The 143,782-nt window shown below is 40.6% G+C and overlaps 1 protein-coding gene and 1 long non-coding RNA gene across 4 annotated transcripts; both read left to right on the plus strand.

The window, feature by feature from the left end:
- The first annotated feature begins 7,029 nt into the window (after positions 1-7,029).
- LOC148041850 (putative pentatricopeptide repeat-containing protein At3g01580) lies at positions 7,030-85,502 on the plus strand. Of its 3 annotated transcripts, none has more exons than XM_087683257.1 (3): positions 7,030-7,316; positions 7,423-7,604; positions 82,465-85,502. In XM_087683257.1, the coding sequence occupies exons 2-3, from the start codon at positions 7,498-7,500 to the stop codon at positions 85,100-85,102; spliced, it is 2,745 nt and encodes a 914-aa protein (XP_087539383.1). In that variant the 5' UTR covers positions 7,030-7,316; positions 7,423-7,497; the 3' UTR covers positions 85,103-85,502. The 3 variants fall into 3 exon arrangements, with proteins under 3 accessions (XP_087539383.1, XP_087539374.1, XP_087539392.1); XM_087683248.1 differs by having other exon boundaries at positions 7,031-7,341; positions 82,465-85,500; XM_087683266.1 differs by lacking the exon at positions 7,030-7,316 and having other exon boundaries at positions 7,472-7,604; positions 82,400-85,502.
- LOC148041851 (uncharacterized) lies at positions 12,224-14,751 on the plus strand. The gene is made up of 3 exons (XR_015692493.1): positions 12,224-13,907; positions 14,003-14,099; positions 14,497-14,751. It is a non-coding gene; the product is annotated as an uncharacterized LOC148041851 (long non-coding RNA).
- Positions 85,503-143,782: the final 58,280 nt, after the last annotated feature.

A 143,782-nucleotide genomic window follows, 5' to 3' on the forward strand; every position in this document is an offset into this window, starting at 1 on the left:
TGCAAACTCGAGCAACCTTATACTTTTATATTAGCTTGCATGGGGTCCACAATCTTGGGATGGCCAAAGACCTAGTCCTTTGGAAGCATAAATAGGCCAACCACTCCTAACCAAATGGCCGATAGTAGAGCAAACCTTCCTCGTGGCCGTGCAAGTAAGGAACTAATGGCAGGAGGTTTCAACCAATGTTTGATTAAAAAAAGTAGTAACCATTGGAAATCTTTCGCTTGAAGAGTGTCAAGGCAAGGGGAAGCACACCAATCAACATTTGCCAAATGAAAAGCTTGGAGCAATAAGGTGTTTTGTTAGGCTAGCCTATCATCACCATAGGTTTCCACCACACTTGGCCTCTTTAGAAACCCATGTGGTATTGCCTTTCAAGACAAGATGGTCCTTATCACAAATAAGAAAATGATATATTTGATTTGCAGAAGCATGACCCAAAAGAAGTCTACCATTAATCAACCAATTTCGCAGGGGCCTCCTTCTCTAAAGAGGGGAAAGGCTACAAAGGTGGCGATGGCATTCCATAAATTGTGGTAGCGTCGGCTGATATGGACATAATAGCCCCACTAATAGGTAGAAGATCATCAACACCAATAACAAGTCCTAGTGTGCACTATCCTATTCAACACTGACCTTTGTTCCTCTTAGCCTTGCTCTTAGCCTTCCAATCATTCGAGGGTGGTTGCCAAGAAGATTTAGTAAGGGCTAATATCTAGTAACAACATAGAAGACTTCAGATGGATAGAACCACATATTCAGCAATTTTCGTAAAGTTTGGAAATTCCTAATGTGATTAATATTTGGACACATGGTCAAATCTTATCCCCTTACTTGGAGGTGAAATTTTCCCTAAATACTATATAAGCAATCCCCCCAAGTCCCACTCTCAAATATGGGGTTAAGATTTAGCCACTTGGTCAAATATTTACAAGATAGTGGAACTCGGGAGATTCCCAAATTCTCTAATATGGTACTATAGGCAGTTTAGCATTAACCACATGCCACCATGAGGCAAAAATAATCATGTTCACATGCTTGGCACCATGAGTCTCAAGAAAAAATTTGGCAATGAAGAACCAAGGTTGCCTACCCTCACACAAGGTCTAGAACAATGACCAACAAAAAGCAATCATATATGTCTCCAAATCCAAAACAGCCCCACCATCAATTCTTTTTGGGAGTGCAAATATGGTGCCAAGAGATCCAAGAGATACCCATCCAAGTAGAATCTTTTTTCCAAATCAAAAACCAGATGGGTTGAGTGATTTGCTATAAATGAGACATCGACCAAGGGAGAAAGGGAAGGTAATTTAAAATCATTGGTATCATGATTGTATGTGCTCTCTCTCTCTCTCTCTCTCTCTCTCTCTCTCTCTCTCTCTCTCTCTCTCTCTCTCTCTCTCTCTCTCTCTCTCTCTCATGCCTTTGAGTATAGTCAATCGAAGCTTGATTATTATACTAGTGTTTCTTGAATTGGACACATCTCTTTACTTGTTGTTCTAGCTCTTCTATCTTGAACATGTTTTGTTCATCGAGCACTTCATGAAATATGGAAGTTAAACTGTGTTCTATGGTTTCTTTATCTGAGATGTGCCACATGAGGTAATTTAGAAGCTCTCCATAGTGTTTGCCAAGATGTTCTTTCTCTTCCCACATCAGCAACCATGCTAGGTATTCATCATATCCTTTTGGCAATATGCCCATATCAGCATGGATATAGAGACATGTGAATAGTTTTAGCCTCGCTTTCAATTCTACATGCCGCTATATGACATTCCTATTCTCATTGTGAGTTTGCTAATTCTTCCAAACTTTAGTTGTTGATTTGGGCTTTAGTTTGGTTGGGGTTTAGACCAAGATGAACCTGATTATTTGGGTGTAGGGGTGCTTATACATTCAAGGTTCTCACATTTATCTTGATGCTCGATAACTACGAAAACTTGTTTTTTGTCAAATGTGATAGGTTTAGTCACAATTTGTGGTTGCAAATGCTTTGTGTCCACTCTTGATTGGGAATTAGGAGCTTCACTATCAATGGATCTAGTTTTGTCCACAACTGTTGAAGGTAACTCTTGTTTAGAATCCTTGGAAGTATCCTTAAGTTTATTGTTCTTGGCAAAAGCAGGTGTGGAGGTGTTCATGGTTTGGTTTTGTGATAAGTTTATTGTCTTCTCGCTTTTATCTATGGGCTCGGTCTTAGTGGCTCCTATAGCAATAATAGCCACTTAACCCCATTGATGTCGCTTCCTCTTTTTTCTTCTGAACAATGAAGTCTATGACTTTGATTGGAGCATTCAACTAGTCTAACAGTTGCATCATTCAAGTGCTCATCATTAGTCATCTCTTTTTATTTTGTTTTTGTGTAGGACTATGCTAGATCATATTGAGCAATATTGTTAGGTTGCAATGATTCATGTATATCTTAATTTGAAGGGTCGTAGCTTTTCATATATTTCTCTTTTGTCAGATACTTCATCCATTGGTATTGATAGTTGCTATTACTTAGTTGCCAACTTTAGGGCTTTCTCCTAGTTGGGTGAGGTTTGCTCATCCTGTAGTGTTTTCATCAATGATGCCATCCTCATCAATTCATGTTTTGGTTTAGTTTTTAATTTAAGTTTGGATCTTCTTCATGGAGGGGGCATTTGGGTTTTTGTATAACATGATGAAGGTGGTCTCGTAAGTGGTTTTGGTAACCATAACCAATTCATACGTAATATCCTCAAGCATGCAAGGGGGGTTTTGGAACCCATTGTCGTATTATGCTAGCTCTCCATTAACATCCTTCTCTATAAGATTTGGATATTTTTCTTCATTTTTTATGAGTTTGTTTTTGCTTAGTGGTAGTGGTTTTGGAGGTCAAGCATGCATCCTTGGCATCATCCACTAGATTTTTCACTTGGGGAGTGGTTGTGCTAATTTGTTTTGTCTCTTCATTGTGTGCTCAAAGCAACTCCTTAGGTTCTAAGTCATTTCATTATCAATACTCATCCGTGTAGACCCAAAGTTTTTGACGATCAGATTTTGATGTACAAAATGGTTAGCACTCTATTGAAACTTAGAAATAGATTGAAAAACAATTTAGATAAAAAATCTTTTAACATATATGTATTACCTTTCCTTGAGGTAAAAAGTGAAAATGGTTCTTCTTTTTGCAATATCAAAGATTTTTTGCTTCCCAATTGTCTTAAGAATTTCCTTGCTTTCCTCACAAGCTATCTCCTTCAAGTAAGGTTTTATTCCTTGCCATTTCCTTGAGGACCAACGAGGTTACCCTTATATAGAATGTTATGATTATTCTCACATATGGAAGCATCAAATGTATCCTTTTTATTATGTAGTCAACCTTGCATTTCATTATCCATTGGAAAGCTCTACTAAGAAGGATATCCTTTCCCATGTCTTCATGATTCGAAAACACATGGTATTAGATGATTAAGCATTCATTTTCTATGTTAGTGAGGATCATACATTTGCCTAAGAGAGAACATGGCCTTCCTTTGTTAGAATTTAGAGTTGCATTCATTGACATGTGCTCTAGTTGATCAATCTTCATCCAAGCTTTGTAGGTTAATATATTGAAGTCCGCTCCTTCATTGGTCAAGGCATCAACAATATGCCATCTCTTCATCGTAAGTTTGATCCTAAGATAAACAAGTGGTATGAGTTCTTCATCTTTTAGACCTAAGTCTTCAAATCCATCCAGTGAAATGTGAACTTGTGAATCCCTAGTACCACTACTGGATGTGGTATGTGCATCAAAATCATGGCTCATTTGTGCAATGTTGCTTGAAGAGTCTTCAAGGTTAGGGTTCTTACTTGTTATCTTTGTGTGTTTTTCTTTTGAGAGTATTTGTTCAAACTAAATGTGATCCAAAAAAGGTGTATAAGTACTACTACCTGGCCTAATTGCCTTTGATGGCTAGTGAGGCTCTTTAAAGCTCCAATGTCTCAGTTTTCCTATATTTGGGTGTGGAATTTCATTGTTCTCAAATGTTCTTGGTCTATGTTTCTGTTTTCCTAGCTTGAATTTTTTCTAAGTCTTGCTTAAGCTATGAGGCTCAATTCTCGATCCTAGTCAACTCTTTAGGGATCTCTATCATGTTGGCTTGCCTTTCCCTCGCTTGTTTTTGGTGATGGCTTAGACATTCTTTTGGCTACGTATGTTCTAGTGTGGTTTTGTTGTTTTCTTACTAGTGATTCAATTTGGTCCTTGTTTCTCTTGTTTGTTTTGATAATACAACCAAAGATTGTTTCTCCTTTCATGTTTATTTTCAACCTCTTTGTTATATACATTCTTTTGCAAGATTGGTTGTGTGAGCACTTCTCTTCCCAAAAGTTTTCAATAAGTAAGTGTGCATACAAATAGGCTTTTCCTTTACTCAACCAATGCATCCAATCACAATTAAGTGCCCTAAGTGCAACGGTTTTTGCTTCAATAATGTGGCATACACAAACAACTTTTTAGCACAATGCATTGTTCCTCTTTTTTCGATTCTAGGCACAACGTTCCCTCAATTCAAAATCATCTCCTTGGTTCCTTTAGTCCTAGTTGGGTGGGTCCTAAATTCAATGCAAGTTCCCTAGGGTATAGTGCAATAGTTGAGGTGATGGGGCATGATTAAGTGTCCAATGTCAAGGATGTGAAGTTAGTCGCTTGCTAGGAGGCAAGATCATTAGGTTCATTTCTTGTTTTTTGCCCTAACACTTTGAATGTGGCTTGTGCAAAGCTCAAAGGTAGCATGTGAAAAAAAATGAAAATTTCCCACCTTGAGCTATCAAATGAAACACTTTTGAATCTTTGAAGGATCTTTCGAATGTAAGCCTCCGTACTACTTGTGGCTCTAGCTAGTTAAATAGCTTTAGGTTGGTGCGAGCAAATTCAAACTTTCACGATTTTAGATATGAATTTAGGATTCGATGGTTGTCTTTGAGTAATCACATTTGGGCTTCTTTCCATAATATTGGAGAGTAGTGATAAACTCTGCTCATGGGGTGCTCAAGACAATTATTTGGGAGTTTTTTAAATCATTGATCGAAGAAGGTTGAGTCTAAGGGCTGAGTTGGAGATGGGCTGATTGAGAGTTGAGGGTTGATGGCCTAGTTGGAGATGGGCCAACCAAGGGCCGAGGGTTGACGGTCTAGTTGGAGGTGGGCCAAGGGGCCCCCCATGGACGAGAGGCTAAGGGCCTAGTTGGAGATGGGCCAATTGAGGGGGGCTGAGGGTTGACAGCCTAGTTGGAGGTGGACCCAATTGAGGGCCGAGGGTTAACGGTAGTTGGATGTGGGCCAAGGGCTTAGTTGAAGAAATATCAAGGCTAAGTTGGAGCTAGCCAAGTCCAAGTTGGAAATGGTCGAGGATGAGTGGAGGTGGCCAAGTCCAAGTGGGAGGTGACTAAGTCTGAGTGGAATGGTGGTCGAGTTTGAGTGAGAAGAGTCTGAGTGGAGGTGGTAGAGGCCAAGTGGGAGGTGGTAGTGTGGAGGTATCCAAGTTTGGGTTGAATTTGAGTGGATGAGATTGAGGTGGTCATGGCGGCCAAGTGGGAGGTGGTTGTGTGGAGGCAGCCAAGTTTGAGTAGAAGATGGTCAAGCTTGAGTGGATGAGACCGAGTGGAGGAGGTGGCCGAGATTGAGGGGAGGTGATCAAGTCCAAGTGGAAGGTGGCCAAGTATAAGTGGAGGTGGTCAAGGCCAAGTGCATGGAAATCTTTAAATGATCATTCTTAATCATGATCGACTTTGTTTAATAAAACAAAGAGCAACATCTCATCTCCTCTCATACCTTCTATTGGTGGGTAGCAACCCAATCTCTCCCTTCTCTTTCTCTTCTTTCTTCTCTTCACATTAATAATGGTGGTGCTAACTAGCTTCACTTCTTCCTCTCTTCTTCTAGAGCTTCATGCTTTCGTGGAGCTCTCTTCACCCTTTTCTTTCAAAATGAACAAAACAAGTATGCATTATAGTCACCACTACATAATGAAATGGGTTGAAGCACAAGCCACAAAAGAAGAATGATGCAAGAACAAAAATAAAATTCTTGTGGAAACAAGTAATATCCAAATTTGGATGCAAATATAGAAATTGTAAGTGATCAAGGAACTCATTTAATAAACGAAGTAGTGGAACATCTACTCTCTACATTCCTCATTAGTCATAAAAAGTCAGCACCCTTTTATCTACAAGCAGATGGCCAAGTCAAATCAACAAACAAAACCTTAATCAACATATAGACCAAAACAGTATCAAGATCATGGTCAGAGTGGGATAACAAACTTATGGCAACATTATGGGTATACAATATCACCTATAAGACAACCATGGGACAAACGCCTTTCAATATAACCCATGGCATTGATGCCATCATGTCGATTGAGTTTTTGATTCCCAAATTGCGCATTATAGTGTAAGAACACTAGAAAGGTAACAAATCTTGGAGCGAGTGCCTCACAGAATTAGAACGGTTGACTAAAACACGTTTCTTAGCTACGCATGCACTCATTGTAAAAAAAAGCTCGTTGCCTATAGGGAGACTTGGTTTGACAAGCACATGCAACAAAGGTCATTCGAGAGACAATTTTCCTACACTCACTAAAGGAACACAAACATAAATTGACATCTATTACACATTCTCTCCTTCACGTGCCAATAACAAAGTCCTAGTGTTACGCTGCACAGGCTCAAAACTCATCATGCAAGCATTCAATTGGTTAAAATGGCCATCCAGGTTGACCTAGTAGGTTTGATTAGAAGCTCTTTGCACACAAAGACAAAGAGTGCCCCTTTCGTGAATAAAGGGCCCTGACTCTTGCAACGAGGCCGCACCTTCGAAAAGGAGTTGGTGTTGTTGGCACTTGCTTTTTATATGTTACAAACCACCCTCCTTCAAGTCACATGTCCTCAACTGCCGTGGTCTTCTTTTCTCCCATCTTTCGAGGTGGTCTAAATAGTTCCAGGGGAATGCAAACTGCGCCTAAAATGGGTCCAGTAACCAGTTTATAAACCATGCAATGCTTTCTAAATTCGCTCTTAACGGAGCCAAGTGTACGAAGGACGCTACGTGGCTCAGTTATAACTACAAACTACACCTCTTGCGAAAAACCTTTTACTAGTTTCCCAAACTCCTAGTACATGTTGCATTATACTTGTCAGTGTATTCTGAAGAAGAAATTTCATGGTCTTGGGGACCTTCTTGCTCTGATGTGCCGGAGGCTATGGCGGCTGGAGCAGACATAATGGCGGCAAACCTTAACAACGGAGCTTGGTAGGCATGGGGACAGGCCCCGCAGACGCTTTAAGCTACGTAGAGAAAAGGTCCACCATGCTTGATGCAATCCAGGTTGCTTCTCGCTTTGTGTGTCTGTGTGTTTTTATGTACGATCCCTATAGACACACTTTCATGGTCGTGTCTCTGCCACAGATTGGCTATCGCCATTTCCATACAGCAAGCGAATACAACAGCGAGGGCTTCCTTGGAGAGCCCCTGGCGTAAGCCATGGCCTCCGGCATCCTCAAGAGAGAGGATCTCTTCATCACCTCAAAGCTCCAATTCTTCGATTCGTACCCTGAGGTCGTGATGCCTGCCATCGAGAAAAGCCTCAAGTGCGTTGCTTCTCGCTCTTAGTGCCTCTTGTCATCATCCACAAGAAGTTTTAGATAAAATTTCCCTATAAATGTCACATTGTGAATTATGTCAACATCATGAGATTCTGCGAGGGAGGCATCACATATCTGGCTAGGTGCGGTTGGGGGCAGCAGCTCATTGATGTTGAACACTATAAGGGGAAACAAGATAGAAGAGCCCATTTTCCCACATGAGAAAATGCCTAAAACTTATTGTGATCCTTTTGTTATAGCAAGCAAGATGCATGATGTTGGCCTGCGATATGTTTTGCCAGAGAATTGAAGCTGGATCATCTGGACCTTTACCTTATCCACTGGCCTGCCAGAATGAAGGAATGGTTCGGCCGGCTGGCGACCATGCCAAGCCTGGCAACGTCCTACCCCTTGATGTCCAAGGTGTATGGCAAGCTATGGAAACAGCTCTGCAACAGGGTCTCGAAAATGCCATTGGTGTCAGCAAATTCTCTTCCAAGAAGATTTATGACCTGCTCCAGTTTGCAGATATCCCTCCTGCAGTCAACCAGGCATGCATTCCTGATTGCTGGCCAGCATGGTCTTCATGCTTAACGTTTCTCTGCTTAGAGGTGATCATTTATGAACCTTTTTGTTAGTTGATGAAGTCTTCGTAGGCACCACAATTTTTAGACAATTTCCCACCACAATTCTTATATTGTGAAATACAGCAACATTATGAACTTCTGTGAGGAAGGGACTGTGCACGGCCCAGCAGTCCCCTTTTCCCACCTGCACCTAGCTAGGTATATGGTGCCTCCCGAGTGGACACTCATGATGTTGAACACTGTAAGATAAACAAGCGACAGAGCCCCTTTTTCTCACATGGGAAAATGTCAAAAACTTACTGCCAGGGTTGAGGATTAGTGGACATTCGTGGACTTGCATGCTCTATAAGGGTGAGAATCAATGATTCATATTGTGCATCTAAGGTCTGAAGACTCTTTGATGTTCAAGCACCTGCTCCCACTTGGTTAGGTGTGCATTTACTCGTGTGTGGATGGTGGTGCTCATCACTGCAAAAATTAGGGCCATATTTTAGCCCCATGGCTGTTTTTTGGAGTCTTTGTGGCAGAAGGGCTAGAATTTTAAGCTTGAAAATTAAAAAATTAGTCCATACATAAGAGAATTAGAGATTTATGCAAAAAATTTGTCATAAAATACTCAAAATCAATACCAATTCTCAATCATGGTGTCCCCTGTTATTTTTACCTTGGTGCTGTATGCATGTAATCAGCCTTATTCCATAGTCGACTGAGTTCTCTGTTCAGGTAGAAATGCACCCTAAAGGGCAGCAACATGCACACAGGGCTGCTTGTAGCAAGTTCAATATTCAAGTCAGTGCCTATTCACCAGTCTCCTCTCACATCATGGGGCTCCCCAGCCATTCTTACTGATGCTGTAATCAAGGATATTGCTCTCAAGCATGGAAAGTCTCCAGCACATGTAAGTGCTTATTGTAAAAAGTGTGGTATCTTTATGCAAGTGAGCTTCAAGCACCAGATTTTTCAAATAAAAGTTGCCAATTGCAGTGACAGATCATTGCTCATTGCTGTCCAACTGTTGTGTTTGGCTAAGTTTGTCCCTCCAGTTGTGTGCGTGATTTTGTAGGTAGTACTGAGGTGGGGACTGGACAAGGGGTGAGTGTTCTCCCCAAAAGCTTTGACAAAAAACGAATGACCGAGGACATTCAAGCTTTTGGGTGACAGCTCACTCAAGAAGATCACCAGAGGATTGGGAAAATCGAGCAGAAAAAGAATAGTGAAGGGCATTTTCTGTGCAGTTGTAAACGCCCCGCATAACGTAATATGCTTAACAATTATGATATTCGCTTGTTTTCGAGATTTAATATAAAAGAGAATGAACACTTAAAGCTGAAAATGAAGATTATTTACAAAATTACAGCCATAAAAATGTAAAAGTAATGGAGACAAGATTGAGGGTTGAAGATGGGCAAAACCCCTTCTCCCCCCCCCCGAAGGAATGTATTTCTGCTCAACCCAAGTCCCTTAGGGAAGAGCTCAGTTACAATCAACCTAAGAGTGAGGAGAAGTAATTCTCACTCTCACAAGATCATGCAAAGATGTACAAACACACATGCATTATCTATTATGCAATGATAAGAACTGATTTCTTTACAGTATGAAAGAAGAAAGAGGGAAAATCAGCCTTTCTCCATCGTTGATCAGCAGTACATGGATAGGGCTTGCTTGTTGTTGCTTAAATGGAAGAAAGAGCTCGAGAAGGAGGTGCTGTAATAAATTTACAGGCTTGCTGTCCTGTAAAACAGCAGTGATAGAAGAGGGAATATGGAGGAATTTGATAATGGAGAAGTGGGGGATGATGATGGGGATGGATGGGGCCAGTTTCTGGCTATCTGTGGGTGTTGTACATGAGTTTACAGCAAAGAAAAATGATGCTGAATGAAGAAAAACGAGCTCTTATTTATAGGAGAGGGAAGAGCTAGTACAAAAAGGGAAAGTGGAGTAGCATAAGACAAGTATCCAGCCACATGTCATGAGATGCGACAAGTGGTGGGACACTTGGAAACTTGTGTGACAAGTAACACTTGTCTCTTCTCTATGGCCTTCCTTTTTGGGCTGAATACTGTCAAGAATAGAAACAACCAAATTTAGTAAGCACAGTCAGAGTACAGAATTTACTATTTTTAGAATGACATTTCTATTTTTTTAGGACTAGCATTTTTAGGCTAATTCGAGGCTCTTAAAATTTAGGGACCCCCCAATATGGGTGTCATATGAAAGCTTTTTCCGTGTACATCGCAAAAACGGTATCAAAATCTTCATGTGACTTTCATATGCAAAGAAATGTGCATTTCAAGCTTTCAGCCCACACATGCACATTGTACAAGCATTTCATGATCATGCCATCTTGTTGATTGTAACTGTCTGTTCTGGCGGATCTAGCCCACACTTCAAGGCATCAATCCTTTCTGTGTGCGAGTCTAACCCTGATATGCGTGAGTTTTGGTCACAGGTGCCCAATCGGGCCATATAGGTGGAAGTGTGAACTATCTTTTCTCTAACCGACCGCGTGGGTCCACCATAACCTGTGACCACTCATCAGTGGCCAGCTCCAATGCACTTTTCTTTATATCTAATTAGTGCAAAGGAAACAAATTTAATAAATCATTATATAGACAAATTAATGAAAAAGGATACAAATTCTGTTTCTATAGAGTTGTGACAGCAGTGATAGTGGTCCATTCAAAAATGTGCAATAACTTTGGGATGGGGAAATTTGATGACCTATATGTGAAAAGAATTTGTGAAACGCCAGGGGCAGTGATAACTGCTTGCATTAACATAAGATTTCCTAAAGGCAAGTTTTATATTCACGTTAAAACATAAATTCTTTAAAATTGGACTTGGCACTTGGGTAGGTTTCCTGCCCTTGGGCAAGTTTTATATTCATGTTAAAACATAAATTCTTTAAAATTGGACTTGGCACTTGGGCAGGCTTCCTGCCCTTGACTATAACTTCATCACGGAACCATTGTGAAGTGTAATGGGCACCTGTCGAACTTCTCTCTCAACATGGTCTCCACGAGTACACAGAAACGTGTGTGAATAAGGCGAACTAATTTTGCTTGAACAAGATATACAAAATGCTTTTACATTTGGAGGTATATAGGCGCAATGTGTGTTTGGTCTTATGGTCAATGGTGGATACAATTCATACTGACCTCAAGCATAAGGTACGCACATGATTCTCATGTTTCTTCTCCAATTTTTTGTAAGGGCTACTTGGCTTGTTAGATTGTTGCAAACATGTTGCATTTCTTCAACCAATCTATCTGGTTTTCGCAAAATGACACTAGCTCAGTTTATAGTTTTCAACAAAATACATGTCTACTTGAACTCCCAAGCTTGGCATTTGGTGGCATTATAATGGTTACTGTGCCATGTTGGGTTGGCAACCCCTTCTTGACAAAAAATCAAACTGCATTTCCAAGAATAGCCGGCATGGGAAGCAAAAGAGAGAGAGTGACAAAGTGTGGGTTTTTTAAAACCCAAGAAGGGGCTGCCGACGACCCCTTCTTGATGGAAAAAAAACCCACATATCTAGGAATTCATGGGGGGAAGAGAGAGTAACATAGTGATAGGAGAGGGGACAAGAGAAAGAAAGAGAGAGCACATGCAATATATAGTATTTTTTCTCGTCGAGAAGGCAGCGCTAGCTATCCCTTTGTGGATTAAAAAATATTGCATGCTCTCCCTCTCTCATCCCTTTGTTACTCTCTCTTTCCCTCATGCTCTCTATTCTCAGACCTGTGGACTCTTTTTTTTCGACGAGAAGGGATCGTCGACAACCCCTCTTTGGGCAAAAAAGTACACTCTATTGCTCTCTCTTCTCCCCATATTGTCTATCTCGGAACTGTGGTTTGTTTTTTCGCTGAGAAGGGGTCATCGGCAACCCCTTTTTGGGTGAAAAAAACCCACAAATTCAGTTGGGTGAAAATTTTCTCTCGCAAGAAATGGGTCATCGAGAAAAATTTTCGTCCAATAAGGGGCTGTCGGCGACCCCTTTCTGGTGAGAAAAAATTACACATATCGCATGTTCTCTCTCTTCCCCCTCTCTCTCATCACTCTTTCTCTCTCCCCCCATTTTCTCTCTCCCTCACCTATAAAAGGACCCATTCCTCCCCTTTTCACATTGCCAATTGTTCCCACGACTCTCGATATGTGACTCTCTCTCTCTCTCTCTCTATCCCTCCCTCCCTCGCTCTCTCTCCTTTGTCTTTAAAAGGACCCCTCTCCCCTTGCAATTCAAGTTTGTGTTTTTTGTCCCCTACCCTCGGCACGGTTCTCTCTCTCTCTCTCTCACAGTCACATATCCTATCTCACCTTTCTATACTAGGCTCTTCCCCTCTCTCTCTCTCCACCTCTCACTCTCCCTCCCTCCCTCCCTCCCTCCCTCTCTCTCTCTCTCAAATGGTATTTGATAGCAAGGAATCGAGGAAGCAATATATCTGCAACAAGAAATAACCCTAAGCCCCTCTATCATGGCTAGATCAGATTTCAAAAGACAAGATCATATCACCCTTTTTGAGGGCTATGAAAGGATTGCTGAAGGTTTAATCCGACAAACGTTCCCCTCGTCGAGCTTGCTCCTTGGACGAATGGGAGTTCTTGACACCACCGTGCATCGAAGAGGTGTGAAGGCCCATGGCAAAGGCAATACTGAGATTGACGTTGAGGAAAATGCAATTGTGCAATTGCCAATAGAATAGACGGTAAGCAACCCCTCTCTTGATTTTTGTTACGGCCGCTCTATCTCCCCCTCTTACCCTATTTTGAATCGTTGTTTCTAGGAAAGAGAGCGACGATCGTATGAGTCTCCTGATGATTTTAACTTGCCTCCATGACCTAGAGCAGAATAGGCTATTATCACTAGTAACATGCAATCATAAGGGGCGAGCCGACCTCCAAGAACAAGGGGGAGAGCAATACAAATGCAATCATGGACTTTCACCGAGCTACAAGCAACCGTTGCAATTACATGTGGGGAAGGAGTGACATTAAGAGAAGGTGGGCATGCTTTAATGACGCAGATGAGGAATGGCAAGAGAAAGCTCATAGTATCAGAGAGTGATATTAACAAGGAAAGCAACAACCATCAAAGCATCGAGTTCTTTAGTGCACAACAAGGGTGTGGTCATACACAAAGCAAGAAGAAGCGAACGCAAAAATTTGAAAAGGAACGCATGATAGAGGTAGGTGAAATGATTGGCGAGACTACTATCACAGTCACTTACGATAAATGTATTATGCAAGCATGCATAGAAGACCAGTTGGAAGCGTTGACGGTGAGTGCTTGTAAGAGATTGTAGCATGATTTAGATTATGGTTTTTATTTCTTTACGTTGATGTGGACATTAATTACTTTATCGTCTCATTCAGATGCATACATCCACCCCTTTGCCACCCATCCCATTATGTCATTTGGTTTCCATTCATACAATTAGACAAGTCACATCGAGGTACAAGCAACTCTCAGAGACATTTTTCAGCAATGGATACGTTAGAGGGATGGGTATATTCATAGTATCATTAGAGACTCCAAGGCATTAGCACAAGGAGGTTGATGATATGATTAGAAATGAGTGGGATTCCCATTGGCGAAGGAAGCATGAGGACTTCGAGGCAAAAATCAATGGCACAGATTGGGTCTTTTTGTCAAATGACATGTTTTATGTTTGGAATAGTAATCATCGGCTTGCAGCATGGATAAATGACATATGCACATGTGAGTGGCCCTAAATTGTAAGACCTTAACATTTTACAATGTATGTTGCTTACATCATCGTTAACATAATTGATTGTTTGCAACAACCTTTCCAGATAATGCGAGGCAACATGTGCGCATTGATTATCGCCTTGTATAAGTGACAAGTATAGCAGAGGGGAAAATTTTGTCAACTATTTCTCATACAAATAGGTATGAAATGGACCATATTCTCATATGCTTGGATTACTTTGTGTGCTAAAGGTCACATGGATGATGAAATATGCACGAGACCTTAATATACAATGTATGTACACATGTTGACACAAAAAGGAAATGTCCACACCTCACATCTAGACCTTGTTTGCGAAGCAAGGATGCTAGGGCAAGCTAACCATGCCACTATTTTTGACAAGTTTACTAATGAGGCAAAGGCATGGGTGCAAGCGCATAGAAAGCCAGCACCCATTCCTGCATGGTACAAGGTACCATTGATTGCACTTGCCCATGTTATGTGGAAGGTAAGTAGTTCTTCAAGCTAACTTAACAATGTTTTTCCTAATGCATTTTTTCTTAATGCAATGACATTGTCCTTAATTACCAAGTGCAGGACGAGTATGATATGGCAATGCGACCAATCGAACAAAAACGGACACAACTCTCCAACACTCTGAGTTTAGAGTCAAATGGAGTGAGGCGTACTATAGTGTCAATGAAAAGCTCATCAAGAAAACTCGATGTTTGCTAAGAGTTGTAGACCCCAGTCTTGGAGAGAAGTGGTATCAGTAAGTTGCTACCTCTTTATACTTGCCATTTATATGTACTCAAACTACATTGGTTGAGAGTAAGAATGTTTTTGTCAATGTAGAACTGTCTCATGCTTGGAGTGGGGCTCCAAGACGGGAGGGGTGGTGTTTGAATGAGGAGAGAGCATACACATTGGCATCCTCAAGCTAAACTAGGCAGATCGCATAGGGATATTGAAGGCCATGGAGAGTTCTGATAGGAAAATTCAAACATTGATGGGCATGTCTAAACATAGATTATTCTTGTTCGTCTAAATTATGTGCATCATAAATCTAAGAAATTGGTATTAAATGATACAACTTTGATTCGAGCTGATGGAAATGCACCGTTTCAAAGTTGGGTAGTAAGACGAGAACTTTTGGGCCATGTTGCAAGATGGCAGAAAGAGATTGCTTTTGAGTTGGGAGGACTACTATAACATTCAAGTGGAACACAATTTGTTCTTCCAATACACCCTGGAGGTAAAGAGAAAACATAGAGAGTAAATATTTTGCACTGTCTTCCATGATTTCAAGCCAAATGAATATATAGAGTCATAGAAGTCAACGAAGCTGGCAGCATGGAGGCTTCTATCTAGGTAGTTTACAATTTCCTTCTTTAGTAGCATGTCTGCAGTGCTATCTTTCTAATCCATTCTAGAAATGTAATGGTGACTTTGCAAGTCAAGTTTATATACATATAGATGGAGAGGGGGACTATACAAACTCTGCTAGGAGAATGTGAGGACTAGGCAAACCTACATGAGGATCAGTGCATGTATGAGGATTACCAAATAGAGCAAGAGTGGGATGAGGAGGTATATCAAAGATACTCTATTTTTCTTGACTGTCCAGAAGGTGAATACCCCTCCAATGAGAAGGGTTTGTACCAAAAATACTCGAGAAAAAAACAAGCACAAGAGACACAAGGATCCAGAGACATAGTAAGTAAAATGAGTTGCATTTTTAGGAGTATATTGTACTTTGTTGTCTTCTAATAAAGAGACTATGATGGGTTCACATGGAGCTGATACTGGTAGTGTGGTTATTGATAAAAGAAAACAAAAGAGCAAGTGCACATCTAATATCATTGAAGAGAGGTCAAGCAAAGATCGGCCCTCATCACCAATTAATTTGGTTTCTCCACACCCAAAAGATTTGATGTTTTGAAGTACTATAGCCAAGACATCTCTTGTATCCCTGTAGTAAAAATATTTCTTTGAATATGGATCGTAACCACCAAACCATGTAGGCCCCTTGATTGATACCATTGAAGAGCAGATTGCAATGGAACACACCACCGAGGAGGTACATGTCATTGGCATGGATAGAAGGATACATCAAGTTCTTCCAAATCTTACGGTGGAGAGTATTACCTTACACACCACTACAGAGAGACGTACGACAACAACAAGAAGCAGTGGGGCATCACATCAAATTGACACACGTATTATAGAGCACCAAGATGGTAAGCTTACTTTTGCACAAAACTCATGATGTGAAGGCACGTGCATAGAGAGGTAAAGAAACAATGCTCGTGAATTCCATACATGTCGTGATTGGATGATGTCAGCGCATTAAAACATCTATCATTATACGATATTAATAGTGATGTGTGTCCCTGTGTAGGAAAGGAAAGAATGCAAGAACACGAACTAGCAATGCTAGGGGATGTGGCAGATACCAGTAAACGAGTGTGACTCGTGGTTTTTTTTCCCACAATACAATGTCCATAAGAATGTTCTATATTTTTGTAAAGGGGGATACAATTTTTGATTATCAATCTATAATGCTGGAGGATGTGCCAACCACAGACACTGGTGAATTAATGTGCCTAAAAAATACCATCTACAATAACATTTTGAAGGAAGAATATGTTGCTAATTGTGAATTCATTGTGCAATAGAGAGGCATACTAAAAATCATGTGGAAGTCCCCTTACAAGACATTGTCTACCACGAAGCTATAATGGTACAAGATGCGCCAACCACACACACATGTAAACAAACGTGTATTAAGAATATTAACTATTGTAACATTCAGTGAGAAGAATATATTACTAATCGAGGAGTCAATGTGTAGAGATCCACAGTAAAAGCCCCATGGAAGACCCCTTGCAAGCTACTATCTCCCATGCCGCTATGATGGCGAAGGTGGAGTGGCATATTGTTCTGTGTGACCCATTCGAGACAAGAAATGCATTGCGAAATGATTAGCCAAGTGAGGCATTCTCTTGATTGGTAGAGTCATAGGAGGAGGTCAATCAACACAAGATGTCGAGGTTGACAAAGAAACCACAAATACAACATGCGATATCATGGTGGTTCATCTCCTTGAAGATAGTGTTGTACATGGATTGGGGGATGAAATTTTGTCATGGAACTCCCATACTGACAATCGATGCCATGTATCTGGTTGATTGTGTTCTCAAGGACATAAGGATATTACTTTTCCTTGCCACAACATACTCCATGGTAGAGCTTATGGAGCAAGTTGTGAAGGATAGACATCGACAGATGGATTCAGGGCACAAATGTTGGGCCTTATGCATGGCACAAGTTGTTCATTGCAAGAAGTCTGTCTGTGTTATTGGAGGTAGAGAGGTAATAGTTTTAAAGTCATGATATGGTTATGCTGGATATTGTTTATGTATCGCACTTATTGGCTCCGTTTAGTGAGTGCAATTACTAAAATTAGTATTTCAAGCTTTAAATGTAGGTACATGTGATATATATTCTAGCGTACATGCATTCAGATATCGTTTACAATGGAATCATCTCTTCGGAGTTCACAAAAGACGACATTTCTACGAATGAGTGGGTACGGATACATCAAGATCTCCATTGACAGGTCAATATGAGATCCAATGTTGTTAAACTATTGCAGAGATGTTTTGTAGACACTTAGTAGATTTCCAATTTATTATATGAATACCACATACTGTAGGTGGCATGTAATATGGTAGGGTTTTTTGGGGCTCGTTCTTGCAAACGTACACAAAAGAAGGGGACACCATTTTAGATTGCAATGCAGGATGTGGTGACTTTGCATCAATAGCGCTTAATTCCAATAGACAAATTGCATGTTTGTATGGATTTGTTGAAGGTGAAAGATATCTAAGAGCAAAGGTAACATATTTACATAAACTTGCATAATATTTGACTGTAATGTAGTGTTCTTTTTTGTCATACCAATACATGGGTGCTCACCCTTCCACGTGCACATGTACAGTTACCTCCCACAACCCGAAAATTAATTGTGTTTGATATGAATGGGGTGCTTCTACATAGGTGGCCAAAGCAGAAGAGATTGTTATCGGTGAAGCCCCTAGAAGTGAACAGGTATTGGGTGATTTTGTGGCCAGGGCTTGCAAGGTTTTTGAAGGAAATATCTACATTGTTTGACATTGCCATCTGGAGCTCCATGAAGGAAGACAACTTAAGTAAGCTACTCCAATTGGTTAGAAGTGAATGTGTGAAGTCATTAAAGCAAGCATTTACCTTTGTATTTCAATATGGACAAGGCAAGTGTAGAGCAACTCCCACAACAACTTCACCCGGAAGGAATTACACAAAGCCCATTTTGATGAAATGTTTTGATGACATTGATTGGCCACACTTTAGCCCAACAACGACACTATTTGTGGATGATAGCATGGAGAAGATGCATATAAACCCACCCAACACTTTATATGCCCACTCCCATTTGAGGGAAACCCCATGGACATTGTTATTTTGGAGCACATGCTTCCCTACTTGACTGAGCTAGCATGCTTCCATGGTTTAGTCCTAGAATTTGTTAAAGATCACCAATTTCACCCCCCAGTAATGGAAATCAATTGATATTTGATGTGCATGATGAATATGTACTTTTAGAATTATTAGATTGTGTTTTACAAACAAGTGCCATGAAATGAGGATGAGAGAGAAGAGGAGAAAGAGAGAGGAATGTGGAAGTGAAGGAGATTGTGTATATGCATTCTTTCAATTGCAATACTACAAGATGTGTAAATAAAGCATGTGCAAAAATATATAGGAAAGGGTGGAGTGTGGAAACATGCATGCATGTGAATGTATATGTGCATAGTGGATCGAGTAACAATGAGATAATATTGTTATCTTGATATTAACTATTCGAACAAAGTGAAAAACAATAGATATTGCATGTTATTGCAATGAGTGTAACAAACTATTTGATACCCTATCCTCTTGTAGTAAATCTACACAATAATGCTCAATTAAAAGTAGTGCTTATGCACCCTCACAATGTAGCTCCTGAAGAGCATCAGGATGATGTCTAGCATGCTCCCTCCCAATGTATTAAATATTTTTTCAAAAAAAAAAGCAAGCAAAAAGGAGAAGAGAAAAAGAGAGAAAGAAGGCAAATAAATGACAAACAGCAAAGCATAAGAAAAGGAAGAACTGGAATTCTCATATACTATCAAAGTGCGACCGACATTACACTTAGGACAATTATATCCCTAGCCCCTTTTTCCATTTCACACTTAGGGCACGTCAAGGAGAGGACACACCTAGGGAGTTTACAGTCGATTAAACCTATCTCCCTGAATCACACCCACACTACCTCCCCTTGTACACGAACTGGGTCCTCTAGTGTGGGACAACACCATGACCGAACTTCCCTTGGCACAAACACCATGCACTGCACAATGAGATAGACTCATCCCCAGGAAGTACACTCTCTTTTCCTTTTTAGGTATATTTGCCAAACCGTGATTGTTGATATTCAAGCTCATTAGTCTTCTGTCAATTGTTTACCTTAGTGAATAAGGTTAAGTCACACTGACTTAACCATGGTTAGTAGAGGGTTACTTCTTGTTGTGTATGTGTGAGGTACACAGTGGACTTGATAGAGTCTGTGTGTTCAGGAGAATGGAATGAACACAAGGGAGCATGACTGCTACCCTTTGAGCCTGAGCCTGTGTCTTGGTCCACCTCTCTCTCTCAGTATGTTAATATGGTATCAGAGCCGACAAAAAGAAATCAAAAACTGCACTCATGAGGATGACTCAGTTTTTTTTCACTATCAAAACAGGGCTATGGCTGCGGATTTGTTGCTCGAGATAGGATTTGGATGTGGCGATGCTGCAGCTGCAGATTCTCTTTGGGGGTCGGTGTCATTAATTGATGCCTTATACATGGTAATGGGCGGACTTGGGGTCCCATTGTGCTATGGCAAATCTAAACCTCAGATTGTTGGCAGGAAGATGACCCTCCTGGTTAGTGGTTGTTAGATGGACGGACTTGGGGTCCCATTGTGCTGTGACAGTTTGGAAGGAAGTGGAAGAGGAGGACTATAGGCCACTTGATGCCTGTACGTGTGGGAAAGTAAGAAGATCCTAATCTGTGTTTCAATATGGTTTAGAATCTGTTATTGCAAGAGTACGGGGAAATCAGGTTTTTTAGTGTACAAATGCAAAAGGTTATTATGAAACAGGTCCCTCCCAGAGCACTTTTTTTGCATCGAAAGCTTACAGCATGAACGAGTGACAACACCTTGGGCAACACAAAAGGTATGGAACAGTAGTATGCTGTTTAAAATTCACTATACTGCCTCTGTGATCTCTAATGCACAATTGTGCAAGTGTTGGAGGTGCTAAAGCACTTGTATATAAGTTCTCCCATTAAGGAGATAAACATGAACTCAGCATGGCAACTTGTATACAAGTTCCGCCAGTAAGGAGATAAACATGAACTGGTCTAACAGAAGGTAAGGCTAGCCTGACAGATGGTCAGAAGGTGTTTCTTGGTCCGTTGTCCAAGGTGTCTTTGTCTTCAGTTGTAATTGGACATCGTCAGAACCAGTTTTACCAAGCTTTAAGAGTTGGGATGCATGAATGCTCGAGAGTGGATTTTGTGCATCTCTGTATTGCCATTCAGAATGCTTTCTGAAGATTAGATCTCCATTTCAGCAGTCTCTGTGATAGCAGAAGCAGCACACTGTTGCTAACAAACAGATGTCCCAAGCTTGTCAGTGGAGATGGTTCAAATTTTCCATAGTAGATAATACCTACAGGTGCATTGGCTACATACCCATTGTTGATGCATGTAAAAGCTTTGTTGGAGACAATTTCTGTAGCAGCAGTGAATGCATGAAGTGAAACTTGAAGAATTGTACTTGATGCTCTCTTATGCTTTGGCAGTGACTAATGGCAGCCCATTGCTGATGAATGGCATATCTGTGGAGAGTATGATGACTGAGTAAAGCTCTCATGGATAATTCAGAAATGCTATGACAAATATGAATATATCTGAGCAGTCAGTTGAAGGAATACTGAGTATTTATTTCCTGCATATGTTGGATCTTATGCAGTCATCATATCAGATTGGAGTGCAAAGTTGTTGATGCAGTGTAACTGCAGTTAAATGGAAATAAAAGACATGTATTTTCTAAAAATGCAATAGTGGTTATTGCTGCAGTTTTATAGTAAAAACTGGTTGCACTACAGATCGCTGAAGTGTACTGCCTGCTGGCATTTTGAGAAATTGTTGGTTTTGCAAATCTTAAGACTTTGAAATGGCAAACACAGGAGAGAAGGATACTATCACTCAGATAGTTGGTGAGAAGCTAGATTACAACAATTTCGTTCTATGGAAATTCAGGATGTCTAATTTTTTAATTGAAAGAGGCTATTGGGACCTAGTTACAGGTCTTGAAGATGAGCCCAAACTACTGGAGGATAGACCTCCAACACAGGATCAGTTAAAGGCACACATGACTTGGTTGGAAAAGGCCAGCAAGTTCTTGCATTGGCTGTCATTATGTGTGCCCGACACAAAGGCTATGCAAATTGCAAACTGTACTTCTCCAAAAGTTGCTTGGGACTTATTGATGAAGAATTATGGGCATGTTACTCATGCGAGGAAGACAGAACTGAAGCAAAAATTCACCTACATATCCAGGAATGGAAGGTCTACGGAAGACTATGTTAGTGAGATCAGATCCATTGCAAAACAATTAGGCTCAATTGGAGCTGAAGTTGACGATGATGATTTGGTGGCTACTACCCTCCATGGACTTGGACAGGAATTTAAGCAGTTTGATACTTCCATTTCAGTGCGTCAGGAGCAGCCTGATTTGATGAACTTGTGGCACTTCTATTGCACGAAGAAGTGAAACTTGGACTTAATACAAGTTCCAGTGGGTCTAAAAGCAACAGGGACAGTGTCTTCTACTCCAATCAAAGGGGTAGAGGTGGAAGAGGAAGATTAAATTTTAGAGGAAGAGGTGCTGGAAATGCATATGCAACCCGTGGATAGCAAGCTATTGGATGGAAAAATAGGCAGCCTCAAGCAACTAGAGGTGCCTTAAATGCTCGTGGAAGAGGAAGTTATTTACCTAGAGGAAGAGGCACTTGGCAACAGCCTCAAATGACTCATGGACAGCTATCAAATGCAAATAAGGATTGCCATTATTGTGGCAAATACGAGCATGTAGCTAAGGATTGCTACAAGAAGCAGAATTATCAGAAAGCAAGAGGGAAGCAACATGGTAATTATGCTTCTTCTAGTGGTATGCAGGAGGATGACAGGTTGTTTGCTATGCAACATGTGACGAAAGGGTTGCCTACACAAGGTAAAGCAGATGATGTATGGTATATAGACTCAGGGGCATCTAACCACATGACTCCTCATGGAGAGTGGTTTGACACATTGGTACAAGGTACTCATGGATATGTTTGCACAGGGGATGAACGCAGCATGACATTATGCATACATGTATTGTTCCCTTGATAATGCATGGTGACAGGAAAAAGAGTCTCTATGATGTGTTACATGTACCCTCCATAACCAAAAACTTGCTTTCTGTGGGATAAATGGCTGAACAGAATCTACAAGTTAGATTCAATAGAGATGGATGCTACATTGAAGAGTATGGTCAAGGATGCAAACTCATTGTTAAAGGCAAAAGAAATGACAAGTTGTTTACATTGGATACGAAAATTCCAGCATTGAATGCTGCTATGTACTCACATGACAATGCTGCAACAAGGGACATTGAGATATGGCATAAAAGGATCGGTCATGTAAATGTTCAAAAGTTGAAGAATATGCAGCATAAGCAAGTTGTACTTGGACTTCCTAAGTCCAAGCATGCAAAATTGGGACATGTATGTCAGTCTTGTCAATTTGGGAAGCAATCAAGGCTTCCATTTATGTGGCATGTAAGCACTACTACTCGGCCATTACAGCTTGTACATTCTGATGTATGGGAACCCTTATAGAATGCGTCTCTTGGGGGATCACGTTACTATGTGTCATTCATAGATGACTATAGTAGGTACACATGGTTGTATGTGCTGGAGCACAAGAGTGATGTCATGGATGCTTTTCAGGATTTTAAGAGACATGTGGAGAAAGAATTGGCTTGCTACATCTCATGCTTGAGATCTGATAGTAGAGGAGAATATGTTTCTAAAGACTTCGATCACTTCTTGGCAGCTCATGGGATTAAAAGGCAATTGACATGCAGGTACGCACCACAACAAAATGGTGTGGCAGAAAGGAAAAACAGGGTGATCATGGAATCAGCAAGAGCCATGTTGAATGAGAAGAGCCTACCAAATGCATATTGGGCAGAGGCTGTAATGACTAAGTAATGACTGCAGTGTATGTCATGAATCGTACACCAACCGCAGGTATACATGAAGTGACTCCTCATGAGAGGCTTTATAGGATAAAGCCGGACATTAGCCATCTTAAGGTCTTTGGATGCTTGGTATATGTACATGTTTCAAATGAAAAGAGGAAAAAGCTTGATCCAAAGGCAGAAAAGGCCATCTTTATTGGATATGCACAAGATAGAAAAGCGTACAAATGCTACAATCCTTCTACTCATGAGACATTAATCTCAAGAGATGTGGTATTTGATGAGCTGAAATCATGGCATGAGAAGAAGGTCACCTTGATCAATGATGATGATGTTTGTCAGGAGACTTATGTACATGCAGGTACAAATGAAAGTGCAGAAATTTCTAGGCCTTCTAAAGATGCTACTTCATTAGTTAGTCCTTCGACAGGTAGATTGAGGACTACAGCATCTTTGTCCACTGACACGGGTATGTCAGTGAAGGGGAGAAATGTGGATAAAGGCAAAGGCAAACTTGATGATGTTACAGGGCCTCTCACTTGTGGTTATGATTCACTTGGCACTGACAGCTTGGATAGTGAGTTTGGTATTCCATCAGTTGTGACTCCTGGTGTGAGACATAGATATGTACCACCTCATGAGAGAGCAGAGTCTCATACTGCACCTCAATTGAGGAGATTAGAAAGAGTTAGGAAGCCTGTGGATAGGCTTACATACAGTGGTTATACAGTGAGGCACTATGCATATATGGCAAAAGTCACTAGCTTCAAGGAACCCACAAAGTTTTATGAAGCTATCTTGGATGATCATTGGTGCAAGGCAATGGATGAGGAATATTCAACATTGGTTGAAAATGACACTTAGGATTTGGTTGATTTGCGTGAAGGAAAAATGGCTATTGGTTGCAAATGGGTATACAAAGTGAAATGCAAATCAGATGGCACATTGGAAAGGTACAAGGCAAGACTTGTGGCAAAAGGATATGCACAACAATATGGTCTTGATTATGAGGAAACATTCAGTCGCCCTGTTGCTAAAATGGCAACCGTGAGGACAGTGATTGCTTTGGCAGCATCTAAAGGATGGAGTATGTATCAGATGGATGTGAAGAATGCTTTTCTCAATGGTGATTTGGTTGAGGAAGTATACATGGATCAGCCCAAGGGCTATAAACATCCAGATTTTCTTACATGTGTGTGTAGATTAAAGAAAGCATTATATGGGCTGAAGCAAGCACCTAGAGCTTGGAATACTAAGATAAGAGCATGCTTACAGAAACTTGGTTTTACTATGGGAAAGGCTGATCATAGCCTATTCACAAAGAAGACAAGGGCTGGTTATGTGATATTAGTCATCTATGTGGATGACTTGATCATTATAGGTGATGATGTAACAGGAATTGGAGAGATCAAGGAAATATTACATGCTGAATTTCAGGTCAAAGATTTGGGAAAATTGAAGTATTTCCTTGGGATTGAGATTGTCTCTACACCTCATGGTACTTGGTTGTTGCAGAAACAATATGCACAGGACATGTTAACCAAGTATGGTATGTTGGATTGCAAGGCTTTGAGCACTCCATTGTAGAAAAATATTAAGCTACTTGCAGATGTTGGACATGAGATTGAAAATGTCACTATGCATAGACAAATGGTGGGTAGCCTGATTTACCTTACTATTACTAGACTAAATCTTTGCTATTCAGTTGGACTGATTAGCCAGTTCATGCAGAAGCCTATGAAGCCGCACTTGGATGCAGTGAGGAGGATCTTGAGGTATGTGAAGGCTACATCAGATTATGGTCTATTCTATGAGCATGGTAAGTCTTTGGAGCTTACAAGATATACAGATGCTGACGGGGCAGGACGTACTTATGACAGGAGATCTACTAATGGGTATGCATTTTCCCTTGGTAGTAGTATGGTCAACTGGAGCAATCAGAAGCAACCTACAGTTGCACTCTCTAGGATTGAGGTAGAGTATAGAGGTGCTGCATTAGCTGCATGTGAGGCAGCATGGCTCATGAAGCTTCTTGATAATTTGGGCATGCAGGAAGTCAGGCCTGTCACACTTTATTGTGACAACATGAGTAGTGTGCTCCTAGCCAGTAATCCTGTCTATCATTCTAGGACTAAGCACATTGAAGTACACTATCACTTTATCAGAGAAAAAGTGATTGCAGGTGACATTGATTTGGTCCATGTGAGGACAGAAGACCAAGTTGCAGATATCTTTACCAAGTCATTGGGTAAATACATTTCAGAGAACTACTTGGAGTGAAGTACCCCACTTAAGCTTGAGGGGGAGTGTTGAGATTCAATCTCATTAGTCTTTTGTCAGTTGTTTACCTTAGTGAGTAAGGTTAAGTCACACTAACTTAACCATGGTTAGTAGAGGGTTGCTTGTTGTTGTGTATGTGTGAGGTACATAGTTGACTTGATAAAGTCTGTGTGTTCAGGGGAATGGAATGAACACAAGGGAGCATGAATGCTACCCTTTGAGCTTGAGCTTGAGCTTGTGTCTTGGTCCACCTCTCTCTCTCTCTCATTATGTTAATAGCGATCAACCCCACCAACCTCGGAGGCCCCCATCACCCACTCCACCTATCCTTAGCCTCCACAACCTCTCATCCATTTTGTTGTGCTTCTTCTCTATGACCAATCTTCCCCGATCCCTATCATCGACCCACATGGCAATCCTTCAACCACCGGAGCCCTCACCAACAAATGCCATGGGACTAGCACTGAGCCAAGAGAGGAGTAATCTTAACCCCAATGCAAAGAAAGTGAAAAGAAAGTAAAAGAAAATAAAAAAGACGCAGGCAAAGCGAAAAAAAGTGGTCCAATTAAAAAATAGGAGAAAAAGGACCAAAAGCGCAAGAAGCAAGCATAAAAGTTCAAAGCACGTGTAAAAGGGGAGATGCACATTTTAAATATAAAAGCACACCCTAAATCCTTGTAAAAGAGTGCGAGACTCCCTCCAATGCAATTTGTGAATGTAGATGGGCATAGGTGAAGGAACAATGTAAATAGAAAGGGAATAGGGAAAGAGGACCTAGGCTAAAATGACCGATTGTGTAAAAAAGGGATGGGCGTCCAAGGGGAATAGTGCATGTATAAAAAGCAAAAAGTAAATGAAGAAGCTCTTTCTTGTGTGTGGCAAAAACTAACTCTCCTCTTTCTCTTCTTCTTGTTCTTGCTTGTGCTTGTGCTTGAGAGAGGGAGTGAGTGCATGAGGGTGAGAGAGGTTGGAGTTTGAGAATTGAGGTTGCGTGAGCTTTCACCTTGGATCATGAAGCTACCGGAGAGCTCATGGGAGGAGGCAACTCGACTAGGCATGAAGGCAAGCTCACTACACTCGTAGGTGTGAGAGTGTGCACAACTATTTGACAGATGGCCATTGCGCTTGGCTTGAAATGCTTGAAACAATAAGCGGTCTATGGGTCTTGGTGTTTAAGTAAGAGCATCCACAATAGTAGTTACATTCAGCTTCCTATAGTCCACATAAACTTGAATCCTCCCATTCTTCTTTTGGACAACCACAACAATGGATAATAACCGTGTAACTTCATTAATAGACTTAATGAATCCAATGCTAAGAAGCTTATTAATCTATTCTTTTACTTACTTTACAAAATTGGGATTCTTTTGCATTATTGGTCTAGCATCATTTTCCATATTATTTTAGTCTTGGTATTCTGTAGGCTCGAAGCCTTTCATATTAGTGTACTCCCATGTGTGAATATATCTTAGAACTCTTAACAAAGCTATACCAACTACTGTGTATAATCTTTATCCACATAAATACCCATCTTAATTGATTTTGAACCAGTCATAGGGTGTAAAGCCACCTCTTGTACATCATCCTCAAGAACTCTAGCTAATTCATTCATTGTGTGTTCAATTTACAACTTTGCTTCAATGATGGCTTGTTGGATGGTTTTTATCCAAAGCCTCTTTAGTCTCCATTTGTTGGTTATCCTACAATTTCTGCAATGCCTCAATGGTCTTTTGACCTACTTGCATAGAACTGTTGATTACTTACTTAGAACTTCTACTTTTTGATGCTACATAAATTGTTTGAGCCACCAAAGGTCTAAACTTAGGTTTCAAAATCACTTAATTGGCTATAGAAAGCTTTAGCTCTTTAGTACCATGAGGGATGATTATTGTATGTGTTTCCCAATCCTACTTAAGCTTGGAAAACCTAAACCATGGTCTACCCAACAACATAAGATAAGAGTCACCTAATCCCTCCATAAGAAGTACAATCTAAATTTCAAACCTACAACTATGATCAACTGATTCTTCAAGGTCCCTAAAGGTTGACATCTCCTCTGGTTAGCCATCTTAACTTGAAATGGTGTAGGCAATAAGCCTTGCAAGTTATGAGCAAGGTAAAGTTCTTTAGGGATAAAATTTATTACATGATCCTCCATCTAGTAGAACATCATCAAAATTTCTTCCCAAATACTCCACTTGGATGGTGGGTACCTTATAAGCCACTATCCCCATTATGGGTAGGAGTCACTACCTAGTATTCTAATGTGCCATTTGCACCTTTAGCATACTGTAGCCATACTTGCCCTTGGGCAAATCATTATTCTTGATAGCAAGTTTTCTTAAAAACTTGGAATAAAATGTAAAGTTTTTTCTAGGGATAATTGTAAAAAGACTTAGCCAATACTCTAAACAACTCATGGGAGTCCTCTTACTGCTCATGAGGACTTATATCTTCATCATTATCATCCTTTTGTAGCAAAATCTCTTGCGGACATTGTTATTCTCGGCCAAAACTCCTATATTTTCTACATTTATTGCAGCAAATCTATGGGGCTAAACTAATTTACCCCTCTTTTTCTTTCTAGTCTTTGCACCTCTTTTGACGCTACTTCTCTGGATTTCTCATGCACATCCCAATCTATCTTTTCTTTACTTTAGCCCTAGTAATAGCCAAGTCTTCAGTGTCCTCTAGACAATCTTCCATTATAATGCGATTTGAGCAATCACATCCTATACGATGTTCCAACACTTGCTAACATGTAGACTTCTCCTCTTTGCATGACACCTTTGTTGCCTCAACTTTCTTTATTTTCTACTCCAACTAGCCTATGCACTCCCTCTGTTTGATCTCTTTTCATGACACCTTTGTTGCCTTGACTTTCTTAGTTTACTACTTCAGCTATGTTGGTAGTCCTCATGAAGTGGCTATTGTGTATGGATGGGTGATTATGGAAGAGCAGGGGAGAGTAGTGGGCAAATCAACTTCTAGCCATGTCCTCCGATAGCTCTAACAAATATGCTAGTAAAATGTTCCATGGAGAATAAGACTAGCTATGGAACCTGAGTCAACACTAACATTTACTTAAAAAAACTATGGTGGTAGCTTATCCTTGTACGCAATTGGCTTTTATCAAAGTAAAGTACGAGGATGTAGAGAAAGTTGCAAGTAACTTGGAAAGCTAGATTTAGGCAATTTGTGAGAGTCTTGATGAAGGCAAAAAATGGTGTCACCTCTTAGCCCATTGGCCATGTTTGCCACCAGTGCCTGCCATGCTATTGAGAGAGAGAGAGAGAGAGAGAGAGAGAGAGAGAGAGAGAAGGGAGGCACTCGCCTACCCACCAAGCTATCAACTAAATGTGCTCCGACCTTAGTCCACTACCCACCTCCGTTGTTTGGCTCCTTGTTGCATCTACTTGCTTCCACTATCTCCACCATTTGGCTCCCTATTGCATCTACTTACCTATTGTTCCTCCACTTCCCATGTGAGATAGGAACAAAAAAGTAAGAGAGAGCATTGCATGTGTGAGGGGGACAAACAAAAGAGGGAGAGAGACCTATCAATTGTCTATTGCCCAAAATTGTTCTTGCCCTCCACCATTGAGTGGAAGCTACATTGATCCTCATATGTAAGAGAGAGAGAGAGAGAGAGAGAGAGAGAGAGAGAGAGAGAGAGCATTCTCGCATGTAGAAAGTAACCCCACACACACACACACACACATGCACACACACACACACACACAGAGCGTGCTATGAGAAAAACTCAAAACTTGTAGGGAGAGAAAGCTACCATGTCTGCTTCTAGCCAGGCTCTATGGCCCCAAGGCTCGCCTTGTTGTGCAAGGGTTTCGACAAAAACAAGGCATTGATTATGAAGAGATCTTTGATCCTATTGTGCGGCTGACATTATTCCGTTTATTGGTTGTGCTGCCCGCTCACCACGGTTGAAAGATCTATCAAATGGATACCACTATTTCTTATCACCCGAATCTATATGTCCATATCACTTCACAAGAGGTTAGCTATATCTTGTTGTATATAGACAACTTACTTATCACTAGCTCACATTTTTCTGTCATAACAAAAATTAAGGCCAAGCTCTCTACTACATTGTAGATGATAGATCTCAATTTGTTATTTTACTTTTTAGGAATGGAGACAGTTCGATCTCGGGGATATATTTTTGTGCCATAGCAAATGTACGCTCCTCAGTTAATGGTTCAAAAACGGCCTGTGGCCATACCTCTCAATCCCCTAGGTTAGCCCTTTGAGGAGCACACCTATAGATCTGTAGTAGGGAATCTCCTTGGGTTAATTCATACTAGGTCAAATTTTGCATACTCAATTAGTTTGCTCAGTCAGTATTTCAATACACCTAAGATGTCACACTGGACTGCATGTCTTTGTGTTTTGAGTTTATGTTTGTGAGGATACTTTGATTCTAATTAGGCAAAAGATCTAGACACTTGATGTTCCCATGGCAGCTACATCTTTACCTTGTGCATGGCTCCCATTTCTTGGGCTATAGGCACAAGACTGTGGTAGCTTCCACAACTGAGACTAAGTATCAGGCTCTCTTTGATGGTACCACCTAGATCATCTACATAATGAGCTTATTGACAGCACGTCTATTCCCATGTGCTACACCAACTGTCCTCTACTACGACAAGTAGAGTGTGATTGCACTAGCTAGTAACCCGATCATTACACTTCAAACGCGGCATGTTGAAGTACATTTTTATTTTACCAAAGTGCGGGTTGAGCTAGGTACCATTCGCATACAGTTTATGCCTTCAGCACACAATTTAGCAAACATATTGACCAAGGTGGTCAATTGATCGATGCTTCAGAATTTACTATCTAAGATCAGCTTAGATACACCCTCCTCTACTTTTTCAATTTGATGAGGGAGAGGGTACTTCCCTCCAACATTCTCTTCCAATTTTAGAGGTAACTGTTTTTTTCTCTTAATGGTGATAGGGTATTGCTTACATTTTTTTAAATTCAGTCATTATGTCTATTGTATTTTGTATCTTTATCTGTATCATGGGAATTACCTTAATTGTTAAAGGGAGCTTGAATAAGTGAATAATTCCCCTACGAGAGCATTGTCCAAGTAGCACCATCGTATAGCATTTTACATGAGCATGATCACACTTTGCATTGCCTCTTGCATAACTCCATCACATTGGCTTTCTATTGTTGTAAATATACAACTGTATGTATTTATTCATTTTTCAATCTTTGGAGTGGTCGACTCTAGATCCACCATATTCATGGCATTACACATGGTAGTCTCCGAGGTAGCCTCCCTTATTTGTTTAGATTCAAGGGGTAGGTTTGTTTAGTAAAGGTCTTGTCAGCAGACTACACATTGAGCTGAGGATCCTCTTAGATTGATTCACGTTGATCTTTGAGGGCCGACATCCGCTGCTGCTTTGAAAGGCGTGCTGCACTTCTTTTTGATAGTGGATGATCATTCTCGGTACATATGGGTGTACTTCCTCAAGCATAAGTCAGATGCTTTCACATATTTTTCTACTTGGGTGTTGTTGGTTCATAACCAGACCGGTCATCGTGTTGGGTGCATGAGGAGTGATAGCGGTGGTGAGTTTATCTCCCATGAGTTTTCCGAGTTTCTACAGAAGCATCGCATTTCTCACCAGCTCACCTCTACCAACTCCCCCTCTCAAATTGGAGTCGTAGAGCGTAGGAACTGCACAATCATGGAAATGGCACGCTCTATGCCGTTCGCAGCAGAGCTTCCTGAGCGCCTTTGGGTCGAGGTTGTTAACACTTCGGTGTACATCCTCAACCGGTGCCCGACTGCGGCTCTTCCTCCGAAGACCTTGTATGAGGCATTTTTTGGCTCTCGGCCTGTTATTTCCCATTTCAGAGTCTTCGGGTGTCGTGCGTACACACACACGGCTGATGACAAGATAGGTAAGTGTACTCCTCGAGCTGATCTCCTTATTTTTGTGGGATATTCCCCTGAAGCGAAAGCCTATCGTTTGTTCGATCCTCAGACAAACAAGGTGATCGTTAGACAGGATGTTGTTTTTGACAAGGGATACCCTAGGACAACCCTTCGATGCACACACCTATCGTTCTATTGTAGGAAAACTTATTTGGTTAATTCACACTAGGCCAGATTTAGCTTACTCGGTTAGCATACTCAGTCAGTATTTCACAGCACCTAGGATGTCACATTGGATTGCATGTCTTCGTGTATTGCATTATTTGCGGTGTACTTTTTCTTATGGCTTAACATATGGTTCTAGTTTATGTTTGCAGGGGTACACTGATTCTGATAGGGCGGGAGATCCTGACTCCCGGCATTCCCATGGCGGCTACCTCTTTACCTTGGGCATGGCTCCCATTTCTTGGTTCAGTCGTAAGCAAGAGACGGTGGCGGCTTCCACGGCCGAGGCTAAGTACCGGGCTCTCTTCGATGGCACCACCGAGGCCATCTATCTGAGGAGTTTATTGGCGGCGCTTCATTTTCCATGTGACTCTCCCACAGTTTTCTATTGCGACAACCAAAGTGTCATTGCTCTTGCGGGCAATCCCATCATCACACCACGGACACGGCATGTGGGAATCCACTTCCACTTTTCTAGAGAGCCGGTTGAGCTAGGCACTATTCGCCCAGAGTTTGTGCCTTCATCAGATAATTTTGCAAATATCTTGACCAAAGCAGTCAACCGGCGAGTTCTTCAATACCTGCTACCCAGGATCGGCTTGGGTACACCCTCCCCTACTTCTTCAGCTTGACGGGGAGAGGATACTTCCCTCTTGCTTTCCCTTCTAGTTTGAGAGGGGACGGCTCCTACTCCTGATCATGACAGTGATGATACTTACAATTTTTTAGACATTACATTCACTTATTCTTTTGTATTGTATTATGGGCATTTGTAACTTCATCCGCACTATCAGGATGAACTGATTGTAAAAGGGCACTTGGATAAGTGAACACTTCCCCTACGAATGCACTGTCCTAGTGGCACTGTTGCATAGCATATTGCATGAGCATGATATCTTGCATCTCCCTTTGTATTACCCTATGCATTTGCATTCTGTTCATGTCAACATGTATCTATGCGCATTTATCCCTTTTGGGTCTTTTGGAGTGGTCGACTCTAGGATCCACCTGTTAACGATCAGAGCCAGGCAGTCCAATCGTACTGTAGCCAAGCTGTGCAGCCGGACTGTACAGTCGGACTGCCACGTGGCAGTCTGACTTGGAACAGTACAGTCGGCTGCATTTAATGCAACCGACAGGCAGTTATTTGGCGCCCAGATTGTGGCTATTTATAGCCGTGATTTCCAGCAGTCTCCTACATTCTTCTGCTCGTAGATTACAGGCTGGAGGCTCGCACAGATTCCGTCTCTGTTCGCAGATTTCAGACAGGAGATCGTGCAGACTGCAGCGGACTTCGAGGTGAACAGCAGGTTGCATCGTTGAGGTGGAGACACGATGTCCAGCGCACTGCGCCCGTGTATATATCTGCATATCTTTGTATACAGCACACTTTATACAGCAGATCTTCATCTTCCACTCTCTTTCTCTCTCTTCTCTTTGCGTTCTCTCTCTCTCAGTTCTACGCTTCCGCACCGCTGCACTCTGACATGGTATCAGAGCAGTGTAGAAGGGCTGATTGAGTGCAGAACGAACGTGAAGAAGAGTTTCCATCGCGACACAAGGTTGTGTTTTCAGCGTTTGAGGGCAGGCAGGAGGGCTGCGCCTCGGAACAAGGCTAAAGCAAGCGTGGGTGCGCGGGAAAGGAGTACAGGTGGTGGATTTGCTGCTGTTTTCTGCTGTTTGACGAGGAGGAAGTTTGAGTTTTCAGCTTTCAAGTGCAGGTTTTGCTTTTTCATAGCCTCCGGCAGGTGAAGTAGTTTCGGGACACGGAAGAGCCCTAGCAGGCTGCGTTTTCACAGTCAGAGGGGGCTGCTTTTGCGTTTGTAAAGGCATTACAGGTGAAGATGTCTTCAGAGATTGACTTGGAGTTCTAGACGATCATGGACCGGAAGGTGCCTGTCTTACCGGCTCTTCCCGCAGATCAGAAGCTCGATGGCGACAATTACCGCATTTGGCGCGTGATGATGTTGGCCATCCTTGAGTCCTACGATTTGGCGGAGCTTGTACAGGAGGAGATCGACCGGCCCTCGGTGAGAGATGAGTCCAAACTCTCTTCCGATGCTCGTGCGGAGTTGGCCAAGGCACAGTCTCACTGGGACAAACTGAATGCCAGGATTCGTTCCTTTCTTTTTCAGTCTTGTACTACAGCCGTGATCGCTCACATCGAGCACTTGATGGTGGCTCGGGAGATATGGCTGGAGCTTGATCAGATGTATAACCGAATGACCCTTATGAAGCGAGCCTCTTTGGAGGTGCAGATGCGGACTTTGTCGGTGAACAAGTCTTCTTCGTTGCGGGAGCACATCAACAAGCTTAGACAGCTTCAAATGCAGGTTCAGAATGCGGGGAAGCCGATTTCCTCCGAAGACATGGCGATCACACTCTTGTCCCAGTTGCCGCCACGATTCGGTGCTTTCTACTCCGCCCTTATTGCTTCGGGGCGGGAGTCCACTCTTCGATGGGAAGAGTTGGTTCCTATGGTCTTGGACCAAGAGGAACAACTAAAGGGACAGAATGCTTCCAAGTCGGAGACACTGACAGGTCAAGCCTCTCAGAAGAAGGGGAAGAACCAAAAGAAGAAGAAGCGGGATAACAAGTCAAAGAAGGACAAGGACAAGGACAAAGAATCCACATGCCATATTTGTGAAAAGACTGGCCATTGGAAGACGGATTGCCCTAACAAAGACAAGAAGGACACGAAGGATTCTCGAGCGGTGGCTGCACCCTCATGAGCTGCGTTTCTTCATCTAGCTGTCATTGAGGACTCTACACCGAATGCTTCTGATGCTGCGATGACAGCTCCCCAGGCTCGAGAGTGGATCGTTGACAGTGGTGCCTCCCAGCACATGACTCCTTCATCAGATGGTGTTGCCCAGTTGCGACCTTCACGTGGGCAAATTCTCATTGGAGATAGCTCTTCGGTGTCTATTGCAGGACGGGGTGAGATATAGCTTATTCCAGATGGACGTGGTGGTACCCATACCTCAGAGGTCTTGCATGTACCAGGTTTAGGGTATCATCTACTGTCAGTTCATAAGATTTGTTCCCTTGGCCTTATGGTGGAGTTTGACAGTGATTCGGTGCAAGTCCTTGATCGTGGGTCAAGGAAGGTTCTCTCATCAGGATATGAGGAGAACGGTATCTACAAATTGAAGTCTTCTACCACCCTCTCTACTCTTCTTCTTACCTCTCAGACACAATCAGAGCAATGGCATGCTCGGTTTGGTCACCTCAACTATGATTATCTTCGGAGGGCGTCACGTGGACAGCTTGTTCGAGGGTTGTCGGACATAGTGGTAAGCCAGCAGCCATGCGTCTCCTGCATTCATGGAAAACAGCATAGGGATGCGATTCCCAACAAAGCTTCGCGGCGGTCTACTTCACCGATGGAGCTTGTATATATGGATCTTTCTGGCCCTATGAGGAACGAGTCCTTGAGAGGGAGCTCGTACTTCATGTTGATCGCAAATGACTACAGCAGGATGACATGGGTCTATTTCCTTGCATTGAAGTCAGAAGCTTTCTCCCACTTCAAGGATTGGCTTCTCTTTGAGGAGACCCGATCAGGCCGGAGATTGAAGACCTTGCGATCCGACAAGGGTGGTGAATTTGTTTCTAATGAGTTTGCTCGTTTTTGTGCAGATAAAGGTATTCACCAGGAGTTTGCTAACACCAACACTCCTCAAGAAAATGGCATTCTTGAACGGAAGAACCGAAGTATGATCGAGATGGCGCGCACCATGTTAGAGCACCGACAGACACCTCAGTTTTTGTGGGCCGAGGCTGTGGCTACTGCAGTCCATATCCTTAACCGATCCCCCACTTCGGCCGTTGATGGGATGACACGTTTTGAGGCTTACTTTGGGACTAAGCCCGATGTTTTTTATTTTAGGGTTTTTGGGTGTGATGCCTATGTTCACATTCCCAAGGCTCATCGTGATAAATTTGAAGCAGCTTCCCGAAGACAGGTTTTTGTTGGCTACAACTCCCAGTCCTAAGGCTATCGTTTGTATGATCTTGTCAAGCGGGATGTGTACACCAGTCGAGATATGCGGTTTGTGGAGGTTCCGGCCATAGCAGCGGGTGAGGAGCATCCCGTTCTTGGAGATCCAGGGGAGAGTTGGACTTCCGCGACAGTTCCTTTGGAGCTCGCGCCTTTTGATTTTGATTCTGTTTGTGTTTCTGACACAGAGTCTATTGTTCCACCGGTCACCCCCGAGGAGTTACCACCGGTGGATATCCCAGAGTCTTCAGCTGATGGAGAGAGACGAGGAGAGGTCCGGCCTCCTCCTCGTTGGGCTCGTGACACACTCCGTGATTCAGGGATCGAGGGGGTCCCTGAGGAGTGGGGACCGTAGGATGGTCCGCGGCAGTCACGGAGGCACCAGGCACATTCTACGAAGCTTGTTTGCTCTAACTATTGTTCGATGACCCGTGTTATGCAGGATGGAGAGCCCACCTCCGTGAAGGAGGCTTTACAGTCCGCACCATGGAAGAAAGCTATGGAAGCCGAGTTGGAGGCTATTGAGAGGAATGGCACTTGGTCACTCGTGCCACGCCCGCCGAATAAGAAGGTGATTGGCGTCAAATGGGGCTTCAAGACCAAGTACCTTAGTGATGGTTCTTTGGACAAGCACAAGGCTCGCCTTGTTGCTTAAGGTTTTGCACAGCGCCCAGGGATTGCTTGTCATGACACTTTTGCCCCCACTGCATAGCATAACACATGGCAGTTCTCCTAAAGGCAATTTCCCTACCCTTGCTTGCTTGCTTGCTTTGCTTGTCTTGCTAAGCCGACTGTTTTTTTTTTTTTTTTGTTTTTTGCCTCTCACATATTCAACACATGTTTGGCACATACACTCACTTTTATCATCCTTAGACACTTATCCTCATCAGTGCAAGGGATTGGCTTGCTAGTTTTGTGAAAAACTTGGGTTTAAAACTCTCTTTATCTTTTCCAATCTGTCACTTAATCGGCCGCTGCCCCTGTATTACTTATGTATTTTCAAAACACTTTTCAAAAAAAAAAAAAGAAAACAAACAAGTCCATTGTTGATTCCATCCGCCTTTGTAGGCCTTGGTAGGCCCTTGGGCAGCCGACGAGCACCCTTGGTCCGATGCCCTGACCTCTCTGGGGTGATCACTTGGGCTCCCTTGGTAAGATATCCATCGCCTCTATAGTCTTGGTAGGCCCCTGGGTAGTCGACGTGCACCTTTTGTCCAATGCCCTAGCTGTTTTAGGATGGGACGCCTTGGCGTAAATCAAAAATTTAGGCTAGTCTACTTTTCTCGCCCTATTTTGGGCCTAAGAGGAGGTGTTGTGCTAAGAAATGCACTTAGCCACTTAAACAGCCCCAAAACATGCTTATTTTAGGCTTATTTTAGCCAAAACCCTAAGCCGGGAAGCAGATCGAGAAAGTTAAGTAGGAGAGGATCTAGAACCCTAATTTTCTATAAATTAGCAGCCAACCCTCCACTCTTTTACAATCTCGTTTTTGCAAGTTTCAAGTGTTACCAGCTTGCTACCCACACCCCGGTCACGGAGGACATCTCAGCCCTTGCTGTCCATCATTGTTCCCTACAGTCTAGCGCATGTTTCCAGCCCTCCACACACTGATTGCTGCTGTTTCTGCCTCACGACTGACTGCTGTTCATCTGCACTGCTGTCGTATAGCCTGCCACGCCAGCAAACTGCTGCGTTTGTAGGCTCCAGCAGCCGCCTTAACAGTATTCTCTCTCCTATCTGCAGTCGTTGCAGTCTTTCTCTCTCCTGCAAGCTGTCCTGCCTACGTTTTCAGTCTTTCTCTCTCCTGCAGGCTGTCTTGCCTGCGTTTTTAGTCTTTCTCTCTCCTACAGGCTCCGTTTTTTGTCTTTCTCTCTCTTGCAGGCTGTCCTGCCTGCGTTTTTAGTCTTTCTCTCTCCTACAAGCTCCGTTTTTAGTCTTTCTTTCTCCTCATTGCTGTCTGCATTAGATCTAGCTTCTCACTGCTGCGTTTGCTAGTGTTCGACATCCGGAGGCTACCTTGTTGCGATTCGGGATCCGTTCGGAGTACAACACACTCTCCAGCTCATTACCCTTGCCCTGATCCTAGAGATACAGGAGTTCGAGGTTCAGTATTCATTCACTGCATAGTGTGTGTTTGCTGCATGAGCATCGTATTATTAGTAGTCATATCATTTCATTTATTCACTGTGTTCATTGTCTCTAAGTTACTCTAACCCTAACCCTAACTGTGTTCTTTTTATCAGTCTGTGCTTTGTCGTATGGTTTCTGTTTATGTTTCTGTGTAAGGGTATTTTTCTTTACATTATCTAGTTTATAAAGTCATGACATACTCTTTGATACTTAACTTACTCAATATCATGCTTACTCTTGCACGTTCTTCGTCTACCGATTAAGGCTTTTGTGATTTGTCTTGCGGTTACGAAATCAATATGATCTTTGACGCATTAAATGGAATTGGGAATACTAAAGCAAATATAATGCGAAAAAAATTATGATCAAGCCGTCGTAATATTATTTACAAAACGTATTTGCTTTTTGTTTGGCTGGGAACATTGAGGCATCTTCTCATATCGGATTGCGGAATTGATTTAATACAGAACTTGAAGAAAATTACATGCGGTCACTTATGTGGTAACTCGACGAGTAATTTTTTTAAAGCGCCTTACACCCGATTTCATTTCTTGATATGTAGCGTTGTGGGGGGAATATTGCACCAACAATAAAGATTACCAGCTCAACTTCAAGAGTTCCAACTCCCCTTGCACTCAATGCCGCTGTCATTCATAGTGTCTCGGCCTTCACCACCAATAGCATGAGCATTCCTAGCTCAAAAAGTAATAACTATTTGGTCACCGGCAACCAAGTTAGTGGATACCTCTCCACCCTCTGCACTCTAGCGTCACTATAGCCCCTACTATCCTTCCCCCAAAACAAGCTAGCAACTCCAAGGCATCACTGTCAAGAACCTCTTTCCTCCGATTTCTCTCCTAAGTACTCATCACTTAAAGTAATTTCCACGTTGCTAATAGCCGAACACATCATTTTCTACATTACCTCTTTGCCTCCAGCTACAACAATAATAGTAACATCGACCAACAACAATACAATTGCATCATCCAGTGTCAACTTTATCATCGGTACCGACAACACCTTCATATTTTGCTCCTGATTACCAATAGCTACACCAACTTCAACAATAAAAGTAGTCACAAGATTCACTATTAGCCTCTGTGGACCTATCATTGATTCATTCGAGTATTCTCTCCGCTTCTTTAGCCTTATCCACTTATATTCAACTATTATCCACCACATATATGTCCTTTGTTCTATATCATTAGCTTCCTAGCTATTTCTCTTCACAAACTCAATCTCTCTTCTCCCTATCATAAAACCCCTTATCTTCTTCTCTGTGATAATATCCACCAATCATTCCACTATCTCAATCTCCACCAATCATATTGTTGTTTCTCATCTCATAGCTCTCATTGCCACATGTTTACTCACTCCTCTTTTGTTAAACTTTGAATGTTCTCCCTTATGTAAAGTCTTTCTCTTATTTCATACTTACACATCATCATAAACAATTTCTATCACATCATATAACACATATGTTCCATCCTTGTCTCCTCATTAAGTCCACTATTCACTCTCTCAAGTCAACTCATGGACTACATAGAAAATACTTTAATGGACAACCCCAATCCTCTACCAAATGAAGGCCCCTCATATCCACCTCTTTCTCATGACTCTTCCATTTTATGCTCTCATACTCTCAACTCATCCATCCAAGCATGTTCTTGCTCTCTCAATCGTTTTCAATACTATTATGTTTGTCACCTCTCAATCTCTCCTCTTGAATCCTAAAATAAAAGACTACCATAATCTCAATTGAAACAATAATTAAAAAAGGAGACACCCTTCATATCCAATAGCTCAAGGCCCAAGAAGGTATTGTCTATGGCCTCTCTATTAGTATGTGGTCTTGAAGACATTTTGATAGTACTTTAGTGATAAAAAGATAGCAAAACCTCATCACTCTCTCAATTGACAACATGAATACTCCTACCATTCCTCGTCAACTCCTATTGGATATTTCTACCAACCTTCAAGGTCACTCCCTCATCAAGTAAATAGCTTTCACTTTCCTTACATCTCTAAGTACTATCTTATTTTCTTACATTTATCACTTCACATCTACTCACTATCTAAGCTTCACTTCAATCTGAAGATCATCTCTCAATCCTTATATTGCACTTTCTATATACTCAATATCCTCATCTTCTTATGGTCACATACACACACACACCCCACTTCAATTGTGTACCACAATCTCTTGACCAAATGCAATTGCACACACTCTTGGCTTTCTCCTACACATTCAAGATTCTCACAATGTTTCTAAGTTCACATCAAGACCCTATCTTCTTGAGTTCCTCATTATCACATCAACACTTCTCAATGTGCAATTCTAAATCCCTACACATGGCCTTGTACTACCATCACATTCTATCCACATTATGTTTATTTATCTCCCATCAACCTAAATCTCAATCATCATTCTAACTTACATCGCAGCCCTCTCACCAATTGAAATGGTCTATCACTTCTCTTACCCAAATCATCAACTATAAATTATACATTTCTCAAATTGACCAACTGTCTTAGCATTCTAAAGGGAAGAAAATGAATGGATAAAGTACAAAGAAGCACCTCAACACATTGGCACAAATTACTTTGTATGGATAAAAGATCACACTAACACTAAGTATACTATTACTAAAGATGTTATGTCGAACTTTTGGAGTCCTCTAAAAAATAACATGTTTAAAATTTCTTATCAATCACTTACTATTTTGCACTTCCGTATTCATCAACCACCTTCCGAAAGATTAAGTCACAAGCACATTATAAATCTCTGTCTTTACTATAATATCTAGTGGCATTGGGATTATCTCTTCATTAACAAACATACTATCTAATTCTTTTTCCTCATCGCCATTTTTTTACTCCACCACTATCAAGTTCCAATTGCAATGCATCATCTATCTACACGATGAGCCCTCCTATTATCAAGTTCATCATTAAGCAAACTATAGCAATCAACTCTTCATCAAGATATCCATTAACCAAAGCCCAAAGATCTTCATTATCAACTTCTATTACTTAAATCATTGTAAGTAAAAATTGATATGTATATTTTGCAACAACAAAAACAAGGTCTCATGCTATACTCATCATTGTAATCTTTCTCTTGTAGCCAAGATAATTGACAAAAAGTTATTGTACTGCAAAAGAAAATATTATTTTTTTTAAAAATTAAAAAATGTTAAAAGATATTATTATTCTTTTCAAAAGAAAATGAAAATTAGAATGTGCTTATATAAACATATACTTTAAATATCTAAAAAGACAATATCTAGATATTTAGTAGAATTAGATAAGATAGATCTACAATATGTAAAGGATACTTTAATAAGAGAATCTACCATATCCACAACTTTCCTATATATATACGTGTGCTTCTAGCTATTACAGTACAATTATGTGATCTATTTTTCATCTCAATGTTTCATTTTCTCCCTCTTTTACTCACCATCACTTTCACATCTTAAAGATCTAACTTATTGTTTATTGACTCAACACTTATCTTATATATGAACGTTCTTACTTCACTTCATGTAATTGTGCTCCTGCTCTTGCTTTTCACTCATAATTGCAAAGGGTTTTTGAATGGGAGGTATAAATGAGTTTCAAACAAGTTTCATAAAATGTTAGAAATGGGGTTTAATCCAAGATTAAAAAACTATGGAACTTTGTATACACATAAAGTATGACTCATGCAATGCAACAAATATAGATTGACCATGATTCTGAAACACTGCAAATGAACATTCAACATAGTAGATGCAAATGACAGTTCAATATTGTACAAATATTCATGCATCGTGATCTCTTATCCATGACCATCATTTGCTTTATCTATAGAGGGAGCCATCAATATATACATGCATCATGGACAACAACTCAAAATAAAATTCTTGTCATCAATCCAACTCATAATAAAATTATTGTCATCAATGCAAATATCCATTGCATTGTCAAATGAGTCCATAGGGTGGGGCTTTTGAGAGTGTAAAATATGTAGGTGTTTCGTACCTTTATGAAAGAACCAAGTATGAAACGATTTCTTCTGGCAATCTCCTTTGGCTTGTGGTGGTTTCTTCCCAAGTCTCTCTACTGACATACCCTAGGAGAAGTAGGAGAAGAAGGAGACGAATAGGACAGGTGCTGGGAAGAAGAAACAGCCAGCGAATCAGTCCGATCGTCACATCGTCGTTAGTCAAAGATTAGTGCGGCGGTAGCACACAGCAAGCGTGACGACGGCAACAAACTGTGTTTTCTGTCCCGGCTACTTGACGCGTTCTCTCTTCTCTCACGGCAACGTCTTCGCCTGTCGAATTTTGACAACCTGCTTTAGTCGTACTAGCGCTCCGCGCAGGTCTGGAGCTTCAAACCTCGCAAGCAACATGGGAGGCCAAGCTGTTATCCAAGAGCAGATCATATAGATATATACAGGTATAAATATCTATATCGATACATTCATATATATATATATATATATCTATATATATTTCACAAGCCTACCACCAAACCTATGTGGCACACATACATTACTTCTAAACTAAGGGTTTTTAACTTTTTTTAAAATTTTGTATTTTTCACACTAAAGTTGTATATTTCTATTTCGAGAAGTGTTTCTCCGTATCTCTCTCCTCAACGGCATATGTAAGTAATTAATCTCTCTCTCTCACCTTTTGTCTCATGTGCACCACTCGAAGCTCACTAGCTATGGCATGTACCTGTTGCAGCATTTAACGTTCAGCACTTTGCTTTACGAGGCTAGCCTCACGCATCACCAGCCACCCACGCTATCCCCAAGCATGGGCGTAGGCAACTCTGCTACCACCACCTACACCTCGGATGCGCACAAGCATAAGGACTCGAAGGGCAAGCCTAGGAGTGTGATGCCCATCCCCTCTCTCACGGCTTTGCACCACCTCCACTATGTGTCTCCTGCCATTCTATTGTAGGACGAGCTGCCCAAAAGCGTCCTATTGTAGCATCTACCCTCTTGAACGCATACCTCATATTTCTCTCCTGGAGGTGAGAAATGTTTCTTTTGTTCATTTGTTATCTCTTATGTCTCTATTGCCACTAGTTTTTAATGCATCGCCTCCTTCCCTCTTCCCCCCCAATAGTAGTAGAAAAAGGAGCTTGACTTCAATTGTGCCTGCGATAATAGGTGCAAACATTGTCTTCTTTAAATGAATCAGAAGATCAGAAAATCTAGTAGGACAATATGCCTATCTTATCCAAAGCTCCCATGTGCCCTCAAGTTTCTCCTCTTCACTTCGCAGCTTTTATCTCAAGGATGATCAATGGATTGGGGCAAGCCCGAGTCTATTTTCTTGATACACCTCTCTCTATCTCTCTCGTCATCAAAACTTGGCAGTGAATCATTGAATGCATCTCTCCTTTCCCCTTTGGAATCTAGTCCTAGCTCGAATCATGGTTGGGATATGAAAAAAACCATATGTTTTTAATAGATCTCAATTCAATCCTTACTATCCATCCTTACTGCTATTGATTGTGATGGAGTTGAGGAGCTTATGCTTTAGGAAGACCTTGAGGAGCGCATTGTAGAGCTTGACAACAACGTTGGGCATTGCTAGGCAGCTATCTCTAGTAAGGTTGGAGCATATGAATAGGCTCCCTCCCTCGCTCCCTCTCTCTCCATATCATCAGGGTACTCAACTCAACGTTTCTATTCGTAGGTCCAAAGGCGAGGGGAATTTCGGTAGGTTAGGGTCTATAACACAAATGGCATGTCATGTTGCAACTCTCATGGTAGAGGAAACATTTGGCACTAGAGTCCATGATAATCTAGTCACGTGTCCACCTACTTGGCAAAGTACCTAGGCTTGTGCATGCTTTCACAATGCTTGCAAGTCAAAATCTATTCATGACATACCATGTGGAATTGACACTCCAGAGATTATCCACCTAGAAAGAGAAAGAGAGAGAGAGAGAGAGAGAGAGTGTGTGTGTGCACGCGCGTGCACACACACACACTCTCTCTCTCTCTCTCATGCGTGTGCATGTGAGCTTATGTATGGGTATGTGGTGTGAACCATTTATGGCTCACTTGAGACCATCACTTGAGAGACGTCACCAACTCCATTAAGAGAATTAAAAAGTGGATATTTTGCACTTGGGATTTTAGTGTTATATTCTTTTCTAGGAATTGTAAGGCTTTGGGTTGGGAGCAACATGCGTGTGCCATGTAGGATTGGTATTAAATTCAAGAGGTCCCTCAATTATAGGATAGTATAGATATATTTATATTTATTATATATTATTTTGTTTATGGCTTTGGTTATCCGTAAACTCCAGGAAGATTCACAAACGTTACATGGTTCCCAAACTAAAATTGCACTAGTGCTTTGCACTACGACCTCCACAAGTGCATGTCATTAGGGCACCTTTAATGCAATGGTGTTTAACCCCCCCTCTTCCCTTTCTATCCTCTCACTCTACAAATGTACATGTGGGTGTGTGTGGGGACACATGGCTAATACAAATTCGATCAACAACCTAAGGGGATGGTTTTTGCCACAAGATTCTCTCTCTCTCTCTCTCTCTCTCTCTCTCCCCCCCAATTGCTTGCCTATCGACTATTGGAAACACCTTGAGAGTCAGCAACTCCTACAAGCTCAAGGTTGAGCATGGTATCCAATTATGTTTAAGGATAATGATTGACAAATTTTTGGGCTTGTGCCACATTCATCAAGTGGTCACCTCATCAAAAAAATGGTGAAAATTGGTAGAAATATTGGAACCATGTGCTTGTGAAGGTGGTAGATTTATAGTCGTTAGAAGCCTTACCTATCAATAGACCTATCGACCTCGTGCATGCTCTCTCTCTCTCTCTGTCTCTCTCTCTCTCTCTTTGTGATGGGGGTGAGAATCTATAGCATAATTCTAGCATCTCCTCCCATTCTAAGAACATAGAAAGCATCCCCTATTACATAGAACAAAAGTTATGCATCAATGAAATCAAAAACCTAACAAAAATTTTGGCAAAGCCACCCTTTGCACCTTTGAGGTTATGAAGGGATTGATTCATCTATTTTTTGCAAAAAAATGTTATCATTTATGTCAGTCAACACATTGGATGATGTACAATTCCATCAAGCTCCTCCTCCTTGTTGTCTAATACTTCCTCTTATTAACATCTTGATCATTCTGTGTCTGGAACTAAAGCCATACCAAATGAAGACACTACAAATGGTTCTTGAGGCTTTGAGGAAAAACCAAATGGAGAGTAAGGGTTGCTATTATTTCTATTTGTCCCATCCCTAGTTGTTAACATTAAGAAGGTAGGGACTTGAGAAGGGAGGATAGCATTAAGACACTTGTCAAGGGGGGGGGAGAGCGAGAGAGAGAGAGAGAGAGAGAGAGAGAGAGAGAGAGAGAGAGAGAGAGAGAGAAGCTTGGAAGGAGAAGAAAGCAAGCATTGAATAGGTAGAACATGCATTTCTACTTAGGTTTGGTTGCTCCCATGAAAATGATATGAGGGGCCTTCATTTGGTAGAGGATTGGGGTTGTCCATTAAAGTATTTTCTATGTAGTCCATGAATTGACTTGAGAGAGTGAATAGTGGACTTAATGAGGAGACAAGGATGGAACATATGTGTTATATGATGTGATAGAAATTGTTTATGATGATGTGTAAGTATGAAATAAGAGAAAGACTTTACATAAGGGAGAACATTCAAAGTTTAACAAAAGAGGAGTGAGTAAACATGTGACAATGAGAGCTATGAGATGAGAAACAACAATATGATTGGTGGAGATTGAGATAGTGGAATGATTGGTGGATATTATCACAGAGAAGAAGATAAGGGGTTTTATGATAGGGAGAAGAGAGATTGAGTTTGTGAAGAGAAATAGCTAGGAAGCTAATGATATAGAACAAAGGACATATATGTGGTGGATAATAGTTGAATATAAGTGGATAAGGCTAAAGAAGCGGAGAGAATACTCGAATGAATCAATGATAGGTCCACAGAGGCTAATAGTGAATCTTGTGACTACTTTTATTGTTGAAGTTGGTGTAGCTCTTGGTAATCAGGAGCAAAATATGAAGGTGTTGTCGGTACCGATGATAAAGTTGACACTGGATGATGCAATTGTATTGTTGTTGGTCGATGTTACTATTGTTGTTGTAGCTGGAGGCAAAGAGGTAATGTAGAAAATGATGTGTTCGGCTATTAGCAACGTGGAAATTACTTTAAGTGATGAGTACTTAGGAGAGAAATCGGAGGAAAGAGGTTCTTGACAGTGATGCCTTGGAGTTGCTAGTTTGTTTTGGGGGAAGGATAGTAGGGGCTATAGTGACGCTAGAGTGCAGAGGGTGGAGAGGTATCCACTAACTTGGTTGCCGGTGACCAAATAGTTATTACTTTTTGAGCTAGGAATGCTCATGCTATTGGTGGTGAAGGCCGAGACACTATGAATGACAGCGGCATTGAGTGCAAGGGGAGTTGGAACTCTTGAAGTTGAGCTGGTAATCTTTATTGTTGGTGCAATATTCCCCCCACAACGCTACATATCAAGAAATGAAATCGGGTGTAAGGCGCTTTAAAAAAATTACTCGTCGAGTTACCACATAAGTGACCGCATGTAATTTTCTTCAAGTTCTGTATTAAATCAATTCCGCAATCCGATATGAGAAGATGCCTCAATGTTCCCAGCCAAACAAAAAGCAAATACGTTTTGTAAATAATATTACGACGGCTTGATCATAATTTTTTTCGCATTATATTTGCTTTAGTATTCCCAATTCCATTTAATGCGTCAAAGATCATATTGATTTCGTAACCGCAAGACAAATCACAAAAGCCTTAATCGGTAGACGAAGAACGTGCAAGAGTAAGCATGATATTGAGTAAGTTAAGTATCAAAGAGTATGTCATGACTTTATAAACTAGATAATGTAAAGAAAAATACCCTTACACAGAAACATAAACAGAAACCGTACGACAAAGCACAGACTGATAAAAAGAACACAGTTAGGGTTAGGGTTAGAGTAACTTAGAGACAATGAACACAGTGAATAAATGAAATGATATGACTACTAATAATACGATGCTCATGCAGCAAACACACACTATGCAGTGAATGAATACTGAACCTCGAACTCCTGTATCTCTAGGATCAGGGCAGGGGTAATGAGCTGGAGAGTGTGTTGTACTCCGAACGGATCCCGAATCGCAACAAGGTAGCCTCCGGATGTCGAACACTAGCAAACGTAGCAGTGAGAAGCTAGATCTAATGCAGACAGCAATGAGGAGAAAGAAAGACTAAAAACGGAGCTTGTAGGAGAGAGAAAGACTAAAAACGCAGGCAGGACAGCCTGCAAGAGAGAGAAAGACAAAAAACGGAGCCTGTAGGAGAGAGAAAGACTAAAAACGCAGGCAAGACAGCCTGCAGGAGAGAGAAAGACTGAAAACGTAGGCAGGACAGCCTGCAGGAGAGAGAAAGACTGCAACGACTGCAGATAGGAGAGAGAATACTGTTAAGGCGGCTGTTGGAGCCTACAAACGCAGCAGTTTGCTGGCGTGGGAGGCTATACGACAGCAGTGCAGATGAACAGCAGTCAGTCGTGAGGCAGAAACAGCAGCAATCAGTGTGTGGAGGGCTGGAAACATGCGCTAGACTGTAGGGAACAATGATGGACAGCAAGGGCTGAGATGTCCTCCGTGACCGGGGTGTGGGTAGCAAGCTGGTAACACTTGAAACTTGCAAAAACGAGATTGTAAAAGAGTGGAGGGTTGGCTGCTAATTTATAGAAAATTAGGGTTCTAGATCCTCTCCTACTTAACTTTCTCGATCTGCTTCCCGGCTTAGGGTTTTGGCTAAAATAAGCCTAAAATAAGCATGTTTTGGGGCTGTTTAAGTGGCTAAGTGCATTTCTTAGCACAACACCTCCTCTTAGGCCTAAAATAGGGCGAGAAAAGTAGACTAGCCTAAATTTTTGATTTACGCCAAGGCGTCCCATCCTAAAACAGCTAGGGCATTGGACAAAAGGTGCACGTCGACTACCCAGGGGCCTACCAAGACTATAGAGGCGATGGATATCTTACCAAGGGAGCCCAAGTGATCACCCCAGAGAGGTCAGGGCATCGGACCAAGGGTGCTCGTCGGCTGCCCAAGGGCCTACCAAGGCCTACAAAGGCGGATGGAATCAACAATGGACTTGTTTGTTTGTTTTTTTTTTTTTTTTGAAAAGTGTTTTGAAAATACATAAGTAATACAGGGGCAGTGGCCGATTAAGTGACAGATTGGAAAAGATAAAGAGAGTTTTAAACCCAAGTTTTTCACAAAACTAGCAAGCCAATCCCTTGCACTGATGAGGATAATTGTCTAAGGATGATAAAAGTGAGTGTATGTGCCAATCATGTGTTGAATATGTGAGAGGCAGAAAAAAAAAAAAAAACGGTCGGCTTAGCAAGACAAGCAAAGCAAGCAAGCAAGCAAGGGTAGGGAAATTGCCTTTAGGAGAATTGCCATGTGTTATGCTATGCAGTGGGGGCAAAAGTGTCATGACAAGCAATCCCTGGGCGTTGTGCAAAACCTTAAGCAACAAGGCGAGTCTTGTGCTTGTCCAAAGAACCATCACTAAGGTACTTGGTCTTGAAGCCCCATTTGACGCCAATCACCTTCTTATTCGGCGGGCGTGGCACGAGTGACCAAGTGCCATTCCTCTCAATAGCCTCCAACTCGGCTTCCATAGCTTTCTTCCATGGTGCGGACTGTAAAGCCTCCTTCACGGAGGTGGGCTCTCCATCCTACATAACACGGGTCATCGAACAATAGTTAGAGCAAACAAGCTTCGTAGAATGTGTCTGGTGCCTCCGTGACTGCCGCGGACCATCCTACGGTCCCCACTCCTCAGGGACCCCCTCGATCCCTGAATCACGGAGTGTGTCACGGGCCCAACGAGGAGGAGGCCGGACCTCTCCTCGTCTCTCTCCATCAGCTGAAGACTCTGGGATATCCACCGGTGGTAACTCCTCGGGGGTGACCGGTGGAACAATAGACTGTGTGTCAGAAACAGAAACAGAATCAAAATCAAAAGGCGCGAGCTCCAAAGGAACTGTCGCGGAAGTCCAACTCTCCCCTGGATCTCCAAGAACGGGATGCTCCTCACCCGCTGCTATGGCCGGAACCTCCACAAACCGCACATCTCGACTGGTGTACACATCCCGCTTGACAAGATCATACAAACGATAGCCTTGGGACTGGGAGTTGTAGCCAACAAACACCTGTCTTCGGGAAGCTGCTTCAAATTTATCACGATGAGCCTTGGGAATGTGAACATAGGCATCACACCCAAAAACCCTAAAATAAGAAACGTCGGGCTTAGTCCCAAAGTAAGCCTCAAAAGGTGTCATCCCATCAACGGCCGAAGTGGGGGATCAGTTAAGGATATGGACTGCAGTAGCCACAGCCTCGGCCCACAGAAACTGAGGTGTCTGTCGGTGCTCTATCATGGTGCGCGCCATCTCGATCACACTTCGGTTCTTCCGTTCAAGAATGCCATTTTCTTGAGGAGTGTTGGTGTTAGCAAACTCCTGGTGAATACCTTTATCTGCACAAAAACGAGCAAACTCATTAGAACTAAATTCACCACCCTTGTCGGATCGCAAGGTCTTCAATCTCCGGCCTGATCGGGTATCCTCAAAGAGAAGCCAATCCTTGAAGTGGGAGAAAGCTTTTGACTTCAATGCCAAGAAATAGGCCCATGTCATCCTGTTGTAGTCATTTGCGATCAACATGAAGTACGAGCTCCCTCTCAAGGACTCGTTCCTCATAGGGCCAGAAAGATCCGTATATACAAGCTCCATCGGTGAAGTAGACCGCCGCGAAGCTGTTTTCCATGAATGCAGGAGACGCATGGCTGCTGGCTTACCACTATGTCCGGCAACCCTCGAACAAGCTGTCCACGTGACGCCCTCCAAAGATAATCATAGTTGAGGTGACCAAACCGAGCATGCCATTGCTCTGACTGTGTCTGAGAGGTAAGAAGAAGAGTAGAGAGGGTGGTAGAAGACTTCAATTTGTAGATGCCGTTCTCCTCATATCCTGATGAGAGAACCTTCCTTGACCCACGATCAAGGACTTGCACCGAATCACTGTCAAACTCCACCATAAGGCCAAGGGAACAAATCTTATGAACTGACAGTAGATGATACCCTAAACCTGGTACATGCAAGACCTCTGAGGTATGGGTACCACCACGTCCATCTGGAATAAGCTATATCTCACCCCATCCTGCAATAGACACCGAAGAGCTATCTCCAATGAGAATTTGCCCACGTGAAGGTCGCAACTGGGCAACACCATCTGATGAAGGAGTCATGTGCTGGGAGGCACCACTGTCAACGATCCACTCTCGAGCCTGGGGAGCTGTCATCGCAGCATCAGAAGCATTCGGTGTAGAGTCCTCAATGACAGCTAGATGAAGAAACGCAGCTCATGAGGGTGCAGCCACCGCTCGAGAATCCTTCGTGTCCTTCTTGTCTTTGTTAGGGCAATCCATCTTCCAATGGCCAGTCTTTTCACAAATATGGCATGTGGATTCTTTGTCCTTGTCCTTGTCCTTCTTTGACTTGTTATCCCGCTTCTTCTTCTTTTGGTTCTTCCCCTTCTTCTGAGAGGCTTGACCTGTCAGTGTCTCCGACTTGGAAGCATTCTGTCCCTTTAGTTGTTCCTCTTGGTCCAAGACCATAGGAACCAACTCTTCCCATCGAAGAGTGGACTCCCGCCCCGAAGCAATAAGGGCGGAGTAGAAAGCACCGAATCGTGGCGGCAACTGGGACAAGAGTGTGATCGCCATGTCTTCGGAGGAAATCGGCTTCCCCGCATTCTGAACTTGCATTTGAAGCTGTCTAAGCTTGTTGATGTGCTCCCGCAACGAAGAAGACTTGTTCACCGACAAAGTCCGCATCTGCACCTCCAAAGAGGCTCGCTTCATAAGGGTCATTCGGTTATACATTTGATTAAGCTCCAGCCATATCTCCCGAGCCACCGTCAAGTGCTCGATGTGAGCGATCACGGCTGTAGTACAAGACTGAAAAAGAAAGGAACGAATCCTGGCATTCAGTTTGTCCCAGTGAGACTGTGCCTTGGCCAACTCCGCACGAGCATCGGAAGAGAGTTTGGACTCATCTCTCACCGAGGGCCGGTCGATCTCCTCCTGTACAAGCTCCGCCAAATCGTAGGACTCAAGGATGGCCAACATCATCACGCGCCAAATGTGGTAATTGTCGCCATCGAGCTTCTGATCTACGGGAAGAGCCAGTAAGACAGGCACCTTCCGGTCCATGATCGTCTAGAACTCCAAGTCAATCTCTGAAGACATCTTCACCTGTAATGCCTTTACAAACGCAAAAGCAGCCTCCTCTGACTGTAAAAACGTAGCTTGCTAGGGCTCTTCCGTGTCCCGAAACTACTTCACCTGCCGGAGGCGATGAAAAAGCAAAACCTGCACTTGAAAGCTGAAAACTCAAACTTCCTCCTCGTCAAACAGCAGAAAACAGCAGCAAATCCACCACCTGTATTCCTTTCCCGCGCGCCCACGCTCGCTTTAGCCTTGTTCCGAGGCGCAGCCCTCCTGCCTGCCCTCAAACGCTGAAAACACAGCCTTGTGTCGTGATGGAAACTCTTCTTCACGTTAGTTCTGCACTCAATCAGCCCTTCTACACTGCTCTGATACCATGTCAGAGTGCAGCGGTGCGGAAGTGTAGGACTGAGAGAGAGAGAACGCAAAGAGAAGAGAGAGAAAGAGAGTGGAAGATGAAGATCTGCTGTATAAAGTGTGCTGTATACAAAGATATGCAGATATATACACGGGCGCAGTGCGCTGGACTGCGTGTCTCCACCTCGACGATGCAACCTGCTGTTCACCTCGAAGTCCGCTGCAGTCTGCACGATCTCGTGTCTGAAATCTGCGAACAGAGACGGAATCTGTGCGAGCCTCCAGCCTGTAATCTACGAGCAGAAGAATGTAGGAGACTGCTGGAAATCACGGCTATAAATAGCCAGAATCTGGGCGCCAAATAACTGCCTGTCGGTTGCATTAAATGCAGCCGACTGTACTGTTGCAGGTCAGACTGCCACGTGGCAGTCTGACTGTACAGTCCGACTGCACAGCCTGGCTACAGTACGATTGGACTGCCTGGCTCTGATCGTTAACAGGTGGATCCTAGAGTCGACCACTCCAAAAGACCTAAAAGGGATAAATGCGCATAGATAGATGTTGACATGAACAGAATGCAAATGCATAGGGTAATACAAAGGGAGATGCAAGATATCATGCTCATGCAATATGCTATGCAACGGTGCCACTAGGACAGTGCATTCGTAGGGGAAGTGTTCACTTGTCCAAGTGCCCTTTTACAATCAGTTTATCCTGATAGTGCGGATGAAGTTACAAATGCCCATAATACATTACAAAAGAATAAGTGAATGTAATGTCTAAAAAATTGTAAGTATCATCACTGTCATGATCAGGAGTAGGAGCCGTCCCCTCTCAAACTAGAAGGGAAAGCAAGAGGGAAGTATCCTCTCCCCGTCAAGCTGAAGAAGTAGGGGAGGGTGTACCCAAGCCGATCCTGGGTAGCAGGTATTGAAGAACTGGCCGGTTGACTGCTTTGGTCAAGATATTTGCAAAATTATCTGATGAAGGCACAAACTCTGGGCGAATAGTGCCTAGCTCAACCGGCTCTCTGGAAAAGTGGAAGTGGATTCCCACATGCCGTGTCCGTGGTGTGATTATGGGATTGCCCGCAAGAGCAATGACACTTTGGTTGTCACAATAGAAAACTGTGGGAGAGTCACATGGAAAATGAAGCGCCGCCAGTAAACTCCTCAGATAGATGGCCTCGGTGGTGCCATCGAAGAGAGCCCGGTACTTAGCCTCGGCCGTGGAAGCCGCCACCGTCTCTTGCTTACGACTGAACCAAGAAATGGGAGCCATGCCCAAGGTAAAGAGGTAGCCGCCATGGGAATGCCGGGTGTGAGGATCTCCTGCCCTATCAGAATCAGTGTACCCCTGCAAACATAAACTAGAACCATATGTTAAGCCATAAGAGAAAGTACACCGCAAATAATGCAATACACGAAGACATGCAATCCAATGTGACATCCTAGGTGCTGTGAAATACTGACTGAGTATGCTAACCGAGTAAGCTAAATCTGGCCTAGTGTGAATTAACCAAATAAGTTTTCCTACAATAGAACGATAGGTGTGTGCATCGAAGGGCTGTCCTAGGGTATCCCTTGTCAAAAACAACATCCTGTCTAACGATCACCTTCTTTGTCTGAGGATAGTACAAACGATAGGCTTTCGCTTCAGGGGAATATCCCACAAAAATAAGGAGATCAGCTCGGGGAGTACGCTTACCTATCTTGTCATCAGGCGTGTGTGTGTACGCACGACACCCGAAGACTCTGAAATGGGAAATAACAGGCCGAGAGCCAAAAAATGCCTCATACAAGGTCTTCGGAGGAAGAGCCGCAGTCGGGCACCGGTTGAGGATGTACACCGAAGTGTTAACAGCCTCGACCCAAAGGCGCTCAGGAAGCTCTGCTGCAAACGGCATAGAGCGTGCCATTTCCATGATTGTGCGGTTCCTACGCTCTACGACTCCAATTTGAGAGGGGGAGTTGGTAGAGGTGAGCTGGTGAGAAATGCGATGCTTCTGTAGAAACTCGGAAAACTCGTGGGAGATAAACTCACCACCGCTATGACTCCTCATGCACCCAACACGATGACCGGTCTGGTTATGAACCAACAATACCCAAGTAGAAAAATATGTGAAAGCATCTGACTTATGCTTGAGGAAGTACACCCATATGTATCGAGAATGATCATCCACTATCAAAAAGAAGTACAGCGCGCCTTTCAAAGCAGCAGCGGATGTCGGCCCTCAAAGATCAACGTGAATCAGTCTAAGAGGATCCTCAGCTCAATGTGTAGTCTGCTGACAAGACCTTTACTAAACAAACCTACCCCTTGAATCTAAACAAATAAGGGAGGCTACCTCGGAGACTACCATGTGTAATGCCATGAATATGGTGGATCTAGAGTCGACCACTCCAAAGATTGAAAAATGAATAAATACATACAGTTGTATATTTACAACAATAGAAAGCCAATGTGATGGAGTTATGCAAGAGGCAATGCAAAGTGTGATCATGCTCATGTAAAATGCTATACGATGGTGCTACTTGGACAATGCTCTCGTAGGGGAATTATTCACTTATTCAAGCTCCCTTTAACAATTAAGGTAATTCCCATGATACAGATAAAGATACAAAATACAATAGACATAATGACTGAATTTAAAAAAATGTAAGCAATACCCTATCACCATTAAGAGAAAAAAACAGTCACCTCTAAAATTGGAAGAGAAAGTTGGAGGGAAGTACCCTCTCCCTCGTCAAATTGAAAAAGTAGAGGAGGGTGTATCTAAGCTGATCTTAGATAGTAAATTCTGAAGCATCGATCAATTGACCACCTTGGTCAATATGTTTGCTAAATTGTGTGCTGAAGGCATAAACTGTATGCGAATGGTTCCTAGCTCAACCCGCACTTTGGTAAAATAAAAATGTACTTCAACATGCCGCGTTTGAAGTGTAATGATCGGGTTACTAGCTAGTGCAATCACACTCTACTTGTCGTAGTAGAGGACAGTTGGTGTAGCACATGGGAATAGACGTGCTGTCAATAAGCTCATTATGTAGATGATCTAGGTGGTACCATCAAAGAGAGCCTGATACTTAGTCTCAGTTGTGGAAGCTACCACAGTCTTGTGCCTATAGCCCAAGAAATGGGAGCCATGCACAAGGTAAAGATGTAGCTGCCATGGGAACATCAAGTGTCTAGATCTTTTGCCTAATTAGAATCAAAGTATCCTCACAAACATAAACTCAAAACACAAAGACATGCAGTCCAGTGTGACATCTTAGATGTATTGAAATACTGACTGAGCAAACTAATTGAGTATGCAAAATTTGACCTAGTATGAATTAACCCAAGGAGATTCCCTACTACAGATCTATAGGTGTGCTCCTCAAAGGGCTAACCTAGGGGATTGAGAGGTATGGCCACAGGCCGTTTTTGAACCATTAACTGAGGAGCGTACATTTGCTATGGCACAAAAATATATCCTCGAGATTGAACTGTCTCCATTCCTAAAAAGTAAAATAACAAATTGAGATCTATCATCTACAATGTAGTAGAGAGCTTGGCCTTAATTTTTGTTATGACAGAAAAATGTGAGCTAGTGATAAGTAAGTTGTCTATATACAACAAGATATAGCTAACCTCTTGTGAAGTGATATGGACATATAGATTCGGGTGATAAGAAATAGTGGTATCCATTTGATAGATCTTTCAACCGTGGTGAGCGGCCAGCACAACCAATAAATGGAATAATGTCAGCCGCACAATAGGATCAAAGGTCTCTTCATAATCAATGCCTTGTTTTTGTCGAAACCCTTGCACAACAAGGCGAGCCTTGTACTTGTCTAAAGTCTCACCAGCTTTTAGCTTGGTTCTAAAGATTCACTTTGTCCTGATGACTTTCTTGTGACGCAGAGGATGAACCGAAGTCTAAGTCTCATTTTGATTAATACTCTCAAGCTTCTTCTCCATGGCCTCTTGCCCTTGGGGGTACTGAAGAGCCTCTTGCAATGCGCTATGTAATGAGGTGTAAATAACGACACAAATGATACCCAAGGTGCAAGCTGAGCAGATCTTCTAGGATCCTGTGGAGTGGAATTTGGTGGAAAAATCCATGAATCCTGCATGGGCTGTTGATACCAATGAGGTAATGGGTCTCATAGAGGGGGTCTGGAAGCTGAAGCAACTGCAGGAGGATTAGAAGCAAGCAATAGACGCAGTTCAGAAGGCAATATCTCTGATGGAATATGAAGAGGAATTGGCTTAGAGTCTGGTGCAGAAGATTGTATAATATCCTTCTCACAAGAAACTACATCTTTTCTAAGGATCACCTTGTTTGTTCAAGGATTGAATAAACGATAGGCCTTCACTTCAGAGGAGTAATCTACAAAAATCAGGAGATTAGCTCGGGGAGTGAGCTTTTCTATTTTATATTTATGGGTGTGTGTGTACGTACGACACCCAAAGACTCTAAAGTAGTAAACTATAGGTTGAGAGCCAAGTAATGCCTCGTATGGAGTCCTCTCAGGGATAGGTGCAGTCGGCGGGCATTGGTTGAAGATGTACATCGAAGTGTTAACAGCCTCGACCCAAAGGTGCTCAAGGAGCTCTGTTGCAAATAACATAGAGCGTGCCATGTTCATGATGGTCCGGTTCCTACGCTCTATAACTCCATTTTGAGAAGAGGGGTTGGTAGAGGTAAGTTGGTGAGAGATATCATGCTCTTATAGAAACTCGAAAAACTTGTGGGAGATAAACTTGCCACCACTATTACTCCTCATCCATCTTACACAATGTCCAGTTTGGTTATGAATCAGCAACACCCAAGCATAGAAATATGTAACTGTGAAAGTACATCCACATGTATCTAGAATGATCATCCACTATAAAAAAGAAGTACAATGCGTTGTTGAAGGTGATAGTGGATATCGGCCCACAAAGATCAACATGAATAAGTTGAAGAGGCACCTTAGCTTTATGTGTAGACTATTGAGGGAATGGGGTATGGTGCTGTCTTTGGATTTGACAAGCTTTACGGATATCTTGAGATAGTTTCAAGCGTGAAAGGCCCTCAACCATCTAACGATGCAACAACTCATAAAGAGAGTCATACCGGAGATGTACTAAGCAAAAATGCTAGAGACACTCAGTGCTTGTAGACTCGTATGTAGTGGCTAAAGCTTGGAAGTAGTGGAACTTAGATCACTCGGTTGTTGGTTGGGAAAGAAACTGGGTCATGTGGTGCAAGCCACTAAGCTATCTCTCATTGCGAGTTCTCACTAAACTTGTCTGAGATTCAAGGATCTTAACTGTGGTCATTGTAAAGAAAACTAATCATCCTAACTAGCAAAGCTCCTGAACGGATAATAAGTTTAGAAGCTAGGGGACATAATATACATCATCCAGTGTAGGAGATCCAGGCTGCCTTAGTCAGTGGCAAAACTGATGCAAGCGTGAGCTTGTATCTTGACTGAGGAGTTGTTCCCAATGTGGACTATCCTAGCTGCAGGGGCTCGGGAGATGAAAATGTTTGAGATGGGGGTCATATGATGAGTAGCCCCACTGACCACATTCCAAGGAGTAGTTAAAGTATGTTGGGTATGGAGCTCACATGTATGACCAGTAGGCTATGGTAGATGGAACTTCATAGAGGTGAGAGAGAGAGAGAGAGAGAGAGAGAGAGAGAGAGAGAGAGAGAGAGAGAGAGAGAAGTCATGCAACTACAGAAAATTGAAGGACAAATTAATAATAATAAGTGAGATATAAGAGATGATAGTATAAGTGATAGGACCTGAATATATAGATGAAGGTATCTACCTACACCTTTAACCCTTATTTAATGCTAAGTAGTGTAAAAGGTATTCATATCTAAATACATACTTTTCCACATAATAATGTGTGTTCACACACGCGATAAATAAATCTAATAAAACACCTTGTGGGCCATGGGTGACTAAACCCGTGAAACGAAACATATGGAAAATAGGGAACAAAAGGGAAGTCTTACCTTGAAAAGGCAATGTTTAATCCCGTACAATGGTTCTAGGAAATGAGATACATAAGTAAGAGAGATACAACCCAAGGTAGATCATGACACGGTCTGCTAACAAGCTTGGGGACCCGATGTAAGACATGGCTTAGAGGTGCGTGTGCATGGCTTAGAGGCATTGGGCACATGACTAGAGGCCAAATATATGGGTATAGCTTTTGAGATTAAGTCAAAGGTCATACGCAAAGTGGTTAAAATCCCTTGTGAAACACAACTTCTTTGTGTTTAGAAAGAAATACAACTTGTTTTCGATTAAAATCAGGGTAGAGAACCCCACACAATTATTTTATAGGTGATGGAAAGGTCTTATTGTATGTGTGAGTATGGCAAGTGTCTAATTCCAAGAGTTTTAAATTTTAGTTTTTAAAATTTTAAAATTTTTATTGAGATAAAAAATCCTCCCTCGATGTTAATATTAAAGACAACGCAATCAGTATTGATTGCTTGCAATGATGTCGCTAAACATTGGATGCTTGGTGGGTCATTTTTTACCTGATGTTGAAGGGGCGAATACTCAAGTGGTCTTTAATATATTGTCGAAGGCCCAAATTTGATGTAGATAGGTACCAATGTGAAAAGCCCCAAATTTCAGAGAAGAAATTTTGAGAGTTTAGGCTCAAATTAAAAAAGCCTTAAATTTTGTTCATGAAATTTGAAGAATGTAAGCACAGATTTAAAGAGCCCGAACTTTTATTGGGTAAATGACAAGAAATTTTGATAAAAATAAAAAAATCACCAATTTTGTGTAAATTGTCTCTTAAGAATTTTAAAACTTTAATTAATTTAAGGTGAAAAACCTTATCTTTGGTTGATGGGACTGATGATGTGCCAAGAGTCAACGCGCAGATAGGCTCGTTGCTCCTTACGTGAGGTTGGGAGCCACTGATTGATGGGCATGTGTTAGGAGAGATAGACTTGATAGATTGTATGGATGTGATGCTTGCTAGTTGACGATCAAGGACAAGTAGTGACTTGAGTGTCAAGAGGTAGGACATGAATGCACATGAGATGGGCTGCAAGTCGGACCCTTCCAGGGTGGTGCTCAACAGGTTAGATAGGCCGTAGGTCAGTTGTGGAGGATAGGCTGCAAGCATGTACGTAGCTAGGCTGCGCTTAGCAGTATCTTTGCTACTTGTTTCTTCTTCTCCTTCATTTTCTTTTTATTGTAGTATAAGTGCACAGGGACAAGTAGCACGTATTGCAGACGGATGCACATACAAGTTAGGTAGTAGTGACGATGTAGGTCTGGTGGTGACACAACTTGGTAGGAAGAGCAATGACAAGGTACATGCCTTCTTCTTCAAGCCATACTTTGCAACAACAGTATGCTTCTTGGATTCTCCCACTGTGAATACTACTATTGGATATGGAGCTCGCATGCGTGACTAGTAGGCTGTGGCGGATGGAACTCCTTGGAGAGAGAGAGAGAGAGAGAACTCTTGGAACTATACAAGCTGAAAGATAGATTAATAATAATAAGTGAGATATAAAATATGATAGTACAAGTGATAGGACTTGAATATATAGACTAAGGTATGTGCCTACACCTTTGACCCTTATTTAATGCTAAGTGGTGTAAATGGTGTTCACACCTAAACACATACTTCTACACAATAATGTGTGTTTACACGGGCATAAATAAATCTAACAAAGTACTCGATTGTGACGAGTGGGTCTCTGCAATTATTTGTTAGGAGGCAAATCGCAGATGTGGACAAGACTTACATTCTCAAACGTCTCTAAGGAGATGATATGCTTCTCTGTAGACTAGTTAGACATGCCCTTTGGCTTTGAGAATGATGTAGATTGTGATAGTTGACCAATGGTAGTGTGGGTTTGGCCTTGCCACTATCCTTGTTGAGGGTTGCCACCACCTTGCCTCCCCTGTTGGGGGTTGCTTTTCGGGGGGACGGGGGTTTGAGTCTTGGATTTTGGTGCTGTGCCTTTGATCTTTGATGAGGATTTAGAAGCCCCCGTGGTAGAGAACTCGGTGATAAGTTACCGATACTCAGCCAACTTGACTTTAAGGTCATCCTGGTCAATGATTTTAAAGTTTTGGGGTTCATGGTTAAGATTTATGCGAAGGGTCCTATCTTAAGTTAAGTGTGCCCAACGCTTTGATGCTAAATCAAAATGATGAAGCTAAGAATGAAACTCATGCAGTAAGTCTTTTATCAACTTAACTATTGTGGAAGCATTCCTAGCCTTCCATGAGCAGATGATCTTGTATGGAACCAAGTGCAGGATGAGGTTGGAGTTTAACACCTTGCACAATATCCCATAGGTTCTAGGAGTTAAGATGTCTCATCAAATTGGACCAAGTAGTGTAGTTAGGCCCGTTAAAATGAGTCTTGTTAGTAAAGGCATGTTTGATTGATGAAAAAGAAAAATCATGAGGTGTCTGATAGTTGGGAAAAGGTTGAATAAGGTGGATAAGGAGGAGGTGGTGGAGGGGGATAAGTAGAAGAGGAGGTGGGTAAGCAAAAATAGGTTGGAAGTGTCCAGTGGGTACCGATTGATGCAGAGGCCCTTGGACATGAATGTTTCCATAGGGTACTCGTGGAGATGGAGGCATCGGGACACGTGAGCCTGTCTAAATGTCTGCTGGGTAGAATAAAATGGCTAGAAGACCCACTTGGTAATGGCATGGTGGCAAACTGTAGAACCAACTGATCCACACTTGGTAATGGTTGGGTGGCATTGCGAAGCCATGATGATCCCGAAGTATAAGAATGGGAAGATGAGCCTTCATCATGGGTACACCACTTGGTTGAGGAAAAGATGAGGTCCTAAAGGCTGTGCCTACGGGTCAAGGACCCCCTAGTGTGGTATGTGATGATATGTGACATGCACTTAATGGATATGAAAAGAAGGTGCAATGGAAGTAGAGGAAGGGATGGGTGGAAAATTGAATAGATTGGTAGATGTAGTTGTTTTGTCTATTAAATGCATTGAATTGAAATTATAAAAGAGGATTCACCTACTTCAAAATGACCTTGAGATGTAAAAATTGAAGGAAAAGAAGAACTTATAGGTAGTTACAATTAATATTTTGTACTCATCATCTTTCGTTAAGTTCATAAACAAAGTGTTGTGATAAAGGTCTGTTTTCACCTCCGTGTATAGTACACACACACAATTTAGTTGTACATGTGAATGTACCCTTGTATGCCCTAAGTATAAATACATTTTATTCTTTGTGTACCAACACATTGTTGGTACACTAAAATCTAATCATACTTTCACTCTCTCTCTCCCTCACCGTCACACTCGCTCCACAAACTGTTACTCACCCCCTTCCAGCCGAGCTTCAACAACTGTTGATACTCATTACAAAAGTCAAGTTTAGAGCCTTTTTTATCAACCCTCTTCAGAGAGGTAAGGACATCAAGTCCTTTCTGGCTCATATGGCCTAATCTCTTATGCCATAACTCCAAGTGACATGCAATTTCAGCAATTGTAAGAAACTTGCCATTCAAAGCATTATAGTGTAATCAATACAAAGTGCCCTGCAATCAGCATGGAACCCTTTTTCACTTTCCACAAACCACCACCAAATTGTGTAATGTAACTATGCAAATCAAGCTGACCAAGAGATAGTAAATTCTTTTTAATGCTAGGCACATATCTAACATCTTTCAACACAAGCTCTTGCCATTGACTACACTGGAGGCCACATTGGCCTTTCCTTGCCTTAGATGCATCTCTCTTATCCTCATTCTTTTTGTCTCATGCTGTATTGGACTTAGAGCTGTACCAAATGGATGTAAAAACAGCTTTCTTGCATGGTGACATTGACGAGGAAATCTACATGAAGCAGCTCGAGGGCTTTGTAGTTCTTGAAAAAGAGCAAATGGTATGTAAACTAAAACACAGCCTATATGGGCTGAAGCAAGCACCACGACAGTGGTACAAAAAGTTTGACACTTTTATGCTATCTTATGGGTTTACACACAGGCATGCAGATCATTGTTTGTACATGAAAAAGGATATGGATGGCAGCCCCATATACTTGTTTTGTATGTGGATGATATGTTGCTAGCTAGGAAAAGAAAGACTAGCTTGGATGCTCTCAAAAATCAGCTGAAATCTGCCTTCTCCATGAAAGATTTGGGGAATGTAGAGCATATTTTGGGCATGAGGATTCACAGAGATAGAATGCAGATATTGTTGTTTTTATCTCAAGAAAAGTACATTGAAACTGGACAGATTTAATATGGTTGAAGCTAAGCCTTTTGGGGTACCCTTACCTCCTTATCTTAAGCTTAGTAAAGCCAATAGCCCAAAAGATGACGTGGAAGCTAATGCTATGAAGGGAGTCCCTTATGCATCAGCTTGTGGCTCTCTTATGTATGCTATGGTTGCTACTCGTCCAAACATTGCCCATGCAGTGGGAGTTGTTAGCAGGTTTATGTCAAATCCTGGCAAAACACATTGGGAGGCTATCAAGTGTATTCTTCGATACCTAAAGGGTACACAAAGAAAGTGTATTTACTATGGGTAGGGTGCACTTACTTTGCAAGATTATTGTGATGCAGACATGGTAGGTGACTTGGACACTCGCAGGTCCACCAGCGGGTATGTCTTTGCAGTTGCTGGTGGGGGCGTTTCTTGGTGCTCTAGGTTGCAAAACATCATTGCACTGAGTACTACGAAAGCTGAATACATATCAACAACTGAAGCTTCTAAGGAAGCTATATGGTTGAGTAGACTTGCAAAGGATCTCAGCATGTCTATGGGTACTGCAGCATTGGGTTGTGATAGCCAGAGTGCTGCGTATGTGGCTAAGAATACCATGTCTCATTCACGTGCAAAGCATATAGATGTGCAATATTACTTTATCAGACAGATTCTGGAAGATGGTCTAATCACATTGACCAAGATCAAAACACAAGACAACCCTGTAGATGTTCTCACTAAAAGTCTAAGCAAAGCTCAGCATGAGCATTGCATACAACTAGTGGGAGTTGGTTAGAGGTTCACTTCGGACATCTAAGTGGGAGGTTGTTGGGATAAATGCCGGTTTTCACCTCCGTGTATAGTACGCACACACACTATTCAATTGTACATGTGAATGCACCCTTATATGCCCTAAGTATAAATACATTTATTCTTTGTGTACCAACACATTGTCGGTACACTAAAATCTGATAGTACTTTTACACTCTCTCCCTCATCGTCACTCTCACTCCACGAACTGTTGCTCACCCCCTTCTAGTTGAGCTCCAACACAAAGTCTATCTTCTTCAGGACTTACGAGCCAATATTGTGATTGCATAGTTCCTTCTTCATGAGAATCACCTAAATCTTGTTGAAAAGAGGAAGTACATTCAAAAGATTGGGAAGTGTAAAATTGTGTACTTGGCATAGGAGTGAATAGTGTGGATGTGAATGGCATAGATGAAAGGGGTAGTGAAGTGAATGATATAGCTAGAGATGAGAGAGGTAAAGCGATGAAAGGTTTGCACTCCATGCCTTTCCGCAACAAGATAGCCAATCCCTTGTGGAGCTTTCATTCTTGCAAAATCATTAGACTGATGCACCAAATCTAAAGCGGAAAACTTAGATGCACCTTCAAGTTGTTGTTAAGCTTGATACATGAGGATGAGGTTGTCCTTGGTTCTAGAAATTGTAGGGTCTATGGACTCCACGGTCCTCCGTCATCTCCGGCTGTGCCAGAAGTTGGTGGAGTAAGCTGTTGAACCACTTTGGCTCGATTCTTGATGGATTTGGCTCAGGGGAATACAATGGTGATATTGTGTTCGAAGTTTTCTTGCCCTTCTGTTCTTGCCTCTTGCAAAGGGCTTTCAGATCAAAGGTCTATGTTTCTTCAGAAAGATCCTAGCTTTGATACCATGTGAAGAAATGCCCTAAATGCACAAACACAAAATACAATCGTACACCAAAGCATAGATTGGTAACATAACACAATTACGGTTAGGGTAACTCGGAGACAATGAATGCAGTGAATAATCTGGATTGAATGAATTTAAATAATACAATGCTAATGCAGCAAATACCTTGTGTAGTGAATGAATATTGTTCCTCGAGGATCGAGGCAGAGGTAATGAGTGGGAGAGTGTGTCGTACTCTGATGGATCCAAAAATGCAACAAGGCAGCCTTTGAAGATGTTTGGCAGCAGCAAATGCAGCAATGGATGCTGGATCAGTGATAGACAGAGTAGTTAGGAGAGAGAAAACTGCAAATGCAGCAGCTGGTGATGATGTGCTAGGCTGTATGCCAGCCAGCAGACCAAAAGACAGTACTTGCTGCAGTTGTAGTGGGCAGGGCGGCAGCCAGCAAGTCCAAACGCAGTAGATGCTGCCACATGGCAGCTGGCGACTGCAAGGAGAGTGTGACAATAGCAGTCGTCAAGGCTGGACGGCAGCAGTCAATGGTTGAAACAGTCCAAATCTGTGTGGACAGGCTGAGAAACAAGCACCAGTGGATGATTGACAGGTGGGGGCAGCTTTGGTTGAGATGTCCTTTGAAAACGGGGTATGGGCAGCAAACCTTTGGTACCTGCAAATTGCAGAAACGAGATTGAGAAGAGTGGGAGGGTAGGCTGTCTATTTATAGGAAGTTTGGGGCCTCCCAAATTAGGGTTTACATGTTGGACATTGAAACTCTCTTGAACTGCTCCCGGTTTAAATGAATGGTTAAAATGCATTAATGAGCTTGAGTTTTGGGGCTGCTTATTGAAAGGTAATGATATTTTAGCTCAATAGGGGGTCCCCCTTAGGAACCACGAAATCCTCATTGTAGCCTTTCAATGAACCAGCTTGGGTTCACACATGAACCCTACAAGCAAGCCTACAACAAAACACAAATCAATCCAAGTATTTAGAATCCATATCAATGACCCATTCAACTACCTATATCGGGTCACATTTGCCACCCATGAATTTGTATGGACCGTAGCCTTCCAGTTTGGGTTCATAAGATAAGAATAGAAATGGCCTTACACCCCTCCATCTCAAAAGTAGTCAAAAGCTCTTGCACATATTGCTATTGGGAGATCCCCCTCAAAGTTTGCCAAATCTCATGATTAGAAAAGAAGTGGAGAAGGCCCATTTGTCATCTTGAACGTCTCGTGTAGTGCATCCTTTGTCTGCTTGGCGTTTTGAGCATGGTTACTTGTCAAAATGAGATCATCCATATAAAGCATGAATAGTGTGTGCCCTTTGGTTGAGGTGTGGACATACAATTGGGGATCAATAGAGGTATGGTGATATTTTAACTTCCCTCGGAAGAACGAGTCTATCTTCTTTTGTTCCAAGCATGCAAAGCCCATGTGAGGTAGTAAAGAGCCTTTTTCTAATTGTAAATTTTGTCATTTGATGAGAAAAAGCAAGAAGGCTACTTAACATAGATCTCCTTCTTCAAATCTCCATTAAGGAGTGTCTACTTTACATCATGCTGATAAATTGGCCATCTCCTTGTGAGAGTGTGCAATGGAAGGAGGACCATAAACACAATGAGAAGGGAAGAGAGAGACTACAGGAAGAAGAAGAAAGAAATCTACACTGACTAAAAATGAGTGTTGGATACAAAAGGAGTATTGATCAGTCCTTGCATGTAGCCCACAACATTAGTAAGGGCACCAAATCAAGTTGATGAAGATGGCAACTCCAAAGATGGAGAGTGTTGGAGTAGAGAGTTCACAACCTGCAACAGAATGTGTATGTTGCCTCGGCCAAAGTCTGCTATAAATAGTAGAAAATCTATTGAATTGGTCAAATTGTCCACACGGCCAAAAACTCTAGTTGACTAATTGCAGTTAATGCAGTTGCAAGCAATGTTGACATGGTAGAAAATGGCAAAAAATTGGCAAATGTTTGGACAATGTTTGGCAGATGGTGGTTGAGTGGAAAATGGAGAAAAGGTACGAGAAATGCATACTAAAACTACTAGAGCTTCCATGTCTCCATCAAACTTTGATAGGAGCTCATAACCAAGAGATGATAGATTGATATGACTAAAACATGCAAGCTAATATCTCCTCTTAGATCTTGGAAGTGTTTGTAGATCCAGCAACTTCATGTGATGAAGCATAAAAGCCTTGGGCAAAGGCTTCATGAGGAGATCCATTGCATTGTTCTTTGCAAGATAGTAGAGCATGATCAACTTGGAATCCATGATCCGTTTTCGAATATAGTGGTATTGAATCTTGATGTGCTTCGTGCAAGTATGAAACACTATGTTCTTTGCCAGAGTGAGGGCACTCTAGATGTCCATGTGCAGCACTGTAGGACTTGTCTGTGGAAAGCCCATCCCTGCCAACATTCGATGGAGCCAACCTGCCTCCATAGTTGTAGAACAGGAGGTACGATACTCAACCTTTGTAGAAGAAAGGGCCACAGTAGGTTGCTTCTTACTGCTCCAAGAGATAGCTCCCAATCCAAAAAGGAGAAGCCATAATGTGTAGTTGACCGTCTTGAATTCACATCACTTGTCCCATCAGAGTTACTTCATCCAGAAAGAGTAGCGTCCTCTCAATACATGATTCCCTAGGATTGAGTTCTCTATAGATAGTGCAGAATGTGTTAAGTGGCTCTACATTGAGCATGAGTAGGAGTCTCCATAAAAGAAGACAAAAAAGCCATAAAAAAAGAGATGTTCGGCCAAGTGTGGATCAGCTAGATCAAAGAGCTAACAAGGCATTTGTAGCAGGTAGCCAGAAAGAGTAGCGTCCTCTCAATACATGATTCCCTAGGATTGAGTTCTCTATAGATAGTGCAGAATGTGTTAAGTGGCTCTACATTGAGCATGAGTAGGAGTCTTCATAAATAAGACAAAAAAGCCATTAAAAAAGAGATGTTTGGCCAAGTGTGGATCAGCTAGATCAAAGAGCTAACAAGGCATTTGTAGCAGGTAGCATCCAGAAGGGGATCACCTACTACCAATAACTTGTAATCGGGGTCCATGGGGCATGAAATAGGCCGACATCTGGCCATGCTAAACTTCAAAAGTAACTCGGAGATGTACTTGTGCTGGGAAATAAAGATGCCTTCTGCCATTTGATAAATCTCCAAACCAAGGAAGAAGTATAGAATCCCAAGGTTTGTCATCTTAAACTTTTGTCACAATATCTCCCTAGTCCGATCGACCTCTTGTGAGTCACTCCTTGTGATAATAGGGTCATCAATATACAAGATGACTAGTACACACATGTCACCTAATTTGCCTAATTTGAGTCACTCCATCTACAAAGAATGGCTTCCTCTCCATACATGATTGCATAGGATCGAGTCCTGTGCAAATAGTGCAGAATGCTCGAAGCAGCTCTCTAGTGAGCATGAGTAGGAGTCTTTGTGACGGAGATAACAATGTCACCACTAAGGAAATATTTGCTGAGTGTGAATAAGCCAAATCAATGAGCCATCAAGGCACCTGTACCGGGTAGCACTTGAAAGGGGATCATTGGCTGCGAATATCTTGGACTCTACATGGGGCAAGAAATAGGTCAACACTCGGCCATGCCAAACTCTGAAAGTAACTTGGAGATGTGTTTGTGCTAGGATATGAAGATGCCCTATGCCATCATTTGATGAATGTCCAAACCAAGAAAGAAGTGGTGAATCCCGAAATCTGTCATGTCAAATTTTTGTTGCAATATCTCTAGAGTCCAATCAAGCTCTAGTGAGTTATTCCCAGTGATAATAAGATTATCAATATACAAAATGACCAAGATACACATGTCACCCTCAACCTTGTAATAAAGGTTGCTGTCATGATCAGATTGATAAAAGCCACTCTGTAAGAAGAAGCGATCAATCCTTGGGTACCAAGTTGGAGGAGCTTGCTTTAGGCCATAGAGAGTCTTTAACAACCTTTAAACACGGTCTTTCTTTCCCTCTACAAGAAAGCCAGGAGGTTGTGAGACATAAATCTCCTCCTTGAAGATGGCATTCAGAAAGGTTGATTTTACATCCATTTGATAAATAGACCAATGGTGATGAACTGCAAGAGCCAATATAGCTCAAATAGTGGACATTTGAGCTGTAGGTGTGGGAGGGTCTCGGAGTAATCCAATCCTACTTTGAGAAAAGCCCTTGGCAACAATCCTAGTCTTATGCTTGTTCAAAGGTCCATCTGCAAGATACTTAGTCTTATAGACCCACTTTATACCAATCACCTTTCGCTTCTTCAAATGTGGAACCAACTTCCAAGCTCAATTGAACTCAGCTTGTACCCCTGTGTCAAACCTCCTGTGTAAGAGCCTTATCATATGTAGTAGGCTCATTGTCCTAAGGAATCTATGACATAAGGGCATAGTTCACATAGAGTGAACTATCCCAGTAGGCTTGAATCTTAGCTAATCTCTGTGGGCCAAGAGGTGTCTTAGGGAAATGAGTAATCCTTGACTCTTGCATGAACCCCTAATACCACCTAGAAATGGTGATAGACTCATTCTATTGTGAAGGAGATCGAGTAGTCTTGGTACTTGCAATGGACTTGTTTGTGGAAGGAACTCCCGCACACTAAGGGAAGGTAAATTTTCCTCATGCGATGAACAAGGCTCTTGCTTTAACGGCTCAATCTCCTTAGAAGAAACTTGAGGAGATGGAGAAGGAGTAGAAATACTCAATGACGCGGTAGAATAAGGAGGAGCTGTCAAGGGTTGAAGAGGAGAAAGAGAGAGAGTGGTGAAGTAGAGCAAGGAGAGGGAGGAGTCGTAGATGAAGAAGGGGTGCTAATGGGTAATTGGGAAGGAAGGGGAGGGGCTGATGGTTCGGGGGGGGGGGGGGGAGAGGGGGTTCAGTAGATGATGAGAAACCACTTGTAATAGAGGCTGTAGTCTCATAGAAGATCACATCCCTGCTTACCTTGATCTTCTGTTTTCTTTCGATCGTAGAGTCGATAACTCTTCTTGGTCGTGTTGTAGCCCATGAAGATAAGCTTCTTCGACTTGGGGTCGAGTTTGCTTCCTCTTTTTTTCTTGTCCATATGGATATATGCATTCCACCTAAAGATGCGTAAGTGGGATACGAAAGGCTTCTTGCCAAAGAAAGTTTCATAGGGAGTCATATCCTTTAATGCCAAAGTAGGGGACTTGTTGCGGATATGAATTGCTGTAGCCACTATCTCACCCCAAAGCAAATGAGGTAAATTCCTATGCTTCAATATCGATTAGGGCATTTCGAGTATAGTTTGATTGGTGTGCTTCACTATATCATTCTAAGATGGTGTGTTCAAATGGAAGTACTCCATCCAAATACTATGATCCCTAGAAAATGTTGGGAATAAAGTGCCCTCGTGCCTTTTACATGTGCTCGGGTGTGAATACACCCTTAGCACATTGCACTTTCCCTTAGCACATTGTACTTTCATATATATATCTATCTAAAAACCTAAAGAGGTACACTTGTCATTTGTACCCACAAGTCGTGCTTACTCTCACTCTCTACTTTGCACTCTCTCTCTGTCTCTTTGCTGCTAGTAAGCACTGCGTGTCTCAATCCTCGCGCCACAGGTGGCAACAAACTGGTATCAGAGCTTCTGCTAAGGTATTTGTGCTCCTCGGAGTTTGTGTGAGACATCTCTAGTGTTTCGCTCACGCGAAATCATCAGGTCGCCACTGATTTCAGGCACGTGTGTGTGCTGCACTGTCAATCGACAGTCCAGAAACCCTAAATCTGCACAGGCGACAACACATTCTGTCATGTTTCGTGCAGGTGGCAGGTCGTTTTTTGACTTGGCAGGCATGCGACATCATGTTTTGAACCAGGCGACAACACGTGACAGGTTTTTAGGTCAGCGACTGGTCACAACTAACAGGCGACTGGCTGGCGACAGGTTCCGTGGCATGAGGCGGCAGTTTTCTGCAAGGCGATAGGACACGCCAGCAGGCGGCTGGTCAATGGGAGTAGAATCATCACTTTCTAGGCATTTTTGGTCATTTTTAAAAAAAATTTCTTGCAAGCAGGCTCCTTGCTCTAACAGAGTTTCATGCGTAGAAGCACAGAGTGCAGATTTGTGCAATCTTGGCCTGGAAAATTTGGGCTTTTCCCCGATTTGGGGATTGTGATGCAGAGCAAGACCATTTGTCTCAGAAATTGCAGGAATTTGTGACATTTTGCCTGCGACATTTGGGGCTTTTCATGTACATGCAAAATTGGGCTGAAATTTACCCAATTTCTCGACATTGATGCACATTGGACCCCGTGCAATTTGGGGCTTTTGCTGTTTGGGCAAAATTTGTGTGCCATTTGGTCATTTTATGTACATGCGGGTTTAATTCCATGCAATTTGGACATCTAGCACTTGGAAAAATTTGGGGGTTTTGTTGAAATTGCTCTATTTTGGCAAAATTGGCTTGTTCTATGCATGTCAGAGACAGTGCAGATGTATGGTTGATACTTTCAGCACAAAAATTTTAGGGCTTTTGACCGTGTGTGTCAAATTTTGTGCCCGTGGGTACATGTACAACAGAAATTGCAGCTAAAATTTGGGACTTCTCATGTAATGCGATGTATTTGTTCTTGGAACACCTGTAATCAGTTGTGGAGTGCTGTAGCACATGGTTTGGTGCTTCTGAAAATTACTTACAGATCTGAAATTTCTACTTCTACGTGGTCATTTATTGTTGGTTGATACTTGTTTGTACTTTGGTCACTTGTGTGATAGTTTGGGCTTGCATTTACTGAATTTTTCGGTCACATTTGGGCTGAAAATCATGGCTAGCAGCAGTGACAGCAGTAATCTCATGCATATTAAGAAGCTTGAAGGAGCACATAGCTTTGCAGTTTGGCAAAAACGATGCTACAATATCCTGTTGCAGAAGAAGCAAGCAAAGCCGATTAAGACCAGAGGAGCAAAGCTTGGAGATATGGGACAAGAAGATTGGGACGAGTTAAATGAGCTTGCATACTCAACCATCGGGCTATCGATTTCTGATGCCTTACTATTTAACATTGAAGGTTTGGATTTTGCCTATGCTATTTGGACTCGACTGGAAGAACTGTATGCATACAAAAGTGCCGCAAGCAAAGTGTATTGACTGAAAAAGCTTATGGATTTGCGTATGAAAGAGGGTATAACAATGTCTACTCACTTGAGTGAGTTTAACTCCATTTTCAGCCAGTTGGTTGCCTTGAAGTTCTTGTTTGATGAAGAATTTAAGGCTACATTCTTGCTTTGCACTCTGCCAGAGAGTTGGGATACATTCAGGATTGCTATGAGCAATTCTAATGTGATTTTTTTGTATGCTGATGTAGAGAGTGCTCTACTCATAGAAGAAATGAATTGGTAGAACAATGCATCCTGTAAGTCTTTCAGTGCTTTGCATACTAGGGGCAGATCACAGTAGAAAGGCAAATGTGATAGCAAGGGACGCAATAAATCACGCGGCAAGGATGTTGAATGCCATCATTGTGGCAAGAAGGGTCACTTTAAACGTGACTGCTACAAATGGAAGAAAGAGAAAGGAAAGGCAAGAAGATAGATGATAGCAAGGAAGAGAAGAAAGAGAGTTAGCCTAAGAAGAGGAGTATTAAAATTGAAGAGGTGACTGTAGTCACTCATGAGAGTGACAGTGGGAATGACGTACTCTTGGTCTTTTCACACTTTAGTGCACATGCTTTACTTGCAGACACAGATGATGATATGCATACTTGGATTCTCGATTCAAGTGCTTTCTTTTATGTCACCCCTCATCGTGAGTGATTCTTTGACTGTACAGGGGGTCGACATGGTGTTGTCCATCTTAGGGGCAACTATGCATGTGACATTGCAAGTATTGACAGTGTGTAGTTGCAGTTTCAGCATGGCTCGGTCTTCACACTTCAGCATGCACGGCATGTACCTCAGCTCAAGAAGAGCTTGATTAGCACAGGGAAACTAGATGACGATGGATTTCATACCACCTTTGGTGATCGGAAATGGAAGATTTGTAAGGGATCTAGAGTGATTGCTAGAGGTTGTAAAAGTGATACCTTGTATTCTTTTCATGTATCTAGTGTGAGTGATCATATTGTTGCCGTGACTGAGCAGCCAAGTGTTTTATTGTGGCATGGCCGATTGGGACATATGAGTCAAATTGGAATGAAAGTGTTTTCTCGTTTAGATTACTTGTCTTGTCTTCATTATGTTGATTTTGAGCATTGTGATCATTGTGTTTATGGTAAACATGCACAGACGTCTCATAAGAATGCTCCTTCACGGAAATCTTCTCCTCTAGAGTTAGTAGATTCTAATGTATGTTAGATGCTAGGGTTATCTTTAGGGGGAAAGAAATACTTTGTTAACTTTGTCGATGATGCTAGACAGAAGGTATGGATTTATCCTATTCGTAGCAAGGACGAAGTGCTTGATAAGTTTAAAACATTCTTGGCATTGGTTGGGAATAAGACTGATAAGACACTTAAGTGTCTTTGCTTTGACAATGGTAGGGAATATGTGTCCAAGGCCTTTGAGGCATTTTGTGACAGCAAAGGGATAAAGAGGGAGCTCACTGTCCCTTATAATTCACCCTAAAATGAAGTTGCAGAGCGTATGAATAGGATAATACAGGATAAAGTCCGAACGATGTTGTCTCATGCTGCATTACCCCATGGTTTTTGGGCAGAGGCTGTTATGATAGCCGTACACTTGATTAATCAGTCACCAAATAGGTCTTTGGGGGTGGAGGGAGGGAGTTCCCCAAGAAGCGTAGTCGGGCATTCAAAAACAATTGAGCAACTTGAGATGCAGTTAACGTTTTCTTGCATGGAATGAAATATGCTTGTTTGCTAAACCTATCGACAATAGTCCAAATCATGTCATGATTAGCTTTAGTGTCAGGCGAACCAGTGATAAAATTCATTGAAATCTGTTTCCGTGGTCGTTCTCTAATTGGTAAAGGCATTAATAAACCATATTGTTTACCATGGTGTCATTTAACTCTTTGGCAAATTAAACATTCAGATACAAAGTTAGATACATCAGATTCTATGTGTGGCCTAGAATGAGAAGCACACGGTGTCCATACAATGGTCGGAAACTCCTTTGATATGTTGCCCTTGGAGACACAATTGCTTCCATTATCAATCACAACTTGTACAATATATTCGGGTCCAATTTGCAAGATAACATCCTACAAGTGCTGCCATATAAATGCACCTGTCACAATAAGGCCTAGCAAATATGCATCAATGACCTTCACAAACATAGTGTCTTTATAGCATAAGACCATGACATTATACACATTTCTCTTACGGACATTAGACCATCCATCATATAGTATGGTGCACCCATACTTTTTCCATGCATCTTTTGATGGCTCCAACTGAACCTCAATGCATGCTTTCTTCTTCTTGAGCTCCCGTATATGTAGTGCCTTTGAGGATGGGTCCTTCCATTCACATTCAATGTGGCTAATGACTCTTATGGTTTGCTTCCATTGCTTTGTTTCAACGATGTGGAAGGGAATGGCACACCCAATGAATAATGTCATTAACTCTCAAGTTGCCTTAGTTATGGCTTGCTTTTGTATAGTAGCTTGTATGCTAGCCTTTTGTAATGGACCTCTAGAAACACTTGAAACATCAGGCTGAGGCAAAGGAGTTATCGTTGCACGTGAGTTAGAGATTGAAGCTGAAAGTGAGGCACTGGTAGTAGGAGTTGATGCAACCCTTCTTCTCTTTGATGGCCCAACTGCACTTGTGCTACCCTCTTGTGAAGTTGTGGCTAAGTCTTGGTCTTGTTTTGCATCAATCATTAGAAGACCAAGCTGTTGCCTCCCACATAGATCAAGAGAACTTCACATCTCTTGGCACATTTGCATGTGGAGTTGTATCCCTTCTTGGCACATGAGCAAGATGGGCTTTGACCCTAGTAACACTCCTTGTTTTCACCATGCCACAATAAAGGCATTTCCATTTTTTAGATCCACATGGGACCCCTCATAGGAGTTTAATAGAGAAACAAGATGCTAATTAGGATTAGGACCATGGTAATTTGCTAGCTGCAAGCTGCCCAAACATCAAACAAACAACACATAAGCCTAAAATAGTGTGCAAATGGCTGGCAAGATGAAAAATTCATTATATCTTTGCTGAAAATTGCAGAAATTCAGGTCTGAAATCTGCAGGAAAACAGGCTGAATGCTCACAGTTGAAGCTTACCTTTCGAGAAGAGAGCTTTCAACATCGCCAAGGTGACCACGGGTTGGTGTGCAACAATTGGGGGGACTGGGACAGATTAGCAGCAGTTCGTGTAGGTGCAGCAGGTGAAAACGATCAGGTAGGAGGCAAAATGTGAATGAAAATGCAGCATGAAAGGGGGTTTTTACCCTACCCGTCCCAAGGTGTGCTAGAAGTATGGCCACACTTAAATGGCTGAAATCATCAACAATCAGCATAAGATGGCCTTCCTAGGGAAGACTATGCCCATAGGTTCACATAGGTTGATGTGAACCAACTCGAGCAGTGTAGAAGCCCTCCTAGAAGCAACCTATGGATGGGGCTACCTATGCTGCTTGCCCCTCAAGCAGCTAGGGCAAAGAGTGTGAACAGGAGGGAAATTGGGAAGTCCCTCCACCTTCTTCCGTAAAGCTCACTCAATTGCATCAAAGTTGAGATGCCCATATTGGGCATTCCAAAGCAGCCCTAGCTCATGGGAAGCCCTTGTGGTGAGGGTTGTGAGTGTATAGAGCCCACCCTCTTATGTACTTGTCCAAAAAACCATGCCCGAAGAAGCATCCTCCATAGTCACTACATCGTATGTGAATACAAAGTTGGTACCTAGCTGTGTAAGACCATGAACAAACAATAGGTTAAATTTCAAATTTGGGCCCACCCTCTTATGTACCTGTCCAAAGAACCATGCCTGAAGAAGCATCCTCCATAGTCACTACATCGTGTGTGAAAACAAGGTTGATACCTAGCTGTGCAAGACCATGAACAAACAATAGGTCAAATTCCAAATTTGGGATATAGAGAACTTTGGCTAAAGAGTGTTGCCTATCTGGCAATAGGGGAATGGTTCCACTCCATAAGGTACAGAAGAGTTGTCACCAATGGTGATGGATCCCCCTCTAAAATGCATGTCTTGAAGTCAATCTTGACAAAAAGTCATATGGGAAGAAGCTCTATTGTCCATGAGCCAAGGCTTCTTCACAGAAGAAGAAGAAGAAGCAAGAGCGATATCCTCAAACAAATGTACGAAGACGAAGACAGACTCAGTGGTAGCTAGGGTAGCCTTTAAATTCTCAAATCCCTCCTTGGGCTTCAAATGGGAGTACTTCACCAATACTTCTCCTTTGGATGAGTGTCCTTCTCCTAGTGTAGGCACTTGGGTCTCTTCTTAGTACCCTTTGGGTCTTCTTTCTTATTCTCTTGTTTCTTTTTCTTTGGCTTCGCCTTTTGCTTCCCTCCTCTTGAACCTGCTATGAAGGCCTTTGTGGAGCCGAATCCACTGGCACCAACCTCTTTGAGCCGCTTATTATACTCCAAGACTAATGAGGCAAGCTCTGCCCAAAGAAGAGTCTCTCGGGTCCTGGATATTAGAAGGCTGGTATAAAACACATTGAGCTTTGGAGATGGCAATTGAGTCTACATAATCATTGCCATATCCTTTGAAGAGATAGTTCTCCCTGTTGGGAATAAAGGCCCATTGTGCCTTTATATTTGCACGGGTGCGAACACACCCTTAGCACATTTGTACTTTTATATATATCTATCCAAAAACCTAAGGAGGTATATTAGTCTTTTGTACCCAAGAACATTGTGCATCTCTCTCTCTGACTCTCACTCTCTACTCTGCACTCTCTCTCTCTCTCTCTCTCTCTCTCACTCTCTCTGTGTGTGTTGTGAGAAAGCATTGCGTGTCTCGATCCTCGCGCTCTTTGTCATAACAAACTGGTATCCGAGCAGGCAAGGAGTGCACGCTTCTTGAGACATCTTAGGAGTGCATGCTTCTCAAGGCGTAGTCAGGCGTGAGTTGGGTGAGCAAGGGACTGCCAAGGTGACAATTACTGTTGGAGAGCAGGCGGGCATGTACAGTGGTTGCGTGCAGGGAGTGACCAAGCGTGCTGGTCGGGTGCAGTTGATTGCTGCACCAACGACGTATTGCACGTGACCAGGACCGGGCGATAGATGGCACGGAAATGGACCAATGGGGCAGCAGTCGAGCAACGACATGCTGCAGGCGACACGCAATGACGGCTTCACGGGTGAGGCGTTTGGACAGCTGATGGGCGCGTGGCGACCTATGTGGCGGGTCAACGAACCCCACATCAAATTTTTTTAAAAATAAATTTTTTTTTCCCCAAATCTTTTCTTTTTCCCTCTTTCCTTTGACGCCGTTCGTGTGTGTAAGCACAATTCATAATTTTGGTCAGATTTGTGCAAAAAATTTGGGGATTTGTCCAGATTTGATGCAAGCAAGACACAACAATGATATTTGTCTTAGAAATTACAGGAATTTGTGACATTTTGCCTCCGACATTTGGGGCTTTTCATGTACATGCAAGAATTGGGCTGAAATTTACCCCATTTCTTGACATTGATGCACATTGGATCCCGTGCAATTTGGGGCTATTGCTGTTTGGGCAAAATTTGTGCGCCATTTGGTCTTTTTATGTACATGCTGGTTTAATTCCATGCAATTTGGACATTTAGCACTTGGAAAAATTTGGGGGTTTTGTTGAAATTGCTCTATTTTGGCAAAATTGGCCTATTCAATGCATGTCAGAGATAGTGCAGATGTATGGTTGATGCTTTGAGCACAAAAATTTTGGGGCTTTTGACCGTGTGCCCATGAGTGCATGTACAACAGAAATTGCAGCTAAACTTTGGGACTTCTCATGTAATGTGATGTATTTGTTCTTGGAACACCTGTAATCAGTTGTGGAGTGCTGTAGCACAAGGTTTAGTGCTTCTGAAAATTTATTTGCAGATCTGAAATTTCTGCTTTTACGTGGTCATTTATTGCTGTTTGGTACTTGCTTGTACCTTGGTCACTTGTGTGACAATTCGGGCCTGCATTTGCTGAATTATTGGTCACATTTGGGCTGAAAATCATGTCTGGCAGGAGTGACAGCAGTCATCTCATGCACATTAAGAAGCTTGAAGGAGCACATAACTTTGCAGTTTGGCAAAAACGGTGCTATAATATCCTGTTGCAGAAGAAGCAGGCAAAGCCGATGAAGATCAAAGGGTCAAAGCCCGCAAATATGGAACAGGAAGACTAGGATGAGTTAAATGAGCTTGCACACTCAACCATTGAGCTATCGATTTCTGCCTTGTTGTTTAACATTGAAGGTTTGGATTTTGCCAATGCTATTTGGACTCGACTAGAAGAACTGTATGCCCAGAAGAGTGCGGCAAGCAAAGTTTATTGGCTGAAAAAGCTTATGGATTTGCGTATGAAAGAGGGTATAGCAATATCTACTCACTTGAGTGAGTTTAACTCCATTTTTAGCCAGTTGGTTGCCTTGAAGTTCATGATTGATGAATAATTTAAGGCTACGTTCTTGCTTTGCACACTACCAGAGAGTTGGGTTACATTCACGATTGCTATGAGCAATTCTAATGCGATCCTTTTGTATGCTGATGTAGAGAGTGCTCTACTCATGGAAGAAATGAATCGGCAGAACAATGCATCCAGTAAGTCTTTCAGTGCTTTGCATACTAAAGGTAGATCACAGTAGAAAGGCAAATGTGATAGCAAGGGACACAGTAAATCACGTGGTAAAGATGTTGAATGCCATCATTTTGGCAAGAAGGGATACTTTAAACGTGATTGCTACAAATGGAAGAAAGAGAAAGGAAAGGCAAGAAGACAAATGATAGCAAGAAAGAAAAGAAAGAGAGCCAGCCTAAGAAGAGTAGTGTTAAAATTGAAGAGGTGAATGTAGTCACTCATGATAGTGATAATGGAAATGACGTACTCTTTGTCTCTTTACACTTTAGTACACATGCTTTACTTGGAGACACGGATGATGACATGTATACTTGGATTCTAGAGTCAGGTGCTTCTTTTTATGTCACCCCTCATCGTGAGTGGTTTTCTGACTATACAGGGGGTCAACATGGTGTTGTCCATCTTAGGGACAACTATGCATGTGACATTGTAGGTATTGGCAGTGTGCAGTTGCAGTTTCAACATGGTTCTGTTTTCACACTTCAGCTTGTACGGCATGTACCTCAACTCAAAAAGAGCTTGATTAGCACAAGGTAGCTAGATGACAATGGATTTCATACCACCTTTGGTGATGGGAATGCTGATTTTGAGTATTATGATCATTGTGTTTATGGTAAACATGCACAGACGTCTCATAAGAAGTCTCTTTCGCTGAAATCTTCTCCTCTAGACTTAGTACATTCCAATGTATGTCAGATGCCAGGGTTATCTTTAGGGGGAAAGAAATACTTTGTCACCTTTGTCGATGATGCTACACGGAAGGTATGGATTTACCCTATTCGTAGTAAGGATGAAGTGCTTGACAAGTTTAAAAAATTCTTGGCATTGGTTGAGAATAAGACTGATAAGATACTTAAGTGTCTTCGCTCTGACAATGGTGGGGAATATATGTCCAAGGCCTTTCAGGCATTTTGTGACAACAAAGGGATAAAGAGAGAGCTCACTGCCCCTCATAATCTGCCCCAAAATGGTTTTGCAGAGCGTATGAATCGGACCATTTAAGATAAGGTACTTACAATGTTGTCACATGCTGCTTTAGCTCATGGTTTTTGGGCAGAGGTTGTTATAACAGCCGTCCACTCGATTAATTGGTGACCAAACAGGTCTTTGGGGGGGGGGGGGGGGGGGGGGAGGGAGTTCCCCAAGAAGTGTGGTCGGGCAAGCCACCTTCATATACACACTTGAAAGTGTTTGGCTACGAAGCATTGGTGCACATGCGTAAGGAAGAATGTAGCAAACTTGAGCCAAAGTCCTGTAAATGTATTTTCCTACGATATGGTGATGAAGGTGAAATGGGGTATAGATTATGGAATCTCGAGAAAAAAAAAGTAGTACGCAGCAATGATATTATCTTTCGGGAAGATCGCATGCACAAACAGTCCGAAAGAATAGAGGAAGTCTATAGGGTTGTATTCCAGGAAGAAATACCTTTTGGACATCAAAATGTGCCTGCTGTACAGCAGCAAATACTTGCTGTAAATGAACCTGCAAATGCAGAAAATAATATTGAAAATGATCAGCCAGCCATTGCCCATAATGATGAGCCATTTGATGTGCAGGAACAGCTAGGACAACAAGTTGTTAATGCTGATTTGTAGGCTGAAATGTCAGGATAGCAAGTTGAAAATGAAAATTTGCAAGCTCAACAGTAATCAAACAATGATCATTGGGTTAGGAGATCATCTAGGGCTACTAGACAACCTGATAGATTCTTTCGTGGTGCAAACAATGTGGCTGATTATGTCATGTTGATAAATTGTGGTGAACCGTCTTGCTTCAAGGAAGCAATGGACAGACAAGACAACAAGAAATGGTATAAAGCCATGTTGTCAGAGATGGAATCTCTTGAGAAAAATGACACTTGGAACTTGGTGTAGTTGCCTAAGGGCAGAAAACCCTTCCATGCAAATTGGGTTTACAAGATGGTTACTTCTGGTTCCTTACCAAAGTACAAAGCACGATTAGTTGGGAAGAGGTACAAGCAAGAACATGGAGTTGACTTTGATGAGATCTTCTCTCCTGTAGTCAAGATGACTACATTGAGAACCATTTTGGTCTTGGTTGCACAGTTGAAGATATGGAGCTCATACAAATGGATGTTAAGATTGCATTCTTACATGGTAATCTGCATGAAGACATATATATGCAACAGCTTGAAGGGTTTGTGGAAAAAGGGAAAGAGAAGATAGTATGTAAACTCAAAAGGAGTTTGTATGGGATGAAACAAGCACTAAGAGAATGGTATCATACATTTGATACATTTATGCAGTCTCAAGGTTTTCATAGAAGCCAAGTGGATCACTGCTTGTACACCAAGAAGGCAGCAAACGGTAGCGTGATTATCTTGGTTTTGTATGTTGATGACATGCTGATTGGTGGTAGGGATACTCATGCCTTGGACTCACTGAAGCAAAGTCTTCATGACAGCTTTGGCAGGAAGGACCTTGGTGATGCAAATCACATTCTTGGTATGTGAATACTCAGAGATAGGTCAAAAGGATTACTCTATCTATTTCAGTAGGAGTATATCTCCAAGATTTTGCAGTGTTTCAATATGGAGGGAGGGAAAACAATTGGGGTTCCATTGCCTCCATATGTGAAACTCAGTGCAGAGAATATGCCTACATCTGATGATGAGAAGGATGAAATGGCCAAGATACCATATGCTTCAGCTATTGGTAGTTTAATGTATGCTATCGTTGCTATACGTCCTAGCATTTCCTTTGTAGTGGGGCTGGTTAGCAGATACATGGCAAACCCTGGTAAAAAGCATTGGGAAGCATTGAAAGGTATTATGAGATACCTCAAAAGCACAAAGGATTTGTGTGTGTGCTTTGGAAAGTAGAAGGCATCTGTCATTGGCTTTACGGATGCAGACTATGCTGGTCATACGGGCTGCAGAAAGTCCTTTTCTGGGTATGTGTTTATCTTCACAGAAGGAGCAGTCTCTTGGATCTCCAAGCTACAAAAGTGTGTTGCATTGTCTACGACAGTGGCAGAGTATGTGGTTGCCACTGAGGCATGCAAGGAGAATTTATGGCTTTCACGTCTGGTGGGAGAGCTTGGCATTATAGAGTTACCTGTTCTTCATTGTGATTGTCAGAGTGCTATCATGCTAGCACAGAATCCCATCTTTCATGCAAAGACGAAGCATATACAGGTGAAGTATCACTTCATTAGAGATGTACTTGACAGCAAGAGCATTGAGCTTGTCAAAGTGCATACAGATGATAATCTGGTAGATCTTCTCATGAAGGGTCTTCCAGCAGAGCGGTTTGCTCATTGCCGACAGATGATGGGAGTTGGATAGGTATATGTATTTCAGCTTTGTACATACCTAGACTTAGTTGATTCTTTTCTTCTCTTAAGGCACATTGCCTTTAGGTGGGAGGTTGTTGGGAATAAAGGGCCATTGTGTCTTTATATATGCACGGGTGTGAACACACCCTTAGCACATTCGCACTTTTATATATATCTATCCAAAAACCTAATGAGGTACACTAGTCTTTTGTACCCAAGAACATCGTGCATCTCTCTCTCTGACTCTGACTCTCTCTCTCTCTCTCTCTCTCTCTCTCTCTGTGCTGTGAGAAAGCATTGCTTGTCTCAATCCTCGCGCTCTTTGTCATAACACTCCCAAGGGATGCAACCTCATGCCTTATGTTCTCTAGTTAGTTGATGTGATCCTGTGGGAAGGAGAGTCATCAACATTGAGCATCCGAAGTTTCTTCTCAAGAGAAATCTTGTGGGCAAACGTCTTTTTATGATACAAAGACTCAAGCTTTGACCACACATCTGCCGTTGTCTTCAACTTGCGAACATGCACAAGGATAGCATCCTTTATCTCATGAAAAGGAAGGATTGGTATGTAGAGTTGAGCCCATCCTAGAGGGTTGCATGATCCATTGTGGTTCCCACACGGGGATCCTACATAGGACGAGGAAGAGAGAGAGTAACAAGTTTCCAAAGATCGAAGGTGTCAAGCATGCATTCCACCTTACATGACCAAAGCAAATAGTTGGGACCATCAACCCGCTCCTCTTTGGGTAAAGAAGGGAGAATAGGCACTTGAATTGGTGGTGCCATGTGAGGCAATTTAAAGCTAGTAGAACGGGCTCTTTGGGAAACATGGAGAGAGGGAGGAGGAGAAGGAGAATGGTGATCCAAATGTTGAGACTGTACAAGAGTGCTTGAAGACCTTCGTTCTTCATGATGATCCCGCCATCATTTAGTAGAGTGATGAGAAATCTCCTCATTGGAGTCATCAAAGCCATTGAACCGATGATAAGACATCTTCAATACCTGCAAACACCCACAAAAATCTGCATTTTTCTGTAGATGGTCTTGAACGGTGGAAATCAGCTACATCTCTGCGAAGTAAGGAAAGTAGATGGCCTGGCTAAGTTGTATGGATCAGTGGAATGCAGAAAATTTGCGTCTCCAGCAAGGAACAAATGGCTGAAAATCTGTGTTTTCAGCCTAGGGGTCTCCTCTCGATGGGGTAACTCCATGTACTCACTTCGGCAATGACATTGTGTGAGAGTGCGCAACAAAAGAGAACCACGAACACGAGAAAGAGAGAGAGACAGCAAGAGATGAAGGAAAGAACTCTGCACTGAATAAAGAATACTGCTGAATATGACAGCAGCATTGATGGTGAAGGAGAGTATGCAGGCTACTGTCCATGCTGGAGATGAAGGAGGCTGCAGCCACCAACAGAACACCTGTAGGGGCAAAAGAAGAGGCAATCTGTCCCAGCCCAAAACATCAGCTATAAATAGCCGAAAACCAGCTAAACTGGCCGACGTGCAGTCCAACTGCATGCTGATGTGGCAGATGACGTGGTGCTGATGTGGCAGACGATGTGGCAGCTGATGTGGCCATCCGGTGGCTGGAAACTGGCATGCACAGGCCACACAAACTCTAGACTGCTTGACAAACCTAGGAAAACCACAGAGTTCTATGTCTCCATCTGATGGAGCTTACAACCAGGAGATGACAAGACAGAGATAAAATAGGCAGGCTAACAGTCTCCACAAATAATATGAAGACTTTCCCTGAATCTCTCTGAGAACCCTTTTTATCTGCGTAAATACCATATTTAAAGGCTATGGCTGTACATCAAGGTAATTTTTGGCTGGAAAATTTGCACTGGCCTCTTGGAAAAAGGTTCTCTAACAATTGGGACATTGCTTGTTAGGGTAATTTGTACTATGCAATTAAACTTGGTGAGATGATGCATACCTGAACACATGGAAGATACAGGTGTAGACTGACACACGGGGTGTTAATATGGATGCCAAACCACATGGCAGACAGACTGCCAGCAGAGGCAGCAGGTGCATGGGGTGTCCAGGCCCAGGTTGGACCTGACAGCTCAGCCCTGAAGCTTAAAAGACTTTGTCAGCGCCACTCCTTTCTTGAGGCATTTCAGGTTGTCTTGAACTTCGAGCAACAAGGTGTTTACATTCCTGCAAGGAGTTGTTACTATTTAATTGAAGGGTGCATCAAAAGAAAAGACCTGAAGGCTGGTCGAAAGGTGCACTGTCTTATCAAGAAACTTGGATATGGAGCAAATGCATTCTTGGGCAGCCACCTGATACGCTTGTTTTCCCTATGTGGAAGTTTGTGGGAAGCAAATGATGTATTTCTTTCATTGCTGGAACCAGATGCTTTTGCTTGGAGTGCAATTATCTCAGCTAATGTCAAGTTTGGGCAAGAGCGGAAGGCACTAACATTGTTTAGTGGTATGCAACAATCCTCTGTGAAACCTGATGCTCATGTATTTTCTGCCATATTGAAGGCCTGCACTGTGTTAGGGGATATCAAACAGGGCAAGCTAATCCATGCTTATGCTGTAGAAGGCAGATTTGATTCTAATGTATCAGTTGGCAACATCCTTATTGATATGTATGCTAAATGTGCTAGCTTGGATGATGCACACAAAGTCTTTGAAACCTTGGTTGCACGAAATGTGGTAACATGGGGTGCCATGATTTCTGGGTATGTTCATTATGGCTATTGTCAAAAGGCTTTTTCCCTGTTCAATCAAATGCAAGTGAAGGGCTTAAAACCAAACAATATAATTTTTGCAAGCATTCTCAAAGCGTGCTCTGATGATTCAGCTTCCAATCAGGGACAAGCCATTCATATGCATACTGTTGAAAGTGATTTTGAGCTTGATAACTTTGTTGGAAGCAGCTTGATTGAAATGTATACGAAATATGGGAGTCTTGATGATGCATGGTGGATATTTAAGCGGTTGCCTAAACGAGATGTTGTGACATGGACAGTAATAATAACCGCATGTTCAGATCTTGGGTGTTCTCAGAAAGCTTTTTGGCTTTTTCACCAAATGAGACAGGAAGCTATGGTTCCAAATAGGATCACTTTTATCAGTATTTTGAAAGGTTGCCGTAGTGTAAGATCCCTAGCACTAGGCAAGATAGTATATGCAGAGTTGACAGAGGCTAATTTGGAGATGGATGTCCTAATCGGAAGCACAGTTATTGACTTCTATGCTGCCTGCTCATGTATGGAGGATTCGTGGTCAGTATTCCAGCGACTAGCAAAGCCTGATTTGGTATCCTGGCATACAATCATTTCAGGTTTTGTAATCAATGGTCAGGCAAAGTTGGCCCTGCATTTGTTTTTCCACAAGATGCAACGTGAGTGTAGTGCAATCCCAAATCAGGATTCTTTTATTTGTGCCTTACAAGCGTGTGTGCGCCCTGATGATTTGTTACATGGGAAGTTGATCCATTGTCAAGTGATTGAAAGGAATTTTGATTGTTTTGTCCCTGTAATAAATTCCCTCATCAACATGTACTTGAAATGTGGCAGCTTTGAGGATGCATGGAATGTGTTTGGCAGCTTTCCAACCCAAGATGTGGTGACATGGGGCACCATACTACATGGGTGTGCCCAATATGGTTATTGTTCAGAGTCCATCTTCCTTTTATTTAAGATGCAGAAACAGGGCTTGGAACCTGAGCGGGCCACCTTGTTGCCTGTATTGAAGGCCTGCTGCATGGAAGAGCCGGTAGTAGGGGGTCATTTGACTTATGCTTACATTGTTGAATGTGATTGGGAATGCGACATTTGTATCGGCAACATCCTGGTTGACATGTATGGCAAGTGTGGGAAGCCTGTTGATGCTCATACAGTTTTTGAAAGGATGGGAAGGAAAGATGTGGTTACATGGACAGCCCTTATTGAAGGATATGTGCTTAATGGGCTTGTTGAGGAGGCTGTCCAAGCTTTTGCAGACATGGAAGGGCAAGGAATAGAGCCAAATAAGTTGACTTTTGTTAGCATTTTAGGTGCCTTTGCTTCTGTAGCAAACCTCCAGCAAGGGAGGTTGTTGCATTCATACACTGTTGAAACCATCAATGATTCTGATCTATTTCTTACTAATACCCTTATTAACATGTATTTTAAGTGTGGAACACCAGTAGATGCACAAAGTATGTTTAATGATCTCACACAGGGAGATGCTGTAACATGGAATACAATGATTGCAGGGTGTGCTCAACACAATGAATACAAGTCGCTTTTGCAGTATTTTGAGGGTATGCAGAAGCAGCGGCTCGATCCTGACAGTGCAACATTCTCCTCTCTTTTAGGGGCATGCAGCCACATGGGCCTTGTTAAGGAAGGTTGCCAATATTTCATGTTAATGCAGGAGCATTATGCCATTGAACCCATGGTGGATCACTATATTGGTATCCTTGACCTTTTCAGCCGTAGTGGACGTTTGGAGGAGGCACTAGGCTTCCTGGAACTTTCACCTTTTCCCCCTGATGGCATTGTATGGACCTTACTCCTGGCTCATTGCAAAACACATAGAAACGTAGAGTTGGCGAGGCGGTGTTTTGACCGGCTTATGATCACAACCCTGTAGATTTAGTAGATTATCTCATCAACAGATACATTGAAATGGTCACATGCATCATGAAGTGTGACTGTCACAAGCACTAAGCGGGGTTGCAAGAAGTCCAATTAATTTAATAATCTACTGAACCTAATTATCTCATCAATAAATACATTGAAATGGTCACATGCATCATGAAGTGTGACTGTCACAAGCACTAAGCAGGGTTGCAAGAAGTCCAATTAATTTAGTAATCTAATGAACCTAATTTGGAATTTGTGCAACCATTTGTGCTGCAAATTGAAAACAACATAATTTGGGTAGGCTTAGCCCAAAACGAATAATCTGACATTAGTTTGCATTAATGCCCTCTTGAACGTTGTGCTTGACACCAATTTATGGCTGGGTAAGATCATTTTGGCAAATTTAATTGAGAAAAGAGTTCTTTTATGCCACCTATACTTCAATGATCTTGCTAGTTGAAATTGTCACATTTCATATAGAAACGTACTTAGGACTAGCAAGTACAAGTGAGAGAGTAATATCCAAGTCTGGAGTATGAACTATAATTTGTCTATATGGTGAAGTTGCCATAAGTATGGTCGATGTATCTTTATTTATTGAATGAATGTTGTGGATGGCTTTTGTAGGTGCCATAGTCTAAAATGAATGTAGCATGAGATAATAGTTGTAGCTCCTCCTATTCAGCTTCCAAGGTAGGTAGGTAGGTGCAGTTTGAAATTTTTGGAAATAATAAACCACCAGATTGGTGCCTTAATAAAATGCTTCTCATATAAGATTTGGAAGATCTTGATGGTGGTGGTGGTCTACTAGAGAGCAATATGAGCATTGAACATTTCAGTCTTTTTACTATTCCAAAAGTTTATTGTTGGATTAAAATATATTTGCTCTACAATATTACCTTCAATGCACCGTGAAATTCTTTCCTTGAATGGAGTACTTTTCCACCAATCAAGCATGTGTATTAAATGTGTTCAAAGTGTATCTGCAGTCGAATGCATGCATTTACTTCTATATCATGTCACTCTTTGATGTCAATCTTGACTTTTGATCTAATAGGCACTCTAACTAGAAACATAATTTATGCCTTAATGATGTGATGATGTTTGTGTGATTACATCTTCCCTCAAGTTAAACATATTGAAATACAAGTATGAGAATATCAAATGGAGAAATAAATTTAAAGAACTAAGTAATGTTAGGAAGACTTTGAAGCCTTCCAAGATGAGCTCTTTCTTACTCCTCAAACACCTTCCCTTTAAGGGAAACTCCATCATCCAAGACTTGGTCTAGGTTTGAAAAAGAGCTCTTTGGCTACGAGCTTTAGTAAAATCATTAAAAACATTATGCTTTACATTGGAATGATGTAGTACTACATCACCCTTATGTATGTTCTCCTTGATATAATGCTCTTTGACTTCAATATACTCAATGATAGGGGTAAAATGTGAGGCCCTTAAAAGCCAAGTTCTTTCAAAGAGCTTTTTCAACCACATAGATTCTCCTTATGTACATTCTCCTTAATATAATGCTCTTTGACTTCAACATGCTCAATTCTTTGATGCATGGATGGGCTCTTCACCAAAGATTAAGTTGATTTGTTAACACAAATGATAAGGGTAGAATGTGAAGGGCCATAGAACCCAAGTGCTTTCAAGCAGCTTTTTCAACCATGTAACTTCACAACTTAGTATAGTTAAAGCGTGATGTTCAATTTTTGTAGAAATGAGTGGCTAACCGTGTTTTGTGTCTTGGAGCACAAAGAAATTACTCCCCTACTAAAGAAGAAAGAATGATATAAGCTAATTCTCTTTCTATCAAAACCAAGTCAACTACATAATTAGAGTTGTTGAATCCATACGTTCATCTTACTAATTGCATATAAAATGCCCTAACGTTATATTCTAACATTGATTATCCTAGGACTTTTTTGGATGCAAGACATTTTAGGAGGCTATACAAACTAAGCAAATGAGTTGGTTGTAAAACAATTATTAGCTTCAGATAGTTAAATTAGCAAGGCAGCTAATATGTTACATGTCCACTGTAGCACAAAAAGAAACACCATTTTTATCCTTTAATAGTTAAAGGTTTGATTCCATGGGTGTAGAACTAGCTTTGGACATAGAGGATACCAAACCTTTAAAGAATGGATTAAATATATATTTCTTGAGAATACTCCTTTTTTAGGTTGTAAAACCAAATGTGCTCCTCTTATTGCAACATATCCGTTCTAGTACTTACATATGTCACATAACTTTCATCTTTTGGGAGCAATAAAAAAGGGCAAGAACGTTGTGGCCTTAGTTTGGCTACAAGAGCATATTTTTCTTCATAATGTGTATCATAATCTTGAGCAAAACCCTTAGTAACCACTTTAGTGTTATACCTATTTGTCTTTCTTTATAAGATTTTAGCTTGTAGATCCATTTACATCCTATGAATTTCTTATTAAGTGGGAGTTGGCATGAATCCCAAGTTTCATTCTTATGTTATGTAAATGTCTCGTTGTCCATAACATCCTATCATTCCCTTTAAACTATGTATATTCCTAAATATAGTAGGTTCATCATGCTATAAAACTCATGTGATAGGGTCAATATTGCACTAGTCATATTTCTATATATTACTCCTTTGATGTGTTAGTCTTTGGTGTATCCTTTGGTTCCTTGTAGATCTCCTTAAGGGTTCTTGATGCTATTCATCATCTTCCTCTAATTCTTCAATTATGTCTTCTTTTGTAGTACAATTGATACTTGTGCTTTGAGTGACAATGAAGAACATGTGGCCCAATCTAAGAACTACGCTGAATTCCAATGTGCTTTCTCCTCAATTCTGATATCTATTGACCCAAAAGTTTCCTTTTTTATTGGATCATAGAGCTTATAAGATTTGCTTACATTATTATATCTAATAACCATATACTACTTAGATTTTCCATCAAGATTTTCGTTCTGATCAATAATATGAGCATATGCTAAGCACGTAAATTTGAGATGATAAGGTGATAGAAGACTTCATATAATGTGATGCCTCTCACTACTTGAGTAGGTTCTCTATTCTTTCTCTCCATTATATAATTTTGTTGAGCTATATAGTTGCAAGTAAAATGCTTTCTTAACCCATGTTTTAATGTTGTTCTTCGTCATAACACTTTATGTTGCAAGTAATCTTCCTTCTTATCCCATATTCTAGGAAGTTGAACAAGAACTCTCTTGCATGATTAGATATATGAGCTTGATTATTGCATTTGTTATAGTCATTGCTATGATATAGAAGCCAAATCCTTTGAACTTGGATTTTGGATATCTAAGTATACCTTTAAAAAACCCATAAGTGAAACTAATGTACTATATATACCCATCTCATAGTAGAGGGCCTATGTGAGGGAGATAAGATCCATAAAAATTTCTTGTTATAATTGCCTATTGAAGGTATGGGATGATGCACACATATTTGCATGACTGAGATAGAAGACTCCTTTAATCTAATTTTTACTTCTTTCAAGTCTAGCTTTTAAATTTTTTTTGATGTTATATGTTTTACACTATACAAATTCTTTGTAACTAATAAATGGTGTTTAAAAAACTGTCATGAGACTTTAACATACACATGTTATTGAAGTTCAATTCTTTACTTTTTGTACCATAGTTATGTAGGGGACATAGGATGATCTTTCATGTTTTTATTTGTATATCCTTAAGGTCATCCATCAAGTTTGTAGAGATTCCATGGTTCTTCCCTTTGGCTAGTACTTTGTAATGATTTCTTGCATCTTTGACATGGCATTTTTGGCCTTGTCAAATCAACTAAGGGATACATACATACATACATATGCATACTTATTTGTTGATATGGCATTTTTGGCCTTGTTAAATCAACTAAGTGATACATACATACATACATACAAAACATATAGGTATACATATTCATTGATATACTCATTTAATATTGGTTTCATATAATTGGCATAGTCATCTTATATTCAATAACGTATGAAATGCATGTTTCATAAACAAAGTATTCATAGAGTTGGGAAGTTGCACATTTACTATCACTCTTTGCATTGCAATCTAGGTGACTTTTGGCAATAAAGTACTTCCAAATACTAAGGTTATAGCCATATTTTGCAATAAGAGGGTGATATTTGCATGAATTATAGTAAAATTTGTGCATTTGGACCTTGTCTATAGCCAAATTTGTGAGATTTTGCCCCCAAAAAATACATTGCTTCTAGCATTGATATGCAATATTATCTACAATGTAGACCTACAACATAGTGTAGCACCGTTATGAGTAGGATTAAACTTAGGAAGTTATTCAATCCACTATGGTTCTTCTTTGGTTTCCATAGTCCATACTATTGCCTTATGCAATTTCCTTAACAAAGAGAATAGAATTATCATTCATGGAATCTGTAAGGGCTTCCCTTGTCACCAACAAGGATGCCCAATTTTCCCTTCAAGGTATCTTCTTTAATCATGCAATCCCTTGCAAAAAATGTTTGTATTTTGACATTGAATATAATTCTAGAATAAAAATGGCAATCCCTTCAAGTTATCTCTATGATAGTAGATGTTTTATGCTCTAGATATCAATAGGTTGCAAGTGTATCATTGAAGATGATAATAGGTGCTTTATGATCTAGATAGCATTATGGTTGCCCATATGTATGGCCCAAGGTAAGTAATCTATGGTCGTGAAACATTCCTTTAGTATATCATTATGGTTGCTCATATGTATAGCCCAAGGTAAGTAATCTATGGTCATGAAACATTCCTTTAGTAATTAATCCAAATTTGTATGTATGCATGGTGAGATATGAAAGGCCCAAGTCTTGTTCTAGATAAATTCAAATGACTTTTGAGGATTCATGTTAGACCATATTGGTGAAAACTAGATGGAAGTCCACACTATGGATACTAGTGGCCCAAAGAATGCCATGGAGGGCAAGGAGAGATCTTGCATATACATTCGAACTACGAAGGTGGGTGCAACAAGAGAGTATGTAATAATCTTGATAGTCAAAAGGACAAAGGGCATGTTTAAGAATCCACCACTACATCAACAAATAGACTTCCAAGGTGACAATTGAACCATAAGTCAAAACCACATGAATCAAGTATCTCTTCCCAATAGTAAGGTTTGGTTTATTGATTTTAAACTTGGTGATCTTAGTCTCTCAATGATTTTGGTCATTGACCTACATTTTGATCTTTTTCTCTATTTCTTTGCTTTGAGTGAGACTTGGGCTATGATCAATGGAGGTGGTGGCATAGGTGGTTTAGGCAACCAAATCCATTGATTTTTCGTGCAATATCCTTGAACATGTAGTAGTGCTTTGGAGACCCATTGTGGTCTTGTATTGACTCTTTGTTAACTTCGACGATGGTGTTTCCAAGATCTTCACTTTCTTTTAAATGGTGGTCTTTTTCTATCAACTTTGGGAGCTACATTGGGGCTCTTAGTGGCTTTGGTTTCCTTTCTTGGGCTAAGAAAATTCTTGTTGCGAGTGACTCACTTTTTCTCTCGTGCCCTTAGCAAATCTTTAAGAACTTTCTTACTCTCCTCGCTAAGGCTTCTTTCTAAAGCAAAGATAGGCTTCTTAGGGCCCTTGAGAATTGACGTGGTTACCTTTGCTAAAAGAAATGATTAATGGCACATCACAAGTTAAGATTTTTCAATTTGACTCCATGCATCATAGATAAGGATGTCATAATCTGCTCCTTTATCAATGAGAGCATCAATGACATGGTCTCATTTTGCACTTAGCATGAACCCAAGATAGGTAGACAATATCATCTCTTTGTCTTTGGGGTCGATAATTATGGCCTTAACTATTCAAATTATGATGTTACGTCATAGAACCCTTTTGCACGCTACTAGATGTCAGATATCTAGGTCAATCTTGATACATGCGAGTGATACTGCACTCAATAGGTCTTTCTGAACTTTTGATGGTGGTTCTTGCTTTTCGGGGTAGTTGCTTGGTTGGTGCCATGTGCCTTGGTTGGTGGCAATTCCAATTCTCAACTATCTGTCTCAAGTAAATCACTCCTTTCCCTCTCTAGATTACATTACCCTTTTTCTCATATACTATGTAGGGATCCGTATATTCCTCCTTGTTATATAGTTCTTCTACCAGATGTGTGGGAGAGTTGCAAGGTGGATAAGTTGTTATGGGTGAGGGGGCTTAGGTATTCTTGATAGATTGTTTCTAGTTCTAAGGGAAGTCTCTCCTTGATTGGGTGGGGTTGTTAGTGCTGTTAGCTATTGCCTTGGGCAATAAAGTCCTCGGCCATGTTGCACACTCAAGTTGGCATATGGAGTAAGCTATGGAAACCACCTAGTAGCTCGATACGAGTTGCACCATACCCAAAGCATCCACAATTAGTGTAGGGATGGCCTTGTCTTGAGCATTCGGATGGGAGGTGATCATCATCACAATCAATGTGCTACATAATGGGCATGTATGGTCGTTATTGTTTGTCACAGATTCAAACATCTTTAGGGCCTCTTGCTGTTGTTTCTCAACATCAGCCATGAGATCTTACGTATCACTAGGTTCTAACTAATTTGCAAGTCTTGTTGGCTTCCCATTCCTTTCTTATCCTTACTTTGTTCCTTATGAAAATCATTGAATCTAATAGCCTTATCTAGCACATTGTTAATGCTAGATGATCAATTTAGACCTAAATTTCAATGCCACAGCTTCATAAATTCTTTCATTGTTGCAAATGCCCTTGATGAATACTTTAATGATAGTTTTGGAAATGGGTCCTTTTCTAGTAGGGGTTCTCTTGATGACTAAGCTCCTAACCTTGGAGGCATAGTCTCCCATACTCTCCTCTTCTTGTTGCTTGATAATCATTAATAAAATGATGAGATTATCACCACAACTAGCCTTGACAAAGCATTTTATAAAGAGGTCTTTAAGCAATGTGAATGAGACATTTTCTATGGCACCTAGTTAATTATACCAAGTTTGACATTTTTCACTTGAACTCTTGCACTTGCTTAGCATCACCCATAAGGTTGTTTGCCTAGTAGACTTGTTATTCAAATTGTTCAACAAAGTTATAAAGACCATTCCAACCCTATACTTATCAATCTACTTAGCCACTAGAGGAATCTTTGCTTGATCCCTCATTCTTGGTGTATTTCCATTTTGGTCAATAGTGTTTGAGCTATGCGGGTTGCTACTTGTAGCATATCCATGTAGTCAAATAGGTGTTGTTGCATGAGATGCAATAATGAATCTTATGAGGTCCCTTCGGCTCTTACATTCAAGATTATTCTTCAGATGCTATCCATCTCAACTTGCATGTTTGGAAGCTACCATTGTGTATTGTTGTCTATGTTTGCCACTTGATTGAAAGCACTTGTGCCTTGGCCCTTCAACTATATGGGATTTTGTCTCATGGCTTCAAGGGTCATATTGGAGACATAAAATTTTGTAGTGTGTTGGAAGGTATTTATGGTTGCTTGGAAGCCATCTGAGGCTTCATCCAAATATTTAGCCATTATGCTTGTTGTTGCACATGTGATTTCTAGGTCGACTAACTCAATGGCCAATTCACATGGTAGGTTAGGATCCTAGGTCTTGTTCTCAATGGTGTGGGGTACATTCTAATGAATTGGTCACTCATTCACTTTTGTTTTGACTCTTTATGTTATCTCTTTGCCATGTTTGGCCACCTTTTTTGTCAAGTTCCACCAAATCTCCTTACTAATCTCCCTTGCACACAAGCAATGATTGTATGTTTGCTCAAATTCAAGTCACATTTAGGTGCTTTTAAGTGTGATGCACGAATAAGGTTTCCTTGTTTCAAAGAAAATGAGATTTTAATTTAAAACAACATTGATTAGTAAAAAAAATTGAATTCAAAATGTAGTTAATGTTACTTTTGTTCCTTTGCCTAATTACTTTGTTAGATTCTTTATGTGATTCTCCTTAGTCTCCCAAGGATAATATGAGTTAAATTATGTGAGACTTGAGGCTTGTTATTCCTAGTATAAGTGTGTGTCTCTATCCCAAAGAAATATGCATTAAAGAGTTCATTGATATGTGCATGGTCTCATGTGCACATGACTACATGTAGGGGTGTTCATGTGTGAAAGTATGCAAGGGAGGTGCACAAGTGTATGTGCACTAGGTTCATCGTGTAACAAAAGAGATAATAGGTGCACTTAAGGTGGTGTATGGGGTGATCAAGGGTTTTTGTGAGTGTAGTAGTGCATGTGCAAAGACTTGTATCCATAGGGATTCATGTTCATAATGGGTGCACAAGGGGAGGTGCACTAGCATGTGTACAAGGGGTGTGCATTAATATGTATAAAGGGATCGAGACTTTAAATGCACTAGAGTATATGAATGCAAGTGATAGTGTACTAATGTGTTGGAGTATAGTAGACACTTTGTGTACAAGGTAAGTGCACAAAAGTCTATGCATACAAGACTTTGTGCTCAAAGGCCATATGCATAGGCGTTTGAGTGCGAGAAGCTAAGGATATGTTAAGGGTGCCTATGCATGCGCGATGGAGTGATATACATGATATATATATTTTTAATGCGAAGTTGATATTAATGTAAAGTTGATATTAAGAGCTCAGTTGGCCAAAAAGATACCGATTTCCCCAATGTGTCCCCACCATAAGCAGGTGGAAGAAAAGCATGCAGTCTGGGACTGTAAGTGCATTACCCCAGTTTGGACTAAGGTTCGAAAGTGGCTACAGGGATATGCATGACATTAATGGCAAAGGCCATGTGCACAAGGCTTGGCGTGCACTAGTGTAAGGGGGTTGCACATGTGCATTGGTATCAATGTAATGGTGTATACTAGTGCAAGGGGATTGCACGTATGATCATGTGCTAGGAGGGTGTAGTAGTGCAAGGGGGTTGCACACGTGGGCATGCTAGGAGGGTGCACTAGTGCATGAGTGCACAAGAGTGTAGTGATGTGTGTAATACGATGTAGTGGGATGCACATATACATTTGGAGTGGAGGGGTGTGCATTAAGGGAGGCATATTAGTGCACAAGTACACTAGTGCAAGGGGTGGGTGTGTGCCAAGAGGGATGCATAGAATAGTGTGTACTATAGTACAAGGGGGTATGCACGAAATGATATACACAATAGTATGTGTACTAAGATAGTGCAAGATGGGTGCATTAATGCACATCTTTACAATATGTAAGGATTGCCCATGTACTCACTAAGATGCTGCTGCAAGGGAAATGTACAAGGGGTTGTGCACTAACATACAAGTGCACAATGGTGTGTAAGGGGTGTGCACATAACAGGCTAACACACCAAGGCCAAGTGGTGGGGTTTGCACTAGTGCTTTTGTGCATTGGTGCACTTATGCAATAGGGACTATTATTTGGATTGATCTAAATGTAAGGGTGTGTATGTAGGTGATGTGCACAAGGTGCAATTGTGTATGTGTACTGTGTAGCAAGCTAAATGCAAGGGGTGGGAAGTGTTCAAGAAAAACAAAGGTTCAATGTAAAGTGAATTGCAAAAAAAAAAAAAAACTTCAAATTTAAGAAGGTTTAAAATCTTGAATTTTTTAAAAATGTTGGTTATAAAAATGACAAATACATGTAATATGATTAAAAAATCCTTCCAAAATTTTGAGTGAGGTTTTTATATCTACTACCAAAAATATTTTCATAAAAGGGGGGGGGGGGGGGGGGGGGTGGTGAATAGAACATGGTGGAATTTAATGAAAAGGAAAGCGTCAATAATTTAAGTGTGATTGAATGTATGTATGTGTTGGAATAGACCTCCCTCCAAGCAAATGTGATAATCTGCCACTCTACCCCTGAGCCCTTTGAACTCCTCTTTGACCTTCCCATTGCTACAGGGAGGGCATCATAGGCGAGCAGAGAGAGAGAGATAGCATATGAGTGCAGTCGGCAATCATGAGGCAAAAGGAACAAATTCAAATCTCCCCTCCCTGTCGTGCGAGCATTCAAGAGCACATGAAGGTTCCATGCAATGTGAAAAGGGCCATTGTTTATCCTTTTGAGCCCCACTAGCTGGCGCTTCGGAGCACATGTCCCTTGCGACCAACGGCAATAGAGGGCCCATTAAAGCAATTGATTTATTGGTTTATGCACCTTAAGCCTTAGTGAGGAATTACTAAGGTGCACAATCTTTGGCATAGGTATTACAATTGCAAACCAAATATAAATTAACAATATCTAGACCTTGCAAATGAATCTTCGATGTGGCCACCTTCAACTTTGGTAAGCAACAACTAAAGTGCTCAATTTTATATGAATGTAGTACAATTATAAATAGTAAAAAATTTATCAATTTCTACACCTACCCTAGTGAGAAACTACTAGAATGTTATACACATTTGTGAATGAAGTATATTTACAAACAAAAAATACAACTGAATGAGATTGCGAGGAATCGAACCCCACACAATAGCAAGTTTCTACTATTGCCATCCCCATCCCCCCTCCCCCACTCACCCCAGTTTTCACACAGCTAAACATGCTAATGCTTCATCATTGTTTCAAATGCACATTTGCACCATGCACCTATCTACATATGCATATTGCAAGAATCAACAATGACAATCGAACAACGCTTGTCTAAAAAAGGCAACAATGTTAGGAAAAGAAGAAGAAGAGTGCACCTGCTACTGAGATAGGGATGATCCTCATTAGTCTTCATGTGGTCAAACAAAATAGGTTCTATGAAATTCAATTACGTGTGCAAGATTGGAAAAATGTAACATTTCATTCTTAGCTCTTAGAACCCCATACCAAGACCATGGTTCTATCATTGACTTTGTGAATGAAGTCTTGATACAATGCCATTCTCATTCGCAACCCCATGGCCCTTTGCTTGCTCATTGTCCTCCACCTAAGCACAATCTCCCCATTTGTGTGGGGATCTTCTTGGTTTGAAGGCTCTGCCTCGCCTCTAATTTGTACATAATTACGTAAACAAAGCACATGACAACTACCTTTGGGGCAAAGGGTAGTGACACATTCATTTCCCTTAAAATCCTCCATCTATTTTTTCAATATCCAAAATGTGTTTACCACCTTCACCCGACCATGAGCTATCTATTTTTCAAACATGTTCTTATGTCTAATATTGTGCCCTCCTTTTGATATAAATTCCTTGAACAAAAAACTAGAGGGCTTGTACACTGAGTCACCTACAAGATATGGTCTAATTTCATGCCTATGTAATTGTATGATTGGCTCATTGAACACCTCACACGACTTCATTTTTTGAAGGATTTTTTAGCTCTTGAAGTTTATGGAGTTTTGTGTTGCACCAAGTGTAGCACAAACCACATATGTGCCATCAATTGCTCCACACATGTGTGGGAGACAAGTAAACTCCTTGAACTCAGCCATAATGGTGTGCAGACACTCACATGTTGGAACTGCAATTAGGTTCCTCACAAAGTGCAAAGGATGTTCACAACTAGCTCTACATACTTCCTAATTATTGAGTCCCCTATGCCAAATAGCTCCGACCATAGTCCTATTGGAGGATCTAGTACCTAGATGCTATAAAATACAAGGTAAAGCTAAATTTGCTTGTATGGGGTCTCTAACAAGAGTCTTCTCATTTGAGCATAACAAGTGTGGCTCAATCCAAGATTTTAGCTTGTGGAATGCTTCATACAACATACAATAATATTTCACATACTGATGCTAGTTCTCCAACCTTGCATTTGACCATATTTTAGAGTGTATGTCATTCCAAAATGAGATCTACCTTGGAAAGCACCACCACAACCGTGGGGAATACTTGATGACCCCATCCTCCACTAGAGCAAACAACAAGGCCCAGTGACACACAAAACACATCACCCAAACGAACTCATCCTGGATTTCATTCTTAGTCACAAAGTCTTCTAATGTCCTTGTACTCACATGTCGATTAAAAGTATGGACCATTGCGATTAGCATAAAAAATGTTGCAATGTTGTTCATCCTACATGCAACAAAGCAAAGAAATCTTAAAATCCATCACTCACTCACTCACTCACTCACTCACTCACTCACTCACTCACTCACTCACTCACTCACTCACACTCTCTCTCTCTTCTAAGGTTAGCTATACACAATTAACAATGTTAACACAATTGGGTTAATAGTGGTCCAATGTCTTACCTTTTGCTGAGTAAGAACCTTCGCTATGTCCAGTTGCATGTGCATATGCATCTCCATTTGTTTGGTCTTCTCGTCCATTTGCAGCATTCGAAGTTGCTTTTCCTCATATCGCTCATGTTGCTCCTTAGATTCTTTTTCTCGAGCAATGTGCGGGCTTCATTCATGTTTCGCATAGTCACACACGTATGTTTCATGCCATCACCCAAGGCCTTTGAAATTGAAGCCAAGGAACCTTTCTTGTTGTCTTTACCTTTTGACCCTTGACACCCTTAGCTGGTTGGAACGTGTCAATCTCTATGCCATTGTCCTTTCCCTTATCCTGAAGGTTTTCCCCTACTTGCATGTCATGAATGACTACTTGTGCCTCAATGGACATGCTGTCAACACTCCGTGGGATTTCGATGCAATGGGGGGTGTTTGAGCATTAAGTATCTAGCACATTGAAGTACTGCCACATTGAGGGAATACCCCCAATAGTCATACACTTTTCTTTCAGCTTCCTATACTTCTTTCATAGGGTGTCGATTCTGTTCTTCACCTAGCCAACTGTGAAGGTGGCACTTAGCTCTTTATTGACACTTTTCGTAAGTGCATCATCCCAATCCTTCAGTTGAAAGTTTCCTTTGTAGACATGTACCCAATGCTCCTCATAATGTTTCAACAACACAACAGTCTCTATGTCACCCCAAAGATGGTCTTTTCTCTTGGTCCCATCATTGTCATCATCAAGTGAGACGAGACTAGTGTTTCAATATTTTATGAGGTCTGAGGAGGACAAGGAGGCTTCTTGCCCTGCTTTTGTGTCGGTTGATGCGGTGGTGATGTTTTTCTACCTATTGTGGAGTAGATTTGTCCATCGAAGACCGAGGCATGGGCCTTGTGCAAGGCTCAACAAATGCTACAAAAGATGCAATGACAGGGGGGAGTGTGGACTTCGACACGTATGCAAGTTGTGAAGGTGATGGACTTTTGTGAAATACTTGCGGTGTTTGACAAGTAGTTGGAACAACCCATGGAGCATGCAACATGGACATGAAAGAAAACTTAGGTGGCAAGACATGGTATTGGCTAGATGGCATGAACTCTATTGTGTTATCATCAATGCACAAATTGTCCAGCAGTGGCGATGCCATGGTGTGGAAGACACATATGGAGGCAGACTGGTATTGAGGTCACCCATGTTTGCATGGCATGTACACAGTTTGACTATCAATCATTTTTGCCATGAGCTTGCAACTAGCATGTTAGCTAACACATTAGGTGCCACAATAGGTAGCAATCACATAAGGTAACAAATTAGGTAGCACATTAGTTCACATAAGGCAATCATTAAGCACATTAGCAAATTAGGTAGTACATTAGCTATCACATTAGGTGTCAACAATCATGTAAGGTAATAAATTAGGTAGTGCATTAGTTCACATAAGGCAATCATTAAGCACATTAGAAAATTAGGTAGCACATTAGTTCACATAAATCAATCATTAAGCACATCAACAAATTAGGTAGCAATCACATTAGCAAATTAGGCGATCATTAAGCACATTAGCAAATTAGGTAGTAATCATATTAGCACATTAGCTATCACATTAGGTGCCACAATAGGTAGCAATCATGTAAAGTACCAAATTAGGTAGCACATTAGTTCACATGGGTAGCAATCCCATAAGGTAACACATTAGGTAGCACATTAGTTCACACTAACTACCAATCACAAAATTTAGCACATTAGGTAGCGCACTAGTTCACAATAGCATTAGACATCACATTAGTTCGCATTAGCATTAGACATTACATCAGTTCACATTAGCATTAGATATTGCATTTGTTTGCACTAGCAATAGTTCACATTAGTAGTAAACATCACACTAATTCAAAGAAGGTAACAATCAATTAGGGTAGCACATTGGAGCCGCATTAGTTCACTTTGGGCATAACATTATCATCAATTTTGCCAAAGCTCATTAGGTAGCCGCATATTGGACATAATTGCAATGCTAGAGGCAGATGTACGAGAAACCACAACCCAATGCATGTTGGTCAGAACAGGACCCTTCCACCAGCACCGATGGCACTGATCGTGTGCCGCGGGCAAAAGAGAGAGAGCGTGCAACAAAACCTCTACTATCCCGCTCTTTGATGATTGCATGACGGGCACAACAAAATCATACCTTGTCTTCTCTATAACTTCCTCTCCTCCTCCTCCTGCAACCAGCTATGGGCGCGCCATTGATGCTGGCCACTCGACTCCTCCTTCTGTAGGCGCAGTGCGGTGGTAGTAAAGGGTGAAGACATGGGTGTGGGAAGAGGGTGTTAGCGATGGTGGTAGACGGGATGGGGTTAAGGCAGCCTACGTGGTTGCAAGAACTGGTGGAGAAGGTAGATATGGTTATGGTGGCATGAGAGAGAGAGAGAGAGAGAGAGAGAGAGAGAGAGAGAGAGAGAGAGAGGTGCTAGTGGCAATGGGAAGAGAGGGTGTGGTGGAGAGAGAGAGAGAGAGAGAGAGAGAGACGGGGGTGGAGAAGGGATGATGGAGAGAGCGGGAAAGGTGAAGACGATGATGGGGGTGTGTGTTTGGTGGCCTCTCCCATCTTCAATAGAGGTATAGATGATCCCTATGCAAATTATGGAAAGAGTGTTCAAAAAATGTAGTAAAATGTCTTCAAGCTTGTTCTTGGATGCCTTTGGTAGCAATGCAAAATAAAGAAGGCTCATAATGATAAATCTTTCTTTCTTTCCCAATCTACTAATTAATCCAAGAAAATGATTTCAAATGAAATATTCATTCACTCAATGAACAAAACAAAACTAGAGTACAGTTGAGAATTAGTTCTAATGGTCGTGGAAGTTTAAAAAACAACTCAACTCTCTTTGAACCAAGTGTAATATTAGCCTATTCTCACCTTTGATTGCTTGCAAAGTGACCCTTCTTTGGTGAGCATTACACTATGGTTTAGGAGACCCTTATAGTTTAGGAACATTCAAGTCAATCCTTTGGATTGATGGCTTGAAATTTCACTACAAGAGGTAGACTCAGAGAGTAGCCATCTAGCTAAGTTTGTATATCCAAATTGGGTCCGGAGGACGATGTTGCTCATGGAGAGGTATCCGAGCGACTACTACTTATTACCTACTCTAGCCTAGCTAGGGTAGGTAGCTCACATTGTATAAAGGATAGCCAGATCTAATTAGTCAGGCAACTTTCACTTTACTTCAAATCTTCTAAGGATGACTAATAGGCCTAGAACCCAATCAATTCCATTTTAGGGGGACCATGATGTTGGTTGGGCCTTACCAGAAAGGAAAAACACATTGTCATCTTTGAACCAAGTATAGAGTTGACATGGCATGATGACATATTATCTATTTGCAAAGAGTACAAACTAGAAATACTCTAAGATGACCACATTTTCCTTGCAAGGTAGGGTTAGGCTCATCTAATGAACTGAGACCCATCCATCCTTGTTAGATGAAGGTTAATGTTGGCTAAAGGAATTTACGTAACTAACTATTGAATATTACTCCTAATTGATCATGTCTAGGATACCTCACACAACATCTAGCAATGGGTAAGATCCCATAGACAGTCATGCATCTAGCATTGGATTTCCCTTAGCTTCAAGTCTTCATGGATCCCCAAGCAGTCCTCACCCTCTACTCTCTCAAACTCTCAAGGAGCTTCATAGTGTTGTGCCTCCTACTCCATGATTTGCAAACACCTAGTGCTTTATTAATAAGGAAACTCTAAGAGCATACTACTTTTAGGCTAGACCCAACCAAACTTGCCATGATTCAATAAGAGGTCTACTTGCATTTGAAGATGTTAATATTGAGATAATAGAGCTCAATGGTTGCTTTAAGTAAAAGCATTTTAATAACATGTAAAGATGGCCCAAAAGCTAGGATACATCAAGAGTTAAGTCCAATGATAAAAAGTTCCCATGTCTCACAAAACACCAATGTTACACCTATCCAAGGTTGGCTACCATTTGAAGACAAAAAATGGAAAGAAATGGGGATATAAAGCCCATAAATAAAAAAGCTAAGGTGTAATAGGGACCGAGATATCAAGAAGGACATGCCCACGAATTCCAAAGTAAAAAAGCAATCAAAATAGTAAAAATATAATAATAGCTTAAAGATATCAAGCATTGCAAGACCATGCAAGGAATTAAGCTTAATGTCTAGGATCCCTAGACATTCACTGTAAAATCTTTTTCAAGCATCCTTGAACAACTTGTACTGTATAGTACAAAAGCAAGACAAAAGCACCATGATTGAGTGAGGGAGAATTTAATTAGACATGTCGGATGGGTAAATAACCCTAAGGTTACATGTTAAAAGTGAATAGCCAAGGGTGCCCAAGAGTTAAATAGCTTGATCCATACATTACTGAGTCCACCCACATTTAAGGTCAAAAAGTTGAACAAAGATTTGATTATGGTAGTGGTTGTAATTGAAATGAGCTTTTCTTCTTTTTCCTCCATCTTCTCTACAAAATTTTTTGTACACAGAACTTGCATGAATAGGTCACTTGCTTCCTTGGAGCTTTGAGAGATATTGTGTTTCCCTTCTTATCTTGTTTGAACAACTATTTCTCTTCTTCCTTTCTTCTTAATCTGCCATTACTTGAGAGAGAGAGAGAGAGAGAGAGAGAGAGAGAGAGAGAGAGAGAGAGAGAGAGAGAGAGAGAGAGAGAGAGGAGGATATATATATATATATATATAAAGTGCGACGGTCTGGCCCTTGGAATCCCTCGTGGGGCATGCCTATGACCCCTTGGAGAGGCATCTCACAAAACCGTGACAACGCATCACATTGTCTCAACATTGTTTCCCAACTCGACAAGCACCTGTCAGGTACTCAACATGTGTTGGGGGTAAAGGCGCCTTTGCCTAGCTGCCCGTGTATTACTACACTAACAGTCACCGCCACTGTACACTGCAGGTGGCGGGCGCCTATTACCGTCACTTTATTCTTTATTCTTTTAGTGACAGTTTGAATAAAGGAAGGCCCGGTCACACATTGTGACTGTTGGAGTTCCCATTTCTAGTCTCTCCTTTTCTTGCTCTTGCTCTCCTGCCATAGCTCTCGAGTCCAACCTTTGATCCGTCGCTCCCTTTCAACTGGTATCAGAGCTTTGCTTTCCGACTCTTGAGCTTGGTTCGTGGCATTCTCAGCATCCCATCGACTCCCTACTTGTATTGGGTCTCCTTCCCGGCAACCATATCCGACTCCTTCGAGCTCCCGTCACTCCCCGGCTTCCTAAGCATCTTCCCGGTATTGTCGGGCACCTTCAGGGCATTACATCAGAGGTATTTGATCATTTTCTTTAGGATTTACTTCAGTTCTTAGGTCTCACAGGCTTTAAACAAGATTGGGGCAGCCACCATTGAAGCTCCCTTGCTTCATATCTCACTTGCCTTTGAACAAGACTTGCTGGAGCTTGTTTGAGGCCTTCCTTGGCTTTAACCGGATCCCTCCGAAGCTTGGCCACCATTTTTGCAGCCCCAGGACTAGCATTTACAGTTGGCGAAATCACGCAGCCCTCCCATATGTGTCTTCAGCATTGACAGTCACAACATCAGCTCTCCCCCTCCATTGACACTTGGAAAGGCTCCATTTTGGGCATATGAACATGCTTTGATGCTTGGTTTTGATGGTTGATGTGTTGGCATAGCATTTGGGCTGATTTAACATTGTTTTGGGACTGTCATAATAGTCCATAGGCAGTTTATGACAGTGTTACACTGACATTTGATGCTACAGCTTGTTTGGCATTGTCATTTGATGCCCGGGTGGTCCTGTTTGATGCCCGGATGTTAGGGGAATGCATGCCTATTGTTTGGCAACCATTTGGAGCTGATTTTGGTGCTGAAATTCTCAGTTTTGAATAGTAAATCACTGCTGTACATAGTTGGGCTGAAGTCATTTTACTCATGTATACTTATGCCTATGCTTCTCGGTCTATGTTTCGGGCATATATGGTGATGTATTGACACTTGGGGCTCGATATAGAGCTTGGTTTTGATTCGGGATCACTGGTTGAGCTTGAGCTCGCTTTGCAAAGCATTTGGATGCTCCATCTTGGATGTACTTATGGCATGTATGTTGCTTATGTCTGACCGGTCTTGACATGCTTAGCCTATGCCATTACTACATGCTAGTTACATTGTTTGGAGCCGATTGCTACTGGAGCTCGGTCTTGGCTTGACCTTGGATTCTCGAAGCTTACTTGAGATATTTATTGGCTTGCCAGAGTTGTATCTTGGGATGTACTTGATGTCTTACATGCTTATGGATGCTACATACATCCGATGCTCTACCGCCTACATGTTCGGGATGTACTATTGATGTATTGTCTTGGACTTATGTCATTGGCACTGTGTCTTGCCTTGGCTTGAGCTCTTGAGCTCGTACATACGTCTTTTGTGCCAGTGGGAGCATTCTTGAATGCTTATTAGACATCGAGTAGGTGGTACTTTTATGCATTGAGTCGTTACATGCTATTGAGCAGTTACAGACACTTGAGACTTTGGGGCTTCTTACCTTTTGGGATGATACATCATATGTCTTGGTTCATGTATGCTTATGAGCTAAGTCTCAGTTTTGGATCTGTATCTTTGTGAACTGACACCTACTTGTGTCAAGTTTTGGTAGTGGCAGGAACACTTTGCCCCGTTGCCTGAGGGGTATACCTACTCACTGGCAGATGTTTGTATGACATACTTGGGGTGTTGGATTCATGCTTATCGATTGTCATATGATTATGCTATGCCCGCATGATGCCGGCTTTGGTCTTGGCAGTATCTGATTGCCTTAGGATCCGATTTTGGCACTGTTAGCTCTCTTTTACCGAAATCTAAAATTTATTACAGCAAGCATATATGTATGGGCTGACATGGATTTTTCATGTTGAAACACTCTGAAATGATGTACTTTTACTAGTACTTAATGGGCAACAGCTTTGGTTCCACTTTCTTTGCCATTTTTCCTCGATTTTGGTGTTTTTTTTGTCATTTTCTACAGTAAACAGCAAGCAGTTTTGAATTGTCTACAGTCTTCCAGCCTGCATTATGGCGAGTTCGTCCACTGATCATGCTATTTTCAACATCACTAAGCTTGATGGTACGAATTACTCTTATTGAAAGAGCTAGATTTGGCAGGCGTTGGTGCAGAAATCGCAGATCAAACCTTTGAAGTTAAGCAGGCATCCGCCTACAACTATGCCAGATGAGGAATGGCTTGAGCTTGATGAGTTACACAAGTCCACTATTGTATTGTCTCTCACAGAACAAGTTCACTATAATGTCTTTGAGGAAGAACAGAGTGCATGGCAGTTGTGGGAAAAGATAAAAAATCTCTATGACAAGAAAAGTCCAACGAGTCAGATGTATTGGCTGAAGCACCTTATGGATCTGCGCATGAAGGAGAATGTGACTATGTCTGCTCACTTGAGCTAGTTCCATGCTATACTCAAGAACTTAACTTCGCAGGACATCACTTTTGCAGAGGATGTCACTCCTCTTTTCTTGCTTGGTACTCTTAATGAGTGATGGGATGTATTCCGCACTGCACTATGTGCCTCTACTGCTACCTTGAAATTATCTGATGTTGAGTGTGCTCTTCTACAGGAAGAGGTTAACCGTAAGAATTTGGATGCCTCTCGTGTGTCTCATGCTATGACAGTTAGAGGCAGGAATGATGGATATGGAAAGCATGGTAGTGGTAGTGGCCGTGGACGGGATTCTCAGAAATCTCGGTCCAAGTCTCGTGAGAAGTCACGTAGCAAATCCCGTGGCAGGAATGCAGATGTTACTTATCACCATTGTGGGAAAAAGGGCCATATTAGGCCACAATGCCATGAATTGCGCAATGAAAGGCGCAAAGATAAGGGGAAAGACAAAGTGCAGGATAAGTCTTCTAATCGCAGCATAGTACCTGCAAAGTCCAGTGTTAAAATTGAAGAGATCAATGTTATGCAGCTTGAGAATGTTGATGATGATGATTATATTCTAGTAGCTTCTTCTAGTGCTTCGCAGATGACAGAGATATACTCTATGTATGCACAGTGTTGGCTCTTGGACTCAGGTGCGTCCTTTCATGTGACACCTTGTTGAGAGTGGTTTCATTCATACCGTACTGTTTCGGGTTCTGTGCGCTTGGGTGATGAAAGCTCTCTTGATATTGTGGGCATTGGTGATGTTAGGTGCAGTTTTCTTTTGGAAATAGTTTTGTTATGCAGGATGTATGTCATGCACCTACTTTGACACGCAGTCTCATGTCAGCTGGACAGCTTAATGACGCAGGATATCATGTATGTTTTGGAGACTCTGCATGGAAGATCACTCGTGGTAGACTTGTGATTGCGAGAGGTGCCAAGGCGGCTGGCAGTCTCTACCCCTTGATTGTATCAGCTTCTTCCCTTGATCATGTTTTGTCTGTGGGTTCTATCCTACATGTATCTCTTTGGCATGCTCATTTAGGCCATATGTCTTTGAAGGGAATTAAAATGCTTTCTGGTTTGCAGTACTTACCGCCCCTTGATTATGCATGTTTTGATTCATGTGAGCATTGTCTTTATGGCAGGTAGACTATGTCTACGCATAAGAAGTCTGGTAGGCCACGCATGAGTGAGCCCTTGGCATTGGTACATTCGGATGTCTGTGGGTCCATGCTTGCCAGTGTATGGGTAGTGCAAAGTATTTTGTTACGTCCATAGATGATTTTTCACGGAAAGTTTGGGCTTATCCCATTAAGATGAAATCCGATGTCTTGACTATGTTTCAGTAATGGCTTGCATTGGTTAAGAACTAGCCTAGGTATAGGCTAAAATGCCTAAGGACAAATAATGGGGGTGAGTATGTCTCACGTGCTTTTGAGCAGTTATGTGATGAGAGGGGTATTAAGTGTTAGTTGACCGCCCCCTACACCCCCCCTAGAATGGTTTGGCTGAGTGGATGAATAGAACCATCCAGGAGCGTGTACGTAGTATGCTTAGCCATGCAGGCCTACGACAGAGCTTTTGGGCTGAGGCAGTTAGTACAACTATGCATGTCATAAACAGATCACCCTCTAGTGGTTTGGATTTCTAGGTTGCAGAGGAGTTATGGACTGGAAATGCCTCTTATGCGCATCTTCGTGTCTTTGGATGTGAGGCATTTTGCCATGTGCCCAGGGACAAGAGAAGTAAGCTGGATCCCAAGAGTGTCAAATGCATTTTCCTTGCTTATGGGGATGCAGGCGAGATGGGTTACCATCTTTGGATTTGCAGGCGCGGAAAGTCATCCGCAATCATGATGTAGTCTTCCATGAAAATGCATAGGCAGCCTGAGAGAGTCGTTGAGATTTATATGGAGCAGCCTAAGGGCTTTGCAGAACCTGGCAGGCATCACCTAGTGTGAAAATTGAAGAAAAGTTTTTATGGATTGAAACAGGCACCTAGGGAGTTGTATCATAAGTTTGATGCCTTTATGCAATCATAGGGCTACAACCGGAGTGCTATGGATCCCTATCTTTACACGAAGAAAGCCCGTGATGGTTCTTTATTGATTTTGGTACTCTATGTGGATGATATGCTGATAGCAGGGAAAGCTCATGATGAGCTAGATGCTCTTAAGGCTCAGCTTAAGAAGAGCTTTGAGATGAAAGATCTGGGACATGCCGCTCACATACTTGGTATGCGCATTAGACGTGACAGGCATCAGGGACTCCTCTAGTTGGCACAGAGGGAGTACATTCATAAAGTCCTTGAGCACTTTCACATGCAGGACGTAAAGCCTATTGGCTGTCCATTGCCTTCTTATGTGAAGGTATCACAGGCTGATTGTCCGTAGATAGATGAGCAGAGGGCCGAGATGGCCAAGATTCCCTATGCATCCGCAGTCGGCAGTCTTATGTATGCCATGATAGCCACTCGTCCAGATATTGCCTTTGCAGTTGGTGTTGTGGCACGCTATATGGCTACACCTAGCAAGAAGCATTGGGATGCCATGAAGGGTATCATGAGGTACCTGAAGGGCACTGCAGATATGTGTATATGCTATGGCAGCCAAGATACAGGAGTCGTGGGGTACACTGACTCTGATTATGCAGGACATGTAGATAGTAGGAAGTCCACTTCTGGCTATGTATTCACCTATGCTGGAGGTGCTGTTTCTTGGATGTCCAGGGTGCAAAAATGCACGGCCCTTTCTACTACAAAGGCCAAATATGTTGCAGCCATTGAGGCTTGCAAGGAGGCCATTTGGTTGGGTCGTTTAGTTGTTGACCTTGGTATTGATGCTATCCCTACACTGCATTCGGATTCTATGAGTGCTATTCAGTCAGCCAAGAATTCGGTCTTCCATGCGAAGACGAAACACATTGAGGTGAGGTATCACTTCATACGTGGGGTCGTTGAGGACAAGTCAGTTGATCTTGTCAAGATCTCGACTGACCAGAATCCTGCAGATCTGCTCACGAAAAGCCTCTCTACAGAGCGCTTTGCCTTCCTCAGGAGGTTGATGGGTGTGGGATGAGATGATGTCTTTCCTCATCCTGTTGTACATGTGTACATGTTGTACTATCTTTTTTCTTTTTCTTTTCACTCCTCACTGGGGCAGATTCGCCTTTAAGTGGGAGGTTGTTGGGGATAAAGGTGCCTCTGCCTAGCCGCCCGTGTATTACATCACTGACAGTCACTGCCATTGCACACTGCAGGTGGCGGGCGCCCATCACCGTCACTTTATTCTTTATTCTTTTAGTGACAGTTTGAATAAAGGAAGGCCCAGTCACACATTGTGACTGTTGGAGTTCCCGTTTCTAGTCTCTCCCTTTCTTGCTCTTGCTCTCCCGCCATAGCTCTTGAGTCCAACCTTCGATCCGTCGCTCCCTTTCAACATGCACACTTCAACACGACATGGAACCAGAGTTCATAAAATGGCCCATCTGGAGAGCAAAGCTCTAGTCGAAGGACACAAAGAATCATAGTTCGTAGGTGAGGGCTGGTGCTATCAACAGACATCCAGACACGACTCGACACTGCGGGGTGAGGGAGCTAGAGGTATATGTGTGTGTGTACACACACACACACACACACACACACACACACACACACACACACACACACACACACACACACATATATGTATGTATGTATGTATGTATGTATGTATGTATGTATGTATGTATGTATGTATGTATGTATATATATGTGTGTGTGTGTGTGTGTGTGTGTATTCTTTGCATGTGAGCTTGTGGTATCAAGGAGTTCAGATCTTGGAGATATGTTGCCATTAGGATTGGTGGAGCTTAGGAGCTCATTCAATTATTCTACACTACAACTTGGTGAGTTCTCTCATCCCATCTATTTTTCATTGCTCTATTTCAATAGCCAAGCAAAAGCAAGCTTAGAATCCATGGTTAGGCTAGGCATAGATACTCCTAGTCGTAAGAAATTAGAGGATTGAGAGTGCATGAAACAATATGCATAAATCCTTCTATGTTTGGCAAACCTTAGTCGAAAACCTATATTTTGGTTCAATTATTGAGACTAACCAAAATCTTCATTAACTAGCTATCCTTTTCCTCTACAAGAGGAATACACCATGCAATAGATAGATGGGGATTCTTGCTGTGATATGTATGCTATTGGAAACCTTGCGTGACAGATAGTAGAAAGGATGGATCGAAAGGAAACTAGTCGGTAGTTTCTCCTTAAATAGAGTAGATTAGGTTGATAGAATAATATCAATTAGATGAGAAATTTTCCCTTTTTTAATGAAAAAAGCAAAATAAATCAAGAAATAACATTTACTATACTTGGGTAGATGCATGCACCTAGATTTGGCAAGAGATATTGAAATCTTGTGTGTAATCATAGAGTTAAGACATCAATAAATTCATAGATTTGTATTGAATATATTATGATTTGTCATCACCAGAGACTAGGTAATTGAAAACCAGTGGTTGCATGCACTAAAAAAGACCTTATGATAACTAAATTGGGCCTAAAAATTATCCCAAAATTTTTGATGATATGCTTTTTATTTATTAATGTTGATGAAATGATGCCATACATATGTGTATAGGTAGAATTGGAAAGTTTTACTTTGACTAGCTAGTAAGAGACCACAATGATTGATTACACGGGTAGAGAGCTTGTGTGATTAAGGGAAAATTATGGACCTGTGAGACTAGCTTGTGACTGCCATGACTAGGTAGTTAAAGACCATTGTGGTTGTATGCATAAAGAGAGTCCTTGTGATGATTAAATTGAGCTTGAGGATTGGTTAAAAGATGTGATTATATGTTTTTATGTATGTGTACATGCAAGATTGGAAAGCTTAACTTTGACTAGCTCGGACTAATTGATTCCATTCATAGAGAGATTTCGTGATTTGATTGATATCAAAGACTTACTATCCTTTGTTGAACATGCTTTGAAGTATTTTTTTTTTAAAATGTTGTATTCATGCTATTATAAGTATTGGATCTGGTTTACCCTAAAACTAGCTACTTGTGGGAATTTGCAATTGAGTGTAAAAGTTAAATTTTGTGATTCAAATAGAAAACTAACTCATAACATTGTCTTAGTAAAGATTATAGGAAGTGCCAATAATAGGATCCAAAAAGATAGTTATCCCTGAAGTTAAATGTGAATAGAGGATGACTAAAGTCCCAAGGATTGAATAATCTTCCACCTCACCATTGCTCACTCACTCAAGGATCAACTCAAGACTTTGATTACCTACTTAGAGAGTTTGAGAGGAAGAGGGAACAGATAGATGAAGAGAGGAAAGTCATAGTGATGGCCTCAGAAAAGAAGAAGGAAGCCTTTGAGGCTTATTGAAAGAAGACCTTCAAGGAACTGTATACTTGAAAACAATGGGCAACCTTGAAGAAAATGGATTTAATGGACAAGAAGCTTAGGAGTACTATAATATAGAGACATAGAATTGAAGATACCTAGAAAAGAAATATGTTGTGGTCCTTAAGTCGAAGGCTCACCTAGAAATGGAGTTGAGCCAACAAGCTCAATTAATGGAGTGGATAATGGAAGAAATAACTAGCAAATAAAAGAATATCAATAATTAAAATAGGCCAAGGTGTAGCAAGTGAAACCCTCAACATTCTCATTGACTAGAAAAATAGAAGCCTAGAGAAAGAAGAATGAAAAATTAAGTAGGCCAAATTAACACAAGTAGCACATGAGAGGAAATTGGCTAATGAAAGAGCCACAATCATAGAAAGGTTAATGTAGATCCAACAAAAGAGATTCACCTGAACCCTAACAAATGTCACAAATCCCTACAAGAATGACACAATTGAGGAACACAGTGAAGCTTGAAATCACACAAAGAAGCTCTCAAAACTACAAGTGGAGTAACAATACCTTGAGCAACATAAAGGTTTGCCAAGGGGGGGATTATATTCAACTATTAAGGAATGAGGGGTACTTTAATGATGACATAAAAAATATGGGAGCTAGGAAGAACCATTATTGTTACTTCCAATAGTAGATGTAGATGATTGAGAGGTAATAGAAGCCCTAGAGTTAGCCCCTAAGCAAATGAGGAGGGAAAAGATTGAGGAGAATAAGAGGAATTTTGTGGCCTCTCCACAACACACACTAGATAACATTCCATAATGCCAGATTAGTCCACAATTAAAAATTGGAAAAGAAAAATCTTGGTCCTACAAACATGGGGTTCTCAAGAAAAAAATATGGCCTTCAACTTTAGCCTCCTGTGATAAAAGTATAGGGGACACTTTTGTCAAATGTTGTGTAGCAAATCATAGAGACTGAAGTAAAACTAGGAAGAAAATGGCTCTACCAAAGGGCAGAAGACCTAGGGTCATTGCTAGATGATCAAGAAGCATATTAGGCAAAAAAGATCTTTGAAATTGCCCAAGATTTTTTTACAAAGGATAGCTTGAGTAGTAGTGCAAACAATGAAACTTGGATTAGCTTTTGTAGTGTCATGATGTTGGAAAGAAAAAGCCCCATTTTCCTTTCTTATTGTCAAAAGCATGGAGTCGATTACAACTAAAGAGACATGTCAGATTCAAATTCCCTCTCGCCTTCAACATTAACACTCATAGGGAGGAAGAAATCCTCAAATTTGAAGAGTAAAATCTAATTCCCTCCTTTAAGAGCTTCATGTCTAATTTCTTTGACTACCTAGATTTCATCATCACCACATTCAATTGTCTCTAGTTGCTTGCAACCTTACTCAATCAATGGGGACAACAAGCATTGGAACATTGTTCTTTGGTATAAATGTAGGTATTGAAAAATATGAAATTGTCAAATTAATCCTTCATGCTATTGTATTACCAACCTATTACCTCAACTTTCTATAGGACATGAATGAGAGTCACTTCACTACATGTAACAATCCATTCTTACCTACTACCCCACTAACAACAAGAATATATATGAAGAGTTATCTTATGAGAAAAGCCTACATGGAGTTATCCTTGAGACCACTCATCATATGCTTGAAAGAAAAGGAGGAGGATCCAAAAGTCAATTTAAAAAGAGTAGCAAAAGCTCCACCAATAGTCTAGGAGCATGCATAAATACTACATCGAGGGGTCTTGAAGTTGGAAGTGGTTTTGATAAGCTAGATCCATCTAAAACCCCTTAGCCCCTTGCCCACACTTCATTTAGGGTTGTCAAGGGCAAGAAGACCCAAGAAATCTGTAAATTGTCACCTTACAGCACTACACTAATAACCTTTGCATTGATTGCTACTTTGACCAAGCTTAATCCATACTTCATCATCAAACAAATATCTTACCCTCTTGACCTTTCCACTTGGGTTCTAGGCATTTTATTGAGTGGCATGGGATTGGCACTCAATAGTGAAAGGTGTGATATTAACCCTATCCAAGGTTGGTTACCATACCAAGAGCAAAACCAAAAAAGGTGTAAGAATATAAAGCCCAAAAAAAAAAAAAGGTATAATGGGGACTAAAGACATCAAGAGAAGGATGCAACAAAAATTTTGAAGTAAAAAAGTATTATAAATCACAAAAAGCTAAAAAGAGCTTAAGGGCATCAATTGCTCTAGGATCATGTAGGGAACCGAATTTAATGTCTAGGACCTTTGAAAATTTATTATAAATATTTTTCAAGCATGTGCCTCACTCATGCAAATTGAACATAAAAGTGTCATGAGGGAGTGCATTTGTAAGAAATTAGACAAGTTAGATGAATAAATAGTCCTAAGATTACATGTAAAAGAGTGACCAAGCATGGGTAAGAGTTAAATGGCCCTGCTTATGTGCATACCCATATTTAGGGTGAAAACATTAACATCAAGAAATTCATTTTGGTGGTTGCAATTCAAATGATACTATCTTCTTTTGCCTCCATCTTCTTTATCAAAATTTTTGTGCACATAAAACTTATATAAACAAATTTCTTGCTTCTCTAAAGCTTTGAGAGGTGGTGAATCACCCTTCTTCTCTTGTTTGGAGTGTTATATCTCTTCTTGCTTTCCTCTTAATCTATCACACACACACACACATGCACACACGCACGCACGCACACGCATGCACACACATGCACATGCACACGCACACGTGCGCGCGCACGCGTGTGCGCGCGCGCGCACACACGCGCACACACACACACGCACACACACACACACACACACACACACACACACACACACACATAGAGAGAGAGAGAGAGAGAGAGAGAGAGAGAGAGAGAGAGAGAGAGAGAGAGAGAGAGAGAGAGAGAGAGAGAGAGATTACTGACATTCAACTTGGAGAAACAAGTAGAGAGGCCAACTTCCTTGCACGTGAACTTGTGGTATCAAGGAATGTAGAGCTTGGAGATATGCTACTATCAAGATTTGTGGAGCTTGGGAGCTCATGAGATTCTTCTATTTTTCTTTGTTGTATTTTGACAAGAAAGATCATACATTAGAATCCATGTTTAGGCTATGGTGATGTGAGAGGCCCTGAGAAATGTGGAGATTGAGAGGGCATGAAATAATATGCATAAATCTGTCTACCACCAATAAACAATAGTTGAATGCCTACACCCACACTAAATTTTCCTACAAGAGCAAAAACTAGCTTAAACCAATAAAAGATCTAGCTTCCATAGAGGAGCAAAGGCTAGCCATAATCTAAGCAAAGAGCTAATCGCAAGAAGCCTTTAGTAGACTAGTGGCCACATTGAGCCATAGAAGATGATGCCACCAAATCCATTGAGAAGGGAAATAAAGAAGCTTACTGAAGTCAACAAGACCTCATGCAATAAGTTAGCAAGTGATCTTTCACTCTTTAATTACGAGCATGATATTCTTAAAGCAATCCTGGTGGTTAATATTATATGAGATAGCAATAACTCAAACTTTTCTAGGAAATCTATAGAATATTAATCATGCTAACAATGATGATGGAGCTACCCTTCACTTTTTTTCTACACTAAGTGTCTTCCGTTGGTAGTACAATTTTTTTCTAGACTAAGCCTCTACTATTATTGGTAGTACAATGCTAATGACTAATTTGCAATGGCAAGTACTATCAATGGCAACAACTACCATGATAACTTTCTCCTATCTTGTTGGTATGCCCAAATGTGCACATGGCTAAACTTACATGGAATGATGTAGATTCACTTCCACCATTTGACTATAGCCTTGATTTTCCTCATCTCAAACTTAGTTGCCTTGATATGAATTGAATGATGGATATTGTGAGACTAGACATAAAGAGGAGTTGGGTGAGTCTTGTACAAAAACTGGGCACAAAGATGGTACAATATGAGACACATTTCCTACATCTTTTAGAAGAGGGATTCATCATGTAGCTAGTGTATAAGGATATACACCTCTCACATAGTCTTATATGTACTGTTAGTTAGATCCACACTTAATCACACCAACTACAATTTGAGACAAGGCGATATGAGGGTGTTGCACTAGAGGACTGCATTTACCAACTATGTGGATTAGAGATAGAGTCAAAGGAGCACTGCATATGCCATTGCATAGTATGAGATTAGAGGGCAATACCACTGACTCTTCCATGATAGTTTTAGATCATTTCATTGGGTCATGGAATATGAGGATACGAGATGTTTGGGACTATTCTTATTTGAGCTTAGATTTCACATGCTTAATATATCCTTTAGTTTTTCATCTCCTTGTCATCATAGGTTCCACAAATTTCATTTCACTTCTAATCATACTCTAATTATACATTCTGACAAGATCTCACTTTAGTTGTGTCTTAGGTCTCATAGACCATGTTGGCCTCTTGCAGACGTCACTATACCTTTGTTTCCTTGTGTGTGTGTGTGTGCACGCACACGTGCTCGTGTGGGCGCATGCGCGTGCACATGTGCAGGTGTGTGTGTGCATGCGTGCGTGCATGTGTGGGTGCCATGCTCAATGCTCTCAATGTTGTGTATGCATAACTTAACCTATACAACCATCACATTGAACAAAAGTGAGTAACATAAGAGTGAGTGCAAAGGATTAAGTGTACATGGATTAGCTTAAGAATAAGAGCAACATGTACAACCATAGTCAATGGATCACCCCATGGATGAGGTATGAATCACAAAGTTGTATATCTTTAAATTTTTTATCCACACATACAATTCAAATAATCATTAATTATAATGTGAAGTTTAAAAAACTGTAACTTAAACAAGAAGCCAAGGGTCAGTTACCAAGGGGCACTTACCAACAAGATGCATTGTGACCGTGTTTATGAACAATTGATGCAAAGTATCAATATATGATTTGATGCTAAGCTCAACAAAATTGCAAAGGGGAAAAATAACACTAGAAACAAGACATAATGTTTAATTTTATGAAAGATTGATTGTATGATCCACACATGCATGATGTAAACCCATGGAAGGAAATTTTTATGTTAGATATAAGCAAAGCTTGGTGTCTAGTCATCAACAAAGGCATTGGACAAAGAATGGGGTCAAATATATTAAAAATCATTAATTTCTAGGGAGCCAACTCAACTAAAAACTAAAGGAGTGTGCATGATATGCACAAAGATCGTCACAATCAAAATCATGCAAAATCCAAACATCCATACTCATGCTACATGCCTCCACTAGTATATATAGAAGGTATTATCTGTGATTGGTTTATTTAGGGGAGAGATGAGCTTTGCAATGCATTCAACTATAATACAAAGATGCCTTGGCTAAATAGCAAAGCAACCAATCCTTCACACCAATGTTGGTAGCATAGTAGATCTACTTAATAGATGAATTTAATCAAAAGTCTTTACTTGTTAAAAAGAACTCTTAAATCATTATATAGCTAGAAAAGTCAATTAACTATACATATGGGTGTACATATACTTAAAAATGGGACAATTTTTTAAATTCATTTACTTAAAAATCTACAAATGAAGCTCACATTGAATTTTTAGTCAAGGTAGCTCTTCATTTCACATCATATGCACTGTGGATATGCTTTCTCTTATGCTAAATATGATTTTTTAGATCAAACTTTGTCTTTGAAGTATCTCCATAATTCTTCGTCAATATCACTTAGGCAATGCATGTGCTCATTTTTTTTGCATATTTTTTAAAATTTAAAAAGTAATTTTAATTAAGAGATTTCATTCATTAAGGTTCAAATTTTCTTGGTTTTGATAATCATCACATATGAGGAGGATCATCCTAGCTATTATGGATATGGTTGGTAAGAGTTATTGTGGAAATTTGTGATTGGCATTGTACTCTTCCCCTGAGACTTACCAAGGTGTTCACTTTATTAGCTAGACTAATATTACAACATAGAGTTTGAGATTACCACCTAGAGGATGAGGTCAAATATATGAGAAAGGTTCCTTTGTATGGTAGCGTGGGGCCAAATGGGAGCTTTGGTCATATTAATGAAGTCCTATGATAAAAATAGAAATTCTTGGCAAACACAAAATATGGGCATTGGAGAGACCCTGATTTTAAATAAGGACAAGTGTGTGGAACCTAGGAAGGGATCAGATATCAACACCCATTCATGCAAGGACTCGAGAAGAGATTGAATATTAGTGCTTGGATTAAGGTTGGAAATTGGGATGGTTAACGTATTCCTTCACTCTCCAATTGAGGCTAGTTAAATTATTCTACTAAAAATTAACTTATGTAAGTATTCAAAAAACATTATTTTCAACCACTTTTGTGTTGTTCTTCAAGGTCATTCAAGTCTAACAGGTTAATTAACGGAGTTGTTATAATATGTCCTCACATTGTGGTAGAACTCTAATTGCATAATTAAAATACCTAGGTATGTGCATGAAAAGTGGGCGAGTGCCTTTCCTAATAGGAGTGCTTAATGGATGGGTGGACTCAATAAGTTGTGCTTTCCCAAAAAAACTTAATAGGATAGGGCCAAAACGTTTGACTATCTAAAGTTGAGCCTTAGATCTTCATTAAGTATGTGGATCCTAAGGAGTCTAGATAGGTTGAGGCTATGATGTTCTACTATGAGGTAGACTCGAAAGTCACATGACTAGATAAATCCATGAAACCTAAGGAGTCTAGATAGTGTTTCTTAGGAAAGGTATCTAAGCAACTACCAAACATCCTCTCCCTTAGCTTAGTAGGTATGTCACGCACCTAAAGGTGTAGCATCACTCAATTCATCTATGTCATTAGATTGGGTTGAAATTCATGACATAGTGCCGAGTTGCTAGATATTAGAAATGCTTATGTGGAGATCCATAATATTGTCTTTATGCTTATTCATTGGGATAGGACCACTTGCAAAGATCATAAAGAGGAACACAATAAAATTGCATTGTGTAACTTCACTAATCCATACTTTTGGAAAACAAATGGAAGGAATACTCAATATAGCAGTGAAAGAACAACCACATCAACAATCAAATCCAAAGAAAGGTAAATCAATAGGACCCTACACTCATGGACCACTATTAAAGATGAAAATATTTTCATCTCTATAACTCAATACAAACCTCACATGTAGATACCACTCCATACCATTGACAAAGATGACCTATTAGCATGCAGGGGATTTGAGGCTTCAAGTGGAAATATTGATGTCAAGCTTTGTAGGTTCCTTCCCCTTTCCCTCATCCAACACCTCATTGACATAGGGTCTCAAATCTATGACAAGTTTTTGGACCACAAAGACAAAGAAATCTACTACAAAAACCACCTCACATCTCCCACTACTACAATAAAATGCTATGGTATGGTACATATGCTACACTGCCACATGTGCTAATAAGGTGATTCCAACCCTTTGTCCTAACCCTCACTATTTTGGAAAAGGCTTTGCCCCATCATTGAGTGGACATTAGAACCTCCTTAAGATCCCTGACATAGTTGCCTTCACTTAGTGTTACCAGTTCCAACTCAATGCCCTTCTTACTTGAAGGCATTTGTTTAGGGTCCTACTTTCATTACCACAATGAAATACTTGAGGCTCCTCACGATGTTCCTATAAACCTCACACACAAAGCAAGCAGATCACCTCCTTACCCTCTTCTTTGACATCAATGTTATGATAGGCTCAATGCCAACCATCAAGCTCTACCTCCGTGCTTTCTTCTTCCTTCATATTTCCTTGAAGTCCTAGAAAGTTATGAATAAAATAAAGTTCATAGTATGTGATTATTCCTTTTTTCTAGCACTCCACTGTAGTTTTGGTTGGCCACCTATCCATACATCCTTTATGGCATCTTCCTCTCCAAATCACTTTGCCCAATCATTTTGCCTCCACCTCTCAAAACCCAATCCTAGACTATTTACTAGACCTAACTCCTCAGATACTCTGCATTGCAATAAAGCCATGATGTTATCCTAGACTGTTCACTAGACCTAACCCCTTGGATATACTACATTGCACAACAACCTTAGCATTGATTAGTCCTTCAGTGTGGGACATGCTTATGTAGTTTTGGTTTACTTATCATCAAACCCATCCCTCAATCATATAGACATTTGCACTCTGATGCATAAAAAGACACACATACCTCTTAGGAGCAAACTTTATCATAGGTATTATTATAATGCTTTGCCCACCATCAATGCCACCCATTCCCTCATCAATGAGCCAAATCACCCTTTAGGAGCCATTTACATCCTACCCATTTGAGTGCCAAAAGGGCAACACATTCCTTCTAGGAGATAACCTTATTCATTTAGGGCACATGAAAGGAAAGATGGTAAATAAGTGAAGTTGTAGGATAAGTTAGGAGCACTAATTAAATAAGTGAAGCTATGAAAGAAAAATGTAGCTACTAAGAGTTTAAAAAAGAGAACCAAAGAGTGACTTGATATCATTTTAGATTTTTTTGGAGGTATTTTAGCTCTAAAAGTGCAAGTACTTTAAAAATTTTTAATGCAAAAATGTATATAATGTGAAAGTTGAAAGTTGAACCCTCTCCCATAAAAATTTAAAAATTCCTATTCAAACTTGTGTATAAGTGTCAAATTCTATAGTGAAAGGTTATATCTACATGGAGCTCTTTTTCTATATTCTTTTATCCTCTCTTAACTCCATTGTTTTGAGCTTGAGTGAGGGTGAGGTTCCTTGCTTATGAGCCAACATTCTTGACTACAAGAGATCTTCTCCTCTTATTTTGTTGAGTGTTATTTCCTCTTCTTATTGTCTCTTATTTGCTTTGGGAGAATAATATCAAATTGAGAGGAGCCTCTTGGAGTATGCATAGTGATTGAAGTACATTAGGAGCTTCTCTCAAACCTACAATGGTAGAGCTAAACATATGTTGAGTGCTCAGTTGTTCTCTTTGTTGTCTTCTTACATTCTTGGGAAATATAGTAAAGAAGAAAATGAAGAATAAGAGAGTGGGGGATAGAGCAACCTAGGCGAGAGATAGGGTGGGTATCGAGTGTGAATATTTGCTTCAAGGAATAGTGGTACTTTGCATTCCTTTATTAAAGCCTAAGGTGAAGTGTGTTGGCTATAGTCTGATAGCCAACATGGCATTGTTTAATGTCTAAGTTCATATTGCCTATTTATGAAGAGTTTGTTACTGTTTAGTTTTTTCTTGATGTGAGTCATCCCTTCATCAATGTGGATGTATAAGCTTTCTTAAATATGTGTCTAGGCATTATCCTTTGAGAGGGATTTATTGGATTATTTTACAACTTTAAATCATGCTCCTGGAAGGGGATAATTTGTGTCTTAGCTATGACCTTTAGACTATCAAGAAACATGGTAGTTTATAGTGAAGATAGGGGATTAAGGAGGAAAGATGAAGAAATGAAATGAGACCAGAATGAAATGGAGAAGATCTTTATGATTCAAAGTTGAGCAAGTACATCTATTATAGCCTTGTAGCTTGGACACACACCTCACACTTTGCATATGGAATTTTGTTACATGTACCTTTAGCACCATACATACATTTTAACACCTTGTAGCTTGGACACATACCTCATACTGTGCTTATGAGATTCAATTACATGTGCCTCTAGCACCATAAGTACATTTTGACCCGCCACCCCCCCCCCCCCCGCCCATGCCAACAAGACCTAGAAAAGAGTTTTAGGAAGTTCTTCAAAGTTTGCCTCTTTTACAAAATTTACTTTTTATTTTAACATTCTTTGTTGGTTCTTAATTTCCTTTGTTCTTACACTTTGACTTTCCTTTGTTCTAGAATTCTCGTTCCTTATGTCCATTTCTCCCCCTTAGGTCCTACAAATAATTCTTGAAGAAGAACCTTTGCTCTATAAAGTGTAGTTACTATGGGGTTTGGTGTAGAGTCTTAAGCCTTTTCCTTGATTTTTCTCTTTTGCTTATACAAAACAAATTCCACTGAGTTAAGCTTTCTATCAGTTTGATGTCTTATCATTGTATATCTTTCTTCAAATATAATATATCTCACATTTCACAAAAAAAAACCATCAAAATAATCCTTGTGATTATAGATCTCCTTTACTCTATAGCATTCATGAACTTTTCTATTTTTTGAAAATAATTTAAAGAGTATTATATGATGTTGTACAAAGTCCTCTACATGAAATAACATAAACTTTTGACAAGTGAATGGAGTTAAATAAATAAATTTTTAGTAAAATCCTTTATATAATAATATAAATTTTTGATAAATCAATGGAGTTGAATAAAAAAGTCATTAGTAGTCAAATTCTTACATGAAACCCATGATAATAGATATAATTATGTAATATCTCTTCAATCTTTTTCTATAGCTCAAAAGAATAGAATAACTATATTCCATAACTCTTCAAAAAGATATTCTCTCTAAAGTAAAATTAATTTGGTGAATTGATAGAATTATTAGTAAATATATTATTTAAAAAATTTATTATCTAAAAAATATATAGCTATTCAATATCTCTCATATATTGTTAAAGCTCTTAAACAAGATAAAATTTATATAGTAAATACATACTAATGCAATATTTATTCAAAAATATAGTGTCTTTTGGATTCAAATTATGTAATGATAAGTAGAACAAATAGCAAAAGAATTTCCAAAAAAAATTTCAAGCTTTAGAATAATGGTCACATGTGACTTGATGATAATGTTATGATCTTTATTTTTAAAAATACCTTACACATATTTAAAAAAAATTAAACAATTTCATAAAAATATTAGATGTTGATTTTTTTTTGAAAATTTTTAAAGAAATTATGAGCTCATTTGCTATTTTAAAACTATAGGCAATTATGAAATGGTACGAACAAGGGGGTTAGTGACTATTTTAATCATTTTTAGGCCTTTTTTGGCTTGAAAATAGTTTTAAAATAGAAAATGATCTTTAAAAATTATTAATAAAATTTTAAATTTTTTTACAAAGCCTAAGACATTTATAGATTTTTTTTAAAAATGGATATGTGTAAGTTCTCACAAAAAATAGGATATCACAAGATGACATGAATAGGGGGATTGTCCTTTGCGCGTGCATGTTTGCTCCTCCACGATGTGGAGCAATGAGGACCCTTGTGAACATTTCACTTTGTCGCGCTTGCACCATATCAACTCCCCCATGATATGGAGCAAAAGGAATCGTGTCAAGCTTATGCTTTGCCATGCTTGGCTGTATCAATTGCTCCATGATACTACATGAATAGGACCTTGTGAAGATTTGGCTTCACTGCTCTCATGTCATATCAACTTATCCTCTATGCATTGTATTGATGATACCTCCAACGAATAGTTTTTGATTACTCGTTATATCATTTTCTATTAGGCAGTGATGGGCAAGGATAAAGAAGATAGCAAGGAAAGTTTTTATAGAGAGCAAAGATAGTGAACAAGAGGCAAGGCTACCAGAGCTTCCACAAGCTGCTATCCCTCCTGAGATCCCTCCTACCCCTAGTTTTCCACGGTCTCCTACTATGCAATCAAAGCAATCAAGTGGAGAGACAATATCTTTTCCTCTTACCCAAGGCAAGGTCCATGTGATTAATGACCAACCCTATGATCTTGCTGGACAATCCTCTCCTACAACTACCAAGGTTTCAATCTCCCCTAGAGCATCTAATCAACCCATAGATCAATCTAGACCCTCTTCTGTTCAAGAAAATGAGCCTTCCAAGCCAAGGAGAAAGAGAAGGTCTAGGTTTTACTATATGTATAAGTGTTTTAGTGAGATAATGAAAGCCCAAAGAGCTACACAACATGTCATTCCAAAGATAGCTTTTATTAAAGTTGTCAATGATATTTTTGATAGATTATTAAGAGTGTTGAGTAAAACTCACCTGCAAAAGAAATGACAGTTTGGATTGATTCTTTGTCTTCAAGAGGCAGTTGAAGACTTTGTTATTGACTCTATGAATGATGCTTAAATTGTTGCTACTCATGCTTATTATAGGATCACCTTGATGAACAAAGATTTTAGTATGGTCAGCAGAATCATGTACATGTTCGATAAGGTATTGAGGCCCTTGTCCACTAGTGATAAAAAATCCTTTGAGATCCTTAACATTCCCCCAAAATTATTTAGGAAAGTGAAAGGGCCAAAGATTGAGGATGTGACACATCTATACCCAGCAAGAAATACATCCGAATAAGAGTTTGTCCAAGAAGAAAAAACACGAGGTTATAGAAACTGAGAATGATATTTGCAAGAGAAAAATCGCTATGCTTGGCCATGTTAATTATAAGAGGATGGGTGAGGTTCAATGTTTCTTGCACTTCTGAGGAAGAGGACTATCTTTAAATATCTCCTGAGGATAAGTCCATACTAGTTAAAAAAGGATATTCAATTGTCAAATTTTGTAGTTTATTGTTGCATAAGGTAAGGCATTTTGACTCTCAAAAATTTTAGTATATAGAATGATTGTGTTATTGCAAATAACACTCCTTTATTTTTGCTATTGGCTTTAAGATGTTTGCTTTTCTTAGCCAAGAAATCTCTAAAAGTATATTTAGTGTTGATTCACTATTATTAGTGGAATTGTTTTCAAGATCTAGTTCAAACATAGTAATGTTTTTCTAAGTTGTTGATTCCATCATAAACTACCATATTTTTTTTCCTTACATCGGATATACTCACCAAAGAAATTATCCTTACGAACTCTCTAAGTGGTATCCATGGCCAAGTAAAAATGTGCATTGAATGGAATACTGTTTGCTTTTTGGTTAATAGTTTATTTTATTTGATTGTCTTTTTAGTTACATGTTTCCATTTGGAGTGTGGGAGGCTCATGACTACCTTCTTGGACACCACATATGAGGATATTGTTGATCCTAAAAAACCATATAACTTTCTCCAACAAGTAGTATCATTGCAAAGTGATACACATACTTGTAGATAGAGAGTAATTTCAAATGTCTATAGGATAATAGATTCAAAGATACTCAAGACAGATGGGGTGAATGTAAGTCTCTTTCATATTGTTTGTTTTTTTAGGGACCCTTTTTCAGTTTACCAACTTGTTATATTTTTTCTTGTAGTGCTGTCAAGATTACCCTGACTCATATATGTAGTGGATAATGGAGCAATGTATTGAGTTGATTTTGGATAGGGCAATCATGCTAGTCAATCCCAACTCCCTCCACAAAAATCTTCAACTACAAGTAAGGGCAAGGGCAATGGCAAGTCATCTAGGAAGAAGGTGCCAGAGACGGAAGAAGATAAATAAATGTAAACAAAAACTTGGAGAAAACTCCTTTGTTATTTTGTATCACTATTATTTTCACTTCAATTTTATAAATCTTGATGTAATGAAAATATTTTTATTCTATATAAATATAATAATTATTTTTATATTTATGGCTCAAAACTTACAATTACGGGAGACAAATAAGTCTCTAGATTTCCAAATCCTTCTTATAATGTTGTCTAGTTTCTCTTCTGCAAAATTTTTACTTAGCCAAGATACATTTGTCCTTTGTAAATTTATTATTTTTTGAAGCACGCCACAAATATATGCAAGGGTATAAATCATGATAGGAGTATTCTTCTTAAGATCCTTCTAGTTGTCATGGACTTTTGAATATCCTGATGTATTTTGAATTAAAACTATGCATCATTGCCTTATCAAGAATCTTTTAATTTAGAGATGAAAGACTTGGCAATGGAAAATCCTCAATGTGTCAATATGTACATGCTCTAGAGAGAACCACATAACGTGAATAATATATAAAAACCCTTCTCTCACTAAAAGAATCCACAGTCTGATTAGTATAGATAATGTCTACGAACGGCTTATGAATTGCATGGAAGATTCCACTTCAGATTTCCACACGTTGCCATTTAGTACTTGTTGATGAAAATATGTATATAACCAAGAATTCATTATTAGTGCTTTATTAAATGAAAAGAATATTACACATGTTATCAAGTTAAGACTTACAATGTGTTTGATGGGAAACACGTTTGTTTGGAGGCAAGTGCATATCCTTGGCCATGTTAACATGTTGCACTTTGATAAACCACCCTTCAGGTATAATTTTAAAAGTAATGATATATCCCTTCTAGTGATGTTTTATATCCTCTCATTTTCTCCTTTTTACCTCGTGAGAGTCCTTACAAGAGGGCAGCATGATAACCCAATTGTTTATGCTAAAGGTTTTTGGCTTCCAATTTTTGTCAGCTCCCTAGCTATAAACAGTGCAAGTGTTTACTAAACAAGAACACCTTCTGGATGCCATACTTAGATTGAATTTGTAGAGAAAAAAGATCATCGAGAAAGGTGAATGAACTAAAAAGGAATATTAAGAAGACTAATGAAAATATATTGGATGCCAAAAAGTTATTGACTTTCAAAAAAGTCATTATTAGCTTCGCAATATCTTTTCATGTTCTTTGTCTGATTTTATAAGTAAATAAGGACTTTGGGACTACCAAAACATGTCAAAATTTGGAGATTTTGGCTAAAAAGGAGGAGAGAATCACGAAGTGGACTCTACTATCTCCAAAAAAGAGGAGACAAGAATACCATATCTTGCACGCATGGCAAACTCTCTTTGGCTCTTTTCTTAATCCCATGATTAATAAAAGTGCATTTTTTGAAGCCTTTTTGACCCTAATGAAATGTTCAATCGCATCATTTAAGAAATGCTCGATCGCAAGTTCACAAACTCTTATGTGGGCATCTTGTAGGGCATCAACAATATTGTACTTACTTCTTGAGTAATCCATTTTTTCATGCCAATAAAGTTGTATAATTCTTTAATAAGATTGTATATTAACAAAAATAATTACCCTTATCTATGGGGCTCTCCAAAAGCCATTTCTCTAGAATGGCCCAATAATGTGTGTCTTTATTCTTAAAGAATCACATCTCTTTCTTGTTCAACTATAAAAAGAATGACTTGAGCTTAAAGAAGAGTACCTTCCTTTGAGCAATTCCACACACTCATCAACTCATTTGTCTCTCATTTAGGTTGCCAATTCCTTCACTCTTACTCCTAGGTTGCTTTCTATTCCAACTCCTTCATTCCTACTCACTCTCTTTTAATCTTACCCACCTAGATTCCTAATGCCAGGAGGCATATTCCACGATGGATTTCGTGCCACGGTGGATTCTGTGAGGTTTTGTGGTGGATTCCGTAAAATTTTATTACCAGGGCTCATACACAAAGTGGATTCTTTGTGCGAGAAGTCGATGGGGACGTCTATCCTTTTCGGGTGTTTTGTTAATTTTATGTGTACATGGGTGATTCCATAGCGGGTGATTCCACAAAATACATATTTAAATTAATAAACGTTTATGAGTTTAGAGTGCGCACTCGTGATAAATTAAGGTTAGGATTGATTTCTAACCAATTTATTTATGTATCTGAAGATTGCTAGGTATTCACTTTTGTCGGTTTAATTGTATTATTTTTCTAACAATTGTGAATGCTTCAGTTGATGTGTAGAGCAAGCAGCGGTGGCAGTGGAAAGCATTAGAGGATAGCGTATATTTAAATTATCGTCAATATTTTGATGGGCGCGTATCTTAGGCATGGCGTCTATATTTTGTCGCGCTTATTTATCAAAGCGCTTGATATTTATTTATTATTTTTGTATGCGCATGGGCGCATGATTTAAATATTTGTATTGGACATTGTATTTGGGTACGCCTAACTTCTTGGGTGCCCATTAGCTTTAATTCTTTATTGGCACAAAAGCAAACTCAAAAGCGAAAGCGTGCTATTTTGTAATTCGGGCTATTATTTGAGCTTGAAGATGAATAATATATGAAATACATGCTTTGTGGAGCACTCACACAAGGCATGAGGGGAGATTGCACCCAATTGGTATCTTGTTCATGTCGTGCAAGCTTTCTACATTGATTTGTATGCAAAAAGTAGAGTTATTTTGTTCTTGGGAACCTTCTGACGCTCACTACGCGCGCTTACGGCATCTGATCTGTGCTCCAGTGGTATCAGAGCGAATCTGAGATCGAGAGCTTCCAATCGCTTACCATCTTGCACGAAGGCAGAGCTCTCAGTTTTGTCACGAACAGTCGATACTAGCATGTTCCTGGCAGTCAAGAACCCCGTTCTGCACTCTCTAGTCGCGAAGGACCAGCCTATGGAGGCGGAGGACCACGTGGATATCTCCTACATCAAGTCGTCTTCATACAGATAAGAAAAGCTTAAACTCCATAACTTAAAGCTTCAAAGCTTTAACTTAAAGCTTAATAAGCTTATTAAAAAGCTTAAGGCTCTCAATTTTTCGATTTGGTATCGCGGCATGCTGTTGCCACAGTCGACGGCGCAAAAAAAGGCCCCCCCTCCTAAAAAACGAAATCGTCGACAACCAGTTTCTTTAAGCTTAATCATTTAAGCTTTAATGCCATAAGTCCTCTAAGTTACCAAGCTAACTTAATCCTGCAAGTCACAGAGGTTACTAAAGACTTACTTCAACAACTCCCATAAAGGCAGTTCACACGCAGAAGCACAGAATCAGTTTATTGTTCTCTGGTAGACTCTGTTCACACATGTAGACTTGCTGAACCAGTTTCAGCAAGAACAGAAGTTCATACGCAGTTTCTATGAAGACGGTTGTGACAACGAATACCGCAATCGCAAAGGAGAAAGACCATAAAAGCCAAACAAGATATACAAGCCTTGTATACATGCCTTTGAGCTACGCTCATCCCACTAATAAGATTTCGAGAGTGTGAGGTCTTTTGAATTTTATAGGATGACTGAACAAAACATGGACGATTTTATGGGGTGCTGAAGGTGATTTACCTGAACCAACGATGGAGCAAAATTTGGATTTGATTATGATGCAGCTCGAAGAAAAACGAAGAGCCCGACAAGCTTTGCAAGTTCAATTGGCCAATTTGCAACGATCTACCATCGAACAAGATGGACCACAACCCGAAGATTTTATACGATGTACCATCGATGCGATGCTTGAAGCCCAATCCATCCACAAAGAAACAAAGATAAGTAAAAGAAACTTCAAATTTCGTACTTTTAATGGATCTTGAGATGGAAAGACTATACTTGCATTTATCAGTCAATTTGATAACTACTTTCATGAAGAAACATATGCTGAGAAAGACAAAATTAAATGTGTCACTAATCATTTAGTTGATCGAGCATCCTTATGGTGGACTGTGGTCCACAAGAGTGTTGATTGCCTTGCTACATGGGAGACTTTCCAAAAGAAGTTTCTGCAGAATTTCCTTCCTCCTCAATTCTATGAAAAAGCCATCAAGCAATGGGATTTTCTACAGCAAAGAGATCGCGAACCTATTTCCCAATACACTGAACGTTTCTGGAATGCCCTACTGCAACTACGCATGCTCGAAGATGTACCTGAAGCAACTCATAAACACAAGTTTATATCTGGCCTACTTGGACATTTCTATGCTGAAGTCAATATGTTCAAGCCAACAACCCTTGAAGATGCAATTTCTTTGGCTCATGACACTGAAGACAATATTCGAGGAAGAGACAAGCGACCACAACAATTTCAAACTAATGGTAACTATGGTTCCAAACAATTCAATTCAAATTTTCGAAGATTCAATCAAAGTTGTTTCTTCCATAGTCATTCCTTAAATCTTGGATAGGACCACCTGCTTTGCCATCAAACAACAATCCAAGCCCTAAGCCATTCTCACAGTCAAATCCCAACATTCCTAAACTTCCTGCCATTACCAATAATGTATATAAAGCCAAACACATAGTTTGTTACAAATGCCATCAACCTAGACATCTAGCAGCCAATTGTCAATCCAAAAAGCCACCTTTCCATATCAATTATCTTGGCGCAATGGAAGAAGAAGAACGTGAGGAAATACCTGACTTTACGGAAGATGATGACAAAATTGGTACTACTTCGGATACTTTGCCAGGTATGCCAACTCCCCATTCTTTGTTAACAATGAAATGGTTTGTGCATGGTATAGAAAAGACTATTTTACATGATGATGGGAGCACACATGATTTTATTTTTGCAAAGTTAGTGAAAGAATTGAAATTACAAACTGTTTCTACACATTATCGCATCAAAGCTGCATTCCTAAGCACAAGATATAATGGAACACAAGAAGTGTATAATTTTGAAATTAAAATTGGTGAATATACTGAATGAAGAAATTTCCTAGTTGTACCTTTGCAGTCTAGTGACATTATCTTAGGAATGCCTTGGTGTCATCAGTATAATCCTGACATAGATTATTCTATGCATTCAATTAAAATTTATTTTCAAGGAAAACAAATCACATTGCATGGTATGCACGCTTCTAATAATTTTCCACTGCTTACTCATACTCAGGCTAAACGTGCATTACGTAAAAGTAGCAAATCTTATTTAATATGAGTGAATGAACTTCAAGCCAAAGAAAAACAAATGCATCCTAGGCATACACAATTTCTTGCCCAATTTCAAGATTGTTTTGCTGATGATTTACCCCACCTGGACTACCACCATCACGTCCTGAAGATCACAAAATAGATTTAATTCATGGAACACAACCACCATGTAAAGCACCATATAGACATAACCAAATTGAACAGAAAGAAATTCAAAATCAAATAGAAGAATTGCTTAATAGAGGATTAATTAGACCTAGTAGTTCTCCATTTGGTGCACATGTCTTATTAGTAAAGAAGAAAATAAATACTTATCGCACGTGCATTGATTATCGTGCCCTAAATAAAATTACTGTTAAGAATAGATATCCGATTCCTAGGGTAGATGATCTTATGGATAAACTACAAGGATCTGCCATATTCAGTAAAATAGATCTTAAATCTGGTTATCATCAAGTGAGATTGGATAAATATGATATATTCAAAACTGCATTTAGAACACAATTTGGACACTATGAATTTCTAGTTATGCCTTTTGGTTTAACTAATGCACCAGCAACATTTAGTCGTATGATGAATCACATATTTTTGAAACATCAGTATTGTGTCATAGTATTCTTTGATGATATATTAGTATTCAGTAAAAATGAGAATGAACATTATGAACATCTGTCTTTAGTTTTTAAGTTGCTAAAAGACAATCAATTGTATGCTAATCCAGAAAAGAGTGAATTCTTTCAAATAGAAATTGAATATCTAGGACATATTGTTTCATCAGAAGGTATTAAAGTTGACCCTAAAAAGATAGAAGCAATTTTAAATTGGCCCATACCCAAAAATGTGCATGAGCTACGTTCTTTTCTAGGTCTTGCTAGCTTTTATAGAAAGTTTATAAGGAATTTCTCATTACTTGCATTACCTTTGACAAAACTTTTAAAGAAGGGTATTGTGTATAACTGGTCTGATAATCAACAAAAATCCTTTGATTTACTGAAATATGCTTTAACCCATGCTCCTGTATTACAACTACCTGATTTCAATAGATCATTCTTTTTAGTAGTTAATGATGTTAGTGGATCTGGAATAGGAGCAGTCCTTATGCAAGATAATCATCCCATAGCCTACTCTAGGTGTAAACTCAAACCATTTGAACTTAAATATTCTACATATGATAAGGAATTGCTAGTTGTAGTACAAGCCTTATGTCAATGGAAACATTATTTAATGGGATCTAAATTTATGATTAAAACTGACCAACAAAGTATTAGACATCTCCTTAGTCAACCACAAATATCTAAGTGACACATTAAATTGGCAGCTTTTATTCAAAGTTTTCATCCCCTTATACAATATCAACTAGGAAAAGAGAATGTTGTAGCTGACGCTTTGAGTAGAAGACCAACAATTCATAATATTTCTGTGATATCATTTGATTCCCTTATTCCTATGAAAGATACTTATATCAGGATCTTACTTTTCAAGCTGATTGGAATAAACTAGTTGCAAATAATTGGATTCCTATTTATTCACTGTCTTACAATAATGGATTCATGTTTTATTAAAAAAAGATTATGTGTGACAGTTCCATTTCGATCATTTGTTTTGCATGAGATTCATTGTCCTCCATATCAAGGTCATAGAGGTATTATATATACTTTGCGTACATTGACTGAAGATTTTTATTGGCCACATATGGACACTGATGTATCTATTTTTGTATCTGAATGTTTAGTTTGTCAACGAGTTAAAAGACACCATGGAAAACAATATGGTTTACTGATGCCATTATCTATTCCATCACGACCATGGGAACAGATTTCAATGGATTTTATCACTGGTTTACCTAACACTAAAGCTAACTATGACATGATTTGGATTGTTGTAGACACAATTCAAACTGCTGATGATATTGCTAACATGCATGCCACTATTTTTTATGAAGTTAAAGACATGATTGCCAAATCCCAACAATCATATACAAAACAAGCAAATAAGAAAAGACAGGCTATGAATTTTAAAGTTGATGATTATGTTTGGTTACGAATAGAAAAACGTAGATTACAAAGTGTAGATAAATACCCAGTTGTGAAATTAGCACCTAGATTTTATGGACCATTCAAGATCATACACAAAATCAATGACAATGCATTTAAACTAGAACTATCACAACATTGGAAAATCCACAACACCTTCCATATCAATTTATTACGACCCTTTAGAGGCCAATTACCTGTACACCCTATCTATGAAAACTCTCCTTTGCTAGATGATGAGATTGAAATCCTTCAGCTTGAAACTGTACTAGATACTGACTTTATGACCACTAGAACTGGTCGTAGATATTCTAGATATTTGGTCAAGTTTAAAAACCATCCTATTGAAGAGGCCCAATGGATGCATGCTAGAGACTTAAATGCTTTCCCCACTCTATTAGCTCCACATTGAGCTAATAGCAATTGAGGACAATTGCTATCCCACCCTAGGGGTATGATGCCAGGAGGCATATTCCATGGTGGATTCCGTGATGTTTTGCGATGGATTCCGTAAAATTTTATTACCGGGGCTCATACATAAAGTGGATTCTTTGTGCGAGAAGTCGATGGGGACGCCTATCCTTTTCGGGCGTTTTGTTAATTTTATGTGTACATGGGTGATTCCATACCGGGTGATTCCGCAAAATACATATTTAAATTAATAAACGTTTATGAGTTTAGAGTGCGCACTCGTGATAAATTAAGGTTAGGATTGATTTCTAACCAATTTATTTATGTAGTTGAAGACTACTAGGTATTCACTTTTGTCGGTTTAATTGTATTATTTTTCTAACAATTGTGAATGCTTCAGTTGATGTGTAGAGCAAGTAGCGGTGACAGTGGAAAGCATTGGAAGATAGCATGTATTCAAATTATCGTTAATATTTTGATGGGCGCGTATCTTAGGCATGGTGCCTATATTTTGTCGTGCTTATTTATCAAAGCGTTTGATATTTATTTATTATTTTTGTATGTGCATGGGCGCACAATTTAAATATTTGTATTGGACATTGTATTTGGGTACGCCTGACTACTTGGGCGCCCATTAGCTTTAATTCTTTATTGGCACAAAAGCAAACTCAAAAGCTAAAGCATGCTATTTTGTAATTTGGGCTAGTATTTGAGCTTGAAGATGAATAATATATGAAATACATGCTTTGTGGAGCGCTCACACAAGGCATGGGGGGAGATTGCACCCAATTGGTCTCTTGTTCATGTCGTGCAAGCTTTCTACATTGATTTGTGTGCAAAAAGTAGAGTTCTTTTGTTCTTGGGGACCTTCTGACGCTCACTATGCGCGCTTACGGCATCCGATCTGTGCACCAGTTCCTCTCTATTTCAACTCCTTCATTACTATATATCATTTCTAGGTCCTCTATTGAGGAGCTTTGCATATTGAGTTATCTGCTACTAAACTTTACAAGGAAGTCCATGTTGTGCATTGGAATGACACGATCACTCCTAGGCATCTATATGTGAATGGAAAGCTATTGTTCAATATGGGGCCAATAGACTAGGCATTACTATAAATTTTGAGGGAAAAATACCATTTTAATTAGTGTTCACTAATGACAAGATTAGTGAATATAGGCCAATGGGATACTACCATGTGTGGTCTAATGTAACATTTGACTCTCTACTAATTTGTCCAAACTTCTTCTAACACCAACAAAAGGGTGAAAGGGGACCTCCAAACTTATCCTTATGAGGCCATTCCCACCAAAGGACTTGTCCTTCATAATGAAATCTTTTTCTAGTTCTTTGCCTTACTTTTAACTTCTTAACGTAACTCTTTGAAAGGTGGTTTGTTGTTCTCACAAGCAATATTGTTAGGCCTATAGATTGCTTATTGATACAAGTGTTTCAAGCAACCAAACTATGGCTACCTCTCACATAGCCAATGTGCACTCTCCAATCAAATGTAGTGAGCTTATCGACTGATCCATTCATTGTAGTCTAGCAACACGAATCCACCAATAGCTCCATGATCCAAGGGATGCACTCAAGAAAATCTCTATCTTCATGCTCCACCTGCCATGCTCATCGTGTGAAGAGAAGAGAAGAATAAGAAGAGATAGGTCATATGAGCTCTTAGTTCAACACTTCTAAACATCATGCAGATCAAGATTGATGGTAGTCGATCCCTTACAAATTGGCGATTTCTTTTTGCTCAAATTGTCTCCTTGGTTTGATTGTAGCACACTTATACTCTCCTTGATTGTCTAAGAAGGGAAAATCAATTGTAGCTAGTATATGCATCCAGTCTCACTTGTCATTAGGGCAAGGGATGCATTTTGTGAGAGGTCCATAACTAGGCATAGTCTTTGGATCCCCTCTAAGCAATGCAGAGATAACATCCAAGTCAATTGATGAAGTCTTCTAAGTGTCCATCTCTATTCTAATTGCTTCTGAGCGGTTGCCAGAGAACATCAACTCATTGCCCTAATCCTCGATCACTTGGGCATTGTGCTTTCATGGATGTTCCAACATTATATCATAGTCTATCTCTTTCATTATTATGAAGTTCATAGATAATTGTATCATTGCAATCTTAAGCAGTCAATCCTTCAATACTCTAAATGGCTTGACTTTCGTCCCATTAGCTAATGCAACATTAAATCCTATCATTTCTACCAATGGGTTACCGTAAGCCTACAAGACTACATGACTTAGAGTAGTATCCTCTACTCTTATGTTAATGATTCCTTTTGTTGTTGTATCGCCTAGTGCAACAACTGGTAGAACTGTGTGCATTTTTGTTCCCTCCCAAAAGGCATTCACTTGTAGGGTCCTTGACACTTAGTTTAGAGTTAGGCTTGGTATGTGTGTGTTTGCAACCTCACTTGCCAAGGTGGTTGTCTCTAGTTGATTAGACCCTTCAATCCATCTTTTTAGAGCTTCCCACAGTGCTTGGATTTGCTTATAAACAATTGCCCTAGTGGTAGGGATACTGGGATTGAGGTGAGTCTAGTGAGTAAGTTACTCATAGGTCATCCTAATTCGGATTCCTCAAAGATTTGCTACCAATGGTCGTGTGAGTAGGTTTGCTTATTATGGTAGTCTTGTTTTGCCCTTGTGATGGCTCTACGATGTCATTTTTTCCTTTGTTCCCATATATATAGGAGAACTAGGTAAACTACACCTAAGAATTCATTGATCTCAACCTTGATGACTAGTTTTTCATCCTTTAGGTGTATCTAAGCCTCTCTTACCTTGTCCCTAGCCTTATCCATGATTTGAAATTGTTGTTTGGGATTAGGATACTCTCCAAATTTTGCACTTCCTTTCTCTCTCATTTTTGGAGAGAATGTTTTGGCGTTTGCATCACTAACGTGCTTCTCTTTGGTGAGTGTGGTGGCACTATCTATTTTGAGCATAAGTTTAGCTTTAGCTTTTTTCTTCCTCCTTTTTCAATTTTTCTTTCCTATGGATGTTGCACCCAAGTTGCTAGGTCCAAGTAATGAAATGTAGCCTTCTTGGCTTAATTCCATGTCATGATATTCAAGGGAATCATGGTGGCATCATCATCCAGTGTGTCAATTATTGAAAGTCTTAATGGCACAAATGGCATAATTGTCGAGCTAGTGGAAGGTTTTTGCTAAGGACAGTCAACATGTAAGTGTGTGACACCACATTTAGGATATCTCAAATTAGCTTTTGAAAGGTAGAGCTTGAGTAGAAGTACACAAGCGGAAGCAAGAGCAAAGCAAGGTATATGGTGGATGGAGAAAGAGAGCAAGAAAGAGAGACATTGTATATGATAACTCCAATAGTCACAATGTGTGACCGGCCTTTCCTTAATCAATAGTCTAGTCATTGAAAGAATAAAGAATAAAGATTGTGATGGGCACCTGCCACTTGCAATGTACAAGTGTGCGATCATAGTGTGTGAAATAAGTACAAGGCAGCATAGGCACATGTGTCTTTATCTCCAATAACCTCCCAATTAAAGAAAAATGTGTCTCTAGTGAGGTGAGGATAAGAAATAGTGACAAAGTACAAATGTACATAAAGTACAACATGATGATGAATAGGCATCATCTCATGTTGAGGGTAGAAATGATTGATTTTTTTTGTTGATTTTTGTGGACTGAATGGTTGATGTTTGATAGATTTTGAATTATATTTAGTTATTTTAAAAATGTTTGAAAGTGTTTTGAATGAAGTTGATTATGTTTTGAAATCTCATGATGTTTTGTATTGAAGATGTGATGTTCTGACATGTTCTATTGATGTCCTGTTAGTGTTCGATTGGTTTTGTTTGAGTCTATTGACCTTCTATTTTGCTATGTTTTCCTTCTATATGAGGGATTGGAGTAAGGATTAATAAATTTTGAAAGTGTTTGAAAGCTTACTGGTTGATTCTTAATTGTTTTGAATGATTTAAGTAAGATTAAGGCTTTCTGATGACTTTCTATTTGGTTCTGTAAACCCTCTATTGAGTGTCTATAGAGCCTCTATTTCTATTCTGTATACCTCTATAAGTGTGATGATGGATGCATGTGAAGCTTGGGAAAGTTTTTCAATCTTGGGAAGAGATGAATATAAGTTCAAAATAGCTTGAAGAAGTGGAAGAAGTAGCTATTGAAGACTTGAAGCAAAGACTGAAGTGACACTGACATTGATGAGCTACAAAGAGACATTGTAGTGGTTTTGGTGACCTTTCATATCAAACATACCTCTTGGAAGGGGTTTCCACGACCTAATAGGGGTTATGAATGATTATTCTTGATTATTTCATTATACATTTGAGAGAGAGAATGTATGAGAGAGAGAGAGAGAGAGAGAGAGAGAGTGTGTGTGTGTGTGTGTGTGTGTGTGTGTGTGAAAGATAGCCAATTCTATGAAAGACAATGTATCTATGAGTGAGAGATTGTGAGAGAAAGCTATGGAACTTTTGAAGAAGAATATTATTTGATGATTTCCATTCAAAATGGTGTATTCTCTTGTATCTTTATGATATCTTGATGAACTCTATGAAGAATATGAGCATAATGAATTTTGTTCATGTTAAAGCTGTGGGAGAATTGTTTCTATGAAGCTGCGTGAAGATTTCTTGTTCGTGGTGTTCTTTTCCTTGTTGTGGACATATCAAATATGAAAATATGTTTGTTGATGATAAAATATAGATTTTCTTGTAGTAGAATCCTCATTTTCTTGGTGTTCCTTTTTGGGGCTCCATGTTTTTTGTGCGCAACTGGGGAATACTGCCATCAACAGGCATCAAAAAAGGCTAAAAATGAAGGAAATAGCATTGTCAAGAGGAGAAGAATTCAATGGATGCTTGCAAAGTTCCTTCTACCACTGAGGAATTGGAGACTCTCATTGCCAAAGTCGTTTTCTACAAGAGGTTCATCCCACAATGGGAGAAACATATTACCATCATGATGCAAGCTCTATGTGGTGGACTATTTCCTCTCCCTATTGAAGCAACAAAGACATGCATCTTGGTGGTCAATTGTTTGGGAGAAAACTAAAGTGCAGAAATAGAGAGAATGATCATCCATGGGAGATTTAACATTCATTGAGAAGTTTTTAGACATCATCAAGTGGGAGATTATGAAGAAGCTTCATGACTTGTGGTCGGTGGAGATTCATGAGAACATGGAAGAGAAGAGTTGGAATTTGTTCATGGATGCTCAAGAGCAGGATACGTAGGACGCATAGTGCACTCACAATCTCATGTTTGTCGAATTAGCAACCCATTAGAAGTTGGTGTACAAAGTGTTCTTTACAACGTACAATGTTGAAACCATTAGAAGTTGGCATTACTATGATGATGGCACCACAACGATCCTTAGAATAATGAGTTTTGACACTTTCAAAATGGAATATCTTCCCCTTTGTAGTGGACTAAAAGCTGAATTCAGAGACATTGAAAAGAAGGAAGTAGAGGAAATGTTGGCCAGAGAATCCTCTAGAGACTAAAAACCTTCTAACTCCATTCTGTTGACCATAAACAAATTGGGTGGAGCTAACTGCTTGATGAATGATGCAATCAAGAGGCAAGCACTTGAACGAGTCTAGAGGTACGCGAGAAGAGAGAAGGCAAAAATCAAAGCCGAGAACAAGCTAGCAGTAGAAGCCTCCTCTGATGCCCTAGTAGCACTCTTTATAGAAGTGCCCATGGCGACTCACGGTCCCCTTTCTAGTCAGATATCCGTCTTAGAAATATTGATGGTAGGCCAACAAATGTAGTCCCATTGTCCATCTTTAAGGAAGAGTACAATGAAGACCATGATCTTCATGTAGAAGAGTACTTTTGGCACATGGGACGACCTGAAGTTAATCTTTCTTATTAAATTCAGGTGTGAAGGTTTTGAAGAGCGAATACAAGAGGAGTTCATGAATCTAAGTTAGAAACGAGTAGAAACTTATATCTCACAAATGGAATCCATACTGAAGAGATGGACCAAACATCACTTAGATGGAGGCATCCAGAAGGGAGTTTTCCTTAGAGGCCTACAACTAGAAGTTTGCAAGTTTATGGAATTGAGAAGACAAATCAATTTGCAAGTTGTAGCGAAAGGTGCAAGACTGTATGATGAAGTTGAAGCAAGGTTGTCGATGAACTCTAGAAGAGGAGTCCTACCTCCTCCCATGCCAGGAATGACATATCCACCAAATGTAGTTCCAAGGAAAGTTTTGTTGGGGATAAAGGCACCTCTCCCTAGTCACCCATGTATTACTATACCGATAGTATCCGCCACTGCACACTGCAGGTGGCAGGCGCCCCCGTCACTGTCACTTTATTCTTATTCGTTTAGTGACAGTTTGAATAAAGGAGGGCCCGGTCACACATTGTGACTGTTGGATTTCCCATTTGTGTCTCTCTCTCTTCTTGCTCTTGCTCTCCGCCATAGCTCACTTCCAAGCAAGCTTCGATCCTTCTCACCTTTCAAATCGTATCAGAGCTTTGGATTAGAGCTTGATCATGGAGCTTGGCCCAACATTACTTCAGCCCGGATTGAAGACCTAGAGCTTGGAGCTTCAATGCCAGCCATGGCTTCTTCCCCCCGATGTAAGATTTCTTCTCCCGCCTCTTCCCGGCCCTCATAAGCTCTTTGCAGTGTTCTTTGGCTTCATTGGGCACCTTGTATGCCCCCATTTGCCCCCATATCCTCAGCATAACCAACATGCCCCATAGTCAGCTCACGTTTTTTTTGCGCCTGTTTCAAAATCTGGCTCAAAAATCCCATTTTTCTCATATCTCGGGCATCTGGAATTCAATTTAGGTAAGATAAGAGTCTAACTTGGGATTTTGGCATGCTCTGGATGTGATGGCGATGTCAGATCTGCCAAATTCAGATCATAGCATTTTTTGCAACAGATCTGAGTTGATTTACATCAAGAAAATGCCATGCTCTTAGCTTATGTGATGCTCGTGAGGCTTGATATTTGATGTCGGGATACTTTAAGGATGTTTGCCCAATGTTTTGAGATGCTTTAGGACTTGGTTTGAGCTTCTATAGCTCGATTTATGCAGGGATTTACTACTGTACATTGTTTGGGTGGCAAGGCTTTATCAAGGAAAGCTTATGCATAATGCTCTTTGTTAACATTCAGGTGTCATGTTGGCTGTATTGATGCTTGGTCATCATGGTTTATGCCCAGACATGCTACTTGAGAGTTATTGAGCCTTGATTTGGATGTGGACACTTCGTTGTTGGTTGGGATTTATGCTACCCTAGTTGACAAGTTATTTTACCTCAAGTTTGATTACGCCTATTGGTTTCGGGCTATGTCTTTGGGATATGCAATGAAGTATTGACCTTCAAGGTACAGCATGGAGCTTGTCTTTGGTTTCGGATCTTCATCTGAGCTTGAGCTCGGCTTTGGAATGCATTTGATGCTCCATCTTGGATGTACATATGGCATGTATGTTACCTATCTCTGACCGGTCTTGACATGCTTGGCCTATGCCACTACTACATGCTACTTACATTGTTTGGAGCCGATTGCTACTAGTGCCTTGTCTTGGATTGCATCTGGCTTCTGGAAACTTGGGATATTTATTGGCTTGCCAGAGTTGTATTTGGGATATAATTGATGTCTATGGATGCTCTAATTGGAGGCTACATAGCCTATCTGCTCATGATGTCTTATTGATGTCTTGTCTTGGATCTTTTGTCACTGGTGCTCTCATATGCCCTTCTTGAGGTTCTTGGCTTGATCCATATGGCTTTTGTGCTAGTGGGAGTATCGTTGGATGTTTGACAGACATTGAGTAGGTAGTTTATGTTATTGAGCTTTGAGTCTTCTGAGACTGGGATCTTCTTCACTTGGATGTTGCATGGTTGATATGTCGTGGTCTGCATACATGTACTTGGGCTGATTTGGGCTTCACACTCCCTGATCATATACCTCTTTGTGTCAGATCTTGCCAGTGTTGTGTACACTTTGCCCTATTACACAGGGGGTATGCTGGTTTACTGACAGATTCGTTTGACATGCTTGGGTATTTGTTCGATGTCTATATGACTGTCATATGTTGATTTATGCCCGCTTGATGTTGGTTATGCTTTGACAATCAGTGGTTGACTTGGTGCATTGATTTTGTCTATAGTTTACTCTCAATGTACTTGGCTGTAATTTATTACAGCAAGCAGTTATGTATGGACTGATGTGGAATTTTTATGCTGAATCATCCTGATTTTATGTACTTTTGATGGTACTTGGTGGGCATCATCATTAGCTATTAGTTCATGGTCATTTTGCCTTGGTTTTGGTAGTATTTTTGGCTATTGACAACAGAAAACAACAAGCAGTTTTGAAATGTCTACACTATTTTGGACTACATTATGGGCTGTTCTTCCACTGACAGTGCTATCTTCAACATCACTAAGCTTGATAGTACAAATTATGCTTATTGGAAGAGCCAAGATTTCTCATGGCACACTTTGAGGAGCACACCATTGGTAGCTGAGTACCCATAACATTAAGATTTTTAAATAATAAGAAATTCATGCAAGATAAGACAAGCTAAACAAACCCACTGATAGGAGGAGATCCCCCAGATATTAAATAGTGGCCAAGGATTCCAATCATCGAACATTGAGAGACTTGAATCATCAAGCTACTTAGGGAGCAACAACAATAGGTACGATTAGGGACATAGATCTACCCAACTTGATCAATCTAATTGACACCCTAGTCACTCAAGAGATTGACATGTCAGGAGAGCAAGCACCACCCTACAAAATGACGAGGTTGACTTGGAGAATTCCAAGTCGACATCTAGCAAGTGATGATCCAATATGACTTGTAAACCAAAATGGAACATCATGGTAGACCAGCTGAGGACATCATAGCCAATCTAGAGGAGGAGAGAAGGTTGGCAAGGAAAGCATTGCAAAGCATACTCACCTACAACTGAGAGCAATTATCTTAAAAGCTAAGGCTAGACATAGAAATGCACAAGGTCCAATGTGTCTTAGCCCTCACCAATAGAACTAGGATAGGACCAAACAATGAGAGGGAGAGAGAACTATAAGTTAACCTTACATTAAGTGAACTTCTCACGAAAAGTGACTCTTAGATAGCACAGTTGTGGAGCAAAGCGGAGAAGCTGTAGTGACTACATTGCTAGCAGGACTGGGAATCACCCCGAATTCTAGGAGCTAGACCAAGATACTTGTGGTTGCTAAGTAACTCGACAAGTATTAGCCCAACAATGACCCATATAGTTATATGGAGAAATTTGACCAAGTATGCAAGGCTAATGGCCTCATGGACCTTGTTCAACATGCACAAGCTTTCTGACTATGCCTAGGAGACAAAGGACAGATGTGGTACACTAGTCTAGATAATGTCAAATGCAATAGCTTCAATAATCTAAAGAGTCTCTTCATCAAGAGATTCTCTAAGGTGGGATACTCTGACAACCTCATCATCAAGTTGATGAATGTCAATCAAAAGGACAAGGAGAATATCCTTTGAAGTTCAAGACCCAAGGCATAAGATATCCTTTGAAGTTCAAGACCCAAGTGGGATACTCTTTGAAGAAGTCATAAGAGTGGATGACCTACTCAAGGAGAGAAGCTCAAGACCCACAACCTGAGACAACATTGTCTCTAGAATCTTAGAAAGAGCTATTATAGTTAGTGAAAGATCTAACCAAAACACCCAAGACAAGGGAAAGAGTATCAACCAAAGACAAGAGTCTGCAGATGTGAAGCTAGAGTTGGCTAGGATTCAAGAGATGATGAGAAGGCACGTGCGACCTCACGTGCAATGTGTGCATTGTGGAGGAAACCACCTTGTGGCCAAGTGCATGGATCCTAAATCAAGCCAATCGTGATAGGGTTGGTCATGATGCAATGCATTGCCGACTATTGAGGCAATTGCCATACCCACAACCATACAATCAATCTTACTACCAAGGGAATATATTGCCACATTATGAAAGGGGAGCTCCACTAGCTATCCCAACACTTAACAATTCAAAGCTAGCCATCCCTAGGATGGACATCAATCCCACAGGGATACCTAGACCACCTAGACACATCATGACCCATAGAGCAATGCTTTGATACATTACATAGAGGAGCCGAATGAAGATGAAGCATACATAAACCCTTATGTCTCATACAACAAAGAGGGCAATCCCATCTTGATGGATTTTAGACCAATGCCGGTGATGGCATTTGGATAGGGGAAGAGTAGAGGTCTAGGAAGATAGAACTAGGAACCTATCACATGCTGGACTTGCGGTCACCCATGACACATCTCATCACGATGCCCCCAAAGGGAGCAAGCCAATCGAGAGAAGGCCGACCTAAGATGCCTTGAGTGTGGGATCACACACTTGTACACTGACTACCCTAGGTAGAAGCCTTCCACTAGTTCTGGTATTGTGCCATTTGTACCATTGGGATTGTTCGGAGTTAAAACACTTGATGGCAAAGCCACATCAATTCCATTAAATGTCATAACCCGAGTAGAGGCAAAGAAAGACGGTATTTCATGCAACTTCAATAGAGAAGAGAAGCCATAGAAGAAGGAAAAAGCGGGCTGGGATGAGGATTATGCTTAAGACAGACATTGCCACCACATTACCAAAGGGGAAGCAAGTCATGGAGGCAAAAGCAGAGACATCTACTCCTAAGACAGTAGAAAAGAAATGTGCCAAGGTTGGAGAATATCCCAATTCGAGGCACCAATTAAAAGTGGTTGATAAGGTCAAAGGTTGGGTGAGAGAAGCCCAAGCACAGCAAACCCATTATCGAAGATGAGATTGATGAGCTCTCTAGTGTGAGCACACCAATCTTGCCTACTCAGTTCAAATCAAGAGACTCATCTGCACCCCATGTAGCACTGCATAGATAGAGCCTAGACACCACAGGTGGGTAGACTGCCCGAGATCATTGGTAAAAGAGTGTAGAGTCTAACAAAAAGTAAGCAATTGGCAACTTGCTCACAATGTTGATAGCGGCCCTCGTGACTCTACCTTTGGGAGAACTGCTTACGCAGAACCTAATGCTATGGCAAGGGTTGAAGCAGTGGGTAGAACGACATGACAAGCTGGGAGTGATAGACTTCTCTGACCATGGCATTGTAATGCACATACCAAGCTTAACCTTGAACTTAGTACCTAAGTCTTTGCATGTAAATGCCTTTTGGGAAGGCATAGAGATGCATGCAATCTTGCATGTCAATGCATTAGGAGATGCTACAAGGAAGGAAATTGTAGATACAAAAGCTGGAGTCAGTGTGCTCAGCCATGCAATTCTACAGGCTTGGGGTAATCCACCCATGGAGATTGCAAGGTTTAATGTCACGCTGGCTAATAGAATGAAGGTTAGACTATTTGGAGTACTGATGGACTGGCCCTTGAAGATAGCGGAAGTCAATGAACTTCATAGTCATGAAGGGAGTGGACTACGACATCCTGCTAGGCCGACCCTGCATGCAAAATGCACGAGTAAAGGAAGATTGGGACAACTATCTCATATTCTTAGGCAACAAATCGGAGGCTATAAGAGTCAAGATGAATATCTAGAAGACCACTTTGGTCGACCTAGATGTCGTCTCGCTCTCTTGACAAGAGATTCACAAGTTATGAATTCTTATGGGCCACTAATGAAGTATATCCCTTGCCCTAAGAAGGAGTGGGATTAGATGCATGTGATGGCCACATCGACTTGCCATTCTCAGATGATGAAGAGGATTATAAGCAGGCTACAAAGACAGCCATCGAGTCCCATAAAACCACAACATCACAGCTATTGAAGGGTAAGACCCCACCATTAGTACCACTTTGCATGATGACCAAGAGCTCTAACATACAACCAACACATGTCCCTTTCCACATTCCATCTAACAAACTCAAACCCCAAGGGATACTTCAATACTTGACAAAAGATTTGGTAGGTAACCCATCTACCAATCTCAAACCCCTCAAGGATCTCATGGACGAGAGCCAAAGTGGCAGTGGGCCAAGTGCACAACTTGAACTTGATGTACAATTGGGCATTGATCATCACAGATGAGAAGAGGGTTGAGAATAGAAACCTAGGAGATAATGATCAATTAAAAGATAATGATTCAGATGATGAGTATGAAGACTGCTACTCTACAAATGAGGAAAGCAAGGAAGAGGCTAAGACAATAGAGTATGACATGGACGGCCAAGTGGACAAATATGAGTATACTCCAAGCCACAAAAAGACAAGGTCCTCGAGATTGAAAGAGGAGTCTTCATAATAGAATGCAATCGTACTTGGTTGGACCACCTAGGGGTGATAGACCATAAGCAAGCTAGATTAGTTCAACCAAGTACCACGCCACTCCTTAGAATAGAATCAACCTCAGAGCTGCAACCACTAGGGCCCAAACTCCTTCTTTTAGCAAAGGTTGTGAGTTTGACTCCGAGTCAGAAGTGAGCTCTAAAAGTGACCCGAAAATGCCCCCAACCAAGTAGGACCAAATGCACCAAAGGGGACCTCCTGGTCCACTTAAGGCGCAAGCAGTTGGAGGACAAGAGGAAGTAGCCTAGGGGATTGGAAGTCGAAGAGCAATGGAAGCCCCAGGACTTACCTAAGTGCTTCACCAAGCTCGAAAAGGGAGACAGGATAGTGATCTTGTTAGGAGAGCTAAGAGGCAAGGATAAGCAAATGAACCAATAGAAAGGCCAACTAAGGTCAAGGAAGCCAACTTGGTAGGAGAAGGGGAAAATCCTTGATCCATGTTCATAGCTGACTAGCTAAGCAAGATGAGGATGATATCATTGTTCTCCTACAAGAGTTCATAGATGTATTCGCTTGGTCCTTAGATGAACTCAAAG

Source organism: Lygodium microphyllum, chromosome 1 (assembly GCF_053477565.2).
Source record: "Lygodium microphyllum isolate KBCC chromosome 1, Lygodium_microphyllum_v1.1.10, whole genome shotgun sequence".
In the NCBI taxonomy this organism is placed as follows: domain Eukaryota; kingdom Viridiplantae; phylum Streptophyta; class Polypodiopsida; order Schizaeales; family Lygodiaceae; genus Lygodium; species Lygodium microphyllum.

Coding starts and splice junctions, on each gene's coding strand:
- LOC148041850 (XM_087683257.1), top strand. CDS start 7,498: ATGGCCTCCGGCATCCTCAAGAGAGAGGATCTCTTCATCACCTCAAAG. Junction 7,605..82,464: donor GCCATCGAGAAAAGCCTCAA/GTGCGTTGCTTC, acceptor TGGAAGATACAG/GTGTAGACTGACACACGGGG.